Source organism: Lynx canadensis, chromosome D1 (genome assembly GCF_007474595.2).
Source record: "Lynx canadensis isolate LIC74 chromosome D1, mLynCan4.pri.v2, whole genome shotgun sequence".
Taxonomy (NCBI): domain Eukaryota; kingdom Metazoa; phylum Chordata; class Mammalia; order Carnivora; family Felidae; genus Lynx; species Lynx canadensis.
In genome coordinates this window covers 104,610,464-104,754,175 of record NC_044312.2, presented here as the reverse complement: position 1 = coordinate 104,754,175, position 143,712 = coordinate 104,610,464, and the positions used below count along the sequence as shown (strand labels likewise).

The window sequence follows — 143,712 nt, the reverse complement described above, 5'->3', positions numbered from 1 at the left end:
TCTGAAATAAATAAACATTAAAAAAAATTTTTTTAAACATCACAATTACCTATTACCACACATCTGCTAAAAGGGACTGACATCATTTATGAGAACCAGTACCAACTTGGCCTTGTAGACAATTTCAACCATCTTTCAGATGAATTACTATAAAAGAAACTTTAACCTCTAGGAGACTTCTGGTTTGGGTTAGGAGACCAGGTTCAGGAGGGGGATTGGATCCGTTTCTCCTTGAATCCCCAAATCCATTGAAAAGACTTGCTTCTATAGACACTGCATCTTTTCTGCTATTTGAGAATGAACAATATTATAATATTAACAACATAAAGTGATCACTGTGGAAAGGAAAGTAACCAAGACTATTTTTTTAATGCAGTCACTGTTGTGTTAAAATTCATAGGAACAGTGACTTTTTTTCTTCTGAAATCCAGTTTGTCAAAAGCACCACATATATTTTTTAATTCTGATGCAACGTGGTATCACCATTTTATATAATGCTAAGGTGCTCCCCACAATGGGCCTGAGGTGAAGCTCTGGGATATGGGTTTTCATAGGGCCATGGAAGGAAAATCCAATGCAACGGAATTTTATTCTCTTTAACAGGGTCTTGTGGTTATACTGATGATCCTGAACTGTCTGCAATTTTTAATTACACTTGCTCTGTCCATGCTCACCTACAACGTGGATGGCAAGAGAATTGACTGGGTAAGTAGCAATCCTTGAGAGAACGAGGGTGCAGCTGATTGTTTTATTTAGTGATGTGGGCTATGATTATTTGCATAATTTTTGAGAGAAACAAAGACAAAACGGGTGGTGTAGAATTTCTGAGAACACTTGTTTCTTTTTTTCATTTTTTTAATGTTTAATTATCTTTAGAAAGAGAGAGAGAAAGACAGATTGTGAGCGGTCGGGGGTGGGGGGGCAGAGAGAGGCAGAGGCTCAGAATCGGAAGTAGACCTCCAAGCTCTGAGCTGTCAGCACAGAGCCCGACACGGGGCTCAAACTCACCAGCCATGAGATCATGACCTGAGCCAAAGTCGGTCGCTTAACCAACTGAGCCACTGAGGTACCCCTTTTAATTTTTTAAAAGAGTTTACTTATTTATTTCGAGAGAAAGAGAGCGGGGTAGGGAGAGAGAGAATCCCAAGCAGGCTCCACACTGTCAGTGCAGAGCTCAACTTGGGGCTCGGAACCCATGAACCGTGAGAACCCATGAACCCATGAACCTAAGCCACGATCAAAAGCTGGACACTTAACCGACTGAGACACCCAGGAGCCCCATGAGAACCACTTTTTATATGCTAACTTTCCAGCACACTGATTAATGCCTAGGACAATCAGAAACTTTCAACCATGTTGACACTGGGTAATTCCATTTTTTTGTTAGCTTATTGGTTCATTGATTCATGTATGTATCATACACAGAACATCTACTGGTGGGCTGCACCATGTGGCATGGAAAAGATACAAAAATAAGTCCTCCGCTTGAATAATTCAAAGCATAATTAGGAACATCACCCCACGAAGGGGTAACTTATACTGTGGTGGTATTGTGCTGTAGAAACTCAGACTACCTCCAAAGTACCTGAAAGTTGTAATTTTATTCTCCTTTCCTGTAACAGCTCAGAAGTCAGCGGACCACATCTGGAGGTATAGCTTTAGCTTCTTCGTTGTGTGGCTTCTCTTTCCCTATAGAAGTTGCTGCTCTGATGCCTTCCTTCGTCAGCCGGATCTTTGCCATATGGCCACACCGAATTGCAAAAGCTGTTGCATAATTTAGCCACAGGCTGGGCAGTTGTTTGTGTAGTTTAAACCTCCGAGTTGTGCTATTTGAGGATGCAGATAATACTGAAAACTGGTAGACAAACAATTTCCTATCACGCTCTGTTCGCTGACCACCCGAACGCCCTGTTCAGCTTCCCTCCCCCAAAGTGAATGCACCACCCATTCACTTTGGAGAATCATCAAGGTGGAAAACCCAAAGTCTCATGCATTTGTTATAATTGGCTCAAAGTACAGGATTTCTGAGTGATTTGCCATTTTCCCCTATAATTCTGGAACTGCTTACTTGTTACTTAAGAAGCTACTGAATAGAAGTCTTGTTATCTGCCCTTGCTTCCACTCAGAGCCAAAAATAATAGCTGATTAGGAGGATTAAAAATCACACAAATCCCCACTTTGAAAAACAAGTCATTGATAACCTTAATGTTACCCATCTATAGGAATTATGATTTGCTTAGGCAGGAGTTGAGAAGCCCAAACAAGGATCTGGCTTTCTCCTCTTCTCATTTATTAAATAGCCCTTTATTATTATTAGTTTGCCCTCTTTGGGGGTTGCTTGATTTTTGCACCCCACGTTCTGATGGTGCAGGGGATCTGGGGATTGTTTCAGATGCCAAATAGTTCCAAGTTTTTGCAAGGTAGGCCTTTGAGCTTGTGAAAAGAAAATATCTTTAAACCATCAGGAATGGTAGAACAGCCTTGTTCTCTTTTTTTTTTTAATTTTTTTTTTTAATGTTTACTTATTTTTGAGAGAGAGAAAGACAGAGTGTGAGTGGGGAGGGGCAGAGAGAGAAGGAGACACAGAATCCGAAGCAGGCTCCAGGCTCTGAGCTGTCAGCACAGAGCCGGACGTGGGGCTGGAATGCTCGGACCGTGAGATCATGACCTGAGCTGAAGTCGGACGCCCAACCGACTGAGCCACCCAGGCGCCCCCAGCCTTGTTCTCTTTAGTGGTGAATTTCAGGTCTGTATCCATGAGCGCTCTCTCAGTTCCATCCCTTGTACGTGCATTCTAGCCAGCAGGAAAAGAAAAAAAGAAGCACACACACTGTATTTTAAGTGTGCCAGTCAAGAGTGGTTCACAATAATTTTTCTTACATCCACTTGGCCAGGTCTTAGAATCTGGCCATACTGAGATGAAAACAGCCTTAAAATTAAAGTCACAAATCAGTAGCCATTTGCTCAGATAAATGCAAATGATTTTTTTTTAAGGAAATAAGAGAAAATGTAGCTTTAACCTCATACAAGTGTCTTTAAAAAAAGTAGCAAATACATTTTTGGAAAACACAATGATCATCCCTCATACATATAGAAAATCTTATATATATTCTCTCATGAAATCTTTACACATGTATATATAGACAGACATAAAAATCATACACACACACACACACATATATACATATATATATGTATATATATATATATATATATATATATATATATAACAGGCGCAGATTAATTTTCTAGGCCTTCGTAAATATTTAGGGTTCCCAGAAATATCCAGGCTGCTTTTTCCACATTAAAGACAGAAAAGGAAGGCAACGATCTCCTATCTCTCCCTAATTTGTGTCATCCTGGATATCAGTCGATTTTCTTTTTCCGTTACCTCCTACAAACCTTACGGATGTAGGGAAATAAGCTGAAAAACGTTCACACACATCCTGACACTGGGTAACTTGGCAGTGTCGGTGGTGACTGACCTTGACCTCTACTGTGCCCTCCCTGGGGAATATGTATTAAACCACAGCAGCTCAGAGTAACATGGGGTAGCCTTTGGAGTCCAGGGTATACCTTAAGGAAGAGGACTGGAATAAAACTCGGAGGATTTAGGTGAAACTATTCTGAATGGTGTTTTGGCTTATTCACAGGTTTCTGCATTATCTTTCCTGAAATCGGCTTCCGAAAGTCCTTATCAAGGCTTGTTGCATCAGCCTTCCTTCTACCAAAATCTTGAGAGGAAGGACACATTGTTATACTATAACACCTGAGACGGAAGTACCGATGTGAGAATATGCTTCTGCTACCTGCAGTCATGGAGATGGAAACTGGAAGAATAAAACGAGATAAGGCCAAAACCTTCTTTGGATCCTCCTTTGTTGACTACTATTGTATCAGTCAGCATAGGCCGTGATGCTGTAATAAGATTTCACCCCTGAAACACCTGTGCTTATCATAACTTAACCATATTAGGTGCATGTTCCATGTGACCTATTAGGTCACAGCCACCCCTGCCAATTACAGTCATATTAAACCAACACAGACTGAAGGGTTTAGCTACAATTCAGTAGAGGCTTGAGTACAGGTGAGAGACAGGTTTACATCACGGGCCATCGTTGGTATCATCTCTAACCAATCGAGCTTCTAATCAATAAAGGATTTCTCATTCTCTTTTCATGGAGATAAGTCTGGCTAAACATTACAGCCATTACCCATATCATAGGCAGCTTCTCAAATGTAAAAGACTAGTAACGTATTGTTTTGATCAAACATTTATGGTGATTATTTTTCTTGGGATAAAGAGACCAGAGCACAAAAGCCTCCTCAATATGATTTTTAAAATTCCTTTTTCTCTTTTAAAATTTTTTTTAATGTTTATTTATTTTTGAAGGAGAGAGAGAGACAAAGCGTGAGTGGGGGAGAGGCAGAGAGAGAGGGAGACACAGAATTCGAAGCAGGATCCAGGCTCTGAGCTGTCAGCACAGAGCCTGAAGTGGGGCTCGAACTCATAAACCATGAGATCATGACCTGAGCTGAAGTTGGACACTTAACCCACTGAGCTACCCAGGCACCCCAAAGTTCCTTTTCTTCTAAGTCTTCCCCCTCAACCTGGCTTTGTTGAGGTATAATTGACAAAATTGTAGTATTTTTAAAGTGTACATATGATGATTTGATATACGTATATACGGTGAAATGATTTTCACAATCAAGTCAACTATACATCTATCACTCCACATAGTTGCTGTGTGTGTGTGTGTGTGTGTGTGTGTGTGTGAATGCTTAAGATCTACTCTGTTACCAAATGTCAAGTATATAATTCACTATTATTAATTATAGTCGCCATGGTTTATATCAGACCCTCAGAACCTTTTCATCTTTTCACTCTTTCTTTTTAAGATTTTATTTAAATTCCAGTTAGTTAACACACAGTGTAACGTTAGTTTCAGGTGTAGAATTTAGTGACTCAATGCTTCCATACGACACATCCTACAACTCTTTTTTGCAATAGTCTTCACTGAACTCTCAGCACTACAGTGAGGGTTCGATTCCCTATGGCACACTTCAAGGGAAGGACAATATATGTATCTGCCCAATTATATACCTAAATTGGAGGGAAAATCTAGCATTTTCCTTTTTGAAGTCATACACTTTTTACCTTTATAGAAATAAAAAACCAGAGCTCAGATGCTTACCACCACTCTACTAATGTGTAATTGACCTATAAAAAAACCTGTATGTTTAAACTACAGATCTGGGGCACCTGGGTGGCTCAGTCAGTTAGGAGTCCAACTTCAGCTCAGGTCATGATCTCACAGCTTGTGAGTTCGAGCCCCACGTCGGGCTCTGTGCTGACAGCTCAGGGCCTAGAGCCTGCTTCAGATTGTGTCTCCCTCTCTCTCTGCCCCTACCCTGCTCACATTCTGTCTCTGTCTCTCTCTCTCTCAAATAAACATTAAAAATTTAAAAATAAATACATAAATAAACTACAAATCAATCATGTGGAGTGCCTGGGTGGATCAGTCAGTTAAGTATCCAACTCTTGGTTTCGGCTCAGGTCGTGATCCCAGGGTTATGGGTTCAAGCCCCATGTCGAGCTCCATGCCTGCTTGGGAGTCTCTCTCCTTCTCTTTCTACCCCTCCCCCTTCAAAATAAATACACGTTAAAAAAAATAAAGTACCTGGGAGGGATCAGCTCATACATTCGCTTGCTGTGTTCAGGGAACCTCCTGGGAAAGGTTTAGAAATAGATTCTCATACAATGATGTTCCCTAGTCTTGCACTAACATCTAGTTAAGATTGAATGATGTTTGGGGACACAGGTATGTGTTTCTCCTATTTTCTTACATATGGTGGCTTTTCCCTTAGATTCTTAGATGGCTTGCTCAGGCTGTGCTGGTGCCTAAGGCTCATGTAAGTTTTCCTTGAGTTGTCCCATGCAAGGAAAATGCAGGCGAAATTAATCTTATAAAAGCTCTTTGTTAGGTAACGGCACTAATTATTGGAGAAGGTCATCATTGTCTAAGGGCATTTCTTTTTCCATAAAAAAAATTACCCAACTCTCTGGCTGCAAATTTAATGTTGCAATTTCATAAGCCCTTAGAGCACTTCCAAGCTGTGCTGTGAAATGATCTCAATAGTGGGGATCATTTGCGAAGGTCAGAAAATAATTCTCCTAAAACCCATATTCTGTCCAGAATGTGCAACACGGAGTATTTTGGTCCCCAAGACTGGCTAGCTAGTTTTCCTTGGTGCTGTTTTATCCAATTTTACATAACAAATAATAAGGATTTTTTTTTTTTTAATCAGGGTAAGTACTGTGATCCACGAAGAAGGTGTACTTGGTATGGAATTATATTCTCTAGGTGTTCATTATTCTTTTTTTTTTTTAATGTTTATTTATTTTTGAGAGAGAGAGAGAGACAGAGAGACAGAGAATGCATGGGGGAGGGGCAGAGAGAGGGAGACACAATCTGAAGCAGGCTCCAGACTCTGAGCTGTCAGCACAGAGCCCGAGGCAGGGCTTGAGCCCACGAGCAGTGAGATCATGACCTGAGCCAAAGTCAGATGCTCAACTGACTGAGCCATCCAGGTGCCCCATAAGTGTTCCTTATTCTTGTTGAGAAGTAGGATATTGCGCAAAAAGGCTCTCGCTTCCAAAGGGTGTGTTTTGTCAATCAGGAGTCAACAAAAGAAAAATGGGAAAATACCATTTTGTCATCGTGAAGAATGAGTCACAATGTGTCCAGAGAGACATGAGAGAGGAGTGACAAAACTTTTGAGCTAATTATAGTATTATGAAGATATAAGAAAAATACACTTTTTCCTAACAACACACAAGATAAACACAAATGCATTTTTTGTCTTTTTTTCAATTTTTAAAAAATTTTAGTGAGGGATGGTGGGAAAAGGGCAGAGAGAGAGAGAGAGAGAGAGAGAAAATCCCAAGCAGGCTCCACAGTCAATGCAGAGCCCCACGAGTGGCTCAGTCTCACGGATCATGACCTGAGCTGAAATCAAGAGTTGGACGCTCAACTGACACCCAGGTGCCCCACAAAATACATTTTGACTATGGGAAGACAGAGTGCAGGAACTGTCATTGCTAAGAATTGGAATAAAGCCAGAAAATCATGGGATAATTCTTACCAGATTATTATCCTGCATTAAACACAATGCCACCTGGGTCCTTTTACAAATTCAGTATCTAGGGACACCTGGGTGGCTCAGTTGGTTAAGCAGCTGACTTCAGCTCAGGTCATGGTCTCCCAGTCCGTGGGTTCAAGCCCTGCATCAGACTCTGTGCTGACAGCTCAGAGCCTGGAGCCTACTTCGAATTCTGTGTCTCCCTGTCTCTCAGCACCTCCTTTGCTCACTCTCTGTCTCTCCCTCTCAAAAATTAATAAACATAAAAAAAGTAAAAAAAAGAAAACAACAACAAATTCAGCATCTAAATACTAACTTCTATGTGTTTATGCCTTGTCTTTCCTACTTATTCTTCTCATTGAAAATAAAAACAGTGATTTTTTTTCCCCTTGGATATTCTCCTGGAAAAAAAAGGCATTAAATTTCTATAAAAGGATGAATAGGTTTTACAGGATGTAATTGAGTCAGAAAAAATATTTCTGTTTTCCTTTATTGTTTCTAGGTATTTTCTTCATATAGCATGCTTCACAAAATCTTTATAGTGCACTCTAGAACTGGAGTTGGAGCTCCAGTAAAAACATCTTTGTGGGGCAGGAACACCAAAACTAATGGTTAATGTTTCATTTCAGCCTCATTGATGGGGTTCAACATATTTTAAGACAAAGTATCCAAATGGAGCAAGCTTGCAGGCTAGGACCTTCTGTTTCCTCTCAGAGTGATTTGACGTTATGTATTACGTTACTTACTAGCCTTTCTAACTCTCCTTAATAAGACAGAGGTCACAACATTCTTCAGTAGCCAATACACAATGTTAAACGCTTACTAATATCATGTCTTTCCTGCTCAAGATTTAAAACGGTTCCATTGTCTAATGTCTTTCATTTGGCATAGCGCCCATGTTTTACTTTGAAGCTTTATGGGTGGGAATTGCGTATGGAATCATAAAGATTCGTCCTTCTAGCTGATCTTCCTGGCCAACACACCCTCTGTCAGCAAGGGAAGTGCCAGGTTGTAAAGAACAATAGTATCAAGGGACACAACTATGGATGTTCAAGGAGGAAATCCAGACACCTACCAGGGCCAGTCGGGGCCAATGCCTTTCCCTCAGGAGGCACAGACCAATCTGCAGAATTTCCTACGGGGGAGCCAGTCGTTCTGGGGTGGTTCATGTTCCCCTAAATTAGCTGTAGGTCAAAGTTACAGGAAGACCTAAGACAAGAGTGTGGAGTGATCACAATCATTCCCGTATCCAGAGGACAATGGGGGCGTCATCAATAAGAGGCTGCATCTACCATTTAGTCCAGTCTCCAAAATGTCCTGGATTTGAGAGCTCTGAATTTAAAATTTAGACGCTTACACAAAAATTTCTCCAAATTATAGGAGCTCCTTCAAACAGGAGGCAATTAATTTGCAAAGAGTAAAGTTTATTTCTCCTAACTCAGAGGAACTTTCTCATTTGCTGGTTGAGCCAAATCATGATTGGCTTGATGATCATTTGCATGTGGATTATGGCCAAAGCCCCCTTTTCTGTGTTCTGCCTCTATGCCTGCAATTGAAAATTCCTCCATTTTCCTTGGGGAACCAATCTTTGTAATCACTTCGATTTTTCTAGCAGTTAGACTATGTACATGTTCTTAATATCTGTTTCATGTGTTGTTTTTGAGCACAGAATTTGGGGAAACCTATTGAGAATTAAGAACCATTCAATGCTAGGAGAGAAGACTACAGATGATATGTTCATAGACTGACTCGCTTCACTCTATTCTTATATGAAGTTAATTATATCTAGAACTATGTCTATTATGTCAGGAAAGAAAATTACAAAAAAAAAAAAGAAAAAAAAGATGACTAGTTCCTCTATGGTTTTGGAAAATTAAGAGTCACAGAATAGGTCAATCTATGTTTCCAAAAAGACCAAGCTGTATCAACTTCTCAGGTGTCTCTTTGCACTGAGTTGAGGTTCCGGAATGATTCTTTCCCCCCAAACTCCCTAGAATTCTTTTCTGCCTTATACAGGAAAAATTCCATAGTGGAGGATAGCAAATTCTTCCAAAACTTTTCAGAATTTCAACTCACGGTGCTTAGTTCTATTTTAAATGTAGGGCACACATGTGTAATCATTTGTCAGTTCAAAGCATGTGAAATAAGAACGTGCTTTCGGAATCTCTTTCAGATATATGTCAGCCTAGGATGAACACTGTGAATGCCATATTAACAGGAGTATGGCTCATAGTCTTTGCTGCCAGTTTGGGCAGATTCATTTATGACATGCAAAACATATTAGATGATTTGCTCATTGTTATAAGGATTTCCTGGTCCAGTGAAATAATTTCCTGGTATTTTTCCACATACACAAAATGACTTCCAGAATGTATTCTCAATGCAGGTGGCAGAAATGCACAGATTATCACTGAAAGTCCACTGAAGTAAGAAAATCAGGGCCTTGACCCTGAATGAATAAATTTCTCTGTGCTCTAAGTTATTGGTCATGCGAAGGCATGCGTACCAGGTAAAGTTAACTAAAACCTTTTTTTAGGCGAGAGCAGAATGAATGTCAATGGATTCATTCAGTGAATTTGATGCCTGTCCCTGGAAGGTAAACAATGAAAAGTCTAGATGTTTTGTTCCTTTCAGAACGATGATGGACAAAGCCCACGATTCTCTCTACAGACATCACATGGAGCCTATGCTGCCCTGATACACTGAGGACATAATGAAGATTACTATGAAGTTCAAAAGGGTTGTTAAGATACTCCAAATTACATAAGCTTCAATAAAGCAATCTTTGTAAGTCAACAGGCTTTTTTTCATGTTAGTGATGTCAGGAAAAACACAGATAACAGGAGCTCGTGTCACTGTGTGAGTGTAACTACAAATTTGAGTGTCTGTATGATATAGTGGTTAATTATGCTGCATAGTCACTTATGTTTGCTCTGTAGAGGAAGTCAGCGTGGGACATTTTATCACTGATGAGAGTAGGTCAATCATTTATGAATGAGAGTGAGCACGGTCAATGGCAAAACTCATTTTGCTCAATCCTGTAAACTTTTTCTTCTTTTTAATTTTTTTTTTTAAATTTATTTATTTTGAAAGACAGAGCATGAGCAGGGGAGGGGTGGGGAGAGAGGGAGAGAGAGAGAATCCCAAGCAGGCTCCACGCCGTCAGCACAGAGCCCAATGCGGGGCTCACACTCGTGAACCGTGAGATCATGACCTGAGACAAAATCAAGAGTTGGACACTCAGCCAACTGAGCGACCCAGGTGCCCCCCGTAACCTTTTTCTATACAGGATTTTAACTGGCAGGGCATTATTATTCTAAGGCTCATCCCCTTTGTGCTTGAACTTACCATTTGGGGGCCTCTGCATCTAGTTACCAGGGCTGTCGCTATGATGTGGTCTCAGTGAAGGTCTGTGGTCCAGAGACTTGGAATGTTTTCTGGGACATTCTCTGCCATTTTTATATTTACCTCCTTATTGTTGTTAGCCATATAAAGCATATTAAAGTCCTGAGCCCCTGTGTCGTGTTACACATCTGTGTGAGAAGCCCCTCGTGTTCAGTTTTGCCCCTAGGATCCACGTGCATAAGATTAGACTGGGTACACATTGAGGAGGTGCCTAGGTAGGTGTAGGGGTTTGTATCAGAACAAGACAAAAGTAACCCGAAGAAGGATCCACAGGACATTGGGAGACTTAAGGCCACGGGCAAAAGACATACCATATGCTCCTCTGTTGTATGTCTTGATTTCTCCACAGATGGCAGTTGACTTGTCCTCCAGTGAGCATGGACCCTCTATAACATCTCCATATCATGATTATGATGATGTGGCTTCCCAACCCACTTAAGTTGTTTCATTTATCTCTTCAATGAGCAAGTCTTGGATTTGTTCTAGTTTGTGTTCTTGAAAATATATCCACGTCTCCACAGCAAAGAGGGCCTAAAGTGTCCTCAGAAATATGGGGGTCACAGGTTTGTTAAAGCTGACTTTGTTACAGTCTCCTACTCGTTCCATCAGTGGATGACCATTGAACATAAAAAATTAAGTATACAATGCTTATGCCATCAGGACTGTCATGTCAGAGCCTTCTTAACAAGAAGAAAGAGACTGTTGGAAGTCTGTTGGAGATTTAAGACACTGGTCTGCTCCTGCAGAGCATGTCTCAGGACCACTGATCCGTACAATTTCTGGAAAGTCATTCACTTCAGACCACACTGTGAATGCTATTTGGAATTATGCAATAGGCCATCTGTGCCAGAGTGTGATTTTGCTGATGCTTTCTCCACAGAATATAAATAGTAATGAACTATAAATAATTAAAAATAAACCCTGTCCTTAACATCTTACCTTGTAGCAGGCTCCCCAGTTTCCTGGGTCTTTGGACTTGGACCCAAATTATACATTGGCTCTCTGGGCTCCCATTGGCCGATTGTGGAACTTGGGACTTCTCAGCTTCCATAGTCACCCATGCCAAGTCTTTATAATAAATGTCATTGCCATATCAGTGCATCCTATTGGTTCTGCTTCTCTAGAGAACCCCGATTAATACAAATAGCTCTGTATCATGAAAAGAAACTGAATTCGTAATTGAAAGGCTTGTCACACAGAGAAGACTGGGGGGAGATGGCTTTGCTCCTGAATTCTATCAAACGTTCAATGAAGAAATAATACCAATATTACACAAATCCTTTCTGAAAATAGAGGAGGAAGAAAACCTATAGAGCTTTTTAAAAAATGTTTATTTTTCAGAGTGAGAGAGAGCACACAAGTGGGGGAGTAGCAGAGAGGGGTGGGGGGACAGAGTATCTGAAACAGATTCTGTGCTGACAGCCCAATGTAGGGCTTGAACCCACAGACCATGAGATCATGACCTTAGCCAAAGGCAGGCACTTCAGAGGTTATTTTTGAGGCAAGCACTAACCAGCTCTCCCACCCCCCCCCAAAAGGATTTAAAATATCATAGGAAAATAAAATATGGATATATTTACATGAGCTTAGACCCATATATCCTTACCAATATTAATAAATTAAACCCAGAAATATGTATAAAAAAGATACTTCATAACCAAACTGGTTTATGCCAGGTGCATAAGATCTTTTTACACCTTTGAATACAGCATAAAGGAGAGAAACCGTACGGTCATTACAACAGGTGGAAAAAAAGCTGTTGAAAGAGGTTGAACTCCTTTCATAATAGAGCTTTTCAGCAAATTAAGAATATATTGAAAAATCTTCAGCTTAAGAAAAGGCAGAGCAAGGCTCACTTCAGCAGCACAGGTACTAAAATTGAAACCATTTACAGAAGATTAGCATGACCACTGCACAAGAATGACATGCAAATTCACGAAGAAAAGGCAGAGCATTCCTTTTGATGGATTTAAAACAAAAGCTAACAAGAACAGTGACACTTAACACTTTTATACAGCTGTTGCCAGACCCAAGGATAGGAAAAGAGCATCTTTTCTTCCCCGTAGAAGCTTTACCTCAAATGCTTATGCCTTGCAGGAAGCGGGATGGTGGTGAGGAACAGTGAGATTCTCCATCATTCATGATGGGAAACCATGGGCAAGTCCCATGCAAGAACCCAGAGAAACCATAGAGTCGAAAGGATGCCATATTTCTTCTTTCTTTCTAAGTTAAAGGATAATTTAGCCAAGGCTATAGAATATGCAAAGTCTCCCTTATATTTTTGGATAATATAATTCCAGAGATACGGGCAAATAGCACATTACTCCCATCTTTGGGTTTCCTGGCTTAAGCACTATAAATATTGTGTGCTATTTTCCTATAATGATTTGTCAGGCAGTAGAAATGGGAGTAAGAAAGCTAAAGTCACTATAGAAGAACTATCATTGTTAACCAAACATACAAAGTATAATCTGGAAGCAAAGAGGGTAAAAATCCCATATTTATGGAAAAATCTCATATTTTTTATCCAAGGTGAGGACTTCTATGGACAAATTAAGATTTAATTGTAAATCAAAATATCGCCCCAAACAGAGAGCGCATGCTTCTTTCAAAAGGTCTTTGGGAGGGGGTGGGTAAATACGGATTGAGATTTGCCCTCACAATGAGAAAAGAGTGTGCAAAGCTTTGGCAGTCAAAACTGTGGCTATCTGAACAGCAGAGATAAAGGATTATCTCTGTCAACATGATGCAATTTACCCCATCAGAGAAACCCATCTGCAAGAAATACAGCACAGAAAGACGCCTTTTAGGGTGAGGCTTCATTATCTCTTCATACAACAGGGAGTTATGTCTTGTTGAGGAAAACCTACGTATACCAAATTCCCACAGCTTATAGTCCCTGATAGGCACACAGATCATAAACTGCTTGATGCTCTGGGGAACTTCCTTGGAAAGACTCTGAGACTGACTCTTTGGACTGATGTTTCCAGGTCCTGTATGGATATCTAGTTAAGACGCAATGCAGTTTGGGGACAGAGGTATGTATTTTTCTTTTATTCTTATTTTAGTGGCTATTCCATCGGCCTGTAAGGGGGCACTAGTTATCTGAGAAGGACATAAATGTCTAAGGGGATTCTTTTTCCCATAAAAAAAAAAAATGCTTGACTTTCTAGTAGCAAACTTAATGGTACAATTTTATTTTTAATTTTTTTAATGTTTATTTTTGAGAGAGAGAACACAAGGGCATGTGAGGGGGAGGGGCAGAGAGAGAGGGGACAGAGGATCCAAAGCAGGTTCTGTGCTGAGAGCACAGAGCCTGATGTGGGAATCGAACTCACAAACCATGAGATCGTGACCTTGAGCTGAAGTCAGACACTTAACCGACTGAGCCACCCGGGGGTTCCTTAATGTTATAATTTTAAAGACCCATAGAACCTTTTCAGATTGTGCTTTGAAATTATCTCAGCCATGTAATCATTTTCAAAAGAGAGAAAACAACTGGTCTAAAAATCATATTCTATCTAGAATTTGCAACACAGACTACTTTTCCAGTGTTCCCCAAGTCTAGCTAGCTAGTTCTTTTCATGCTGCGTTATCCAATTTTTTGTAACAAATGATTACTTTTGATATTTTTTGTGAATAAAAGAACTTTGATCCAAAAAGGAGCTATTCTTGATCTGGAATGATCTTATAATCTTTACTTTTGCTGAGAAGAAGTATATGGCATTGAGTGGGCAATCAGTTCTAAAGACTGCTTTGTAAATCAGGAATCATTGAAAAAATATTTTTAAAAATGTTGACTTTACCATCATGAACAGTGAGTCACAGTCTGTTCAGAGAAACATGATATTTTTGCTTCAGATATGATTAATAATAAGGAACAGGATTAAAGCTTTTGTAAAAAGCAAATTAGTGAAGACAGTATCATACTATTTATAATGTTACAAGATGTAAGAAAAAATACACATTTATTTCCATACCTAACATAGATACTCTGTTGGTAATAACAACAGAGATGTTCAGTGTGAGAAGACAGTGTTCAGTAACTATCATTGAAACAAGGGTAGGAATAAAGTCAGAATATCATGGAACAATTCTATATAAAAGATTATTGGTCTGCATTAAACACAAATACTTCTATTTCCACTTGGATCCTTAGGCAGATCTAATGTCTAAATACTAGTTTTCTTTGTGCGTGGCTTTTCCCCATCCATTTTCCATTTGAAAGTAATTATTCAGGATGCCCCCCCAATAGTAGAAAATCTCCCCAAACTCAACTGTTTAAAGCCTAGTGTTGAATGGAAGCCTTACCAATAACATAAACAGTCAATTAACAAATATATTTTATGTTACATGTACTACATACTACATTCTTACAGTAAAGTAAACTAAGGGAAATGTTACTAAGAAAATCATAAGGAATAGAAAATACACTTACAGTACTGTACTGTAAAAATCCACATTTAAGTGGATCTGTGTGGCTCAAAACTGTGCCATTCAAGAGCCAACTTTATAGTGTTTTTTTTTTTTCTTGGTCAATCTCCTAAGAATAAAAGGCATTAATTTCTGTAAAAGAACCATCAGATTTTATAGAACTTAATAAAGGTAGGTAGAAGAAATATCGGTTTTATCACTACTGTTTTAATATATTTTCCTGATAAGTTTGAACATACCTGTACACCATGCAGCTAAAACTTTTTATAGTGAATTCTAGAGGTGACGTGAAATTGTGGCTGCATGGACCATATACCAAGATTCCCATGATCTCATTTCAAAAAGATCTGTACACAAGACAGAGTATCCATTGCCATCATGATGAAGATAGCAAAGATGATACTATTTTTTGTTTATACTCAGGATGGTCCCTGTGTTCAAATAAAGAAAGATTTCTTGGTGTCAGAGAAGGAAAGCCTTCCGAACGTGAGCATTTTTGCTTAGCATTTCTGTAAGCAGATCACGAGTGGAAAAGCGAGGATTTGGGCTTAGGCAGACAACGGTTCCAAGCCACCTAGCTGGCTATGCCAGTGCGGAGCCATATGGTCCCTTCCAGACTTTCTGTGAGTTGTGCCTAGTTTGTATGGCGACTTAGAGGTAGGAAGAGGAAGCCAGCTCGGAGTCTAAGAACACGCATGCTGCATTGTGGCTTCTTGAGTCAAATGCCGTGTGTTCTCAGACTTCAGAAAGAACTTCCTGAACCCGAGACCAAGCAATAATAGCTCTGTCAGATACTACCTAGGAACAGAGGTGTAAATGAAAGAATTCTGCACAGCAAAATAAGGAATCAAAGTAACAAATATCGTCTCTCCATGGGGCCGGAATACCAGGACTAGTGGGCGATATGTATTTTCAGCTTCAGGGCTGAGATGGCCAACCTTGTTTCAAGACAGAGGACCCATAAGACACATGCACCCAAGCTAAGATTCTCAGCTTCCTATAATGTAAGCGTACGTTACTTACACAGCCTTCCTGAAACTCAATATAATAGAGAGTATGTCAATCTGAACTGCCTGAGGTACATCGTTAAATACTTAATAAGTGTCAGATTTCCCACCCTTGAGAACTGAAACAATTACAAGTGTCCTAATTTCTTACATTTAGCACCGTACCTGTCTTTTACTTTAAAATATTTATGTGCGTTAACTATCGAATGGAATCAAAGAGACTAATCCTTTTACCTGATCTTTCTGGCCAACACATGCTTCACTTGTGTTGTGACTCAACACCCCCAGCGGGGTGAGCAACAGGGTTGTGAAGAACAACGGTACCAAGGGACACAACTATGGATCTTCAACGAAGAGATCCAGCCATCTACCTGGGCCAGTCGGGGCCAATGCCTCTCCCTCAGGAGGCACAGAGCAACCTGCAGAATTTCCTAAAGGGGGAGCCAGTTATTCTTGGGGTAAGTACAATGAAGGTCATCTAAGGATTCTGAGGTGGCTCACATTCTCCTAAATTCGCTCTGGGCCAAAGCCACATGATTACCTAAAAGTGTGGAGTGGTCACAGTGATTCCTATATCGAGAGGACTATGGGACTTTTAAATAAGGGACCGCATATACCATTTAGCCAAATCACCAAAGTGTTTTATATTTGGGAACACTGAATGTAAATTTAGGTACTGATCATGGAATCCCCAAATGAAAGTAGTCCTGAGTCATTTACAACCTCCAAATGCGGGGCAAGTAATTCAAAGAGTAAAGCAAATTCCTCCTAACTCGAAGGTACTTTCTCACTTTCTAGGTGAGCCAGATCATGATTGGCCTAATGAATATTTGCCTGTGGATCATGGTAAAGGTCTTTCTTTCATTCCACAAACTACATCTATTCCTAGAGAACACGGTATATACCTTCATTTTCCTTTTGGGACCAATCTTTGTAAGTAAATTGGAATCACTCTGATTTCTGTATTACTTAGAACTTACGTAAAATCCTTAATAGTTATCTATCAGCACAAAATTTAGGGGAAAGTATTGAGAAATATTTGGTGTTAGGAAAAAATACTATAGAATGAGAATACATTCACAGACTAACTCATTGAACTTTATCTTTGTACAGTTAATTATATCTGGAACTATGTCTATTGCATCTGGAAAGAAAACAACAAAAAAAATGGTGCGTTTACCTACAATTTCAGAAAATTAAAAGAGGCATAGCATAAATCAGCCTTCATTTCCTGGGGTGCCTAGGTGGCTTAGTTGGTTAAGCATCCAACTTCAGCTCAGGTCATGATCTCAGGTTTGTGATTTTGAGCCTTGCATTGGGCTCTGTGCTGACAGCTCAGACAGAGCCTGGAGCCTGCTGCAGGGAGATTCTGTGCCTCCCTCTCTCTCAGCTCCTCCCACTCTCTCTGCCCCTCCCCTTCTCTGCTTATGCTCTCTTTCTCTCATTAATAAATAAACATTAAAAAAATGTTAAATCAACCTTTGTTTCCAGAATGATCAAGCTGTCTCAGATTCCCAGGTTTTTCTTTGCCTTGAGTTAAGATTCCAGAATGATTCCTTCCCTATTCCCCCATAGGTCATGCTGTCTCTGTCTGGCTCAGATGAGAAATTATCCAATAGTGGGTAACAACCCTGGGCATAATTTTGATGAATTCCAATTTTACTTACATTTTAAATATAATGCATACATATGTACAATCATTTGCCAGAGTCAAGAGGGTAAGAACAGGGACTCCGTTTCTGATTCTCTTTCAGATCTGTAGCAGCCTTGGGACGAACACGCTGGCTGCCATATTGGCTGGAGTGTCGCTAATAATCCTTGCAATCAGAACGGAAGTCTCCAGTCACTACTTATCAGAAACAGTTTTAGCTCGTTATTTCTTAATTGTAAGTATTGAAAGACCTAGTGGAAAAAATATCTCCTGATATCTATCCACATATATAAAATTCCTTGCAGATGTCATTTTCATCCCAAGGGAGCAAGGGGGGGAGGGGCGTGTGGCACCTGGGTGGCTCAGTCAGTGAAGTGTCTGACTTTAGCTCAGGTCATGATCCTATGGGTCGTGGGTTCCAGTCCCACGTTGGGCTCCTCACTGACAGTGTGTAGCCTGCTTGGAATTCTCTCTCTCTCTCTCTCTCTCTCTCTCCCTCTCTCTCTGGCCCTCCCCAACTCATGCTCTTTCTCTCAAAATAAATAATAAAATAAGCTTAACAAAAATTTGAAAACAAAAACAAAAAACACAAGTGGGTAATAGGGCATAGCTTAAAACTGACAAATCACCTGAAGAAAGATGGTCAGGGCCTTGACCCTGAGTGAATAAATATCTCTGTACTACACATTATTGGTGATGTTAGGATCTAAGTACATCAGGTGAAGCTAAGTAAAACCCTTACTTTAGATAAAACCAGAATGGGTGCCAATGAATTCAGTCAATGATTGTGATTGCTGTCTTCATCAAGGTAAAGAGGAGTCTAGCTGTTGAGTCCATTCAGCACAATGACAGACAAAGTCCAGGATCCTTTCAAGAAAGTACGTTCAACAAAACCGACACTGATCTGCTGATCATATGATCAAAATCACTATGAGCTACAAAGGGATCTTAAAACATTCCAATTTGTAGACACCTCAAGAAAGCATGGTTTGCAAATGAGCAGACTTTTTATCAGTGGGTTATGTCGAGGAAGAAAGTGGATAACAGGATCTCACTTCATCTGTGTGAAAATTATAAAGGAATGAAATTGCAAATTTGGGAGTCTGTAAATTAGAGTCATTACGGGTATCTCTGCCCAGATTTTATCTGAAGGTGGGGCCAGACTGGGATATTTTCCTACCCTGGGTTATGAAGGAGAGTGTGCAGGGTCCACGGCAGGCCCTCTCTTTCTCAGGCCTTTAATCTTTTCTCTCCACATGATTTTAATTTGCAGGGGATTATGATTATGAAACTGATCCTCATAATCCTGGGACTCATCGTCTCGGTGTTGCTGTCTGCATTTGGATGCAGTGCTGTCTGCTGTGATGTGACCTCAGTGAGTTTCTGTTATCCCGAGGACTCAGAATGTGTTTTAGGGTATTCTCCGCCATTTGTACATTTACCTCTTTAAGTTTTACTGAACCGTTCAAACCGTAAAAAACTCTTAAGCCCCTCTTTCATGTTCGGAGCCCCTCGCACTCTGTTTTGCCACTAAGAGCCACCAGCGTTAAGATTGACCCGACACCGATACTGACAGGGCGGAGCTTGCCTGGGATTTTCATTCTCTCTCTCTCTCTCAAGATAAATGAATAAACTTAAAAAAAAAAAAGAAGAAGAAGAAGATTGGACCGGGCATTAGTGGAAGGTTGCTTGGCTGGACGTAGACGTTCATGTCAGAAAGAGTGGCCCCAAAGAAGGTCTGCACGTTAGGAGAACTAGGACCAGGGGCAAGTGAAATGTCATATCATATCATGAAATGCCATCTACTGTGCTGTTGTTTTTTTTCCTCCACAGGTGGTTGTCGACTTATCCTCCAATGACTGTGGAGTTGCCGTAGCCTCTCTTTATCATTATTATGATGACGTGGCTTTCCAACATGCTTAGTTGTTGGAGATACCAACTTTTGAACCATTCCTGGACTTCCTCTAATTGTATCATTAAAAGTAAATCAGTAATCAGGTAGTAAATAGAGTCTTAAGTGTCTGGGGGGGGGGGATCCAAGGTCATCGATTTGCTGATGTTGACTCTGCTGGGGCCCCCTACTCTATCCTCAATTATGATTCCATTTGGACATGATCAATGAAGTATGTGATCCCTCCGCATCGGCACTGGCATCGTCTCATACCGTTGGCGGTAGGAAGAAAAGGAACACACCAGAAAGGTTGTAGGTATTTAGGGATTCTGGTCTGGCCTTGGGGGATGTGTGCCAGAACATCTGATCCCCACAATTTCTGAGAAGCCCTTCACTTTGGACTATAATGCTAATGCTATACTGGGAGCCGTGCACTAGGCCAGCTAGGTAGATCATGTGCTTCCTGACACTTTCCCTAAAATGCACAATTTTCTATGACATAAATGAATTAAAATAAACCCTGCTTTTATCCTTTAACCTTGAAGTAGCCATAATTTTCCTTTATTTTCCATTTTGGTGTTCTCTGTCCCATTCCGATTATACATCATGAAGTCAGTGATGGCCTTTTCAATTCAGGGTCCTGTAAAAGCAACCCAATGAGTAAAGTGTGACAGATGTTGGAAAATAGGGAAATACACACACTTTCTGCACACACGTTCTGCCTTTTCTGTGATTGAGCCCCTGCAGGTCCTTATTCTCCTTTGCGTCGTGGATCCTGACTCAGCCTGAAGTAACCCACACACTGTGTGGCAAGGGAATAGTGATCATCACATTTCGACTTTTTGGAAAGGCCTGGAACACTATCAGTTTGTAATCTATAGTCAAAAGACACATGTGACCTCTCTTAATATATGGCTAATCACAATTTAAGGAAGTGCTAGCAGATGGCTTAATGCAATTCTGCCTGTACCGCCTATAATAAGATCAGAAAGTGGCAACTCACTGTGTGATTCTGGCTTAGCTGTCGCCACAGTCTGATAGCATTTCGTCAACTACAATATATTACTGGCACTTAACACTGTCTTAAACACTAGACTAAGTCTATGGAAACAAACAAAAAAATGTAGAAAAAACATCCAAAGCAAACCTTATCTCTTCTTTTAATGCTTTTTCACAGAAAGGAAAGTCTGCTATACTCATTTACTAGTTCTAGATTTTTTAAAAGATTCTGTAGGATTTTCTACATAAACAACGATGTCTTCAATAGGGACATTTATATTTCTTACTTTCCGAACTTTAGGTCTTTCTTTTCTTGCCATATGACCCTGGCTATGACTTCCAGTAGATGTTGAACAGGAGTGGTGAGCACATATACGCTAGTATTGGGGAATAAGTAGTCAGTATCTCACTGCTGGGTATGTTGTAACTGTAGGTTTTTGTATATGACTTTTTCCGGATAATGGGAATCCACATCTTTTCCTAGTTTTTTGAGAGTTTTTTCTTTATCATGAATAAATAAATTTCGTCAGACACATTTCCTGTATATTGAGAAGATCATGTGGGTTTTTGTACGTATTCTGTCAACATGATGAATTGTACGCATTGGTTTTTTTGTTAAACCACTGTTGCCTTCCTGAAATAAACTCTGTTGGCTGTGGTGTGGTATCTTTTGATATACTTTTGGATTTGATGTGATAACATTTTGCTGTGGATTTCTGGACCTATGTTGAGAGTTATTGCCACATAGTTCTTATATCTTTGTCTTGTTATGGTATTGGAGCCATGTTGACCTCGTAACATAGAAGGGATTACGTCCAACTTTTTTTCCCTTAAATATTTGGTAGAATTAGTGATATATGATGGAGTTGGTTTTGTTGTTGTTGTTGCAATGGTTTTTGTCTATACACTCAATTGTTTAATAGATATTAAACTAAGGAGATCATCTATTCCTGAGTCAATGTTCATAATTTGTGTCTTTCAAGTAATTATTCCATTTCCTTCAAGATGTCAAATTTACTTCCTAAATTTATTCACAGTATTTCTTTATTATCCTTTGAATACCTCTGGATTCTGCAGTGATGTCCCTTCTTTTATTCCTTACATTGATAATTTTTGCCTTCTCTCTTTTTTCCTTGGTCAAGCTGAAGAAAGTTTAATAATTTTTATTGATTTTTACTGTAATGTTACTGTAATACAGTTATATATTAATACTTTGCTTGGTATACTTGAGCCTGGCCATTGAAATAGATGATAGATAGGTAGATAGCTAGCTAGATAGATATAGCTAGCTAGATATAAATTTAAGTGTCATTGGAAATATAATTATTTTTTGTTTTTGCTCATGTTTATGTTTATTTTATTTTAGTGAAGTTAGAGTTAATAAGGTGCTAACACAAAGACCAAGAAAAGTTTGTTGAAAATATGAATTTCCTAGAAATTGCTCCAAAGGAAAGAATTTTATTTAGTAAGTTAAAAGAACAAATATAGTCTTTGTCAGATTAATGGAAAGAAATGCGAAGAAAGTGAGCACACACACAAAAAAAAACAACTATAAATTGGTATTGAGGATTACGGTGCTAATGCTTGTAAAAAAATTTATTTATTTTTGAGGGAGAGACAGAACATGAGTAGGGGAGGGAAGGAGAGAGAGGGAGACACAGAATCTGAAGCAGGCTCCAGGCTCTGAGCTGTCAGCACAGAGCCCGACATGGGGCTCAAACCCATGAACTGTGAGATCATGACCAGAGCCAAAGTCAGACACTTAATTGACTGGGCCACCAGGCACCCCACGGTGATAATGCTTCTAATTTTGAGCAACAAAACATGATTTATATCGATTTTATTGATGTACATCAAAACTGCTTATCTAGAGTCCTAGGTGTGGAAATATAGCAAATGAGGAAACACAGAGATCTGAGCATAGATTTCTCTCCCCTACATGTTGGCACAGTCTTTGATAGACATACAAGACACATAAGCTTAAGAAGACGACAGGCTCCCACATTTGTGTGGTGGAACAACACTAGGTAGGTAGAACTTTTTTTTCCCCCATTATCCAGAGCACCAGAAAGTACTTTTGTCTATGTTCTGAGAGGGAAAGCCGTGGAACCTGACAGAGACTGAACAGAATGTGGGCTCAAGGCAGAGACAGTTTTTCCTTTCTTTCCACTGGTAGATATTCAACGTCATATATTTTAGGAAAGTTTTAAAGATAATGCAGAAAGTTTCAGTGACGTAGACACATCTGATCTTGTCTACATTCCTGCTTTCTGACTTTCTGATTATGCAAACAACTTTACCCATCAGCGGGTAGATAGTAAGGCTTAGCTTACCAAGGAAGTTTGTCTCCAGCCCTATTTTCTAGAAGACCCAGTGTAAGATACAGGGGAATAATTTGGTTAGAATTGTGATGCAGAAACTTTTCCGTCTACGATCTGCAAATGAAATTCAGAACATCAAGAATGGACATGGGTGAGTCAGCTAAGTTCATAATAATATTCTTAGAATCATGAGAGTTTTATAACTAATCTGGTAGAGACACGATGAGGAGGATTAGGTAGGTCTGAAGCTATATTAACTCATAAAGGGTCATTGGGCTTTGAAGTCAATTAAGGTGAGGACATTGTGGTAAACAAGGCTAATTTTTGTATTGTCGAGTAACCAAGAAATACTGCAACGTCATTCTCTAAGTAGGCAACAGAGGTGGAGAGCAGCATTCGTTAGAAAGAGGACGGCTGTAAATGTGAAAGTCCTACTCAAAATACCGACCATTTGGATGGTAGCTTCTAGGAGCACTAACAGGTTCAACTACAGGCTTACAATTTGATAGAATATTACAGATGATAATCACATAGCTGCAATAAAATATCATTAAAGGCATTAGTGAATAAAAATGTGCCCGGTATTATGGTCAGCATTTTTAATCTAAAAATACATACTTGTTGAGTGAATGGATGAATACATAGTGACATTTGCAGTGAGGAGTGATAGGGGATACGTTGGGGGGTCAATAGTGTGTTTCCCCCCCAAAAAAAGTTACATTGGGAGCAATGGCTCCCTCAAACACTCAAACCTGTTACGTGTGGGCTTCGGGAGGCTAAAAAAAGGATGTGTTAGTTTGAGGCAGGCTTCGCCTAAAGAGCAGATTTTTACTTATCAGACCCATAGCTCTTTGGTCCCACATCTATAAATATGTCTGTGAATTTGGGCAAGTTATTCACCATCTTTAGGTATAAGGGTCACATTTTAAAAACATAGAATAACTGATTGATGAGATCCTCTCTATTTATGAAATATTAATGAACGAGATTCATCCACCAAAGAAATAGAAAAAAAAAATCTCTCTTGTTTGCACTTCCAGTGTGATCATACAAAATAAATTCCCTGTTTCAACTCTTTAATGAAAACCAACTACTGGGAATAGAAACATCGAATACTTATGATTAATCTTAAGTGTCCCATAGGAGTTCCATGTCATGATATCTTAATCTTTTCATGGAGACTGCAAAGACATTTACACACTCAAAGAGTGTTGGAACTGATATACAATAACTCTTTTTTTTTTTTTTTAAAGACATTGAGCATGAATCTCAAGAGCCAGAAACTATGTTTCCACTTTGATTCAGGAAATCTAAACATAAATAGCTATATAAAGGGTCTAATTCCATATCATTAGCATAATAGGAGGAGAAAACATAAGAAGGAATTGTACAAATTGTAAGCAAAGCTAAACTGAAACCTAATAGGGAGAGTGATAGCATCACAAATACCAACGTAATAAGGAACAAAGTCTGCCCCTATTTCCCCAACTTAATTTAATGGTACAAAATAGTCCTAAAGTTGATAGAGTAAATGATGATATAGAAATAAAAAGCGAATATTTGGTAAAAAAAAAAAAAAAAAAAAAAGGTTCAAAATGAGTTAGTTTATGAAGGAAACCCCTCTTGGGTTTGTTCTACAATGGAAATCCATCATTGTTTTTGACGAGTACCAAAGCACACCCTAACTTCTTGAGAAGATAATACTAGAATTTATGCAACGTTACATCTCTGATGATACTAAAAAAATTGGATACATCATTTCCAGTGTCACACCTATGAAGCATAAGCATGATTATATTTTATGTTGACAAACCTAGGGTTTGAACTAAATACACCTACCTCTCATTGCCACACAGTGATCAAAGTTAAGGTGGCTTTTACATAGTGTATCCCCAGGTCTCTCCTATAATTATGGATACCACTCCTATTCTCTTTCATTCCTAAGATTATCTTGGATTGGATGATAAGTTACATGATATATTTAATTCAATTAAAGGGAAATGTCTTTCATTCAAAACTCTTTGCGTTTAAATCTCAGGTGATTTTTACTCCACCAGGGATAAGGCTAAATAGATATATCACCATTCCCATTGGGGGTTCTTTTATACAAGTCTGTGGCCACATGCAATGTTAAAAAGAAAAAAAAAATCTTGGAGGCTATCTTATAGTTACATAGGATTTGGTATTTCTCAACCTCTGTCATGTCTCTCCATGCTGACCACATCAGTGATATCAGAGTCAGCAGCATGGACACATAAGCATCACTTGGCCAATGCCTTCCCTTCATACGATAAAGACTTCAGATAAAAGAAGCCCAGTATCTACTTCCATTATAATAACATTAACAGAATGGGGCATATGACGGTGCATATCTGATACCATCTGTTACAGAATGAGCAAAACTCCGGATTCTGATGGCAAGACTGTGGACATTCCTCCAAACCCAAACCAAAGTACCCCATTAGGAAAGACTGAAAAGCCTGGTACCCTGAAACATTTACTCGACAAGCTGCAGAAATTCCTGAAGGGGAATCTAAAAGCTCTGGGGGTAAGTAAGTAAACACTATAAAGAATTTTGAACCAGAAGCTGGGGCATATCCTGAGGGTAGAGGGTTATTCTGGCTAATTATCCTGACATAGAGGCATCAGGTTATTATCTGTGCAACCATTCTGTGGTGTGGAAGAAAGACACTTCAATTAAAAGCAAAGGACCACATTTGTAGGAGGATGGGAGGGATGCATTAAGAGGAGACCGTACAAGTCCTAATCTCTTAGATGAGCCTAATAGTGACTATGTCTTATTGGAGCAAGGTTGACCCCCATGGGCAGACCTCTGGGAAAAAATAAAAAGCAGACTCTCCAGGAACTGACTCTTCTTAGTAGATCTTTTCATAATATTCAAGGGATTCAAACCTTGAAAATGATGTTTGGACCGAGTGCTTCTCTCTCTCCTGAGAAATGCTCACCATTGTCTTTAAGACATTGTTTTTGTTTTGTTAATTTGAATGGTTGGTAATTTGGTTTGTTTTGTCTCTTACCCAGGTGGCTCAGATTATGATTGGTGTGAAATGCATCTTTTATGGGATAATTGGATTTTTTGCTTTTGATTCTGAAATGTACCCAACTGTTTTCTTCTCAATTTACACAGGCTTCCCTTTATGGGGGGCATTGTCTGTGAGTATCTCACTTATATCTCAAATTATTATTATTTAATCCGTTATTCATTCATTCATCAACTCAACACACAATTTTTGTGACATCTTGCCAATTCTAGAGTACTTGCAATGACAGTTAAGATTTAACTTTCAACCTGAACTTTATTTTACATTTTTTTATTTTTGAGAGAGAGAGAGAGAGAGAGAAACAAAGTGTGTGAGCAGGGGAGGGGCAGAGAGAGAAGGAGACACAGAATCTGAAGCAGGCTCCAGGCTCTGAGCTGTCAGCACAGAGCCTGATGGGGGTGGGGGAGGGGGGGGGGCTCCAACTTGAAGACCTGACTGTGAGATCATGACCAGAGCTGAAGCCCGATGCTTAACTGACTGAGCCACCCAGGCGCCCCTCCCAACCTGAACTTTAATATATATTCTAATATAATAATACCCTTAAGTTCTATTCATTGCTGTATAGCCTGAAGCTATTCAGTAACGATCTTGCCATTTTGCTGAGAAGAAAATCCTGGGTTTGACACATGGGAGAAGTATCTCTGAAATGTAATAATATTTGGATTAGAGAATTTGCTGGGTGGGAAGGGTAAGGAGGTGTTACTCTTCTTAAGTCATCACCCTTCTTGGCCAAATACATTGAGAAAAGTGCCATGTAATTTGAGTTCACATGTTCCCTTTTCTGCACCCCAAAGTGTGTCTTTGAGTTATATTTATTTATTTTGTTCTCTCCACATTGAATAAGTCGTTTCGCCCTGTGGTTTTTATGTCCACTTCTCTGATTTAGCTAAGGGAATTTTACTGGTCAGAAGAATAAATTATAACTATGGTACTTTAATTGTGTGGTGCACACAGTTTAATCATCTGCTTTCCTCTGAGTTCTGAAGGGATGGCCCTGGCAGGTGGGAGGTGGGGGGGGGGGGTACTAGATATGAAGAAAGATATGCATCTGGAAACAGGGTGGAAAGGTGACTTGGAAGAAGCCACTGCCCTGTAGATACCTTTCTTATCTTCTAAACAGTTTATCATGTCTGGATCTCTGACTGTTGTGTCTGCCAAGAAGCAAACAAAATCACTGGTAAGCTAACAACCTTCCCCTTCGTCATTCAGGGAGAAAATGAGCACTTATAACACTCTGAGTTTCCCACGTGAAGCCCAGTCACCCCGGGGATTCATTATTTTGTAGTACGTTTCATCGTGTAACTGTCCCTTTGGCCCAATGAATCACGTGGCCATCCTATGTCTAGACACAGACAGGCTGGATCTCCCTGGATTTTAGAATTCTGATCCCCATATCTCGTCACCATAAGAAGAGTGAGTAAAGATTTATGTGGCTATTCAAGCCTCGTTATGGTAATGGGGTGGGGTGACGTTTAACAACGAGAAAAACATGGCTTAGGCTTGAGCAAGGCAGATTTTTATCTTTGGTGGAGGGAGGAGCTAATAGGAGGAGAAAACAAGAGACGCTGACAAAAATGTACATAATATTTTTATCCTATCCATGGTATGTGTTCACGAAAGATCAATCTTCTCTAACTCTTCTTCTCGCAATTGTGATTTATCATTGAACCAAATTGGCCCTATAAGGATGATGAATGCCTGTAGATCTCATGGATAAGTCAATGAAATCAGAATTCTCTCCCCAGCATGTAGGGTCTAGAAACCCCTGGTCCTTAACTTATAAGCTAGTTACGTCTTTTTTTTTTTTTTTTTCCAGCTGAGGAAGAATATAGGTGCTAACACTCTTAGCACATTGGTCTCGATTGTTGGGATATGTATTCTGTCATATAATTTAACAAAAAATTTCCGCTATGATTGCAAGAAGGAAACTCTCTGTTTGGGCATCAAATCAGTTGCAATTGTAAGTATTATCCCCCTGAATTCGGAGAAGACTGAATGCTTATCTGAGCATGATGAAGATGAGACCTGATCATTGGTATATTTCAAGAACATGACAAAAATTCTTGCTTCCAGAGTCCTTCCAAATGCCTCTCTACAGGTGCAACAATTAGAAAGAGAAAAGAACTATTTCTTTTCAATGGCAGAGAGCCCCAATTCTGTGGTCTAAATTTTATTTTTTTCTGGAAAAACTAGAAAAAATAGTTGGGGAAATTTTTACTTTATCCTTTATTTTTTAAAATTATTTCCTATTATAATATTCATCACTGCTAGGATGGTAAAAATAAGTTATTACCCAAAGCTACCTGGAGAATGAATGTTTATTCTGACTTGCCACTATTTGAGCGTAATCCTTTTTTTTTTTTTTTTTTTTTTTTGCAATAAAGCCATGTGAAAGAAATGCAGACAAATGGTCTGAAATAGAGGAGAGAAAGAAATCAGGAAGAAACCAGTAAAAGAAACCAGGAACATTGGAGTGTGGGAAGACACATTTTACTTATGAGGACAATGACAAAAATTTTCACAACTGTTATTTAATTTTTACCCTAAAGCGTGTTCCAAATTTAGGAGACATTCTGGGGTTTTTTTTTAATTTTTTTTAATGTTTATTTCTTATTGAGAGACAGAGAGACACAAAGCATGAGCAGGGGAGGGGTAGAGAGAGGGGGAGACACAGAATCCGAAGTAGGCTCCAGGCTCTGAGCTGTCAGCACGGAGCCCAACGCAGGGCTCGAACTCACAAACTGTGAGATCATGACCTGAGCCAAAGTCAGTCACCTAACCAACTGAACCACCCAGGCACCCTGGAGACATTTTGGTTTTAATTAGAATTGAGTCCAGTGGAAAACTGGGAAATTTTAGTATTTCACTGGGGAGATCTGAAGCCTTACCATTTCTGCCCTGTTTATTGAGAAAAGTCAGCTTTGCAAGCCTTGGCAACATTTCTGATCTCCATGACTGAGTAACAATAACTTCAATAGTAATATTACTAATAACCCACCCTACCACCAATAATAATAATAATAATAATAATTTTAATAAAAATCAAAAGTGGAGTAGTTATTGTGAATTCTGTAATGTCATCAAGTTTTACTTCCCATCTTGTATTAGTATGTTCAAGAATGTTTAATATCATCTCTAACTCTTGCTTTTCTGTAACAGCACATAGATTTCTGGGTTCAGACCCAACTTCATTGCTCCATTTTGTATAATGTGATGTGTCCCCTTTTGACGGCCTGATGTGGGGCTCTGACATAAAACTTTCTAAACTATCATCAAAGTGGAAGGTAATGCATGACATTTTATTTTCTTTTAACAGGGACTTGTGATTGTCCTGATGATCCTAACTTGTCTGCAAATTTTAATTTCACTCCCTCTCTCCATGCTCATCTATAACGTGGATGACAGGAATATTCACTGGGTATGTACAATTCTTAGAAGAAAGAGGATGATTTCAACTATTTCGTTAAACAATGTGGTCGATGACTCTTTTCACCATTGGTAAAATGAACAAAAGCATAAACTAGAAGTGATTCTGTGGACAACCTGGAAGCTACTAGCTGTGTGTTGAGCACACTTGGAATACACAGTGTGCAATTCTCTATTCCATATGGAAACTCTCACCCATGGGTATCTATCCATGACTTCAAACATCTGTCCATCCATCCATCCATCCATCTATTAATTTACTATATGAAGTACACTCTTTAGTGTGATGAATGTGCAACGTATATATCATCCAAAAATAATAAAATCAAGGTATAACTAATTTAAAAGCCTGAAAGAGATGAAATATATTATTGCAGGTATATAAAGTTGACAATACAGCTGACTGGAAACACAGATATAGTTAGAATTTTATGTTTTATTATTACAGGTAACAGACGTAGGTAACAGAGCTAGTAGCATACTTTTCTCAACCTCATTACCTGGTTCTTTTTTGTGTGTTGAAATTATTGCCACAACTGTGTGTCAATTAGGGTTAATTCAGACAGAAAATGGAAAGGTTTCTGGTATTGAAATCCCCCTCATTTCAAGCGTATAACATTATCACAAGCAATTGGATTACATGAGTCTAAGGGCTGGTAAGCAAGTCTGAATTCCTCAGGGCAGGCAGTCAGGAAAGGAAGGCCATGGATGGGATGGACCCATGGGCACGGCAAAGGTAGATCAGAAGTCCCAGTGGACCTGAGTGGATTCTTTACTCAGAAGCCAGTCATCTCATAAGGCTGAAGTCCATGTACTGGATGCCTGGACTCCTGGAAAGTCTGGGGATGGTCTGATAGTTCTCTGCTGTTGTTGGCAGAATCCAGTGGCCTGTGTTATGGAACTGGGATTGTTGGCCAGGAGTCATTCATGCTCAGCTCCTAGAAGCTGCTCTTGGATCTGTTCAAGAGGTTCCCTCCATTTCAGTAACAGAGAGCTTCCTCTTTGTCAAACAGTTCTCGTGCTTTGAATCACTGTGACTTCCTTTTCTACCATCCAGAGAACACTCTGCCTTGAAAGGACTCCTATACTTAGATTAGGCTCATCCGGATAACGTTTTGTTTTGTTTTGTTTTTCTGCCATATGATATAACACAATCACGGAAATGACACCATGATATTCTTCCCACCACAGAATACTTGTGCAGCACCCAATGAGAAAAGACACAGAGAAGGGGAAGACATATTTATTCTTGTAAGGCCATGGATCTGAAGGAAAATGCGGATCTTCTCTCACATTACACTGGACAACATGTGTTGCATGACCACACTGAGCTGTAATGGAGGACACAGAGTTCCATTAGGCTCAAATCTAGCTCAAATATACAGAATTTCTATTCTTACAGGAAGATGAGGAACATTCTCAATCACATTCTTCTCTATAGGCACCAGACACATCTACCTTCTTCCCCACACCTAAAATACAACTCACCAGCTCACGAAGGACAATAATCCAAACCATTTGTTGCTCTGGAGTTACTGTATCTTTGTAGTTCTCTACAACAAAAACAGAAGTAGTTCATTGCAGTGAGGGCTGAAAGACAAATTATTTGCCCTATTTCTACTTACATTATATAAATGTGGACTTGACCAAAGATTATGATAAAACTTCAACCTGGAGATAAAAAGAGAAATGTGAAATCACTGATCTATGGCAAGTACAATATGTTCTAAGGCAGGAATTATGGAGACACCCTGCCCCCCAAAAGCCATAAAATACTTATGTCATAGTTCCCTTCTCGGGGAGGTATTAACTTATCCATTTTCTTCTCTGGCTCTTTGTATGCTAATTTTCATGGCCCTCGCTAGAGTAGACATTGGAGAGTATGCTCTTTTTAGGTATTCTTAGATATTTCTCAGTATTTGCATCTACTCTCTACTAGTATACATGGCTTTTATATGTCAAATATTCTCTGGCTACTGTAAGTCAGGTTTTTGCCTTCTATGACAACATAGTTGCACCAAAAACAGGGATGGAAAGGTAGATTCTTTATTGTCAAAATGTGGCTTTCACCTCTGCATCCACGAAGGACCTCCTGCTATGACATCCACATCCCAATCAGCAGAAAGGAAAAGGGAAATGAGAATACATACCCTTCTTCTTAAGTGTGTAACTCCAAAGTGAGATTTATTACTTATTCTCACATTTTGTCGGCTAGTACTTAAATATTTTCCCATACTTAGCCGCAAGAGAGCCTAGGAAATATAGTCCCAATTTTATCTCCATTTCCCAGTTTAGAAACAGGTTATATTGTTAAGAGAAGAAGGGAAATGCCAGCAACAGCTCTATGGGTTAAGCATTATTTAAAAATTATGAAAACACAATAACCATCCTTTATTTATAAAACCTTATATTATTTTCTCTCATCAAATAATCATTCATTATAAGAGACAGACATCAAATCACAAATACAAAATACAAAAACACTTAAAATTTTCTATGCGTAATCACACAAAACATGTTCAGACACTCAAAAACTTATGTTCTATTAGCAACTCATTATTTTCCAGCCCATCAGCAATGCATCACATGTAATGTCCCAATATTAGCTGGGTTGGCATTCTTCATACCAAAATGATTAAAGAAGGCCCTACTATCTCTCCCTATTTCTGTTGTTCAAGAATGATTTTAATGGATATGTTTATAGTTTCCTTTATCTTCCTCAAAACTAAATACTAGTAACCCAAGTAGATTGATACTCACCTGGCTTAATATCTGGAAAAAATTAACCATTGGGTAGGTTTTTTTTCAAGTTGCATTTAAATTATAGTTCATTAACATACAGTGTAATATCAGCTTCAGGTTAAAATATACAGTGATTCATTGCTAACATACAACACTCAGTGATCATCATGACAAGTACATTCCTTAATCCCCATCAACTATTCCACCCATCCTCCTTCAACCTTCCCTCTAGTAACCCTCAGTTTGTTCTCTATAGTTAAGAGTCTGTTCCTTGGTTTGCCTCTCTCTCTTTTTCCCTTGATCATTTGTTTTGTTTCTTAAATTCCACATGTGAGTGAAATCATATGGTATTTGTCTTTCTCAGACTAACTTATTTCACTTAGCAAAATACTCTCCAGCTCCACCCACGTCTTTACAAATGGCAAGATTCCATTCTTTTTTATGGCTGAGTAAATTCCATTGTGTATATATACCATACCTCCTTTATCCATTCATCAGTGGGTGGACTCTTGAGCTGTTTCCACAATTTAGCTATTGCAGATAGTGCTGTTATAAACATTGGAATGCATGTGTCCCTTTGAATTCGTATTTTTATATCCTGTGAGTAAATACCTACTAGTGCAACTGCTGGATTGTAAGGTAGTTCTATTTTTAACTTTTTGAGGAAACTCCATACTGTTTTGCAGAGTTACTGCACCAGTTTGCATTTCCACCAACAGTGCAGGAGAGTTCCTCTTTCTCCCCATCCTCATCAACACCTCTTGTTTCTTGTGTTGTTGATTTTAGTCATTCTGACTGGGGTAAGGTGATATCTCATTGTAGTTTTGATTTGCATTTCCCTGATGATCAGTGATGTTGAGCATCTTTTCATGTGTCTGTTGGCCATCTGGATATCTTCTTTGGAAAAATGCCTATTCAAGACTCCTTCCCATTTTTTAATTGGATTATTTATTTTTCTAGTGTTGAGTTTGATAAATTCTTTATAGATTTTGGATACTAACCCTTTATCAGATATGTCGTTTGCAAATATCTTCTCCCATTCCATAGATTGCTTTTTAGTTTTGTTGATTGTTTCCTTCACTCAGAAGCTTTTTATTTTAGTAAAGTCCCAATAGTTTCTTTTTGCTTTTGTTTCTCTCACCTCAGGAGAAATATTTAGAAACAAATTGCTACAGACGATGTCAAAGAGGTTACTGCCTGTGTTCTCCTCCAAGATTTTTATGGTTTCATGCCTCATATTTAGGTCTTTTATCCATTTTGAATTTATTTTTGTGTGTGGTGTAAGAAAGTGGTCCAGGTTCATTCTTCTGCATGTTGATGTCCAGTTTTCCCAACACCATTTGTTGAATCATTGGGTAGTTTTAGTCATGATTGAAACTGAACTCACCCTCTACCTTTTTTGGAGAGCAGCCATTAAGTTCCTCTGGCCCCAAATCCACACAATTAATCTTTAGAGTAAGAGAGCATATATTTGGAGACAAGTCATTGAGGACTTAGATTATATTATTCTTTATGGCTTCTTTTACAGACTTCACAGATTATTTTACGGATTATTCTTTGACTTCTTTACAGATTTCTGAATTTTTTTGCTGGAAATCACCTTCTGAAAGTCCTTATCAAGACTTGTTGCCTCAAACTTCAATCTATCAAGAACTTGAATGTAAAGAAGAAACACCTTCATGTTATCCCACAGATACTAGTAAACAAATATGAAGCTATGCTTCTGTATTTTGGATCCACAGTGATAGCAAGAAGATCATACTGTGACCACTGAGGCATAAATACACACGTGTGAGAATACAACTGTGTGGTTCAAAGTCATAAAGACAGCAACTAGCATCTATAGCATCAAGAATTTGGTTGTCACTATTCTTTTGGTTGGATGTTATCACAGGCTAGGTGTATGCTCTGTAACAAAACTTAACTTTGAAATATTGGTGGCTTAACACATCAGAAGTTCATTTACTGCATACTTTACATGTTCATTGTTAGTTGGCTGTTTAGACCCACACTGATATGGGTTCTGCAAAATAGAATAATATCTCAAAAAGTTTTTTTTATTTTGCCGAGGTAGGGAAAAAAAAGTTAGAAGTTGGACCTCTGGCAATGAGATACTTTGGTCGAGAAGCATGTGTCATTCTGGCCACAGCTCATTAAATGGTGACCTTCCCAGTGCTGTGTGGGAGACAAGAAATGTAGAGGGACAGAAAATATCAGTGAATAATATTATCTCCACCCCAGTGTTCTTCATCAGCCAGGATCTATTTTCTGAGATCACAATTCATTTTCCTTATTCATTCATTACTACATGTTAGAAAAAAACTCAATTCCTCCAACTCTCAAATGTATGAACATAAAGCTCCATTCCTTTCTTAAAGCTCTGAAGTTTAACCTTTCTTTGATGAAGCACAGTGAAGTCAATGGAGACTTTTCTGGACCAGTCATGAACACTTTGCATGAAGTCTTTGGTCCGTCATTTTTACACTCTGTGACTTTGGATGTGTTTCTTTCCTGACTAAACATCAGTTTCCTTATCTTTCAAATGGCCTCACTTGTGCTTACTCAGTTCCGATTGGGATATACATCAAGGAAAAGAGTAAATATATGCAAAAAATACTTTTAATCATACAAAATACTGTAGATTATACTATTTAATTGGTCTAGTGTTAGGTTAATTATATTGCATCATTCAGAGTACATTAGGCTTTTGTGATGATATTTTACATATGTAAGCTTATATATAAAAGCTTGTGTTGCTTCGTTGGCTCACTGACAATCAAAGTGTTACCCATTCCCCTAGAATATACAACCAGAATGTTTCAAAGTCTAGTAAAATTAATAGTGCATCCATGAGATCCAACAATTCCATTCCTGTTCTATACAGTATCATAGCTACTACCCACGTATGGCAATTAAAATTTAAGTTCTTTAAAATGAAAAAAAGATTCAAAGCCCATTTTCTTAGTGTCACTATCCATGTTACAAGCGTTCAATGGCCACTTGTAGCTAGTCCAAAATATATGAGGGAGAGGGCTGATAAAACTAAAAGGAGAAATCGACAAATATCCTATTATATTTGGAGACCTCAACCCCTCTTTGACAGCTGATATATCACCCAGGTAGAGAAGCAGAAAGGATATAGATGACCTGAGCAGCAGTATCAATCAAGTTGACCTAATTGACACTTATAGACCTCTCCATCCAACAACAACAGAACATACATTTTTCTCCAATGTGCGTGGAATATTTGCCAATATTGGTCGCTTCACGTGTTAGGCAACACAGCTCAACAAATTTAAAATAATAGAAGTCATACAGTTGTCAGACAATAGCAGAATTGTGATAGGTGGAAAATTCACAATTTTTGGAAATCAAACAACATATTTCAAAACAGCCCGTGAGCCACAGGAAAGTTTTTAAAACGGGTAGAAATATGGGGTTTCTTTTGCTTTTGGGGGGCACTTCTTGTGATTTTTTTTTCAAAGCCAGATGTGATACATCATATAATAGATGGCTAAAGATAGAAATATTTACAGATACGTGTATAAACATGGTGCAGTGGACTGTCTGTGTCTCCCCTTCCTAAATTCATATGTTGAAACTCTAGCCCTCAATATGATGGTATTTGGAGATGGGGCCTTTGGGAGGGAATGAGGTAGCGAGGGTGGATCTGTCGTGATGGAATTAGTACCTTATAAGAAACGACATGAGGGAACTTACTTCCTCTCTTTGCTCTCTACTATGTGAGGATACAATGAGAAAATGGCTATCTGGAAGCTGGGGGGGAAAACCGAGCATGCTGGCATCTGGATCTCAGAGGTCCAGCCTCCAGAATTGGGAGAAATAAATATTTTCTGTTTAAGTTACCCACTATATAGTGTCTTGTTAGAATAGCTCAACTAAGACACATGAATTAGTAGACAGATGTATGTTTTCCTCTGTTAGCTAAGAGAACCTAAAAGAAATGACATCCCAATAGTAACAAGCACGCGTAGAGCCCAGATCTTTATTTCTAGTATGGTTCTCCAATAAGAAGAAATGGGCTGCATGATGAAATGGCTGATTCTAAGACGTGGGCAAGAAGTATGTAAGATGAGGGGCGCCTGGGTGGCTCAGTCGGTTGAGCATCTGACTTCGGCTCAGGTCATGGTCTCACAGTTCGTGAGTTCGAGCCCTGCGTTGGGCTCTGTGCTGACAGCTCAGAGTCTGGAGCCTGCTTCAGATTCTGTTTCTCCCTCTCTCTGCCCCTTTCCTGCTCATGCTCTGTCTCTCTCTCTGTCTCTCAAAAATGAATAAATGTTAAAAAAAATTTAAAACAAAAAGATGTAAGATGAACTTGAGAACATGAGTCATAAAAAGAAGCAAGTGCCCCAAATGAGACACAATGATAGGGTCCATCAAAGGGACACAGGAGCCACTGAACGATCTCCCAATGATCAAAACAGAAACAATTTGAGCAATAAGATAAATTGGTATTAGATTAAAACCCCAAGAATGTATAAATATTCATAAATTCATACAAATACTTGAATGCATAAATAAGCGAGAGAAAATTGACAAAACCCCAGGGCAGAATATCAGATAACTTATGAGGTTACTCTACCCTCAAAGCAGTAGATCTTAACTCCCTGACTCCTTGAGTCCAGGCTGCACACGGTGGCTGGATAGTGACATCCTTCCGAAGAGTACAGTATAAAAAGTCAGGGAAAAGCTAACTTTAGAGTGGAAAAAACTGAAAAACTGTACTCAGTGAGGTGATTAAAGCCAAAGTCAACAGTGTAAGTCATGTTGATAATACGTACCCTTGATTGGATGTGATAAGAATCATATTGTACTTCTGACGTCTTCCTCCCCAAACCTCAAAACACTAGTCTGATCATGAGAAAAATATCAGATAAGCTCCAGGTGAGGCACATTCTGCAAAATACTTGATCAGTATTCCACAAAACTGATGATCAAGTTTTGATGATCAAGGTCATCAAAAACAAAGGAAGTCTCAGAAATAGTCACAGCCAACAGGAGGCTAAGAAAACATGGAAGCTAAGTCTAATGTCGTGTCTTGGGTGGGGGTCTTGAAAGAGGAAAAGGGCACTAACTAAAAACTAAAGACATCTGAATAATAATAATGCTGTAATGATAATGTATCAGTATTGGTTCATTCTATACTAAGGTAAGATGCCAACTGATTTGGGGTATATGGGAACTCTTTTAATATTTTCTCAATTTTTTAAAATAAATCTAAAGCTGTCATAAAAAGAAATAGTATTCAAATTATTGCAATGTGATACAACGACATCAAAATGATTAAAATCAAAATCACACGATATCAGGGTACAGATGTACAATACCTGGAATTCAGGCATTGCTAGAAGGCAGGTGCATATGCCATATGCACTTTGGACATGGCCTAGCAGTTCCACTGCTATACGTAGACCCGATGGAATTTTACACACGCACGTACCAAAATATATGGATACATTTTGCACGCACGGCATGATTCGTCCCAAATCGAAGCATCCCAAATATTCATCAATATTTACATATATAATAGATTGTCCTGCAAGTCTTACAATAGAATATCTTGCAGCGGTATGAACAAAGTATTACCACTGGCAATGGCGGGAATGAAGAAAGGAGCCATAGCCAGTGCATATATTTCACAAGACTCCATTTTATGAAATTCAAAGGTGCAACTCATATTGGTGGTAAAAGTCAAGACAGCAGTTAAGCTGGGGATCTTAGTGAGTGAAAAGGGAATTCACCATTGTCTGAAACTGGTAGTGTTTACTCATGGATTTGGATGCTGCTTACACGAGGATATCCACCTTCTATATAACTAAAAATTGGGGACACCCGGCTGGCCCAGTCAGTAGAACATGTGACTCTTGATTCCTGGGTTGTAAATGTGAGCCCCATGTTGGGGGTAGAGATTACTCAAAAAATTAATATCTTAAAAAATATTAGGCAGCTGTTACAACCATGGTCTATTCAGTTTTCTGTATGTGTGGTATGGGGCCTTTACAAGTTATGAGAAATGACACTGTGCATCCTAGTCATTTGAGTGGCAATAGGATGAAGTGGGAGATTGGGACTCAAAACCACAATCAGCAGCAATAGAGGAGAAAATGCACTTTATTTGGTTGTGTAATAACTATGCTCCTGTGCACAGATGAGAACACTTCCTGGCAGGCAAAGAGATACACAATGAATAATATTTTCAAAAGCAGGAATTATTCTATTCAAACTCCAGCTCCTCATAAATATGTTCATGGGGGGCTATTGCTGAAGACACCTTGTCATTGGTTGACTGGATAATCACCACCTGTGGATATTGAGAACAATATATACCATTATTCACATCGTCTTTCAGCTAGAGGGATTCGCATTTATCCTGGTGATGCTTACGTTTTTGTGTATTCTAGGACCTGAAAATTAAATGTCCCTTCCTTCAGGGCCTTACATCCCTCACTTGATAAAAATTGATATCCCGCAAGACCTATGAGGTTCCTGGAAACATACACCATAGCTCTATCCGTGTATTCCTCTGTCTCCTTCAGTTTCAAGAATGACTCATGTACATAACTATCTTTCCATCACTCTGCTTCCTTATCCTTCTCATTGCTCCAGAGAGGAGGAGAGAGACAGTGAGAGAAACAAAAACGTGACAAATTTGAACCCTCCATCAGGTCCTCAACACTCACCTGAGTGACAAAGCAGGTCACCTTGCACCCAAATACAGAGAGAGAGATAGCGATGCTGACTTCCAGCAGGGAGAGGACTAATATCACAATCTCAAACGTCTTCTAGAAAGGAGGAGCAGATTCCATGGGGAGAGAGAAGAGGAAAAGGAAAGGAATATTAATAACAGATGAATACTTCCCCTGGCCCTGGATTCTCTGATTCCAATCTGACTCCTTCTCCCCTACGGAAACAGGTAAATTCCCTCTCATAACAAACCAAAAAAGAAAAATTGAAAAGCAAATCCTAAAATAGTGGAGGGGAGTTCTATTCTGGAACTTCATTAAGTGTAAGGAAATTCAGATGAAATCATATGTGTCTGCATAGTTTTCTGGGCTTAGAGATTCTCTGTGTTGTCCACTTCAGGTTATTTTCATCCCTGTATGAATTTATACCTTTTTCTCATCTAAAGAGCAAAGAACCTCTGGGTCTGTGAAAGCGATATCATTGCCCTTTCCTTGTACATACACACACCCCCAGAGGCTCTGAGCATCTTGGCCTGGTGTCCTGACTCTCCTCAACCCACCCACAAATGACACAAAGCCTGCTGAGCCAGCCCAGCGGTGCACCCCCATCGTAACTTGACCCTGGAGACTAAAGAAAGAGCCTAATGATCAATTCTCTAACATAACTGCATTCAGAGAAGAATGAGAGAAAAAAACGTAACTGTCCTGGTAGGTCCTAGCAGCAAGGGGCTGAAAATTCTCCCTGCGAGCTCAAAGTCCCAGATCTTACTTATGGTGATAAGCCAGGATTAACTGGGAGACAGTCATCTCACACTAGTATGCATTTAGATAATATAAATATAATTGCAGAAAATAAAAGCAGCTCAGAAACACTTACAAGAATAAGACACTTTTTCTCCGGTGCAAATAGAAACGTCAGTTCTATTATTAACACGATTATCCCTATCACTCCTGCAACAGCACTGAGCAAGTTCACTCCCAGGCTGCCTTTGATCTGGAAGAGAATGATCAATGTCCCCTACAACCCTCTGTTTCTTCTCCTTCCTCCCTTCGGAGAACACAAAAACATTCATTCATTTGGAAGGGGTTGAAGACACATTCTCAAATAATTTTCCTAAGTCTGAGAAAGAAAAGAGAATACTGCTGAAGCATTGGATTCTATATTCACAGATTAATCCCAAGGATGGAGTTTCAGACAATAGGGGCAAAAAACAAAAACAAAAACAAAAGGTAAGTCAAACCTCAGTTTCCTTATGGAAGAATTTGCCATGACCCCCATAGAGCCCAGATGATTCAGAGAATCAGAGATCATTTCTTTTGCCTTGAGATACAGCACTTCTGATTTTACTTCTTGCTTCTGGGCCCAGGGACATACTTACCAGGTTCAAAGTCATTTTTCTTCCAGCTGCAATAGACACAGCTCCAGATAAGAAGAACTGAAAATGGAAGAAACCACTCAGCCTGGTGAGCCTACACCTGTCCTTCCACCTACCCTAGAGGTCATCAGAACCCCAGGCTTTAGGCCACATACTTTGCTCTAAGAAGTAAAATCCCAGGTCACATCATTGGTTTGTAAGAGGGAAGGCTGGAAGGAATGTTTGTGAATTCTACCGCGGAGGAAGTTGAGATATTCCAACATACTCACAAATAAGGATCCCCATACAGGATATCCTGAGACCATGGTAAGAGGATAACACCAGTAGGGAAAGTCAGAAGAATAAAAACACAGACCTATAACAAACAGGCACACTTTCATCAGACCAATCAGGATCTGAGTCACCTGGGGAGTGAAAAAGAAGATACGCTCAGAGTATGAAGCATGCAGGCTTCTAGGAAGATGATTTTGTGGTCTCTACACAGAACTCCCATCCCCTGGTTTTGAAAGGGTTCCCAGAATGAAATCCTTAGGAATCCATGGCATTTTCTCAAGTTCAAGACTGTTTAGAAAGGTTTCATGGTGCGGTGCCTGGGTGGCTCAGTCAGTTAAGCATACAACTTCAGCTCAGGTCATGATCTCACTGTGAGTGAGTTCTGACAGCTCAGAGCCTGGAGCCTGCTTCGGGTTCTGTGTTTCCCTCTCTCTCTGCCACTCACAGTCTGTCTGTCTGTCTGTCTCTCTCTCAAAAATAAATAAACATAATAATAATTTTTAAAAAACTAAAGGTCTTATGGTAACCTTCTTCCCCACCCCCCTCACTAGGGAAACACATTTTCCTTTCAGATTCCGGATCTCTGGTTTTGAAAAAATCTATTTCCTGCCACTAGGAAGGTCAGTTTATGACACAGCTAATCACACCTCAGGAGCCACAAGGGACAACAGTTCTCCTCTCTGGAAATGGCTATTTCCCCAAATACTACGCTTGGAGGTCAAGCTCACTCACCCCCAGTATTTGGGGCTCCCCCTTCAAGAAGATCTTCAGGTTGTCTGTCTGGTCTACTTGGATGATGTCGTCTTTCTGGAGAGGATTTGGGCCAAACCATCCAGTTGTTCCTTTGGGTGTATCAACATAGTCTTTAGTGCTGTAAAATGTAAATATTTTACAGAGAACAGATCCACTCTCCAACCCCTTTATTCTAGATATGAAGAACAGCCTTTGGAAAAATGGTATCATAAGGCAAGTTTGGTGTGACGGTAAGTTAAATTAAGTTATAATTTCACTCACACACTGTGTAAACTTGGGCAAGTCTTTTTTTTACCATCTCCGTGCCCTAGGCTTTGAAACTATAAAAACGGTGTGCTTGGGATACCCACCTCCTGTTGTTTGCCATACATCCATATGATTTCAAAAGATTCGTACATATACAATTAGAATTGGTATATTCTAATATTTATTTATTTTTGAGAGACAGAGAGAGACAGAGTGCGAGCAGGGGAGGGGCACAGAGAGGAAGACACAGAATCCAAAGCAGGCTCCAGGCCCTGAGCTGTCAGCACAGAGCCCGTTGCAAGACTTGAACTCATGAACCTCGAGATCATGACATGAGCTGAAGTCGACGCTTAACCAGCTGAGCCACCCAGGTGCCCCAGAACTGGTATATTCTAAATAATTAGCAGCGTCATTATTTTTCATGTATTATTATTAAATTTTAATGTAAACATTGATGCAGGATGCTTAAATTTATATCTTCGAGAAAAAAAAATGACTGATGGAAAGTGAATCAATTGTTATAGAGAGTCCTGAAAGGGATATGTATTATGCTTTTCGTTCACAAGCATACTATCCATTCATTCAGTCAGCAAATTTTGACGAAATGTCTATCAATGAAATGTGCCAGACCCTGTTACAGGTTTTGTTGCTTAGGACTATAGTGACGAATAAAACACACACAATTCCTGTCCGTTGGAAGCCTACGATACAGTAAAAGAAAATAAGTGTTTAATTTATATCATGAATTTATAAGTGCGTGTGAATAGAAACTACGTAAAATGAGAACCTTCACTTTCCATGTAAGAAAACTTAGTTTTAAAGGGATTATATCACTTCTTCAATGTCAGTCAGCATTTCTGTGTTTGAAGCAAATGAGAATTACATTTCCCTAGCACACTGGCCTTTGCTAATGTTCCCCTATACCACAAGCATGGTGCTGATCAGCAAAAAGCTCTGATGAGCCACAGCTGAGTCAACATGGTTTTCGGAGGTCCTTTTTTTTTTTTTAATGTTTTTGTAATGTTTTTATTGATTTTTGAGACAGACAGAGACAGAACATGAGCAGGGGAGGGGCAGAGAGAGAGGGAGACACAGAATCCGAAGCAGGCTCCAGGCTCTGAGCTGTCAGCACAGAGCCCGACGCGGGGCTCAAACTCACAGACTGTGAGATCATGACCTGAGGAGAAGTCGGACGCCCAACCGACTGAGCCACCCAGGCGCCCCTCAGAGGTCCTTTTAATTGTCTTATACTCCCCTTGCAAATAGATTTGTTGCAGCGATAGCCCTTATTCTTTACCCTTCCCTGCATTCCTACAAGTGCCACATGACTTTACTGTCTTATAAATATAGCTACTATCAAATAAATGTATTTCCTTCTCCCCTTAATTCTGATTTCAGCCATGTGACTCACTTTGGCCAGTGAGATATCAGCAAATGTTTTAAAAACACAGGCTTTTGAGCTCATGCCATGGCTAAGAAAACAGCTGAGTCACCTTGCTTGAGGCTACAAGACACTGAAAACGCGAGATGTCATAACATTCATGTTGGCTGAAGTCATCCTCAATCAGATGGCAACTATTGATCTTCATTCTTATGAGTGATCCCAGGGGATTTCAGAAGAACCATGCACACCCATGTGCAGACTTCTCAGCAATATACATGTTTATTGCTTTAAGCCATTAAGTTTCGGGGGGGGGGTGTTTGTTATGCACCATTACCGTGGCAATAAATCACTGATGCACCCTTGTTTGTGCTGTCTGATATGCTCTGCCCTAGTTCTAATGTGACCTATAATTAGTGTGGTTTCTTTATATTTCCCAGTTTCTTTCTCATTCTTTAGCCTTAAAGAAAAAAAGATTGGTCATTCCTGAATAGTCTCCCACAGGAACAGAGATAATTATAAATAGACTTGAGCAGTAACTTCACTACCTCTGTTGAGAAAAAAGATCATTGACAGAGCTTTGACAGCTCTCTGTTCAGGGATCAGGATTCAGGTCTAAGCAAAACATCCTGAAGACAAAACTTAAACTTGTGACCTTAGATGACATCGGCTCCCAGATCGTTTTTGTGTGTGTTTAAGGCTCATAAATACGGGGCAATGTCACAACATGCTAGTATATGATCTTATGTGTCTCAAAAAAGAATAATAGCTTTTTAATTTTTTTAAGTTATTTATTTATTTTGAGAGAGAGGGAGAGCACAAGCGGAGGAGGGACAGAGAGAAAGAGAGACAGAATCCCAAGCAGGCTAAGCACCATCAATGCAGAGCCCAATGTGGGGCTTGAACTCACGAACTGTGAGATCATGACCTCAGAAAGAGTAATCTTTCTATCACGAGACAGAGAATAAAGAATGGGCCACAAAAGTTTCCTTAGATGATCAACTTTCATAGTTTCCCTCTCAAATCAGGTCGGGGAGAAGCCAGGGTGTGTTGAACTACCTTCTGCACATGAATATACACAACGGAGCCATTTACTAGGAAAGGAGGGCTCTGTCTGATACCTTCAGTCAGCCACTTCTTCCCTTTCCCTTCCTTCAATTTCTCTGGCTCAGATTCCGTTTATTCTGGAAGTTAGTTGATGTTTTCCCTTTGAAGAAGATGTTGAAGGGGGCAAAATTCTGCAGCCTGAACATTCACTCCCACATAGATGAGAGCCTAGCCTTCTAAAGCCAGGTCAAGAGCAGGCTAACTTGTCCCAAAGTTCATTCACACCTCAGCCTGTACTAGACACTTTTGACCCACATTCCTACATATCACCTGCCAACAGCTCAACACAGAACTCTTCCTAGAAGCTGAGAACAGAAGATGGGCTCTTCCTACCTTTGCATCCCTCTAGAACTGCACGAAGTGGGAGGCGCGAGCTCCTCCGGGCCATCGTTCCGTAACACCATTTCCACTGAGGAGTCTGATCTGATCTGAAGAGTAATTGGGCAATCATCTTCGACTCTGTGTAGTCACCATTATTTCCTGTGGGTCATCCTACCCAGCCCACCACAGTGAATAAACTGTGCTTGCATGAGATAGTGAAGCCACGGACAAACTAACAACAGAACTTGCTTTGAGATCTTAATGGCACTCCCAGGCTGTTTTCTTAAGTACAGTATTTTAGGCTTTTCATAGCAAAACCTCAGTCACAGGAGAACACATGATTCTTTTATCCAAGGGCCAAATAGCAGCTAAGAATAAACTTGAATTTGTGCAAATTAACATTTTGCTAACAAACATCAGGACAAAAATCACTAACCACTACAATTGAGTATACTAATCATAGGTACCAACCAACCCTTTTGATAGTCCTTTTCTCTTGGCGACACTGGAAAACTCTTCCCCCTCTACCTTTATTGATTATGATTATGATTATGATTATAATTATGATTTTGCTTGAGATATAACACATGATGTTCTACCCGGTCTTCCAAGATGGGTTTTCAAAAATTTACCCACAGCCCCTAGGTCCCATCAGTTGGTCTACAAAATCAGGAAAGATATTCCATTTATTTTATGGCTTGCTAATTACTTGATTTTTTTTTTAAATCAGAGAACCAATTGCTGCAGAAGATCAAGAGGTAGAAATCAGACCCCCAAAATTTGGTTTTTTACTGATACTATTTTTTTCTACAATATATAACATAAATAAAAGTTATATTCTTCCCACATTGATTTTCCATGCTCTGCTCTTTGCATGTTTCACTGGATCTGAAAGTCTGCAAAAGGGAGGGCATTCTGTTAGGATATGGGCAGACAAAAGTAGAGTTGTGTTGACAGTTCAGAACCTGGAGCTTGGTTCGAATTCTATATTGCCCTCTCTCTCTACCCCTCCTCTGCTTGTGCTCTGTCTCTCAAAAATAAAAGGGGGGGAAAAAAAAGAGGTTAGAGTGGAAGAGAGCCAAAGCATAAGAGATTCTTAAAAATTGAGAACAAACTGAGGGTTGATGAGGGGTGGGAGAGAGGGGAGGGTGGGTGATGGGTATTGAGGAGGGCACCTTTTGGGATGAGCACTGGGTGTTGTATGGAAACCAATTTGACAATGAACTTCATATATTGAAAAAAAATAAAAGAAATAATAATTTAAATAAATAAATAAATAAATACTGTAAAAAAATTAAAAAACAAACAAACAAGAAACATAGTGATAGATTCTCTCTCTGCCTCTCTCCCTCTGCATCTCCCCCATGCATGTGCACATGTTCTCTCTCTCTCTCTCTCAAAATAAATAAATAAAAATTAAAAAAAAATTTTAAACCAGTATTCAGTACCTAGAAAAGAATCATGCAGATGAAAAATAAAGGCCACCTACTTGGAGGTAATATTTGTAAGATATAAATTGCACAAGATTAACACACACTAAAGGATAAATGTTTGTGTACTCTCCCCAAAAAATGGCTAAACGTTTCAGCCTCCTGTGCTTTCAGCTGATGGTTCTGGGAGGTGTTTTACACACTTTTTCAAAGGTATTTGGGTAATCGAATCCCACTTGTGCAAAATGGTGGACCTAACCATCGTGTTTTGGCTTTCCTTCTCCCTTCCTGTCTACTCTCCCCACCCCTTCTCACAACTTTCTGAGCTGACCATCCAATAAACCCTCTGCACTCAAATCCTTGCTGCTTTTAGGGGAAGTGAGTAGAATAGAACCGGAAGTGGCTCTAGGAAGAAAATCTATTAGATTTTGGAAGTAAGTGTCTACACAATCAGATAATCATAAAGATTCCATATTAGGGGGAATTATAACGATGATCTCTAGCATGCTGTAACATCACTACTGAGACTCCAGACTGCAGTAGGTAGGAGTGAGGTCAGTGTAGAAGAGAAAGCTTTGAGTTAAGTAGTTTTAGTGCTTTGAACAATATGGGATAAGGATTGTGGCCGTGGCTGGTGATATTAACTGCATTAGAAATCTAGAGGAAAAGGAATAAAATTCTTAGGTCAGTTAAATATCAATGCAATACACACTATGGAAGTCATGAGGCTTCCCTTAAAACACTTATAAATATATATATTCTGCAGCCATAGAGCAGACTGTGTAAAAAACCAAACACAAATTTAAAATTTTAAAGATAATACAACTGCAAAGGGCACCAGACACCTGTCTTTAATAAGTCTTTTATTGTATTGTCAGGGACCTCAGTTTTAGGGGAGCCGTGTGGCCACTGGTGGGGTTTTCTGAGACTTCCTACCATGGACAGCAGCAACCACATCTTAGTTTACTGGAAACAGCTGTTATTTTCCAACTTTCGTGCCCTTTGATACTCTTATCTGTCTCTTTTCTGATCTCCTCCATACCCCCACTCATGAAGCCTCAAAATTCAGGGTGTTACAGGAGAGAGGCAGTATCTTCCAAAATGATTGAATCGTTTTATGTTCCAGTTTCCCCACAATGATGCCAGCACTTGGTATGGCCAGTCTTTTTCATTCTACCACGCTAATAGATGTGAAGTAATCTCATTGTGATTTTAACTTGTGTTTTGAGCTCTTTTTGTATCATCCTTTGTTTATTTGGTCAAGTGTCTATTCAAATCTTTTGCCTCCTTTTAAACTGAATTGCTTTTTTTCTGGTTATTGAGTGAAATCTTTGTATATTCTACATGCAAGACTTTTATCTGAAATATGATTTAAAACTCTTTACTCCCCACCTTTTCTCATCTTTTCATTCTACATCAACATCTTTCAAAGAACAGATGTTTTTAATTTGAATTCCAATTTGCATTTTTTAAAGCGGATCATGCTTGCACTTCTCCAAGTTTATCAGCAAGAGCAAGAGAGATTTTTCTCTCTAGCAAGATAGCCTCTGCCAGTTTACAGGGTAAAGGAAAACCTGGAAATTCAAGTTTTTGACTTTTCATGTCCGTATCCCCATTCCAAAATCTCATCACCCCATTGTTTTTCACTGGGGCCCCTGACAATACAACTTGGCAGTTTCTTAAATGTAAAACATCTTTCATAGGACTGAGCCTTTCCACTTCTAGGTGTTCACCTAAGGGAAACTAAAGTTTGCGTCCATATAAAGTCTTGAACATGAATGTTCACAGTAGCTTAATTTGTCATAGACCAACCTGGACACAGCCCAAATGCTCATCGATAGGCAAACTGATAAACTGTGGTAAATCCATACAATGGAATGCTACTGTGTACACACAAAAGCATGGATGACCACCAGTAGAAGGTTGCTGAGTAAAAGAAGCCCAACATAAAAGAGCACATGGTTGTCAAAAGAGATTACATATCTTATCACATTACGACTGGGAAAGGAAGAGAGGCAAGAAAGATAACGTTGTTTTTCAAAGAGGTTCCTCTTTCTGGAATAATCTACAACATCACCTTTTCCCACACAGGAAATGGAATTATCTTCAACACCATCACTGGGCACATTCATGTCACAATAACCACAAGGAAAGATTTTATATTTAGTGAGTGAATCTACCCTCCAAGATGCAAAGGTTGGGCCACACATTATGCACTGTAATACAGACCCATAACCATGGTTGAACATTTTCACAGAGACATGGGAGAAAGACTTTCTTGAACCTATAACTTACAGTCTTCCACACATACCAAAAACCCTCAGAGTTAGTGATGGCGAGTCATCTCTGGCAACAGACGCCTGTGTCCATCCTGCATCCCGTTCCATCCTAAATTTCTCTCTTCCTGGTAGAAAATATAAATTAACCCATACAGGAAAGGGAATATGCAAATAGGTCAACATCCAGCATTTGGTAAGATTATCTTGAATATGTATGTTGGATTTTTATAATGGAAACTGGTGGTGGCGGTGGGGGGTGCTTCTCATCCCATATCCTACTTTGTTGTAAAAGGGGCTGGAAGACTGGGGTCAATACTTCCCAGATACCTTAGCTAGTGTTCTAGAGGCAATTTATACTCTGCCCATGATACATGCTAGAAGAAGATCTGGTAGGAAAAAAAGAGAAGTTACGTACTTTTTTCTAAAATGGCAGGAAAAGGGGTGGATGCATGTTTCAGCAAGCACGAGGTTTACCAGCAACATTGGTTTTCCTATCGGTCACTTGCCTCAGTGTTTTAGGGTAGCTGTCTGGCCACTGGTGGGGCTTTCTGCAACTTCCTTCCTATCAGGAACTTCCTATCATCCTATCATCTTAATATACTGGAAACAGCTGTAATTTTTTAAAAGGATAGGCAATGGCAGTGTCTTCCTGAATCTGGCTCCCCAATAATTTCCAACGTTTTTAAAAATTTTTAATTACGGTAAAAAAAAAAAATACAACCAAAAATTTGCTATTTTAACCCTTTTTAAGTACAGTTTCAGCACTGTTAAATATATTCAGATACATGTGCAACAGCACTTAGAACTATCTCTTGTTGGGGCACCTGGGTGGCTCAGTCAGTTGAGCATCTGACTTCGGCTCAAGGCATGATCTCACAGTTCGTGGGTTCGAGCCCCGCATCGGGCTCTGTGCTGACAGCTCGGAGCCTGGAGTCTGCTTTGGATTCTGCATCTCCCTCTCCCTCTGTTCCTCCTCTGCTCTCACTCTGTCTCTCTCTCTCCAAAATAAATAAAGATTAAAAAAAAATTAAAGAACTATGTCTTGTTGCAAAACTGAAACTATACCCACTGAACAACTCATTTCCTACCCCAATCCTTGGCAGCCACAACTCTACTTTCTGTGTCTAAGAATCTGACTTCCTTAGATACTCATAATAGCGGAATCAGAATCATACACCATTTGTTTTTTGTGATTGGCTTACATTACTTAGCATAATGTCCTCAAGGCTCAGCCATGGTGTACATTTGACAGGATTTCCTTCTCTTTTGAGGCTTAAAAACATTCCATTGTGTGTATAGACCACGTTTTCTTTATTCATTGGTCTGTTGATGAACATGTGGGTTGTTTCCACCAGAACAGGAAACAGAAGAGTTCTTCTTCTACTCACAGAAGAGTTATTGTGAGTAAAGCTGCAGTGGGTGTGGGTGTGCAAATATTTCTTCCAGGTCCTGCTCTCCATGTATCCCCCGAAGTGGAATTCCCAGATCAAATGGTAGTTCTATTTTTTCACCTTTTGACGAACCCCGTACTGGTTTCCGTAATGGCCGTACCCATTTACATTCCCCCCAACAGAGTGAAGGGGGGCTCTTTTCCTCACATCGTTCCCAATCCTTATTATTTATTGTTTTTGTTTGTTTTGAAAATGGCCATCCTAATCTACTACAGGTTTTTTGCTCTTTGGTTACGATGAGGCTTAGATGAAACCTAGACAAAACAGGTCATTTTAAGCTGATGGCAACTTAACTTTAATGGCATATCAAAGCTCCCCCCATTAACTCCCCTTTACACGTTTGAGGTCACAATTTACCTTCTTGACATGCTGTATTCATTAATAAGTTATTGTGGCTATTGTGATTTTTAACACTATTTTTCTTAACATTTATACTATAGTTATTAGGTGGCTAACATGCCAACCCGTTACAGAATCGGTCTTCTAAACCCGAAGGCACATTGACCTTTACCAGTGTGTTGTGTACTTCCATATCCTTAACTAACATCTTTTTATTCCAGCCCGAAGGTCTGCTTTCAGAGATTCTTGCCGGGCAGGTCTAATGGTGATCAACTCCTTCAGCTTTTGTTTGTCTGGAAAGATCTGTATTTCAGCTTCATGTCTGAAATAACTTTGCTGTATACAGTGTTCTTGGTGGGCAATTTTTTTCTTCCAGCACTTTGAATATGTCATTCCACTATCTCTTGGACTGTAGGGTTTCTGCGGAGAAATCTATTAGCCTGATGGTTGTGTAGGGTTTCTTTGTAGGGTGGGCTTCCTGCTGGGGTCCTAAAAGCAGTCAGCAGGAACTACATCCCTTTCATGTTCTCTGGTACTCTTATCTGGCTCTTTCTTGATCTCCTCCATACTCCCAGTCATGGAGCCACAAAACTCAGGGGGCTACCAGAGAGAGACAGGTTTCTCCAGCAGTGAGCTGCACAGCTGTGGCAGCTGGGAATTCACGCGTTGCTCTCACTTTTCCTGAGAGCGGTCACCACCAACCACTTCAGCCCCCATGATGTGACTCCTCAAGGAAAGGGCACCACTGGAAGTTCCTCTAACACTCTCCAATGTGTCCAAACTTGGCATTTGTTTTGGTTTTGCTTTGTTCAGAGTGCTAGAGTCTTCCCTTGGCAAGATTGGACTTCTACAGTCTCTCTTGCCTATGAGTGTCTGCCCAGGTGAGCCCTCTCCTGGTTTTCCCCTACTGGAGGCCAAGGGGTCTGGGACCAGGTAGAAAGCTCCCACGGGTTCTGCAGCCACTCCTGACATCTGTCTGCCTGACTACAGATGCACAAGCCAGCAAAATTCTTCCTAGGTCCCTTGGTGTTTGGTGCTGAACCCCATAGCTCTTGTAGAGGTACTTTTGTTCACAGATGGAAGAGTCAATGTTTAGTAACATTGAAGAACAAAGAAGAGAGATATCTTATGTTTCGTGATGTTGATGTCATTTCAATGCTCCAAGTTTTCCACATCAGGAACAAATGAACAATCACTTAGAAGATGATAGAACTCATCTATTCTACACGTCTCATTACCAAGAGAGGTGGCAGAACCAAGTGGAAACAACATGGCTATTAAATCAAGCTGGCTTGGGTTTAAATCCCAACTCTGGAAATCTACTGGCTAAATGGCCTTCAGTGAATTATTTTTATACTTGTTGTGTAAAGAACCTTACAGATTTTAAAGAGAGATATTGTTTACCTCTCAGTGTGTTTTAGGGATTAAAGTGAACTAAAACAAGGCTTCCAGCAGAAAGCTAGAGACCTAGTGGAAATTCAATTAACTTTTGCTTTATTCTCGTGGGAGTTAGAATTCCAGTTCAGCTTTTTGAAATTTAGTTGATTTCCTATGGTAACTTCCCTGCTAAGGATATTGTTTCTCTTTGTTCTAATAGTGTCTCTATTCACCCAAATGAATCTTTCTTTTTCTCTCTCCCTATTTGAATATAAACTTCTGAAGGACAGGATTTGTAGCATATTTCTTACCTTCTGTGACAGAGTAAAGTATCTGGAATTCAACATGAGATCAGCCATCATTCTGTTCTATTGTCGTATCCATAGAATCCCATTAGATAAAATATCTATGTTATTTATGAGTGGCAAAAATGTGGCCAGAGGCTGGAAGTGATAGTTGTCTATCCTACGATACTTGTTTTTTGAAACAAAAAAATATTGAAAACTACTACACCATGTAAAAGATGTTCCTAACTTTCTTACATAGACTAATTGCCAACACTCCTTCTGACTGGCCTAAATCTATCCTTGTGACCAAGTCCTTACAGAAGCATGGGCCAGAATCCAACCCAAAATGTTATCTGAGGCCACCAAAGAACAAGAACAGGAAATGAGCTGTTCTATCCGGGCACCTTTTTGCCACAGCTGAATGTTAGAGCCTAGAATCTCCCTTGATTATCCATCCCTCTCTTCCCTGTGTTTGTTTCAGATTGAGGCTTTTGCACTGTTTTCCTAGGAGTTCGTTCCTAATAGGTTAATAGTATGTGTTAAGATATTTCTCATCACCCAAGAGAAATGTTTTTATAAGTTGCCCTCCCAAGGCTCATCTGAAAGCATTTTTTTCTCTATAGCGTCTCCCCACCTACTTCTCTGATGGTTTAGGGCTAAGACAATATCATCCTGTAATGTACATTTCATGCATTTCAATTTAGTTAGAAATATTCTATGTGAAGGCTGCTAATAATTACCTTCCCTGGTCCCTTCCAGGATCCCATACCCACTTTATCCCACTAGAAATGACAAGGTACAGGTGAATTTTGTGAAGGGCCTCTAAGAAGTTGGGATGGTGTGTCTCTTTTCGGGTTCAAGATTAGGCATCAATCTTTATGAATGCAGTATATCCTATTCACCATTCCAGGCACTTGGCTACATGATCTTTGGGCATGCATAATGAATTTGAAATAGTTATATTTCATATACCCATTTAAGAAATAAGAAAAATAAACTAAGATAAAATTGCCCAAGGTCAGAGAGTTGGTATCTAATGCAGCTACTGCAATTTGCTTCTGATTGTATTATATTCCCAAGTTCACATTCTAAACAATTCCTGTTCCTTGATATCATTCACCAAAACCCTAGGCAGGGCATCCCAGAGAGAAGCTGTTTGAGAGACATAAATTGAGCCCACTTGACCGTTTGTGGAGTGAGTAGAGGTCTTCTGGGGGGGGGGGGATACTCACGAAACATAGCAACTATCAATGGACTTTCACACTCTTGCATATATAAATTCACCTCAACACTCTACATAAATCTGAAATTATGGATACAGTAACTTATTTTATCAGTGTTTTTTGTAGGTAAACCCAACCCTCATAGAATTGAATAATTTGGGAAATTTTATTTCTAAGACAATTTTCAGAAAGAAACCTTAGGTGAGCTTTTTGTCAGAAGAGTTGAGAACAAATATTATTGTTGCAGACACGTTGCTAGGACACACGTTAAATAGCATCAGCTAGCACTGATTGCTTCTGCCATCCCAACTACAAACTTAATAATTGTGATTTACCAAAAGCACAGAAATATCAGTTAGAAATCTTTTGTCACCTTTTCAACAATTTTCTTTTCATTTTAGATGGAGAGCCCGAAGTCCACAAAGGGAAAAGACTGTTCCCAGTTCACATTGCATAGCAAATAAATAAGAGTCAGGACCAACTTGTAACATGAGATTCATTTTTTTTAATGCTTATCTTTCAGAGAGAGAGAGACAGAGTGTGAGCGGGGCAGGGGCAGAGAGAGAAGGAGACACAGAATTTGAAGCAGGCTCCAAGCTCTGAGCTGTCAGCACAGAGCCCGATGCGGGGATCGATCTCATGAACTACCAGATCATGACCTGAACCAAAGTTGGATGCCTAACCGACTGAGCCACCGAGGCGCCCCAAAATGAGGTTCATGATAACAATTTCTTTAACCCTTTATCCCACCATTTATCGACAAGACATGGCTGACAATTGTTCTTACAACTGTTTTCTGTCCATAGGGTTATTTATAGATTGTTCCATTTGATAAAACATTGATTAAAAAAAGAGGACTCCACATCCTGTTCTTGGTCCCAGGCAACTGAATTGGTGCTTTGATTCTCTGTCATCCTTGGTCAGACCCTCACCCTCAAACACAAACACAAACACACATAAGAAATCAACTGAAATTATTTCAATTTATTGCACAAATACTAGTAATTGAGGATACATCAGGAAGATCACAAGTACACTAACAATTATTGATCACATACCACATCACAGGGTGAAGTGGTTATGAAGCAAAAAATGAAGGCTGGATGAACAGGTGTGCATTAGGCAGTCTTCATGGAGTAGATGACCTTCAAGTTGAAATTCTTAGAAAGATAATTTGAAGCAATGAATGTGTGAAGAAGGCCAGTTGTGTGCTCAGGGTATGCCTGAAGTGGGCATATGATAAAAGGCAGGCAGGGGGCAGGACAACTATCAGAATGGTCTTGAGACAAAAATTGTGTCATATACACAGGAAAGATATAGTCAATAACATGGTTAAAATATGAATTGAGTTAGAGAAAGAATGATAATGTACAATTGTAAAGGATCCATTTCTCTTTTTTTGCATTTTTTTTTTTTTGCATTTTTTAAGTTTATTTTCATTTATTTTGAGAAGTAGAGAGCAAACAGGGGCAGGGCAGAGAGAGAGAGAGAGAGAGAGAGAGAATCACAAGCAGGCTACACACTGTCAGCACAAAGCCTGACACAGGGCTTGAACTCATGAACCATGAGATCATGACCTGAGTCAAAATCAAGAGTCAGATGCTTAACTGAGTGAGCCACTCAGGCGCCCCAGACTGAATCCATTTCTAGGGGTCCTGGTAGACCAGGCTTTGGAGTTTGGATGGGAATATATATGCCATGGAAGCGATGTGATCAAGAATGGTGATACAATGTAACAAGCAACACAGTGAAAGGGTATATTTTCATGTTGCTATCAAATTTTGAGGAACACAATTTTATTTCAGAAAAATGAAAGTAGAAAACCTGAGGTCCTAAGGCTAGATTAAGCATACCAAGTGTGTGGTTATGTGATCACTTTTATGGCCTGGGGAAATTAATCTCTCCCTGTGACTTTTTAATTTTGGCAAAGTATATAAAACATAATTATTTTATTAATGACTTGTGAATAATGCCCCAAGATGACTCTTCAGACCCTCCACAGGACTCGTCTGCTTAAGCTAAAGATGTGAATTATTTTTTCCTCCTCTTACTAACAAAAACCTCCACAGCAATGTAATCATTTTGCTTATTTTTCTTTGTGATTTTTGATTCGCAATCTATTCTCTTACTTCTCATATCACATATACTTGCATTGTCTCTTTCTAAATGCTTCTGCAGATGTTCTATTCACTTACCACCAGCCCCTGGTTCAAATTTCTCTGCACCTCTGGCATTCATTCACCATTGCTACTTGCTCTCCCCATCTCTGTGCCTCACCTGGAGGCAGACTTCTCTCTTGCCTACCACACCCAGGACAAGACATCTCTTGTAGACTTCTCTCTCACCCTGCCAGCAGATGCTGTCTGAGCTGGTGAGTTATTCTCTCTTTATCTGACCTCTCTCTACTTTGAACTATCTGCTGTCTACTGTTCCACAATGCACTTTTCTGACTAATTCTTGTATCTTCTACCCTAGAATTTTGTCCTTCCCATCACCCCTGTGATTATAGGCATGTGAAAGTTAACTTGGCTTCCCTTTATCTCAAAATAATTCCCCCAGAGTATTAATCTGCTTCATTAATGATCTCTCCAATAATGACACCAATTTTCATTTTGACCAAAACTCTGTATTAGATGCCATCAGGCTCTCTCTACTGCATTTCTTTTTTGTCTCCTAAAAATAAAATCTTAAGACTGAGCTTAATTTAGGTCTATAGGTGCTCCTCCCTCATCAATGCATACTTTTTTTTTTTGTGAGAGGGAGAGAGAGAGAGAAAGCATAAGTGGGGGAGGGGCAGAGGGCAAGGGAGAGAGAATTCTAAGCAGGCTCCACCAGTGAGGAGCCCAACTCGTGGCTCAATCTCACAACCATGAGATCATGACTTGAGCCAAAATCAAAAGTCAAACACTTAACTGACTAAGCCACCCAGGCACCCCTCATCAATTCATATTTCTGACTTCCTACATCAGATTCATCAATTCATATTTCTGACAATCCATGTTTCACACACACTTACCAGGTATTCTCCTTTGACCTTAGACCCAGTGACGGAATGTGTTTATCAACCAATCGCTTATCAAATCTTGTCTTTTAATTCAACTTGTTAACGTCTACCAATTTCTCTTTCACTCCATGTTTTAGGTATGACCATTTCTCTCCATCCCCACTGACTCCATTTAATCTCAAGTCCTCATTCATTTATTCTTCTTTCATTTCAAATTCCTCATTAAATGATCTTTCCATTTATGGTTTTCCTGTTTTTTTACCCATCCATATCACCAGATACTGAGTAACCTAGTAAAACTCCCCCTGCTCACTCATCATTCTGCAAACATTATTGAACAAAATTGTGTCAGTGAATGTGAAATATGAATGATTCAGAAAATATACAGATTTTTGTGAGACTTTGTGTCTTTGAAAAAAATGTATGATCATTAAGGGGATGTAAAGTATTTGCATATGGAGGGGCACCTGGGTGGTGGCTCAGTCGGTTAAGCATCTGACTCTTGATTTCTGCTCAGGTTCATGAGTTTGAGCCCCATGTTGGGCTCTGTGCTGACAATGCAGAGCCTGCCTGGGATTCTCTCTCTCCCTCTCTCTATACTCCTTCCACTCTCTCTCTCTCTCACTCCCTCTCTCCCCAAAATAAATAACCATTAAAAATATTTGCATGTGGAAGTTATATATAGTGTAAGGTGTGTGTGTGTGTGTGTGAGTATTTGGTTTGAAAAAAAATTATCATTTATAGAAAAGAACAATTTTGACTGGAAAACCTTAAAGAATGAGGAGGGACTTAAAGTAGGGATTGAAGAAAGAAGAAATTCAAGCAAGCACAGAAGAGATGACAGAACATTTCAAGTTGGGGTGCTGATGCGAGATGGTCAAACACAGTGTATTTAAGAGAGAAAATTGAAGTGGAATTAGAGAGTGGGGCCATTTGAGTTAGTTTTAAGTGTGTGTGTGTGTGTGTGTGTGTGTGTGTGTGTTCCCACAATAGACCTTTAATCCTGGCAGGTAAGTTATTCCTAATGTCTTAATTTTACATATGAGAAAAACCAGATTAAGTAAAAAAAAAATTTAAATAACTTCCCACAACCCACTCAACTAATAAGCAATAGGCCTGGGATTCCAATGCGTTTTCTAAGATCTGTGATCCTTCTAACATTCCATGTTGGACTCTCCACATAAGATCAAACATAAGCAGGAAGCATCCATTGCTAAGCTGATGTGATAAATATCCACCAAAATGATTAATAGAATAGAATTCTTTTCAAATTTCCATCTGACTATACTCCTATTGCTAATTATCTGCCAATTGGTCTCCTTCTCACCTCCAAATTCACCTTAAAGTAATTTCTTTCTTCTTCGCAACTCAACCTGGCACCTGACCCAGTGGTATATCTTCTCAGAATGTTCCCCCATCCACTCAATAAATACACTTTGAGCTCCCATGATATAGGAAACTGGGAAACATGAAGTGAAAGAGACAAGTGTGGAAAACTTAGAACACTTATTTGGTCCTCAGTATACATTTGCTGAATGGGCTTTGTCCTTTAGGTGCTTACAGTCCAATAGGGGGACATATATCACGCACATCTGTAGCCCTTACGAACTCTGAAAAGGGCTAAGAACCAAACATGACCGAACTGTCAAGGTTTAACTCATCTCTCAACCAGACTTCCTCTTGTTTCCTCTATTTGCACCATTATAGGCACAGAGTAAATGCTAACTGATTATTTGTTGACTTCCCACAAAAGTAGGTACGAGACAGCAATAGAAAACAAGAAAAATAGGAGTCAATCATATCTAAAAATGGGTGAGGCAGGGGGAGTCTAGGTGAGCAGAAACAACAGATAGAGTATTACCATCTGGAGAAGAAATCTTAATGTAAAACTGGCAGACCATAGAGAGAATTGAAATTTTGTCGGTAGCCCCTTAAACAAAGATCTTGGTTTTTTCTAGACTTTTTGCTGTGAGTCAGAATGTTCTGAACACATAATTCTTATGAATCAGCAGGAGAAGATGTCTCCCCTTTGTCTTCCAACTCACTGTAAATTGGCGAATATATGTTTAATTCTTCATAAAGACGATCTTCTGGAATCTGATGAGGGAAAAATGATTTAATATTAATCACCAGGAATTTTCCACCACTAGATGACTTGTTTGAGAGATCTATCTCATCTCTTTTGACTTTCTGAGTGTCACTCTCTTTCTCATTACACTGTAATTATTACTTCCATCTCCAATAAACCATGCCAGACTGGCTGGCCAAGTGGGCCCAGGGGAAATTACATCAGTCAATAACAAGCTGGTGAGACTACTGTGTCTGAACTTTGATATATCTGCTGTCTTATTTATCTTTGGAGGCAAGTGATCAAAACAAAAAAAGGCCACCAGACATGAATGCTTTGGCAAATGGACAGATGAAGGGAGTGTGTATCATCTGGAAGATTTGAGTCAATGCTTGTGCAAGTATTGGTGAGTCCTTTTCATACATCAAAGGTATAATGGATGGGTAAGGCAAGCAGAAATGTAGTTGGTAATCATGAATTAGGAAGGAAAGAAAATTGAGCCTTCAGAGCAAGTAAGAAGGTGAAAGCCAAGAAAAAAGAAAGAGTAGGAACACATATGAGGGACCTATTCTGGAAGAGAAAATAAGCCCAGATACCTGGGAGGTTCCATCACATGCTACTTTCACATTTGTCTCTCATGCTCAACCCACAGCCTTTTCTAAAATTATGAAAACTCTACTTTCCTCATGCTCAGTCATGAGGATATACCCGGAGATTGGGGCTTTTACAAGTGGAAAAATGTGATTTAAAATACGAGATTTGGGAACCAAAATACTGAAACATGAAGAAATAATTTTCTAGAAGAAATGTTCCCAGAGATCCAGGCCATACTTTTAAGATGAAGCTCAAATTCTTCAGTTTGTCATTCAGGATTATCAGGCCTCTACCTACCTTCTTTTCCTGGAATACTTCTCCAAGGCCATAGATCATGAGTGACACAGCACTACAAAACCCCAGGACGGTGAGAAACAGGATCATTGCCACGATCTCCTGTTGAACAATAACCAACAAGACAAGTGGAGTCACAAGGTAGGTGCCCTGAAAATGTGCTCCATTATAGCAGCCCCTGATTTCATCACCCCCTCAACGTGATCAGTCCCAATGAAGTGACATACGCATGGGGACACCACACGATGGTCGTCCAGGCAGGTGACTCCAACCTCACAGAATTCAGCTGGGAAGGGGTCGGCAGCCAGCATCTCCATACATGCACCCCCAGAACACTACGTTATGTGATAGAGGTTACAGCAGAGGATGGGGTTCACGGAAAAGGGAAAGAGAGCTCTTACTTGGATTGGGAGTCAGAATCTTAGCACTTCCACAAGAAATACATACGGTGGAAAACCAAGCCACAAAGCAGAAGTCATCTCCATGAGCTTCCGGGCAGTTGTAGATATGAGGCCAGCAACTCTTCAAGTTGATGGTCAGGATGAAGATTCCTATTCCTGCAACAATGCTGCTGACGGTGTTTGCTCCCAGGCTTCCCCACACCTGATGGTGAAGGACAACACTCAGACCTGGGCCTCCATCTGCCAGCGCATTCAGTAGACCTCCCTGCATTCTTACGGCTGGTTGCATCCAGTAAATTCTGCCTTGGTTCCAAATGTAAATTGAAAAAGGAAATCTTGGCAGTGTACTCATTGTTTACTAAGCATCTATAACCTTCTTGCTAGGACTGTAGTCAGGAAGGCCCTTGTGGACACACATCATCTCTCCTCAAGCAGTCTCCTTAATCAGAAACAAATCAGGGGCGCCTGGGCGGCGCAGTCGGTTAAGCGTCTGACTTCAGCCAGGTCACGATCTCGCGGTCCGTGAGTTCGAGCCCCGCGTCGGGCTCTGGGCTGATGGCTCAGAGCCTGGAGCCTGTTTCCGATTCTGTGTCTCCCTCTCTCTCTGCCCCTCCCCCGTTCATGCTCTGTCTCTCTCTGTCCCAAAAATAAATAAAAACGTGGAAAAAAAATTAAAAAATAAAAAAAGGAAATAAAAAAAAGAAACAAATCACCCATTTGATCATATGACTGTACTCACAAGGACAAGGCCCAGTGTGGGGATATTTCTTAAAACCAGTGTCAAGGTACTGATGCTTTACTGTCTTTTTAAGAAGACGATTGATATTGTAATGGTTATATTTTTAATGATTATATCCAACACAAAGTAGATTGGATAAAAAAAAACCCACATCCACATTCACTCATTATAGGGGAGATGATGGCACATCTCCCTCAAGACTCCTAAAATTCCATTTTTCTTATTTTCTCACAGATGGATAAAGACAGAATTGCAACTCACCAGATATATGGCATATTTCTTTTCAGACAGAATTGGAAAAAATCCGGAAATAGCAAACTGTTCAAAAGGAAGGAAGGGAGAAATAAAGTGAGTCTCTGTCTGTCTTTACTTCCCCTTTCTCCCCTATCCTCCAAATGTAAGGTTAAGTTGTGGGTACTCTATAAAGCTATGTATTAATATTTCCCATAAGCTCATCATTTTTGTCCTATAGGGTGCTTCTCAAAATTAAGTGTGCATATGAATCATATGACAGTCTTGTTAAAATACAGATTATTATTTTTTAATGTTTACTTATTTCTGAGAGAGAGAAAGAGCAGGGAAGGGGCAAAGAGAGGGGGACAGAGGATCTGAAGTGGGTTCTGGGCTAACAATGGGACTCTAACCCACGGACCACGAGATTATGACCTGAGGCGAAGTTGGACACTTAACTGACTGAGCCACCCAGGCATTCCCAGATTACTTTTTTTAATTGAAGTATATGTGACACACACACAATGATACATTAGTTTCAGGCATACAACATAGTGATTCGACAAGTCAATCCATTACGCTCTGGTCACCACAGGGATAGCTACCATCTGTCCCCGTACAACGCTATTACAATACCACTGACTATACTCCCTGTGCTGTGCCTTTTATTCCCACGACTGATTCCTTCCATAACTGGAAGTCTTTATTGCCCACTCCCTTCCACTCATTTTGACCATCCTCCAACACCCCTCGCCTCTGGCAACCTCCAGTTTGTTGTCCGTATTTATGGGTCTGTTGCAAAATGCAGACTTTTATCCAGTAGGTCCTGGAGGGGGCGTGAGATTCTTCATTTCTACCAGGCTCCCGAGCGATGCTGATCCTGACAATCCGTGAGTCACTGTTGGAGTAGCAAGGTCCAGCAGACCTGGTACATGACTGTTGTAAAATGGCTCTCATTTTGTTGTAATTATTTGTTTGTATGAGCATCTTGTGTGTTAGAGTGTCAGCCCCTTTGGGCAAGAAGCGTGTGTTTGTGGCATGCATATCTGGGGTCTCACATAGGTCATGTAGACATAAAGTAATTGTGAAGATGTACATGGGTAAAGATTTCTTGAAAATATAAGTCAATAGCACAAATTCAAAACAATTTCAAAGGTTCAGAGTGTATGATGGGTAGAGAGACACCTAATAAGCGAAGTGTATGGAATGAAGGACAGTAGGGAGACGTGTCAAATAAAATATGGCAAAGGTTCAAAAAGAGTCATGAACGGGTGCCTGGGTGGCTCAGTCAGTTGAGCTGACTCTTGATGTTGGCTCAGGTCATGCATGATCCCAGGGTCATGAGCATGGAGCCTGCTTCAGATTCTCTCTCTTACTCTCTCTGTCCCTCTCCCCCACTTGTGCTCTCTATCTCTAAATAAATAAATAAATAAATAAATATTTTTTTAAAAGGAGATACAATGAGAAAGCACCTAAAAGAGTTTCCAGGACATAGTATGAGTTTATCAGATGCCCTTGGCCTTGTTTGACCTTGCCCTCCTCACCTCCTCAGTCTCTTCCTCCTGCCGTCACGAAGATAACTTGACTGACAAATAGTGTGAGGGATATTTTTCTGGAATTGGATTCTGAACGTTTATTTATTTATTTATTTATTTATTTATTTTGATGTTGATCTCTATTTTTGAGAGAGAGAGGAGACAAGAGGGAAAGGTGCAGAGAGAGATTGGGAGACACAATCTGAATCAGGCTCCAGGCTCAGAGGTGTCTACGCAGAGCCCGATGCGGGGCTCAAACCCAGGAACCATGAGATCACAAGCTGAGCTGAAATCGTACGCTTAACCAACTGAGCCACCCAGGCGCCCCTGGATTCTGAAAGTTTCGATTCATTTTTTGTTAGCTAAATGTCCCTTGGGCAATTCATTTCACTTTTATTAATCTCAGGTTTCTCATCTGATAAAAGTATACTAATGTGCTTACCCCAAGTGCTTTGTAAACTGCAATACATATATATATATATACTCTAAATACTAGAATAGTTGGTTAGATCTGATGTGGGCAAGAGAAAAGCTACATGCAGTGTTATCTCAGAGGCAATTGTAGATGTTTACTCACAAACATTGCTCCCCAGAATGGGTAGCCTGCTTTAAATGATGAAAAAAAATCTTCCTTAAATTCGGAAACATTGATCGCAGAGCAGACGATTATTCCAAAACAAAGACATATCAAAGCAATCAGAATTTGTGTTACCTATAGAAAAAGATGCATATGTTTTGTAAAATAAGAAGGTATTTTTTCAAGACTGCATCAAAGTCCTTATGATGAAGGCCAAACATGAGAAATTGCTTGGGTGTCTTAAGCCGTCCTGAGACAGAATTCAAATGCAATATTTTCTAGAATCATCAGGCCCCTCTAAGAATGGATACAGGCATGACCTGATGCAGGGATGGGCAATGTATTTCTCATGTGCCTTTATTTACATAGTCATGGTAGACATCAATAATTGTTCTTTCCATCGAGGTGCAGACATCAATTATTAATTTGATATGCATGATATTAACCCACCAGCAACTGACCAGTGTTGGCAGATCCTCTTTGCCATTCTTCTCCTAGTCTTCATGAGGAAATGCTTCTCTCTGCTCAACCGGGCCCCATGTTGCCTCCTCATCTACTAGATTTTTCATGCCTCATGAATCCAAGTGGGGAAACTGTTCATACACCCAAATACTCTGGCTCAGAGTAGAGCCAGTTCTACTCTGGTTGATGTGGGAAGATGCTCACTCACCCCCAGGAATTCCAGCTCCCTCCTCAAAAACCTCAGCCAGGTACGGCTTGGTGGGGCTGAGGCAGCCTCCTCCCGTAAGGCGTTATCATGGAGAGATACTTCCGAAAGTTCGATCTGGGGCACGCTGTATAGTTTAAGCAGAAATTTAGCCGTGAGAAAATTCTCTCTCTGTGAAGTTCTCAACTGACAGGAATGGGGGGGGCGGGGATTGACTATTTTTTCAAAAACAATCTTTCAGTGAAAGTCTTCATTATAATGTATAAGAAACTGAGTCAAAGTTAGTGGCCAAGATCACTGTCTGGCTAGTGATTAGATGAACAAAATGGAACAAAAAATGAGCCAAGTCTTCTTATTCTTGATGTGGGGTCACTACCAAGTTCTTTCTCAGTGATCTACGCTGATAAATAAACATAAAAGCAAACAGACGCGTTTACCTATATGTCTCTCAGTCTTTTTAACCCAGAAATGGACCTGAATATATTTTGCCAACGACACACTCACCTTCATGTGCACAAAGGAATGGCTTTTAAGGGTTGGTTAAATCTCTATTCTTGTTTTCAGCCTCAGAGGAGGCTAACCAGAGCTACTGTCCTTTCTAAAACTTTGGAATATACTTAACATTTTGCAATAATATTCAGTCCAATATTGATTCCCAAAGCTCTGTCATCAGCCTCTCCTAAAATCTTTAAGAAGAAAGTCTTAATAACATGCCCATCTTCAGTATTCAAAGGAAAACTGAATTATGCACCTTCCCCGCCACCCCCTGTTTTCTCTCTAAACAGTGGGACAGGATTCCGTGGAAGGAGATTCACAAAGATTAAACCAGGGATGAGCCCAGGGTTGTTTTGAAAACTTTCTCTCCCTGAACACACCTCAGATGCAGAGGCAAGAAATCTCAATCTTCGTTAGTACGAAACTCCCCTACCTCAACCCCACAATATAAGGTCCTTCTGTGAGGAAGTTCACTTTATTCCCAGTTCCCAAGCTGAGCGAAAACCTTCCTCCCCATCACCCAGAGAGAACGAACTACTGGCAAAGTATAGCAGATAGCTTCTTTATACTCGATGTATTCATTAAACCAGATGGGTCTGTGCCTAAATCCATGAACTGGCATCTCCCTGGCACTGTCACTATCACTGGCCCACTGGGAACAGAAAGAAAACAGTAGCCTGTACCTACCTGGAGGGGCTTTGTGGCATTGGGAAAGCAAGACCTGCCCTGCTACTACTTTCTGTGTCCATTTTTTCACGAGCTGAGCGAGCGACCCGTGAAGAATGCTGTTACGATGAGCCTTGGTGGGCTTCCTCTCACCGTGTGCTCCAGATGGTCAGTGAGGATGGGTTGTCTCATGACCTTGATGACTATCTTCATACTCAAGGCATGTGTCCCACAGATAAGCTTCCCAGCTGATAAAGAGCAGTAGGTTTGTTTGTGGTTTTGTTATATCGAAGAACAAAACTGAGGGACTGAACAGGGACAAGTATGGAATGAGGAAATTTGAGACTCCTGGAGAATAGACCTGCCTGCGACCCGGACCATTTACAGAACCAGAAAGAACAAAAAACAAAAACAGTTGAGTGGAGACTGAGGAGGTGAGAGAGAACCACAGGACAGAAAGAGATGTTCTTCTCTTCTGGAGCTTTCTCTACTTGGCCATTTCTGTGCCAGAAGTTTTCCAAAGGTACCCTTGAGAAGCCTGTGTTCCCTGTTTATTTTTTTAATTTTTTAAATGTTTATTTTTGAGAGAGAGAGACAGAGAGACAGAGAGGGGAGGGGCAGAGAGAGGAGACATAGAATCCGAAGCAGGCCCCAGGCTCTGAGCTGTCAGCACAGAGCCCGACACGGGGCTTGAACCCACAAGCTGTGAGATCACGACCTGAGCCAAAGTCAGGCGCTTAACCCACTGAGCCACCCAGGCATCCCGTCTTCCCTGTTTAAAGTGTACTTGCCTTCACGCACAAAGGCTGAAACACTGTCTGCAAGTGTGTCTTAGCCTCTGGATCTCTGAATTGGTCTCTGACTTCAATATTTATTGTCTTTCTCTCTCTTCCTGACTTTTGGACACTATATGTATGAGTCTGCAGCAGACAGGCTCCAAGACTGGACAGGAAGAATGCCGTGGGCCTTTCCTGATAGAGTGTGGCAGCTAAGTGTTCACACGAAAGACTCCACGAGCTGCTAAATGTTACCCTGACTCTGCTGCTTTGATTTCTGTGATGGTGAGGATGCGGCCATGGAGAAATAAGGGGCGTGAACTTGGTAATAAATCTTATAGGCCGATCGAAGCAGCATCGGACCGAGCAAGGTATCTAAATTAGGGTCCCAGCTTAATGAAGGTGCTCATTTTAATAGCATAACTAGCTAGAAAAATGAATACACAGGTTAAGATTCACAGATCTGGGATTGTTTTATTTGAGTTTAACTACAGACATAACCCAGAGTGGCTCTTCCTTAAACTATGAGATACTACAAATTGCACCTCTAGTCAGTCACCTGCAATGTGTCTCTGAGATGTGATAAAATTCCCCCTCATTCTCCAGGAAACTGAGATATGTGTGTGAACAGAGGACATTACATGATATATAAGCATACCTTTCATGACAGAAATTTACTAACCCATGTGCCATCTTCCCACTGTGCCTCTGGGAACTTGTGGACCTAACCAATGTCTTATTGGAAGTAAGAAATAACACTCCTTACACGTACCCCAATGTTTATAGCAGCACTCTCAACAATAGCCAAATTATGGAAAGAGCCTAAATGTCCATCAACTGAAGAATGGATAAAGAAGATGTGGTTTATATATATAATGGAATGCTACTTGGCAATGAGAAAGAATGAAATCCTGCCATTTACAGCAACATGGATGGAACTGGAAGGTATTATGCTGAGTGAAATAAGTCAATCGGAGAAGGACAGATACCATGTTTTCACTCATATGTGGATCTTGAGAAACTCAACAGAAGACCATGGGGGAAGGGAAGGGGAAAAAAACAGTTACAAGCAGAGAGGGAGGGAGGCAAACCACAAGAGACTCTTAAATACAGAGAACAAACTGAGGGGGGATGGGGGAGGAGAAGGGAAAGTGAGTGATGGGCATTGAGGAGGGCACCTGTTGGGATGAGCACTGGGTGTTGTATGTAAGCCAATTTGACAATAAATTATATTCATAATAAAATAAAATAAAATTTAATTAATTAATTAAATTAAATTAAAATAATAAATGTTTTGCAAATGGAAAGAAAGAGAAAGAAAGAAAGAAAGAAAGAAAGAAAGAAAGAAAGAAAAGAAAGAACACTCGTTTACTTACATATTTATCCAAAAAGGACATCAGGCTCTGGGTCAGGCACTGCTCTGTCACTGAGCATGCAGGGGTGGATACCATGGTCCCAGCACTGGCTCCACTCACCCTCACAAGCTAGCAGAGTAGGACGTAGATAAATGAGATCAGGTCTCCAATATGTCAGATGCCGCTGGAAACACAGGAGATTGTAACAACTCTACCTGATAAGGGCTACGCAGCGTTCAAGGGAGAGATTCCCTGAGCCAAGTATCATTTGAGCCAGGATTTAAAATTGCTCGCCTCTCCCTCAGTGAAATGAGACCACATCTGCTGGCAAATTGCCTGAAGAAATGCCTGTTGATGGTGTTTCCCGGGAGCCCGGAATAGCGCATGATGCATGCAGCAAAAAATTAGAGACTAGGCTTGAGATTTAGACGGGAAATAAATGGAGGATGGTCTTTGGTGTTCGGACAGGATACTCGTTTGCAAGAATTGTCAATAGCAAAATGCAGATCAGAAACGGAAGACATATCTTCGGGCTTCCAGACTGTTTCATATGTGGGTTTCACCAGCCCTCTCTTCCCACCGCTCTTGAGAGGCCTACCCTCTCCTGGACCCACATGTGGGTCCTTTCAGCACGCACTGTTGTCTTTCACAATCGTGAACACTGAAACCTAGGCCAACATGACTTTCCTGTTTTGGTGGAGGCAAAATCGTCCAGATGAGTTTTAATCATGCCTCTGCCTGAAAGGAAGAGATAATAGTTAAAGGTTTCCCGAAGGCCGTGTATTTCCTCCTCCGGGCAGTGTATTTGCAGGCACTTTCCATCCATGCGACATCTTTTCCACGAGCGAAGCTTCTTCTCCAGGTACACACTACACACTGGATTTGTCTTTCCAAACTCAGAAGAAATTTGCTTTCAGATCCCATCTGAACAACTGTTTTCTCAAACTGAATGCTCAGTTTCCTTGAGATAAGTAGGCACCAGTTTGCATGTTACAAATGGAAAGTTGCTATCTCTTAGCGGGTATTTTCTGATACTCCCAAAGGAATTATTACAGCCTTATTCTCTCTGTCTCCCCCTACCCACCCTCTGGTTTCTACAACCCAGAGTATGGGTTCAATAAATACAACAGAGGGATGCCTGGGTGGTTCAGTCGGTTAAGCGTCCAGCTTTGGGTCAGGTCATGATCTCGTGGTTCGTGGGTTCGAGCCCTGCATCGGACTCTGTGCTGCTGGCTCAGAGCCTGGAGCCTGCTTCGGATTCTGTGTCTCCCTCTCTCTCTGCCCTTCCCCCACTCACGCTCTGTCTCTCTCTCTCTCTCAAAAATAAACATTAAAAAAATTTTTTTAAATAAATAAATAAGGGTGAGAGGCCCAGAGAGGCCCAAACTGACACCAAACTCCAGGAATCCCTGGGAAACTGGGAAGGAAAGGAAGGAAGGAAATAAGAAAATATTGTTCTTTTTAAATAAGAAAAACAGGCCAGGTGGCTCTAAAAAAAAAGAAAACCTTTGTCTCTTCATTTACATGACTCCAGAAATGGGAAGAGAAAGATTGACACAGACTGCCTCAGGTGCTTAAAATCTCCTTGAACCCTTCTTTGAAATTGGAGCTTATCTTCTGGGCCACTGAACTGCCAAGGTCCTGCACGTGTTCATTCTTTATCTGCTCACACTCCTTCCAGCTCCCCAAATGGCACTTTCACAGGGAAAATCATACGCATGTAATATATTTGTTCTCTTGTGACCAAAAACATCTGCTTAGTGGGGAGAATACAAGACACCTAGAATCATGGGCAAGGGGCAGACATCAACTCGTATTCCTCGTATGGATGATGAGCTTGTGAGATTTCCTGAATCCTCTGCCTTTCCCGCTGCCCTCCTAAAATAACTATATTGGGATATTTGCTCATATTCATTTTTTACTGTTTTCAGTATTATTCCAAACTTTTCACAATTTCCTATTCTTTATCGGCTTATTGGTGAAAATGTAATTTTTTTAATGTTTGTTTATTTTGAGGACAGGAGGGGCAGAGAGAGAGGGAGAGAGAGAGAGAATCCCAAAGCAGTTTCCGTGCTGTCAGTGCAGACCCCCACCTGGGGTTCAAGCTCATGAACCGGGAGATCATGACCTGAGCCAAAATCAAGAGTCGGATGCTTACCTGATGGAGCCACCCAGGTGCCCAGCAAACATAATTTTATCTCCCAGTACCTTCCAAGTGTGGTATAAATTGCCTGTCAATCCTCTTTTTCCCATTGCTAACCCTGGAGAATAAGGTAGCACAGATTATTTCCCGGATCACCTGTCTGCCCTTGTTCCAGTCTGGCCTCTAAGCATGTCACACTGCGGTCATCGTAGTACTTTCCATTGCCCTGTCTGACACTGGGTTCCCTATTTCCTTGATCCCGTGTGTTTCTCTTGCTTAGTGTACCATTGCAGGTCGGTAGTGTTAACCTTAAAGAACAAAAACACCGAAAACAAAGACAAAACAACAGCCAGTTGTTTTAACAGCAAAATGAGTTTGCTCAGGAATAGCAAAGGAATTTGCAATTTGAGACAAGCAAAGTATGGCAACCTGCAGGCGAGTCCAAAGAGACCAGGGAAGCTCAGCTTTTATTAGATTTCAGAAGGAAAATAAGGAGGATTATTCTGTACAAGAGTTCATTGGTGAAAAATAAGGATTTGAGGTTGTGGTGGCTTTTCACTGCCTGCAGGTGGAGGTGAGTGCGTCGTTGCATGGACAAGGAGAAATCTTTCTTCTTTTTCTTAAAAGCAGAAAATAATTTTTTTATGTTTATTTTTGAGAGAGAGAGAGAGAGAGAGAGCGAGTGGGGGAGGGGCAGAGAGAGAGGGACACACAGAATCCGAAGCAGGCTCCAGGCTCTGAGCTGTCAGCACAGAGCCCGACGCGGGGCTCAAACCCACGAACTGTGATGGGGCGCCTGGGTGGCTCAGTCGGTTAAGTGGCTGACTTCGGCCCAGGTCATGATCTCGCGGTCCGTGAGTTCGAGCCCCGCGTCGGGCTCTGTGCTGACAGCTCAGAGCCTGGAGCCTGTTTCAGATTCTGTGTCTCCCTCTCTCTGACCCTCCCCTGTTCATGCTTTGTCTCTCTCTGTCTCAAAAATAAATAAACGCTAAAAAGAAAAAAAAAAATTTTTTTTTAAAAATAAAAAAAAAACCCACGAACTGTGAGATCGTGACCTGAGCCGAAGTAGGATACTTGACCGACTGAGCCATCCAGGCGCCCCAGAAGATAAAATCCTATGTGAAAATATCCTCTCTTGCTAAAATAATTTTTATCTTCCTTCCTCCTGCTGGTCAGGCAGGCTGGGGTGGGGGTGGGGAGTGGGGGGGGGGGGTGAGTGGTATGTGTGCGAGAGGGCCCCCTGCAGGGCTCCCTAGCTCCGTTTTCAATTTACTCATGGTCAGGGTAGAACACACTCTCCAGTTACGAGCTGGGAAAGGGTACCTGGGAGATAGGGTTTTTGGGATTTTGCTAGCCTGAACATTTCCTGTTTTACATCCTTGTACTTGATTGAATTCTAAAGAGGCATAGAGTTTGAACGGGAAAATATTCTTTTGCTCAGAATCATTCACTCTATTTTCTTCATCTATAGTTCATTTTAGCAATTCCAATGTAACTTTTAATTACAAATATTTGTATGTGCCATGTATTTTCTTTCTAGAGATTTGTATAATATCTCTTCACCCATAGAGGTGAAAATACATAATGTTTGGATTTAATGTAAATCTTACACATTAATTTTACTGGATAGTCAGGAGCCATTTTTGAACTGGAGACCCACCCGTGTACTTTGTTATAAAAAAAAAATTATCCATGTATTCTTTTTTGATAACTTCCTCATTTAAAAAGTCTGTTTCTTTCATCTTTGTGGGCCACTTATTAGGGAGATGGCAGACATCCAGAATTTGTCTCTATTGTCATGTCCTTCTCACATGTAGAATACACTCATTCCAGCCCAATGGCTTAACTCATTCCAGCATCAACTCAAAAATCTTAATGATGTGGAAAACCAAGGCAGAAGGAAAAAATTAATTTTCCTCACAACTTACAGCCATTGACAAGTCCTTAAGAGAGGCAGAGTGACCTTTGGGAGCTCAGCTGTCTTAATGATGACACTTTGCTAAGGGCAAAAGGGAATCTCAGCTTAACATTATCCTGACCCCCCCAGGATCCCAAGTCTACTTTAACATATAAAAATGCCTTTGAAAACTTCTTTATCTCTACCCCCTCCCAAGACATATTTTGGCAATCATACTCCAAGCTTATGGTCCCCTGATAAACATCTGAAGTGTCTCATGACTGAGTTTTTACTAAACAGTAATAAATTATCTTTTCCTAACAATAACTAGCCCCCTCAAGGTCCTGGAAACCTTGTTTCCAAAATTCCTTAGAGACTTAGGCTGTCCCTAACCCCTTCCCAACCTGAATGTATATAATCAGTCACCCGTCACAAACCCAGTACAGCTCTTCCTGCCCAAGGTCTTGTCCCCATGCTTTAATACAAACACCTTTTTGCACCAAAGACGTCTCAAGAATTCTTTCTTGGCCATCGACGCCGAATCCCAACACTTCAAGCCACATCATTAAGTCCCGAGTCTCAGCTAAGCAACATCTACATCAGATATGGTGAGACAATTCATCTAGAGGCAAACACTTTTACGGACTACTCCGGTTCATTTTTAATCAGCATCAAATTGTGACAATTTATCTAACCCTTTCTTGGGTTGTGGCTTTATTTTAAATGTTTGACTTCATGAATTATTGTTCAATGGAAATAGGGACAAAATGACTCTACAACTTATAATTTTATCTCTTAAGGTTTTTAAAACTTTATTTATTTACTTTGAGAGTGAGCAAGTCAGGGAGGAGCAGAGAGAGAGGGAGAGAGAGAGAGACTAAGGATCTATACTGATCTTTAAAAAGGAAAGAAAATTTCCCCCACTTGTAGATGCACATATAGTGAAAAAATGAGCAAGATCTTGAAAGGAAAAATCATACAATTAAGGAGAATAACTGAAAACTATAAGACATTAATGAAAGAAATTGAAGAAGACAAAATTAATAGAAATATATTCCATGCTCATGGACTTAAAGAATTATACCGTCAAATGTCTGTACTACCCCAAAATAATTATACCATGCAACTAAAACAATGTGGTATTTTCACAACAACAACAAAGTTCCTCAAAGAGGAAGTTCTGGATAGATGCTTGAATGTTTGTGTGCTACAATATAGTACATAAATTTCTAGAATTATTAGCTTTCTAAAAAGATGATGATGATGATGATGATGTCATCCTCTATAAAAGTAAATTACAGATGTATTAAATAATCATGTCTCCATGGACTTGAGGTAAGGAAGGGTTTCTTGCACAAAACACGAAAGGCATAAATCATGATGAAACGTTGAGTAAATACAACTACAACAAAAACGTGGGGTGGAAACGTAACAAGAGCTAACAAAAACATCAAAATAAAACAAAACAAAATCAGAATGGGAGTAGATATTTGCAACAAATGCTGTTGAACAATACAAACAATGTATGTGTTCCCGAGACTTTCAGTTCCAGAAATAGGCTAAATTTCAGAGGTGGTTAGGTGAGAGTTCGATTTCTATTTTCTGAAATTCTCTTACATCGCCTTCAGTTTAATACTGAGGTTAGTTTTTGCCACGACCACTAGTAGCTACTAGTTCCAGCTGCATCTTAATTCACAAATACATTGCTCATATTTTACATTTGTCAACAAAGACTCCAACTTAATGATGATGGTTCCACAACTGAATCAAGCCTTGGTCCAGGAACATTTTATGGGCTGATAGAGTCACAAATGGAAGTGTTCTGATGGATCTGGATCTATCATGGTGGAGCCCAGGGTGAGGTTAACTCCCCCAAAATCTCAAGGTTGCCATCAATCTGGGGATAGCTAGAATGAATGCTGGCTAGTCAATCACAATATCCACTACAGGATGTCAAAATCCTGTAGCGATCCTGTTTTGATCAAAATTTGTTAGCCGTTATCTTTGGCAAAATGCAAAGAAATGATTGATTTATTTATAACATATTAGAGGAGAAAAATAGAATTAAATAATGAAAATGTTGATACAAATGTTACTACAAATACCTTTCCTTCAACTGAAGTTTTTTGCCTTGTATACTGTATCAGATTCCTAACCAACCTTTCCTCCACTAACTCCTTCCAAAGGAGATCTCTAAATTTCAAGTAAGTGCATGGCTTGTCCATATTTATCCAGTGGTGTGCTGGTGGATATTCAACAACTGGCTTTCCAAAGCTAGAGGGTGGGGTGGGAATGTGACTTGTGGCTTCTACCAATCTCTGAGGTGTAAATACTACCACCATAGCCAATTGTCAGCTACGAAAAATATGTTAACTTGCGGTCCCTGCAAATTTAAAATCAGCTCTCACAAGTCGATATAAGCCAGCTCAACACCACTGCAGAAATTTTCAACTGCTTCTGAAGACTCCTAGAGTTGCTCTGTCTTGTGGTCTCCTGTGAAGCGTGTGCTTTTTCTCTGTCCAAAGTTTTACCTTGCCATCTTTCCCACACACATCAAACTTAGATACACTAAACTCTCCTGTTAGTTCCCTGGATATCCCCAATTCTCTTCAGCTGAAAGACTTTTGCATGAATCCCCCTTCATCGTGCAAATTCTAGTAATCGTTAAGACCTCATTTTAGAAGAAAAGTCTTCTAAATTTATAATATAAAATATATTATATATACAATGAGTGTGTGTGTGTGTGTGTGTGTGTGTGTTCTGAAGAAGAGAGGCAACAATTAGTAGAGAAGAGTATGAAAGAATTTTTGCCCATGTGGTAAACATGATGCTAAGAATAGCCTATGGGTATGAACTTACGGACATTATGAATGACTCAGCTCAGTATCAAGAGAGGGGAATTAACTTCTAAATCTGAAACATAAGCACTTCAGCAGAAGATAAATCGGGAACCAGATATATCAGGAGGAGACTTAACATCAAACTGCCACCTTAAAAAGACAGCCATTGATGTCACCAGGGGGATGGGAGGAGCCACAATGGAAGTGAGGGTTTCTGCCATCCTCCCTGCACATCTGACCACCGTCCCACCCCAGCCTTAACAGCAGTGGCGGCACCAACAACGGCCACTTAGTACTTGCGGTTCTACGTACCACTTACAAGGGCTGAAGCCTTATAACAACCGATGAGGTAGTCCATTGATATTACACCTATTTTATGGATGAGGAAAAACAGGTCAGGGAGCTTAAGTAACTTGCTCAACTTCACACAGGTAACAAGTGACGGTATCACAATTTAAACCCAGATCTGCAAGGATCTAAAGCCCTTATTCCTTACTTCTCCGTTTTACAGTTTCTTGCCATCCTTTGAAGAACAAATGTTGATTGATATTGCTCTCAAAGTCCCCCATCGACACCATCGTTTACGGAGCAGGGCTTGTGGGAATCTCAGAAGCTGACCGAAATAAAACCTCTGAGACATGACCCTACCCCCCTCAAATGTGAGAAAAAATGATCTTAATGATGATAATGATTTTTTATTTGAGGTTTTACAATGCCGACGTCAGCTAAAGTCAAGAAGCATTTTTCTGCAATGCAAAAAACATCTGACTCATTTTCCTTCTCAATGGGTGGTTCGGAGTTGGATTTAGAGAGAATTCATAAAACGGGAATTATTCTGCCTGCTTCCTTTAAACCTTGTAAGGCAATGGAGTAGGTGGGTAAGAAGAAAGAGCACCGATTATGGGAACAACTTTGGAGTGGAGAGCACAGAATTTACAAAAACAAAAAAGTTGAGTCAGATATTCAAGTTTCTCATGCTTCGTGCTGTAAAGAGAGGAGGCTCCTGTCTTCCTGAGGTCTTTGATGAAGCTCTGACTCATTGGAGAGTTGAGGTTGAACTTCCTTGCTCTCAGATTTAGTTTCATCAGGAGGCATTTCTGCTTACACAGAATTACCAGGTGAGGAAATCGCCTGGAAAATAAAACATCAGTTTCCAAGAAAAGGATCATCATCTCCCTCTCCTTCCATCCCTTCCTTAATCATCATGATTATCGTCAATAATATGTGTTCACTGATTACTACTATGCTAAAGTTTTATATACATAGTCCTCCCAACCAATGTCAGAAGACAATGAAAATGTTTTCATCTTATAGGTGAGTTACCTAAAATCTAGAAAGAATTCATGGTTTTTCCTGGGTATACAGTTAGAAACTGACAGGTTACATGGAAATTATTGAACTTAATTATATCTGTATAAAAATATGTTAAATATTATTATATTTATTATATTGTAGTAACTGTATTATTATTGATATTGTCATTTATTATCACACTAATTATATTACTATAAGATCATACTGTGATGTTATAAATGTATTGAATATTATTTTAAATATATTGTTTCCGGTTAGATTTTCACATCAGAATCCTTTTCCAGCCTTCATTCCATCCCTCACTTTCATACAATCTCTAACTCCAGGGACCCCACAAATCCTTACTACATAAAAGTATATCTTTTCAACTTTGGAAGTTGGAGAGAACCTTAAACCTTAGTAGACCATGTGAATTATTAGTCATGGAAACAAACTCACCTCTCTGGAATTACATGCATTTTCTGCACACCACATGGCTGAAACAGAGATGCTGATGCATAATTCCAGCAAGGTAAGGATGAGCATTAGAGACATGATGCCCTAGGAGATATGATGCCTCATATGACACATAGTACAAACATTCAGAGGGAAAACATGTCATCAAGAAACCAAATATAACATCTCCCTCCCTTAAAACAGAACAAAGTGAACCATAGGTTAGGTTTAAGACACAGGCACACACCAACATTCTTTAAGAGACACCTCATCAACCTAAAAACATAGAAACTGGGGCCTGGGGGGCTCAGTTGGTTAAGCGTCTGACTCTTGATTTTGGCTCAGGTCATGATCTCACGGTTCGTGGGATCAAGCCCCATGTTGGGCTCCCTGCTGACAGCATTGCCCTGGTTGGGATTCTCTCTCCCCCTCTCTCTCTCTCTGCCTCTCCCCTGCGTACCCTCTCTCTCTCTCTCAAAATAAATAAATAAACTTTAAAAATAAGTAAATAATGGGGCGCCTGGGTGGCTCAGTCGGTTGAGCGTCTGACTTCGGCCCAGGTCATGATCTCGCGGTCCGTGAGTTCGAGCCCCGCATCAGGCCCCTGTGCTGACAGCTCGGAGCCCGGAGCCTGTTTCAGATTCTGTGTCTCCCTCTCTCTCTGACCCTCCCCTGTTCATGCTCTGTCTCTCTCTGTCTCAAAAATAAATAAACGTTAAAAAAAAATTTTAAAATAAGTAAATAATAAATAGATAAATGGAAAAAATTTACCTGGAGAGAGAGATACATTGCATTTCTTATCAACCACGTGAAGTGGTCACAGCTGAAGAGGCTGTAAAGGCAAAATTCTGATATTCTTGCTAACGTCTAGGAATCTGAGTCATAGCCAACTAAAGAAATGAGTAGGTAGTTCAGAACAATGGACAAAAATGACCCCCCACCATTTCATTAATGGGATTTTATTAGAAGGTTTATGTGTCTATGCCATCCCTAGAAACTAAACACTAAACTGAAATATTAAACACAAAATTACTAGACTAGCGATCCTGCTATTATCACTGAGGCACCTCGAAGGAGAAGCAAACACAAGATTGCTCCAGAAGGAAAATACTACAAAACCCACCTGAAAACAACAACAACAACAACAACAACAAAAAACCCAGACCCATAGAAATATAAACTTAGATAATTAACAATACATTTCAGAAAGAAAAAAAATGAGGCACAAACTTCTTTGCCAGCAAACAGGAGGACTGGGAGTCAGGCAGTAAAAATAGGTCATCAAATAGGTCATCACGGAGAAAAAAGGCAAATTTAAAGGAAAACCTTAATTCTAAATTGACCTCAGAAGAGGGAGAATATCTAACGCAAACAACAACATCATTTGAAAAGTTTCTTAGGGAGCTTCCCTTTAAAAATAATATACCCCCCAAATTCCAACGTGAAGTACCACATTCCAAACTTCGGTGACTCATGATTCAAAAATCCCAGGTCACAGAGAACACTGTAAATCTCCCAAGTCAGTTTTATTAAGTAAGATATGAAATTTTAAAAATTTCATTTAATCTCTCTGGGGAGTGTAATAGTAGCAGCAGCAGTAAATACTAATATTATAACACAATGTGCACTGGGTTTTTTTTTTATTTTTTTTAATGTTTACTTATTTTTGAGAGAGAGAGACAGAGTGTGAGCAGGGGAGGGGCAGAGAGAGAAGGAGACACAGAATCCGAAGCAGGCTCCAGGCTCCGAGCTGTCAGCACAGAGCCCGATGTGGGGCTCGAACTCATGGACCGCGAGATCATGACCTGAGCCGAAGTCGGACGCTTAACCGACTGAGCCACCCAGGCGCCCCAATGTGCACTGTTTTAATTGCTCATCAAATATGAACTTGTTTAACCCTCACATCAACCCTGTGAGATTGATGCTATTACCATCCTCATATCAAAGATGAGCAAATTGGGGTGCCTGGGTAGCTCGGTCTGTTAGGCATCGGACTTCAGCTCGGGTCACGATCTCACAGTTTGTGGGTTCAAGCTCCGCATCCGGCTCTGTGCTGACAGCTCAGAGCCTGGACCCTGCTTCAGATTCTGTGTCTCCCTCTCTCTCTGCTCCTCCCCTACTCATACTCTCTCTCTCTCTCTCTCTCTCTCTCTCAAAAACTAATAATAAAAAAAAAAAAAGATGAGCACATTGAAACACTATCTAATTTGCCCTTCATTGTAGAGCTAATAAGTGGCAAAGCCCAGATTCAAATCAAGGTAGCATGATACCCGATATGATATTCTTCTGTACATTTGAGATCATTTGGAATATTTTATAATTAAACATAATTTTTGAAAACATACGTTTGATAAGATGTCCATGCAAATGCATAAGTCCAGTGACTGTGAAGACGGACATTCCTTGAGAGAATACTTATTAACTGCTAAATTGATCGAGACCAAAACAAACCCAACTAGAGCAATGGTAGTGCTGGCAATATTCATTCCAAAATTGTGTTCCACCTAAAAAAAGAACAGGAATTTTCGATTAATATAGGAAGCACATGCTTCCTTCCTTTGGTAGCAATTCATTTAAACCCCCATCTAAGACCTGCGGGTCTTAAGAAGAACTTTGGTTCTTACTCTGAGGAAAATATAGAGTCCCTGGAGGATTTTGAGCAAAGGGGCAATGCAGTTAGATTAATGGGAGCACTGAGGTCTCAAGCAGGACTAGTGTAGACAAGGCCAGCAGTAGAAGCAAGGAACCCGGTTAAGAAAGATGGTGTCTGACTGGATGAGAAACAGTCAAAGTCAGATTTAGCTTGAACATAGGGCCAACAGGATGTGTGAATCAATTGGATTCAAGATTGTCAAAGAAAGAGAAGTCAGGGATAATCCTCAGGGTTTGGGCCTGGGAATCTGGAAGGAGGGAGTGCCCATCAGCTGATATGGGGAGGAAATGGAGGGAGAAGTTTGGAGGAGGAAGATTAGGATAGAGTTTGGGAGATTTTAGAACTCTTAAGTGGAAGCAATGAGATCCACCGGCCTGTTGCCCAGAGGGAGATCTAGGATGGAAGTGTTTATTTCAGGGTTGTGGGCATGCAATGCCACTTGAAGCCAGGAGCATGGATGAGGTCACCAAAGGAGTGAGTAGGGCAGGTAACAAGGAATTGAGTTCTGGGGCACCCCAACTTTTGAAGGTCAGAGAGAAGCAAAGGAAAGGAGATTGAGAAGGGGACACTGAAAAGACAAGAGGAAACCACCTAATGGAAGTGATCTAGAAGCTAAATGAAGAAATTATTGGAAGGAGGAATGAATGATCCACTGCGTACTAAATGCTGCCCACGAATCAAGTTAGATGAGGACCGGGAATTGATCTCTGCGTTGCCAACAGAGAAATCAGTAGTGATCTTAAGGAGAGTGTTTACAAAGATGTAACAGGGAAGAAAATAAAGCCTTATTTTAAAACAATGCCCTTCCTGGGTAGATTGGAAGTTCTTACTCGATAGGTAGGGAAGAAAATAAAGCCTTATTGGAAAATAAAGCCCTTACTGGGTAGATTGGAACTGGAGACAGAGTGTAGATAATTCCTTTGAGGAGTTTAACTACAGAAGGAAAAGGAAATTGTGTCCATAGCTATCAGGAGAAAATAAGGTCAAGGTATTTTTTTTCTGCTTAGATTAGTAACTGGATGCTGATAGGCTGATTGAAAAAATCTAGCAGAAAGACATTTGGAGTGATGCACTCAGGTGGGAAAAAAAGGAACAGAATCTAGTATTCAAATAGGGATGACAGCTTTGAAGAAAATCAGAGTCATCTACAGTAAGAAGTTAGACTAAAAAATGAATCGGTTCAGACCTGTTCTGTGAAGTGGATGTTAGAGAGGGCATCTGAATGTTCTTTTCTAAGGGCTTGGGTTTCTCAGAATAGGGAGCAAGGTCATCAACAGAGAATAAAGGTAAAAGAAAAGGGATTGGTGTTCAAGGTGGCCATCCATGGAGAAGGCAGAGTGAATGAGCTAGGAAAGGTGTGTAGCTGGCAGAGAGATGATTTAGTGAGAACACATAACAGGGACTTATGAAGTGTATAAGGAATCACTAAAGGAATAGAACTTTTGGCTTTTGGGTGTGGACTTAGTGGTGGGAAAGGGTACACTCAAAGTAGTTAGAATTAGTCAAGTTTCACAACACACAAAAATCAAGAAGCCTTTTTCTGAGCTTCAGATTCATCAAATATTCAAAGTAACCATCCCAGGAATCATTCACAATCTCCATGATTTTCTGATAATTTACCATCTGAATGCCTTAAGAGAATTTTCTTGTGCATTACACAAGACTCGGTGTCTCAGTTGAATTCACCAACCTCTACTCTCTTGTTATTAATGGGTAACTTATTTCTAGTTCCACAATCATAGGAATACAGGAAGAACTGCCACTTACCAACTTTTTTGTGGGCTTTCTCCCAGCTGCAACAGACAAGGATCCTGAAACAATAAACTGTTTAAACACAGGAAATGAAACAGATAAGAGAACATTAAGTCTCAACCATTTTCATTTTGTCCTCCGTCAATTAGCAGATATCTAGCAATGGTTGCATAAAATTTCTTTCTAAAATTCACACTCTATCACAGAGAATTATACTCGATGTTGCTCATCATTTCGTATGAATAAAATTTTAAATTAGTTAAAATTTTGAGCAAACTTGATATTTTATTACATCTGTTTTTATACATTATATGAGCGTGCATACTTTAAAAACATAAGATTAAGACATATATGTAATGTGATATAATTATCTTTATGCTTATACTTATATTAAATGTAAATAATATTGGGGCGCCTGGGTGGCTCAGTCGGTTAAGCGTCCGACTTCAGCTCAGGTCACGATCTCGCGGTCCGTGAGTTCGAGCCCCGCGTCGGGCTCTGGGCTGATGGCTCAGAGCCTGGAGCCTACTTGCGATTCTGTGTCTCCCTCTCTCTCTGCCCCTCCCCCGTTCATGCTCTGTCTCTCTCTGTCTCAAAAATAAATAAACGTTAAAAAAATTTTTTTTTAAATGTAAATAATATTTATTTACATACACATGCATATATAACGTCATTCTCATATTCTGACTCAAGCTTCAGATGAGGGTTTGATTTATTGGATTAGATGTTCTGAAAGAACTTCAGCAAGTCTGTCTACATTGCTATACCCACTCATTTTAAATGATTATTTTGATAAGCTATTATTTTCATGACTCTAATTTTATAAAGTGAATTCTCTACAAGTTGATGGCTTTCTCAAAATTTCATGCTGTTTTATACCCCACAAATTCTTACAACAATTTGCCGAGCCACGCCTATGGTTTGAGGGCAAAGTTGCCAAAATCATGGAGAGCAAGAGCTGGCTCCATAGATTCAATTCTTGAATATTCTGCCTGAACACAAAGGAACAGGCTTCAGATTCCACGTCAAATAACAAGATGGTTATCACGAGAAAGTTCAGGGTCACTAGAGCTTTATGGTCGAGAGCATATGCACCCTGACCCTATCTTCAGCTTGTATTCATTCAGTCACCTAGGCTCAGTTTTTGCCTACTTCTTTTTCTGTAAAATAGAGATGTGCATATCCCCATGTTAATATTACTGACCTTATAGCTATATGGGGATGGAATGAAATGATACATGATGAGGTCTTGGAAATTGGCCCGGCACACCTAAAGCACTTGTATTATTAACAATAGCTAAGGTTTTTATGTATTTTTTCCCCATTTAAAAATGGCCCAAAAAGAGGGTCCCCATGTTATTTCTACTATCTTACTGAAGAAACTAAAGGGTAAGAACTTAGATATTTTTCTCAAAGGTCAATAAGGATGGGTAAGAGGAAGATTGGTTCATAGAAGGAATCACACGGTCAATAAACAGCAGGGCCTGTATACAGAGGGAAGGGGAGGGAGACAGGGGTGTAGTTGCAGGTAAGGCCAGATAATGTCGTGGATCTTAGACTTTACTCCATCAGCGATAGACAGAGCCGGGGCAAAGCTTCCAGCGATGGGAATCCAATGGTCAGATTTGAACCTTCATGCTGAGGATGCTTTCAAAGAATGAGCTCTGGCTTCCTGACCACATTTTTCCAACATACTGACCCCAGCTTTCTGAGAAAAGAAAACTCTTTCCTGATGGAATAACTGAAACACTTCACCATCCTCTGTTCTACAATATGGAAGTTTTCCATTTAGATAGTCAGGATTCATTATGCAGAGAAAATGTGTACTTCAGGTTTTCTAGAAAAATTCAGACTCCAAGTATTTCATCACAATGATAGTAGGAACTACCTAAAAATTTCAGAAATGTTAAATCCAAATGACGTGTTTTATACTGCATCCAGAAACTGAATGTCATCTTTTGTCAGCATATGAGATTGTTGACAAATTATGAGCAATTTTGTTTTAAAGAAGATCTGAAGGTCAATGATTCTGAAAAACTAAACTCATGAATAAATTAGAGCCCCAGATTTGCTATAAATTTATATCTTCTTCATTTGCCAATTACATGTTCCATTTACTATTTTCAACTAAACTTGCCCATCTTGGATTTCATGGTAGTCTGAGACCAAACACTTATAAATTCTCAAAGGTCTAACACCAGAATAGACAAGAAAAAAAAAAAATTAGTGTCTGATTAGCAAATAGTTCCAACTAATTATCTTTTTAAAAAGAAAACATCAGGTAGTTGATAATCAAATAACAAATTTATTTATTCAAATAAATTTTAAAACCACCTAGAACCAAAGCCTATTTTATTGATTCCGTTTTGACTCAAATAGGGGAAATCAGTCTTCTGATTTCCAGACTGTAATCAGCAGGCAAATCTCTTATCTCCCAAACCAGGACTCTCTTGACTGCACAAGACAATTCACCAATACTCATTTTTCATTTGATTTTCTTAGCATCCATAAATGTAATAGCTGGATTTAATGCATGAATACATCAAGTTAATGTTTGAGACTTAATTTGTACTCAGCAAATGTGATTTCTCTTACTCAGGAAGGCACTTTGTTTTTAAAAGTTGTGTAAGGAATTACAAATCAAACCCACAGCATGCAATCTCCAAATAACCTAAAAACAACACTTTAATAATCTAACACATTTCTAGCAGTGGTATCTAAGAAATGATCTATGGTCAGGGGAACATGAATACGCACAAAAACAGCACCCCATAGTGGGTAGCCTGTGTAGAAGACCAAGAAAAATGGGCGGAAGAGACGAAATATGCTTTGTAAGGCACCTAGAAAAACACCCAGAGCCAGAATTGTTGCTCCATTCATGATCTGGACGGCCTATAAGAAGGAAAAAAGAAAAAAAAAAAGCATAATGGTCATGTACTAGTGTCCATGGAGAAGAGACCATTTGAATTTTCTTCAGAAAGGAGCTATCATTGCTGGAAATGATGATAATGTCAAGCTTAACTGGGCAAGGCCTTATTCTGGGAGGTTTTTGTTCTATGCCATTCCCACCGATCCCAATGGCAGCCCTTCATCACCACGTCTCTCCCTCCTCCTGTCCATTCTCACAAACTCCTTCCAGACAGTGGTAGAAAAGTAGAGGCAATATGGCTGGCAACACAGACGGGGTCAAATATCTTCCTAGCACACCTTGGGGCCATAGTATGATGAAGGCACTCAGACATTAAACAGCAGTTCATCCAAGCTTTCGTCAATCCAATTTTTAGATCTAAAATACGGAAGGCATTCATAAGAACTCAGCCTCCCGAGGTGGTGGTCAGACTGGAGTCCATTCTCCAATGCTGACAGGACAGTTCCTACTCCCCAGGTCTAAAATGGGTCCCAGTCTTTTCTTAAAGAAGCAACATTATTGACTTAGTGATGAATAATTCAGAAATCTCTCCTGATGAGGATAGACAAGGTTTTCCACATGCTATTTATTTTCTTCTGTCTTAAACCAATTTGTAAACTAAAGATGACCTACCCCAAGGGCCTGTAACTTCTCCTTCTGGTGATTTTGTGATCCATTAATGGGCTGGTAGACAGAGTTATTCACCACCTCTGGTTCCACCTGGCTCGCTGGGGTACCACCTGCTGAGGCTGCCTCCAGTTCTGCATTCTCATCTCCTTGGGAGGCCATCTGGGGTTATTGATGGCTATCACAGAAAAGAAATCCAAAGGTTTGATGTTTTCCCTTTCCCCACCAGCTACAATTTTTTGAGTGCAACAGAAGGGTTCATTTCCGTCCATACATCAAAATGACTCTCCACAAATGGAGCATCAATTTACATTGTTGAATTTCATTTTGTCTTGGAGTAGTAGACACCATCAAACTACTGTAGTAAGTCTAAGTGCCTCACATAACTTTGAAACAGTGAAGTGTGATTCCTTTCTCATTTTTATATGTATGTATACATTACATAGCCCCTCTTTCTTCAAATCAATCCTGGACAACCAGACAGATGGTTTCACTGAGAGTTGATCTCTTGGTTGAGGAAAATGACTTTGGTCACCTCCCTATAATAACAAGAAGTATAATTTATTGAGTTGCTACTACATGCCAGGTACTGTCTGGTTGCTGTGACCGTGTTAACATATTTAATCCTCCCAACAATCTATGTTGCGATATTATTATTCTGATTTTAAAGATGAAAAAATTGAGGCATAGAGAGGTCAGATAACTTACCCACACTTAACACAGCTCATAACTGAATTCAGCTCTATTAGGGACATTCTACTTTAAGGTCGAACATTTTTTAATCGTTATGCTATATAGTACTATATGGAAGATACCGTTCTGGGCCACCGTTCGGTACAGCGGAAAGAGTTTAAGCACCGTGGAAGAGACGAATCTAAATCCAAATTTGGCCACTTATTAGTTGTGTGATCTAGTAATGGGAGCCTCAGTGTTCACATATGTAAAATGAAAATAATTTTAATTTCATATTAACATGGCAAGAGGCAACTTTGATAAGGTCTGAAGTCCCTAACCTAATAGACAGTTGGTAAATGTTAACTTTAACTCATACTCTGCCTTGTGGCAAAAAAAAAAAAAAAAAAAAAAAGACTCAAAGTATTGTATATAAGGTTCACCAAACAACCACCTCAATCATTACACCTAAAAAAGATGTGTCGCTAAAATATACACTGGGGGTGCCTGAGTGGCTCAGTTGGTTAAATGTCTGACTCGGTTTCAGCTCAGATCACCATTTCATGGTTCATGAGTTCAAGCCCCACATCAAGCTCTGCACTTTCAGTGACTTGGGATTCTCTCTCTCTCTCTCTCTCTCTCTCAGAATAAATAAATAAACTAAACTAAATTAAAATATATATATATATATATATATACACACACACAGTATGTTCAATCTTGAGCAATATAACTTCCTAGTGGGAAAACTGATAAAGGGAAACTTGTTTCAGATGAAGCCACAACAGGGGCTTCTCGTGCCCTGTCCCTCCTCCTCAGTTGCAGACCCAACAGGAAGAGAAGCACTTGGCATCTTCCAAGTCAATACCACTTTACTATCCCAGGGAAGAGCAGCCCAGCCAACAAGAGGCTGTCACAACTAAAAGCTACTCTATTTCCAAGTCCCAGTCTGCTGCAAGGGACTTTTTGTGCATAACAGTAACTCCTAATTCCCCTCTTTCCCTCTATAAAAGAGCAGTTCCTTCTTTTTGTTGTCTGGACTCACATATGATTTTGTGTTAGCTTGCTTGTCCCAAATTGCAATTCTCTACTCTTCCTGAATAAACCCATTTTTGCTAGTAAAATAACTGATAACAGCCTTCTCCAACACAAAGTGATTGCAAAATGCTTCTCTGCTTTTACAACCGATGAGGTGGACAGTAGGAGATTAACCACAGGGGCACCTGGGTGGCTCAGCCGGTTAAGGGTCTGACTTCAGCTCAGGTCATGATCTCGAGATCCATGAGTTCGAGCCCCACATCAGGCTCTTGCTGACAACTCAGAGCCTGGAGCTTGCTTTGGATTCTGTGTCTTCCTCTCCCTCCACCCCTCCCCTGCTCGTGCTCTGTCTCTCTCACTCTCAAAAATAAACAAACGTAAAACAAAATTTTTTTAATTCCCTCAAATCCCTCTCTCATCTATGTTGAACATCACCTTGCGAAGCTCAGGCTTAACATTTATCCATTGGGAAATATGTATATATATACATTTTTTTAAAGATTTTATTCTTTTTTAAGTGATCTCCACACCCAACATGGGGCCCAGATTCACAACCTCAAGATCAAGAGTTGCATGCTTCACTGACAGCCAACCACATGCCCTGGGAAATACAACTATATTTTACATAAGATATCTACCTCGCTAAAATGTATTAACGTGGAGAGCGGTGCTCCTTCATGATCAGATACCTGCTTGCCTGTTAGTCTAGCTTCACGCCTCCCCCTCCCTATCTCACAGCTCTGTCCAGCCATGTTTTATTTCTTTTAATGCCCCCCAAGCATCAAGTTCTCAAAAGTCTTCAACTCTCCTTCTCAGTATTATTCCTCTCTTCCTGAAACACGTTTTCCCTCAAGCTCCACCTAGAAAATTTCTGCTCTTCTTCCAGACTGACTCTCAGTCCACATGCCACACTTTCCTGAGGGAAGCCATCTTGAGTCCTGGCCGGGTCTGGAGGAAGCCTCCCCTTTATTACCTCAGAACGCCCTGCCCTCTGCTTCCCTTTTCCTACTACTTACGTGTCTGAACCTCAACTGACTGGATGTTCACCTGTATCTGATGTCTTCCCATCCTGGTAACCCCAGGGCCTAGATCTGTGTCTGTCACATGCTGCGCGCTCAGCAAATACATGCTTAATAAATAAATGAACTTTTGGGGGCGCCTGGGTGGCACAGTCGGTTAAGCGTCCGACTTCAGCCAGGTCACGATCTCGCGGTCCGTGAGTTCGAGCCCCGCGTCAGGCTCTGGGCTGATGGCTCAGAGCCTGGAGCCTGTTTCTGATTCTGTGTCTCCCTCTCTCTCTGCCCCTCCCCCGTTCATGCTCTGTCTCTCTCTGTCCCCCCAAAAAAACAAAAAACAAAAAAAAAACGTTGAAAAAATAAATAAATAAATAAATAAATAAATAAATGAACTTTTGGTCCAGCTTGATGTAGCCATGCCTTATGAATGATAATGTGAAATATGTTTGTGAGGATTGGAGCCTCTCATACAGAGAAACTCCCGAGTAGTTCTGGAAGGAGGAAATCTATCATTTGTTTTTTAAGTTTATTTATTTATTTTTCTTGAGAGAGAGAGAAAGCTGGAGTGGGGGAGAATCAGAGAGAGAGAGGAGAGAGCAAGAATCCCACACAGGCTCCACACCAAGAACACAGAGCCCAATGCAGGGCTCAAACCCACAAACCACAGGGTCATGACCTGAGCCAAATTCAAGAGTCAGATGCTTAATTGACTGAGCCACCCAGGCACCCCTTTAGCCACATCATTTAATTTGACTTTTTTATTTTGTTATTTTGTTTATTTATTTATTTTGAGAGAGAGAGCACAAACAGAGGAGGGGCAGAGATGGGAGGGGTGGGGGGAGAGAATCCCAAGCAGGCTCGTGCTGTTTGCGCTAAGCCCAATGTGGGGCTTGAACTCATGAGCCATGAAATCATGACCTAGGCTGAAACCAAGAGTCAGATGCTTAACCAACTCAGCCACCTAGGTACCTCTTGATTTTTTAAAGTAACTATAAATGGGGCGCCTGTGTGGCTCAGTCGGTTAAGCCTCTGACTTCAGCTCAGGTCATGCTCTCATCGTTCATGGGTTCAAGCCCCATGTTGTGCTCTGGGCTGACGGCCCAGAGCCTGGAGCCTGCTTCAGATCCTGTGTCTCAGTCTCTCTCTGCCCCTCCCCTGCTCACACTCTGTCTCTCTCTCTCTCTCTGTCTCTCAAAGGTAAATAAACATTAAAGAATAAATAAATAAAAATAAAATAACTATACATATCAGGGAGAATTTTCAGACTTCAGGCAAAATAAACTATGTTCAATAATGTGGTCAATTGAGCTTGTTTTTTTTAATGGGAGAAGTGTAGATTTCCCAAGAACCCATTAAGTTCACCTATCTGGCTTTTTTAGTGTGTGTCAGGCATTGCACTAAATGCTTTACCCATTTAACCACCGTATGTCTCACACATCCATATAAATAGGTACTGCTGCTATGATCCTTTCCATTTTGCAGGAGAAAGTGGAACACCAGAAGACTTAAGTAATTTGCCAAAACCCACAAGGCCAGCAATTTCAGGAGCTGGAGACCCGAACCTGGCAATCTGGCTTTCAGAGTATTGTTACCGTCCCTCTGAGCTCATGCAGAAACTCATTTACTAAATCCTTACTTCAGATGTGTCCAGACCATCCCTCATTCCCACAGCCGGCAGCCGAATTTGGAGGCAGCCACTTGGATTGTATATACCTAAGAGGTGTGTGTGTGTGTGTGTGTGTAGGTGGTGTCCGCGCCCGTGTCTTTCCAAAGAAATAACTAGACAATTATGTCTAACATTTTGAACACCAGAGGAACAATCAGACTCTAAGGGGAAGCCATGCTCGCAGCTGAAAGTTCCAAATCTCTACGTGACAACCAACCAGAACACTCTGCAGACATCCTCACGGCCCACTGACTCTCCTGGGTGGCACCCAGGAGACAAGAAAAAAGGGGGCTTTCTCTGAAGAGCGAATCTGTAGGGTTTACCTTGGAGGCTTCAAGCGTTGGAAGACGTCTTGCCTCTGAAGCCGAGTAGGAGACTCTCAGTAATGACAGCGACGGTGTCCTTTCTGGAAAACTGCAGCCTCTTCGGACTCAGGCTTAACGTACCTTTGCCTGAGGCAACACTCTAGAGGAGTCGGTGAAAATGTGGTGCTGGCTGACTGAAGAGTGTGCCAACCACACGGGCACCTGGGACGACTCTGCTTTCACTGCGCGTCCCCAAGGTTTGCCATTGATTAAGAAACTGGCAGCAGGAGTAACTGTCTGTTGGCCCTGTGACATTGCTTAACATATGGTTGGACCAAGAAATGCAAGCAGGAAGTACAGGGAGATGGGTGGGAAAGCGTTGTGGGATGGGGGTTGTCGAACAGTCACTTGCCCAGTAAGAAAAGAACGAAGTCAGATAGTAAGAGCAGCGTCTGGAGGAGGGAGGGTGGTCACACGCATCCTTACGTTCAATTCTCACAGGCTTAGACAGGCTGGTTCGTCTGCCAACGTCAAAGATACAAAAATTAGGCAAATTGTACTTTAATGGCATCGAATGATTGCTGCGTACCAGTCATCACTCTAAATGCCCTGCGTGCATTAACTCACTTCAGCCTCACGATGACTCCAGGCCGAGGTACAACGGGTAACCCAATCTCACAGAAGAGAAAACTATGGCATAGAAATGTTAACCAGCTTTCCTAACCGGAGCCAGTGCTCGGCCAAGCTGTGTGCAAACCTCAAGCTCTGGGTAGGGTGAGGTCAGGGTCATGCCTGCTACTCCCAGTATGATTTGTAAATAATGATGCCTCCTGGGGTGCCTGGGTGGCTCAGTCGGATAAGCATCTGAGGTCAGCTCAGGTCATGATCTCATGGTTTGTGCATTTGAGCCTCACGTCGGGCTCTGTGCTGACAATGCGGAGCCTGCTTGGGATTCTTTCTCTCTCTCTCTCTCTCTCTCTCTCCCTTTCTCTCTCTGCCCCTCCCTCACTTGCTCTCTCTCTCTCTCAAAATAAATAAAGTTGAAAATAAATAAAGAGGGGCACCTGGGTGGCTCTGTCAGTTAAGTGTCCGACTTCAGCTCGGGTCATGATCTTGAGGTTTGTGAGTTCGAGCCCCGTGTCGGGCTCCATGCTGACAGCTCGGGACCTGGAGCCAGCTTCAGATTGTGTCTCCCTCTCCCTCTCCCCCTCCCCCGCTCATTCTCTGTCTCTGTGTCTCAAAAATAAATATACATTTCCTTAAATTTAATAAACAAATTAATTAATTAATAAAGCCTCTCCTCACTTTCAAAAGTACCCCAGCTCAGAAGATACATTATTGGGAAAATGAATAAAAAGAAACCTCGTTTGTGAAAATGGTGTTGGGAAGCCAAAAGCAGGCAGCTCTCATGCCCTACTGCTTCCCCGGAATGGCAGAGCCCACAGGAAGAGACCTCCCTTCTCAAGCCATACTATTTTGCCTTCTTTAATACCCAGCAGAAGGAAGAAAGGTGTTTCTCACCTCACCACCTTCTCCTGGCAACAGCCCAGCCAATGAGAGACAGTCACACTCAGCCAACAAGGAGCCCCTACACTTAGAATTCCCTTTTTCCCCCAATGGACTTTTTGTTTCTAACAGCCCTCCCCAGCTCCACCCGTTTCTCGATAAAAGAGTGGTCCTCCCCTTCCTTTTGAGGATTTTCCTATGGTTTGCTGTAGCTTGCTTTTGTCACGTTGCAATTCCCTACTATTCCTGCACCAACCCATTTTTGCTGGTGAAATGACTGGCAGTTTTATTTTTAGGCTTAACATTCCACAATCATCCTAAATAAATAAAGTGCCCTTAAATAGATGATGGGAAGATCAGAGCCAAGAGGCAGTAGGGCAATAAATCACATGTGGAGATTCAAAATGCAATCTTTAGGAAGGTCACAGGACAGAGCCTGGAGGGGGGCAGCCCATGACTGGGTGAGGTCCTCATTCTAGAAACTGGAGCAGAAGGGGAAACTTGGTCACAAAAAGAGAAAAAGAAGCCGGGTACCATGACCGAAGGAGCGCTCTGGGAGGGGACATGGTGAACTTGGACTCTGAATATGAAGTGAGTGGAGGCCTGGCAGCCAGAGAAATGTAATTGTGTGCAGGAGCTCTGCAACCAGGGCTGGTACCCAAGCCTGGAGTAGAGACTCTGGAGCTTTGGATGACAGAGAAACTCTAAACATAAGGAAATAGCTAACAGGATGGCAGCAAAAGTTATGTTCCTCATGTTTCACTTTAGCCAGAGCCATTGCAAATGGAATACTGATGAAACAGCAGGAGGAGAAGGTGGGGGGGGGGGGGGGGGGGAAGGGACAGGGGATGTAGGGAGGGGGAGGAAGTGAAGGAGGCAGAAAAGGAGAAGGAGGAGGGAGAGGAGGAGGAGAAGGAAGAGGAAGAATAAGAAGGGAAAAGACAAGAAAGTGCTCTCAGGGAAGGAGAGGAAGAAATATGAGTAAGTGAGGAAAGGAGTAGTTCCTTTTAACATACTCGTTTTAAATTAAGAACTGTAGAAAAAAAAAAAAGAGCTCTGAAAGGAAGTTAATTAAACTCTAAGACTTCAGTTGTCTCGTTTGTAAATATAAGACCATAGTACCCACCTTAGAGAACAGCACGTATAAAGATTAAATGACAGAATGCATGCAGAGGTCTTAGCAACCAAGATCTTTACATGCATTGGAAATAAATGAATAAAAATGGGAAGGCTCTTCAGTTCCTTAGAGAGAGAGAGAGAGAGAGAGATTATGAGAAACTGCTTTCACAATTTGCACAGATGACTTCTGCTGGTGTGCAATAGTCCCTAATTTCAAGAGAAAATGTTTTCAAGGATGCTGACTAGCTTTTGGTGCTGCAATAACATAATGAATAATCAAGCTCAAAATTCAAGTTGTTAATTTCCAAAAGGAAAAAAAAATGAATCTTGATTTGAATGAAGTCAATATTCCAGCTGTTCATCCACATGGGACCCATTAAGACCTTGAAAAGTGATACATTTCTCAAGCCTTGTTTGTCTTAATCCAGTTACTAAGTACTGTTTGCATCCTTGCTTTTATCCCTACACCCAAGTGCACGCTAATGTGTGCACATACCTACTAAAATCATACGCTTCTTGGGGCAGTACCTTTATATATCTTAGTAAGCATATGTATTCTTGTTAAGAAAAAAAAATTAGTTAACCATCTAAAATCTCTGACTTTGAAATATGTTCAATGTGTCTGGCTCATTGCTTACTACTTTATAGCTTTGCAAGTTTCTAAGTCCCTGCTTGGAAACCATGCCCTGCCAGGTGTGACGTTACTTAGTATAATCATAAGACAATAAAAGGTTGTGGTAGACAAAGATTGCTGTTACTAGGGTCTGGAAATAGTGAGCCATCAAATAAAATGAAACCAATGATCAGAAACAAGCCTTATTCTTTCCTGTTTTAGCCTCATGCTATTTTTTTAGACAAGGCGGGGAAATACACTTGTACAGATCTAGTCTTAGACTTTGGAGGAAGGCATTGCATTTTTAGAGTTGCTCAGGAAACCAGGAAGAGTTATCATGATATTTGTTGGCAAAAAGAGAAATAGCCTACATAGAAAACATTAGTAAAGTGTTCCTCCTCAACTTACAACTACCTCGTGGGATCATTTGGGTGAGCCTCGCTCACCAAAGAAGGACTGTCTCTATTCTCAGTTGTTCTCACTGTAGTAAAAGAGCACTGGAGATGGGTTTAAGAACTTGTTCAAGGGCCAAAGGGTTTAGGAGATACTCAAAGCTGAGCAATCCTCAGATCCTAAGCCACAACTGGGGAATATCCTCAGAGCCAATGAGTGGGGTCGTTCCCAAAAGGTAGCTAGGGGTCTGACTTGTCTAGGGGCTCTGGTGACTGAGGAATGGCCCCCTCACCACCAAGAATGATGTTTGATCAACTCAACACCCCTAAAACAAATAATACAGTGAAGAAATGGGCAGAAGAGACAAATAGACACCTTTCTAAAGAAGACATCCAGATGGCTAACAGACACATGAAAAGATGCTCATCTTCAGGGAAATACAACTCAAAACCACAATGAAATACCACCTCACACCTGTCAGAATGGCTAAAATGAACATATCAGGAAACAACAGATGTTGGTGAGGAAGTGGAGAAAGGGGAACCCTTTTGCACTGTTGGTGGGAATGCAAACCGGTGCAGCCACTCTGGAAAACAGTATGGAGGTTCCTCAAAAAAATTAAAAATAGAACTACCCTATGACCCAGCAATTACATTACTAGGTATTTGTCCAAAGGATACAAAAATGCTGATTTGAAGGGGCACACGCTCCCCAATGTTTATAGCAGCACTATCAACAATAGCCAAATTATGGGAAGAGCCCAGATGTCCATCAACTAATGAATGGATAAAGAAAATGTGATATATATATATCATATATATGTATACATATATATACACATATTCAAATACTAAGCAATCAAAGAGAATGAAATCTTGCCATTTGCAACAACGTGGATGGAACTAGAGTGTATTATGCTAAACAAAATAAGTCAGGCAGAGAAAGATAAATATCATATGATTTCACTCATGTGGAATTTAAGAAACAACGGATGAACATAGGGGAAGGGAAGGAAAAATAAGATAAAAACAGAGAGGGAGGCAAACCATAAGAAAATCTTAAATACAGAGAACAAACTGAGGGTTGCTGAAAGTTAGGTGGGTAGAGGGATGGGCTAGATGGGTGATGAACATTAAGGAGGGCACCTGTGATGAGCACTGGGTGTTATGTGTAAGTGACAAATCACCAGGTTCTACTCCTGAAACTAACACTACACTGTATATTAAATAACTTGTGTTTAAATAAATACATTTTTTAAAAAGTTTCCAAATTAAGAAAAAAAAAAAAAAAGAATGTTGTGTAATCAATGTCCAGGACAGTCTTAAAGATCCGCATGCTGCTGACTGAAGGATCAAAGTGGTCTCACTGAATTAGCACTGGCAGGTGCCTGGTGGGAGCATAGCTGCTTCTCAAGTGTCAGATGCCCATGTGGAAGCTGGAGGGAGCAGCCTAGTCAGAAGGAGCCCAGATCTCTATCTTTCAGGCCCCAAGGAAGAGTAAAGGTCTAATTTCCATGCCAGTTGATGAGAGAGGGGACCCTAGGAGACACCAGTGAGGGGGGCATTGAGGAGAAGATCCAGGTTTAGGAGGCTCATATAAGCCACAGTGAATCCCTGCCCAGACCAGGGGCTTTGCATAAAACCTTGTGAGCAAGAACCCTTAGTCCTGCAACAGAAGGGATAGTCTTGTCTGAAGAATGCTATGGGTGGAAGATGAAGCACTTTATGTGGGGACTTTATCCCAGGAACAAGAGAAAGGCCAGGAAGGTCTACTGCACAAAGCCAAGTCCATAGTAGTCTCTGCATAGAAACCACGCCCATTGGAAACCAGCCCTGTCTTCATGGGCAGTGGGGACACTGAGATGCAGGAAGGCATACCAGCTGCTGGCCTTGTCTGGAACAAGATCCTGGGTCTTAGACATGAACCTCTAATGTGGGAAAAAAGTAGCAGAAGAAGGAGCTTCTGGCCTGGGTAGGGCCCATAAGTGAGTGACTACAGGCCTTTGGTCCAGCCTATTACATCAGCAGACACATGTTCAATCAATATTCAGGACTAATTGGAAGATGCATAGGCACCCACTTCTATTTCTAATCAGGATATGAATTTGGCAAGATGTAGTGCTAGCAAAGGGGTCACATGAAAACACAATCATTTTGATTATAGAGCCTGTATTTCTTCTACTCTTCCAACGTAGTAGCCCCAAATCAAAAGATCACATTGAATGAAATAGAATGAAAAATAGTGATATTTTAAAAGGTCTCCCCATAAATAAAGAGTGATCCTGAACTATGAAAAGTATTGATAGTTAAAAGTCCTCCCCATAAATAAAGAGTGATCCTGCACTCTCTACAAATCGGAGGGTTCTGTATTGTGTATAAACATTAGAATTCCTTAGTGTCTACTGCTTTTATTCTTTGGAGAAGACTGAAAAGGTATTTTAGGGTCAAAAGCTGTTTCTGAAGGAAATAGACCCTATGCTGTTCTAGTCAGATTATTCTGTTGACAACTCATAGGAAATAAAGTCCAAAGCTAATAGAAAAATAAGAACCAACAGAGAAGTGATCACTCACTCACACTGCTAGAACACTGCTTTGCTCTGGCTGGATTCCTTGGGACCAGAGTTTCCAGATAAAATTCAAAAGTCCCAGTTAATTTTTAATTTCAGGAAAACAACAATTTAAATATATATATAACTATGTTCCATATGATATTTGATTATTTAAATAAAGTCTCAAGTATTGCATGGAATATAATTATAACAATAATAATGTTACCAGAAATCCAAGTTTAACGGGGCATCCTGTATTCTGATCTGCTAAATATCCTACACCTTACTTAGGGGACAGATTCCACTCGATTCTCTTGGATTATTCCTATTGCCAGACATGTTGTAGGCTCTATGCTACCACTCTGCCTCTCAGCCCACCATGGTATTAGACTTCTGGTTTGTAAGTGGCTATGGGGCTCCTCAGGAAAGAGCAAAAGAGTTGGCAGCAAGCCCCAAGTGAAGCATATCTACAGGGATCCCACCCTGATGGATCTGCCCCAACTTATTGGCCAAGTAGACCTTCTGAGCATCTTCCAGTGGCTTCTTGGTAAGTCATTCTCTGAGTAAGCCATCAAGTTACTCTTGCCTCCTCAGAATCAGCCTGCAGATTTTTACTGGGTAGTTTGGGGGCCTTTTAATGGACTATTTGGGGAACTCCCTGCAAGCTGTGATCAAGAGCTTACCTGGGTCCATCCCTAGATGGGCTGTGATTGAACTACTCAAGTGTAAGATGTTGGGTGCCTCAGTCCAAATGTCTTTAGATCTGTATTGCTCTCCCCCCACTTCGTGTTTCCATCTCCTTTCCATCTTTCCACTAAAATCCCTATTGGCCTTCTCAATGCTTTTTCTTTTAAGAGTGTGTATTTCATAGAACAATTTTAATTCTTTTTTTTTAGTTTATTTGTTTATTTTGAGAGAGAGAGAGAGAGAGAGAGAGAGAAGGGGAGGGTCAGAGAGAGAGAAAGAGAGAGAGAGAGAGAGAGAGAGAGAGAGAGAGAGAGAGAATCCCAAGCAGGCTCCACAGTGTCAGCACAGAGTCCGAGGTGGGGCTCGAACTCACTAGCTGTGAGATCATGACCAGAGCCAAAACCAAGAATCAGACACTTAACCGACTCAGCCACCCAGGCACCCTGAACAATTTTCATTTTCTAATAAAACAATAAATTCCAGTCAAAAAGTCTAACTGATATACATTAAAAGTATCTCCATGCAGTTGGGTTCATATGGGATGGAGGTATTGTGCCTTGTAGTCAGGCTAGCATATTTTCTATGTCAGGTTCATTGAGCTGTAATTTATATACAGTAAATTTCCTCCTTTTTCAGGTGTATAGTCTTCTACATTTAGCTAACGTCATAGAAGCGTAAACACTACTGTAATCAAGCTAAAACAGCTACACATCTACTAATTCTTGGCATGTTGAACTTTTTTCTTTTTATCTACAATTGATCTGGAACTCAATCATGTCACTAAAACCTACTTCTTAAGAAAAAGAAGCCTTACTCTCACCTGTCCCTTGGCACTTCCCAAAGAAAGCAGGAATACATTTGCAAAAGGGAAATCGGCAGTTTTTAAGCATATGAGCTAATCAATACTAACTCTTTGATAAGTTGTAATTATGCTAAGTCCAGCTTTGCCTGGGGCCGAACTGAAAAACAAAGTACCTATTATTATATTGGCTTTGTAAATGTTCTGAAGCAGAGAATGAACATATACACAAAACCTTACATTGCTATGGAGACTCAGGGCAGGCTACCTGCTACAAATTTACAAGAGGAACATTTAACAACAGAGACATTCTTGTGATTTTATTTCCATTTTTTGATTTCCAAAAAGGACTGGCAATTATTTAAGGGACACCTTAACCAAAAGAATTATTTTGAGACTGTGCAATCTTTGCATGTTCGACTTTTCAACCCACCAGCTCTTGTGATATATTGCCCAACTTGAGAAACCCACAGTAGATTTTATACACATTTGCCTGCCTGAATGATGGTGAAAGCATCGGTACATAGGGTGAGGTCATAAAATAGATACAGACTGAAATGTTGGGCTCCTGATGCCTGGGTGGGGGAGGGTCTTAAGACTCACAGTGGAGTTCACCTGAGTGAGAAATAAACTTTTGCTCATTTCAGCCACTGACATTGAAGGTCAGATTCTTGTAACAGAACCTAATCAATACTATCTGGTGCGGCGGAGAAACAAGCTTATACTGTTTTGTACAACCGGCAGTGTAAGACCTTAAATCTGAATTCATTGACTCCTAGATTCGAACTGTTCAACAACAGTCAAGTTACTCTCAACTATTATTCAAGAATAGTCTGGGGTTGATGATTTTCCTTAAATAACTTAAAAAAAAAGAAGCACACAAGATTACATAAGCAAACAACAACAACAAAAATCCATAAAGCAGTGGCGGGGGCAGGGTGGAACAAAGGACTTGTTCATATATTTTTAAATTAATTCTAGAAATACAGACTTGATTTAATAAGCTCTTATATATTTTGCGCACAATGAAAGAAGAAAATTAAATGGCATTTGATGGAATTCGGTTAAGAAAAGAGATCCCACAATCATATTCTACCCGTTGCTTTATTTTCTCAAATGGCATTCAAGGTGGTCTTCAACTAATCCAGTTAATGGTTACATTGACATCTCAGCAAATGGGAAAAATGTCCTTCCGATCTTCAGTCTCCCCACTATTAGTATATATTATTACTATCTGTACAATTGCCTGAGCAAGACATCTAGTTGTCATGCTTCATTATGATTTATTTCCAAACCTACTTTAAATCCATTTGGAAATTCTTTTTTCTATTTCCAAAACACATAGAAAATTAGTCCATATATTTTCCATTTCTACTGCCACAAAGGCATAACATCATCACTTGCCTTAATTATTTATAAAATTCTTACAATGCCTCTAAGCTACTGCTCTTATCCATTGTTCATAGGGTAATAAGATTGATTTTTAATAATTTGTTTTGAGAGAGGGCAAGTGGGGGAGGGGCAGAAAGAGAGGGACCGAGGATTTGAAGCGAGTTTTGTACTGACGGCAGAGAGCCCAATGTGGGGCTCGAGCTCATGAACCATGAAATCATGACCCGAAACAAGTCAGTTGCTCAACCAACTCAGCCACTGAGGTACCGCTGATTTTCAAATATAAATCAGATTACATCACTTCCCTGCTTACAATGCCTGCAGTGACTTATCACTTTACTAAGATAAAAACAAAACAAAACAAACAACAACAACAACAACAACAAATAGTACATGTTCCTGCCGGTAGCCCAGACAGATTCCCCATGATAATATATTTCTGTGGACATGGGTATCTGTTTCTTATTTTGGTAAATGACTGAATAATAAAATCATTAAAGACAATGCACAAAGCACAGTATAATTCTCACAATTAATGGATATTTTATTTACTTTTTGTAGAAGTGAAACTAGGATGTATATAATTAAATGTTAACAAAGCCTTAAGGGTAGTGGATTTATATATGATTTGATTTATATATGATTTGATTTACATCTGATTTGTTTTACTCTTAAATATCTAATGTTCCCTATTTTATTTGGAAGGAAGAGAGAGAATCTGAAATGAGTTCTAATAGAACCACATGAAATGGATGGTTTTATATGTCAAAATTACTTTCAAAAGTCTTTAAATAATACAGATACTGCATATAAAATAGAAACAACCAGAGGTACCTGGGTGGCTCAGTAGGTTAAGCATCTGACTTTTGATTTCGGCTTAGGTCATGATCTCATAGTTCGTGAGTTTGAGCCCCACATTGGGCTTTGTACTGACAGCACAGAGCCTGCTTGGGATTCTCTCTCCTCTGTCCTGACCCCACTTGCTCGCTCTCTCTCTCTCAAAATAAATAAACTTAAAAATACAATACAATACAATACAAGCCATTAAATTCATGATCATTAAAGATGATGGGAGAGTTTGTGAAGGGAAGATTGGAACTGAATTTGTTCTGGCCTCATCGTTAAATGTTTGTGTGAATTGAAGAAAGATGCCTTCCCCTTTCTGACACTGCCTGGGGAATCAAGTGGCAGGACTGGAGGCCCTTCTAAAATCCAGCCACATCATCACCTTCATCTTGTAGCACAAAAATACTTTAAAAACTTGTTGCCTCACACCCAATAATTTCTTTTACCCCAAGCAATTATTCATCCTCTATATCCTCCCAAATCTGTTAGTATAAAATATTCTTATTTCCAGATGAGGAAAGGGCCCTCTCTGTTCATAGGTATGAACTTTTAGTTTTACTGAGGGCTGTGTAACCACTTTAGTAGTTTTCTAGAGAACTAAAGGTCAGCAATTTAAAATGATTTGAGTGGGCATTGAGGCGGGCACTTGTTGGTATGAGCATTGGGTGTTGTATGTAAGCTAACGTGACAATAAATTATATTAAATAAATAATAAAATAAAATAAAACTATTTGAGGCAGCACAGGGTAGTGGCTAATGGCAGAAAGACCGAGATCCAGATCACCTACTTTTTTTGTTTTTTTTTCATTTTTCTAATTTTATATTTTATTTTCCAACCTTTTTGAGGTATAATAGCCAATAAAAAGATGTGTATATTTAAAGTATCCAATGTGATGTTTTGAAATACATATATATTATGAAATAGCTTGACAATCAGGCTAATTTTTATATTAAATCCATCAACACACATAGTTACCTTTTTTTGTGAGGAGAATACTTTTTTTAATTTATTTATTTTGAGAGAGAGAGTAAGCAGGGGGGGTGGGCAGAGAGAGAAAGAGAGGGAGAGAGAGAATCCCAAGCAGGCCCCCCACTGTCAGCACAGAGCCCAACGTGGGGCTCAAACGCACGAACCGTGAGATCATGACCTGGGCCAAAAGCAAGAGTTGGACGCTTAACTGACTAACTCATTCAGGCACCCCTGCGATGAGAATTCTTAATATCTACTCTCTTAGATGATTTCAAGTACACCATACATATTTACTACGGTCACCATGCTGTATATTGTTTCCAGAACTTATTCATCTTACAACTGAAAATTCATATCCTTTGACCAACATCTTCCCACTTCTTCCCCACTGTTTCTCTGTTTCTATGAGTTACATTATTTTAGATTTCACATGTGAGTGAAATCATGCAATACTTGTCTTTCTTTGTCTGATATTCTCACCATAATGCCCTTCAGGTTCATCCATGTTGTCACAAATGGCAAGATTTCCTTCTTCTCATGGCTAATATCTATATTCATAATATATGCATAATATGTCATGTATAACACACACATTTTTATCCAGTTATCCCTCAATGGATGTTTAGCTTGTTTACATATCTTGGCTGTTGTGAATAGTGCTGCAGTGGACATGGGGGTGCAGATATGTCTTTGAGATGCTGATTTCACTTCCTTTGGATATATGCCCAGACATGGGAGTGCAGCATCACGTGGGAGACCCATTTCTAATTTTTTTGAGGAAGCTCCATATTGTTTTCCATAGCAGCTGTACCAATGTAACACTTCCAGCAGCAGTGCATAAGGGTTTCTTTTTCTCCACACTCTAGCTAACACTTGTTATTTTTTGATTTTTTGATAATAGCCTAACAGATGTGAGGTGATATCTCAGGGTCTGGAGTTGCATTTCCCTTATGATCAGTGATGTTGAGCACCTTCCCACATACCTGTTAGCCCTTTGTACGTCTTATTTTGAGAAATGTCTGTTCAGGTCCTTTGCCCAATTTTTAATCTAGTTGTTTTCTTGCTATTGAGTTGTAGGAGTTCCTTATATATTTTGGTTAGTAATCCCTTGTTAGATGTATGCTTTGCAAATATTTTCTCCCATTCCATAGGTTGCCTTTTATTTTGTTTCTTTTGCTGTGCAGAAACTTTTTAGTTTGAGGTAATCTACTTGTTCTTGCTTTTGTTGCCTGTGCATTTGGTGTTGTATCCAATTCATTGCCAAGACCAATGTCATGAAGCTTTCCTCCTATGTTTTCTTCTAGGAGTTTTACAGCCTCAAGTTTTTAATGTCTTTAATCCATTTTGTGTTAGTTTTTTGCTGTAAGATAAGAATCCAATTTCATTGTGTGTGTGTGTGTGTGTGTGTGTGTGTGCAAATCTAGTTTTCCCAAAGCCATTTATTGAAGGGACTATACTCTCCCCATTGTGTATTTTTGGCAATGTAGGAGTGCCGCCATCACTGACTCCATCTTTGTTCTTCCATCTTGTTCATGCCTGAGCAATGACCTCCACTGGGGCTATGTGTTCCACATGGAGAGAAGGTTAATGTGTGCCCAGACTGGAATGCAAGAAGGCTTGTTTTGATGGTCCCTAAAGTGACATCCAGAAGGCTCCACTTTAGGTAACTAGTAGAGAGGACTCGTATACAGAAAGTCTCACTTTAGGTAACTATCCTGTCACCTCACCACTTTGTCCCTCTTTCCATAAAAGCTGGGTCTGGCCTGGGCAGAGAATAGCAGCAGAGAACGGGGGTGGAGAATAGCTGTGTACTATCTGGATAACCACCTGCCTGCCCCCATCCTCCCTGTCGGTAAGTAACCCTGACTAAAACTCTATGTAAATAGCATAGACTGGCTTCCTTCATTTTTTGGTCTTGAAGTGCTCTCACAGGCTGGAGGATACTTTACTGACCCTCCTCCACCTTCTAATAAGCATCTTCATTGAAGATTAGTTGATTATATAGGTGAGGGTTTATATCTGGTCTCTCTATACCATTCCATTGTTCTATATATCTGTTTTTATGCCAGTACCATACTGTTTTGATTATTATAGCTTTGTAATGTAATTCAAAATCAGGAAGTGTGATGCCTCCAGCTTTGCTCTTAAGATTTCTTAAACTATTCAGTCTTTTTAGTTCCATATGAATTTTAGGATTTTTTTTAACTTCTGTGAAAAATGTCATTGGAATTTTGATAGGGATTACGTTGAATCTGTAGATCATTTTTGGGAGTTCGGGTATCTTGACAGAATTCTTCTAGCTCATTGACTCAGGATATTATTTTGTGTTTTCTCCAATTCTTTTCATCAAGGTTTTATACTTTTCAGTGTGCAGATCTTTTATCTCCTTGGTTAAATGTATTCATACGTGTTTTGTTAATTTTGATATTATAAATGGGATTTTTTAGATTTTTTTTTCATACAGTTCCTTGTTTGTGTGTAGAAATGCAACTCGTTTCTGCATGTTGATTTTTTTTTATCCTGCAATTCTACTGAATTTGCTTATTACTCTAGCAGTTTTCTGGTGGAGTCTTTTTTGGTTTTATATATATATGAGATTAGGTCATCTGCAAACAAATAATTTGACTTCTTCCTTTCCAATTTGGATGCCTTTTTTTTTTTTCTTGCCTAACTTTTCTGGCTAGGATTTCCAATATTATGAATAGAAGTGGTGATGTTTGACAAAATTTAACATCTTTTCATGATTAAAACTGTCAACTGATTAGGTACAGAAGGATTTCCCCTTCACATAGTAAAGCCTGTATCAGACAAGCCCATAATGAACACAATACCCAATTGTGAGAAGCTGAAAGCTTTGCCTCTAAGACTAGGAAAAGATCACCAATTTTAAGAGAAGCTGGCAAATGATTTAACCTATGTTTCTTTTCTCATCTGTAACATTGGTACAATCGTCATACATAACTTTGGGGTTATCAGGATTAAGTGTGCTGTTAGTATGTGCTAGTAACATTGTCTGACACGTGTTAAGCCTCACCAAAGTGTTACCTTTAAGCTTCATATGAACTGTCAAAGGTAGATGCCCACTGTGACAATCTTTAAATTCTTGGACAAGTAACCATAAGCAGCATTTTATTGTAAATGATATAATAGCAGCACTTCAATTTTTTTTTAATTGAAATATCTCAATGAAAATACCTTGGCAAAATCAGATTCCAGACTCACATAACATTCAAATACACATCTAATAAGCAATTGAATGGCACAGCTCCATCCTCATAAATGATATAAGAAATATCCCAAAAGTCAGAAGAGACTTTTTTTGTGCATTGCATGGTAAAATTGCCTCCTTCGGGGAAAGAAGGGGTCACAGGTAGCTGCTGACAAATGGTTATAAGAGGATGATACTGTGATAGGATGATCCAACCTTTCACCACCTCAATCAGTCGATTATTTCAAGTGTGGAAAAGTCACATCAGGGAGAGAACAGAAAATGTGACATCAAATTTCAGTTAAGAAAGTGGTTGTTGAAATCCTAGAATATGAATCTAATTTCCTTCTGCAATAATTACTCAAATATGATATACATAGAATACTTTTAGGAATTGACTTTACTAATTAGGAATTATTTTTAGGAACTGATTTTACTAATCAGGAAAGCCCACACAAGTTAAAGTATCTTCACACAAAAGGACTTTGTCTTTCCTGAGAATATGTTAAATTTTAGACTCTGCACAAATTTAATCTCTGGCACATTTAGATACCTATCTCTATTCTTTACTTTTACTAAAAGAAAATATTAAAAAATTTTGAGAGAGCATGCACACGCCAGTGGGGGAAGGTCAGAGAGAGGGGGACAGAGGATCCGAAGCAGGCTCCACTCCATCAATAGCAGAGAGCATCTTGTAGGACTGGAACTCACAGACTAGGAGATCATGACCTGAGCTGAAGTCAGATTCTTAACCAATGGAGCCGCCCAGGTGCCCCTACTAAAAAAAAAATATTTAGAACATATTTCTCGAAGGTTCATATCAATTGGATCAAATTATTGTCATTGAAGACATATTGTTCTACCATATAGAATAGAAAATAAAATTTTTGTGAGACAGAGACACAGAGAGAGAGCAAGCAAGGGAGCATGCATGGGGTGGGACAGAGGGAGGGGCAGAGAGAATCTTAAGCAGGCTACACACCCAATGAGGAGCCCAATACAGGGCTCAGCCTCATGACTGTGAGATAATGACCTGAGCCGAAAACAAGAGTCATATGCTTAGACGATTGAGCCACCCAGGTGGCCCTAAAAAATAAAATTCAAAAGGCTAGTATAAATTACCTATTAACATTAAATTAATCAGCTATACCCCTAATGAATAAAAAAATGAAAAATATACTTTCACTGAATCAGGACCTTTACTGAATTAGGGATGTTTAGGGGTAATATCTAAGAAAAGATCTATACTAACTTTTTTTTAATACAAAAAAACAGTTTTTCGAACAAAATTCATGATGCCAACTCCAAGTCTCCATTTCTCCTTAAGGAGGGAACCCGTCTGACTTGAACTTAGTAATCCTAGCTCTTCAGGTGTTGTCTCAAAGTCAGCAATAAAGGGACTGGGGTCCAATTTTATTTCATTATCTGCAGAAACTGGTGTGAGCCATACTGATTTCCTAAAAAACAAAACAAAACAAAAAAACAGAAGCAGATATTATTGGCATACTTGGTACCAGGTCATTCTGAGTCTACAGGTGGGGACAAAGTTATTTTTTTACCACTGTTGAACACAGTGGCCATTTTCAGTATAATGATTTAGGGGTGTGGCACAGGCCTAGACCTTCTGCATAACTGATGATTTGTAATGCTTGCTTCAGTAAAGTACCAAAGTGCCCAGTGGAATGGATTTAGACAAGTGGATTCCTAAGAACAGTAAGTAAAAGCTGTCAAAAGCTTAATCTGACCCCATGCAGTGGTAGTAAAGGATGTGTATGTGTGTGTGTGTGTGTGTGTATGTGTGTGTGTGCGTGCGCGTGTGTGTGCAGCAGTAACATTTATGCACCAGTAACCTAATCATATATCTGTTGGCCTTGTTTTCATTTTTTTTCTAAGGAAGATAAGCTGCAAACAACATCAAAATTACTATCGAAGTAGAAATGCTGTAGTCATCATAATTAATCTGGTGGCCTACGGAGAGGCAATAGCTCCAGGGCATTATTTCAGAGTGTTTTATATTACTGGAAGCACCGACTAATATATAGGAATGAAAATGTGTGTGTGTGTGTGTGTGTGTGTGTGTGCGTGTGTGTGTGTGTCTACAGAATCCAGTGTTAGTGTCAGCTACTCCCCAGAGTATTGCTAAATTCCTCAGCCTTCGATTTGCCTTATGAAAATAAGTTAAAAGAAGATCAAAGTATTTAACAATAAGAATGTATGTAATGTACACTTAAAAATGGTTATAAATTTTCTATGCTAATTTGGATGTAAATTTTAAAAAATAAAATTAAAAAAAATGGTTACAAATTTTATCTTATGTGTATTTTACCACAATAAAAAATACCAATTCTCGGGCACCTGGGTGGCAGTCGGTTAAGCACCAGACTTCAGCTCAGGTCATGATCTCATTGTTCGTGGGTTTGAGCCCTGCATCGGACTCTGTGCCGACAACTCAGAGCCTGGATCTTGCTTCGGATTCTGTGTCTCCCTCTATCTCTGCCCCTCCCCGACTTGCACTCTGTCTGTCTCTCAAAAACAAACAAAAAATGAAACATTAAAAAATTAAAAAAAAAAATTCCCCCCCCACAAAAAGGATTCTGATAATGTTATAAGATACTATACACGTGCTCTGAGCTCTACCTTCTTTTTTTATGTCAACTATTTCCATATATCAAACAAGGATGAAATCTTTTCCAAGATTTGTAACTCGTAAAACTCAACGTGAATATTACAATGACATGGTAAAGTGTTTCAGTATTCACCATTCCACTTGGTCTCGAAGTTTATGTGGGGTCCCTTTGGGATTCAGCATCTCAGTTCCACAAAACTGCAAGCAAAGTGCATCTAATGATTAGGCTGATAAACCTTTCCTTTCATGCATTTCCATGAGTTAGTATTAAAATGAAGGACTAGTTTTCTCTTTTTAGTCATTCACTGTATTCACATGGAATTAAGCCATGAGATGTATTAGGGTATTATAAAGGAGAAGACATTAAAAAACAGCATCAGGTTTGACTCTTCCACTTATTAAGGCGACTGGGTATCTAATGATTCTGCTTTGCAGTTCAGTTACCGTAAAATAACCTAGTTACACTAGATTGCATATGTTTTGATTCTAAAATAAATATTACGTTAAAAAATAAAAATACTCCATATTATGATAAATGTCAATTTCATGCTTGTTTGGAAATACGCTTACGGGTGAGTCAAATCTAAAGTCTATGCTTTGCAGAAGCATCTGATTTGGTAAAGGTAAGATGGATGCTTTCCAAAGGAGTCTGGTCTATTGGACTGACCTAGAGGCAGAACATTCCAAAGGGATTTTCTGGCTCTCACAATGCACAATCCTAGGGTTAAAGAACATCTCTGTTTGAAAAAGGAGGGTATCCTCCGAAACAACCTAGAGGAGCACAATATTTAAGCAGAAGGTACTTCTCGTAACAGGGGAGGCATACATACATTTGTATTCTAGTTTAAGATTTATGCCTGGGGTGCCTGGGTGGCTCAGTCGGTTGAGCGTCCGACTTCAGCTCAGGTCAAGATCTCACAGCTCGTGGGTTCGAGCCCTGCGTCGGGCTCTGTGCTGATGGCTCAGAGCCTGGAGCCTGCTTCGGATTCTGTCTCTCCTTCTCTCTCTGCCCCTCCCCCAACATGTGCTCTGTCTCTCTCTGTAGTGAAAATACTTCTTCAGTGAAAATACTGCCTCAGGGCAGTTCAAATGATCCAATGAATAGGATAAACCTTCCCAGGATTTGTGACTTTTCCCCTTCGGAGCATCGAATGAAACTTAAAACTGTCTGCTAAGCTTTGGTGAAATACAAGAGGAGCTGAAGGACAATTTAAAATCAGTTTCCTAACCAGTCAGGAAACCTGTGCTCTTGGGTCCCGTGCACATGGATGGCCCAATGTTCAGTGAATGATAAGGAAGGGACCATGTTGTCATCTGCCCATAAATAACGATAACTAGAAGCAAAATGTAATCCTTAAAACAAACAAAAAAAGACAATAATTTTAGAGCCAGGTATAAAGATCTAAAAAACTACTTCAAAGGTATTTTTAGGGGCATCTGGGTAGTTCGGTTGGTTAAGCATCCCACTTCGGCTTAGGTCATGACCTCACGGTTCATAGGTTCGAGCTCCACATTGGGCTCTGTGATGACAGCTCAGAGCCTGGAGCCTGCTACAGATTCTGTGTCTCCCTCTCTCATCGCCCCTCCCCTGCCTGCACTTTATCTCTCAAAAATAAATAAATGTTAAAAAAAATTTTTTTAAGAAGTTATTTTTATAAATAGTACCGTACTCACCTTTGTTCTGATCCCACGGTCATGTACAGGGTATATAAAATCATATGCAGAGGGCTGAATCTGAGTCACAGGGTAACCTGATCCCAGGTGCAATTCATCAGCAAATATATACAGATCGCTGTTGTGCCCACATGGGCTAACCAAGATCATCACCCAGTCCATTGAACAACCTACTGTCACTACAGAAAGAATCATATAAGAAAGTGTCAGATGTATATTTACATCCAGGAAGAGACCAAAGAATATTCAGCTCTGCCCTTCGTGGTAAATAAAAGGTATTTCTTTCTCTGGCAAAGGTAATCAAGGCTTACAGAATAACATATAAAGGGTTTTCACATTACTGGTTTTTCCAAAATATCTGCATATTATCCTCAAATAACTAGGCTTCATTTATCTCACAGGGAAGAAGATCAACACATAAGAAAATCATAATCTTCTAGTCCCCTGCCTCCTCTAAAAGAGAATATATTCTAAAGAGGGTGATGTATCTGGGACCACACAGAAGGCACAGAAGTAAATTGCAATGCATTCGAATAGGAGAGATGTATTCCCAGGAATGCTCTTTGGAGAGGGAGAAGGGGAAAGGGTGGGAGAGTAGAATCCTGATCTGGAACAGTCCCTACCAAAGACAGTCAGAGCCACAGAGGAAAGACTCTGAAGAGAGAAAATCCGCTGCCTGGGATGGCAGTTCTGTGAAGGTTTCCATGTAAAACCTATTCTTATCCTTTACATTGAAGTCTTCAGTCAGTCAGGAATAATCACTACTTCTAATGGACTCATTTATCCCGTGGAAGAAGTAAAGACGGACAGTAACCAGAGCTTCTCAGAGCGGTGATCAGAGTTGAACTGCATGGATCCTACTAGTGTTCAGAAAGAAAACACAGATTTATTGGCTTTAAAGAGTCATGATTAGTAGTAGGGGGGAAAAGCTAATGAAACAGGTTACAAAACTTCCAAAGTGGAGAACAAAAGAGAATGGAGAAAAACAAATTGAAACAATTTAGAAGAAGGCAAAAAAGCCTTAGGGGAAGAGACAAAACATCAAAGCAAACAAACAAACAAAAAGGACAAAAATTAAGCCATAGGGGGATCCTGGGTGGCTCAGTCGGTTAAGTGTCTAACTCTTGCTTTTGACTCAGGTCATGATCTCACAGTTGTGAGTTCGAGCCCTACATTGGGCTCTGCACTGACAGTGCGCAGCCTGCTTGGGATTCTCTGTCTCCCTTTCTCTCTGCCCCTCCCATGTGCTCTCTCACTCACTCTCTCTAAATAAATAAAATAAACTAAAAAAAAAAAAAGTAAGCAATAAGATGATTGCAATAAATGAACTGCAAGTATATGTCAACAATAATAAATGTAAATGAACAAAATACTTCAGGCCAAATGACCAACGGCCAAATGAAGAAATTATAATGTATTTATATAATCAACTTCTAGGTAACATGGCAAATATAATTATAAAGTATCAATCTGAAAAAAGTTATGAGAAAGAAGCAAGTCACAACACAAACCTTATATATCTAACGATACAAAGTTGAAATGACAGATAACCATTTTTTATAAAAGATTTTTTTCCAAACAGAGACTATTCTTCGGTAGCCAGTACCTGCCCCACACTTAAGGCATGAGACTCATAACCCAGAACATGACCCCACATCTCATCTGATACAGCCTCCTCATGTTTTGCAAAAGTGGAAGTAACCGGGTTTAAATTTTATCTTCCTATTTCGACGCTAATATAAATTGCTCTAACACAACCTGTCATCCAAGCTAGGATAAGTACTTTGAACTTGGATTTCATTTCGTAATTATCTTTATGTTCACAGCTGCACAGAACCCAGGGAATGTTGAATATACATAGTTTGAATTGTAGCCCTTGTTGATAGTACCACCTGCATGCAGAACTTCCGGATGAGCAGAAATTACAGAACCTCCCCCTTACTGTTTAACAAAGGGAAGGGGCGGGAGAGAGTGAAAGTCTGACTGGCTATCCAACCTATAGGAAGGTAACCTTCTTACAGCTGGCTGGATAGGGCTTGAATTCTATAGCTACCCAATTATTAGATTTTGAAAAAACTGGTTAACACTGCAATGCAATTTATTCACGAGTCAGTGAAGGCCATCGAATGGGAAGATTCACAGTCAGGACGAACAGAAGTTCTGGCAGTTTGACGGAGTGTACTCAGAGCCTCAGTCCAGTTAGAGGACTGGGCTGGACTGGTTCAAGTGAATGTGCCCACAAGGTGGCAATTCTAGCCAGTAACTGGAAAGTTAAGCTACAGTGGTTTGGGATGACATTTAAGACAAATTTCCCATACTCCCGAGGTCTCCTGGGAGCTGTAGGTGTTCTAAACAGAGCCACAACCAAAGCACTTACATGCTTTGGAGCCTAACAGAACCTGGAAGTAAATAAAGTAGTGACCTCTTATTCCAGAAATAAGTAGTTCAGTCACTGCTGAAGTCCGATCAATGCCTCCTGTCCCCCACTAGCATCTCTCTAAAGGCAGAAGAAAAATAAAAAAAATTGGGGCACCTGGGTGGCTCAGTCGGTTAAGTGTCCAACTTCAGCTCAGGTCTGATCTCACAGATCATGGGGTTCAAGCCCTGCATCGGGCTCTGTGCTGACAGCTCAGAGCCTCAGAGCCTGGAGCTTCGGATTCTGTGACTCCCTCTCTCTCTCTCTGTCCCTCCCCTGTTCATGCTCTGTCTCTCTCTCTCAAAAAATAAACATTAAAGAAAAAAATTTTTAAATAAAGTAAAGCAACAATAGGAGTATGCTCACTAATACTCAGGTGTGATAAGTGGCTATTGTCTCCTGCAGAAAGGACATAAAGTGATGAGTAAATTGATAAGGGCCTTATGGAAAGCCTTGCTCAAAGGCTGCCTTTGGAAGGTATATGTGAGCAGATCTGTGGTCAGAAAAATTGTTAGGAAGATTTTCCTTCCTAAAGCAATTAGGATCACCTGTCATGGGTGTTTTCCATTATTTATGCCGATCTCAATAATATACCACACGCCACATATGATAATGGCAGTCTGCACATCATCTAAAAATTAAATTACCTGTGCCGTGAAGCACAAAGCATATACCGGATTGACTTTGACCCTGTACTCTTCAAGGATGTGCTGAGTAAACTGCCCCTCTATGGTAGCTGTAGAAATATTAAGAGCTGGAGGATGATCTTCCCACAGCAAAAACTCATTAAATTACCTCCCAGTAGATGACTCTTGCATCAATTTAGGAATTGACAACAGGTAGTCGTTGGAAGAAATAGTCAAACAAACGACTTTAAAAATGACCATCTGCCATCAATATTTATTACTTCTCACTTCATACTTCTGACAAATAAGTCTACCATGACTCTGAGCAAGCCAGTCCTGTGTCAAGAGGCTAACTGTCTATTTATTATCTTCTTTCCTAAAGCACTGGTGCTTTCCCATTCCCCTTCCCATTACATTCCCATTACAAAGTAATAATAGAAAGTCGGATCACACAATGAAGAGAATGGCTAGAGGTTCAAACCTTGACGAGGAAAGCTCCCCCAAACAGTAATAGGGAGCAGTAGACCTTGGAATACATTCAGGATATTCTTAAACACTTTGGAGGACCTAAGTCTTCCCAGGGTGAAAAAATATTCATATGTAATGAGCAAGAGATTCTAACACTTCGTAAGCTAGTAAGTTCTGGCTCTTTACAGATAAACCATCAAGAAAGTAAGAAAATTCAGGGAGATGGTTTGCGGGGAAAGTGGCATTGGAGAAAGCAGGTGTTCTATATTAGTGACTTTCACCTCCAAATCGCTCCATGGGTTGGAAATATTATCCTACTGTCACCTAGATAAGAGTATCAGAAGGATCCTTCATAAAGGAAAAAAGATTGCAACAGTTTAAAGTTGGATTCAACAGGATAAGTGGATATGGACATACAGGGAGTCCAGGCTTCTGTTGTCACTTATTTTTCTCATACTAATCTTAGTCAGTCTGACATTATGAGGTCATGCCTCTAGTATCTGAGAAATCTGAGGGAAAACCCGAGGAACACATGTAGCTGCTACACAAATTGGCTGAAGTAACTAGAATCTTCCTTGTACCTGAGCATCATAGAGCCCAGCCAGGCCTCAATGCCCTGCTTCCTCACCCCAGATGACCCCAACGCCCTGTGCTCCCCACCCCAGGTGCCCCCAATGCCATGTGCCCCTCTATCCTAGATGGCCCCAATGCCCTGTATCCCCTTACCCCAGAGGGCCCTTACTCCCTGAATCCCCCACTCCAGATGGCCTCAGTATATTGACTCAAGTCTCCTCGGCCCGAAAGCACTTCCCTTCCAGCTGCTTGTTAAGATCTGAACTCTTCGAGAGGAGAGTTCCTGCATGGAAAGCGACCATAACTCCTCCAAGAAAGTGTTCTTTAGAACTGGCCTCTACCATAGATGCTCTCAGTGCAAGGCCAAATCAAGGCAGCAAGGAGCGACCAGACTCCTAAAGCCATAGAGATCTTCATCTGAACAGACCCCCAGCCAGGACTTCTCAGGAAACAGGAAGTCGTGCGGCCTTACGTGATTTTATACGGCATCCCACACTCAGCTGTCTTCATTTTCCTACTGATTTAGATAGGGCATGCGGCACCCTCTCAATGTCAACCACCTAAAAGCTGCAACTCTCCAGATTTCCCAAACACTGACTCTCCGAAAGGCATATCACACAAAAAGTGCTATTTGATAACAGATGGTGTCTGCATGAGGCCTGTTGAGACCATCTGGGAGGCTAGCATGGCACATGACATTTCCAGTACATGCTAAATTGTAGGAAATTACTGGCACCAGCTGATTTTTGGGTGTCCAGCTAATATGTGGAACAGCCTAAGTCATATACGTTTGAAATCAAAAGATGATTATTTCTTCTTTTCTCTGACTTTGGCTGGAAGAATCAGCATCAGAGATAATAAAGTGACTTGCCCAGAAACAAACATCCCCAGGAGGAGACAGAAACCTATAGAAAGCCATCTTTCTTGGCATCAAGGAAATCTAAAAATCTGTCTTTATTGATTTGTCCATAAATTAATGTTTTAGTTAGTTTAGCCAGGTTAAGCCTTAAAAGTATTTACTCATAACACGGGAGAATAATGTTTTTTTCATGCTGAGATTTCTTAGAAAAGAAACATTTATATTCATGTATTTTGTCCCCTTGTGCCATATATATAATTTTATGTATAATAAGTATATATATTCATTCCAGTACTCAGAAGTTCCAGCTAAGCATTTTTAAAATAATTTTTTCCATCCCGTTTTTGTTTTGTTTTTTTAGAGTTTATTTATTTTGAGAGAGAGAGAGAGAGAGAGAGAGAGAACGAACAAGGGAGGGGCAGAGAGAGAGGGAGAGAGAGAATCCCAAGCAGGCTCCACACAGCACAAGCCTGATGTGGGGCTTGAACTCCCAAACGATGAGATCACGACCTGAGCTGAAGTCAGATGTTTAACCGACTGAGCCACCCATGCACCCCAAAGTTCCAGCTAAGCATTTTTTTTAATGTTTATCTATTTTTGAGACAGAGAGAGACAGAGCATGAACGGGGGAGGGTCAGAGAGAGAGGGAGACAGAATCGGAAGCAGGCTCCAGGCTCTGAGCCATCAGCACAGAGCCCGACGCGGGGTTTGAACCCATGAGCTGTGAGATCATGACCTGAGCTGAAGTCAGATGCTTAACCGACTAATCCACCCAGGCACCCCATATGTTTATCTTTTAAATCATTCCAGTAGAAGCATCTAGTATTGTTCTAGAAGGCATCAGAGTCTACTGCTTAAGAGCTTCTACTGCTTAAGAGAGTTTCTCTGCTTTCAATTTACACAAGTTTGGGAAAATTAGTTAAACAAGCTAAGGCTCATATTCATACTCTGTAAAAAGGAGGTAATAATACTATTTCCCTTGTAAGTTTATTGTGACTATTAAAAGGGATAACAAATGTAAGCAGTCTAGCCAAAGCTAATAGCATACAAAAAAAAAAAATATATATATATATATATATACATAAACAAGGTACATAGTGTACAAAAGTACATATATTTTCCTCAAACCTGAGTGCAGTGAATTCAGGTTTTATATACTTTTCCAAGGAAGCCTTCCAGGCCAGGAAAGAGGCAGATAATATATTCAAAGTACTAAGTGAAGAAAACTGTAGGTGTTCAGCATTTGTGACTCTCAAAGGACTTCTTAAATTCTTATCCTCAATTATTATTTTTAAAGATGCTGGATTCAATACCACAGTGTTTCAATACTATATATTTCTGAATCTGTTTCATAAACGATATTTTTCTAAGCATATGTATTCATACATGGGGCAACAGTTTGGGAATCTCTTTTTTTTTAAGACTTTAGGATTGCTTATGAAATGTGAGAATTTTCACCTGTGTACACTTAGAAAAACTTGCTTGTCATATATGCTACCCCAATAGCTTTTTACTTGTAAACGTGAGATGACTTCTAAGTCCTCTAATTGTCTCTTTAGACTTTCTGTCTCTTGAAAGCATCTGCTAACATTTTACTAAAGAAGTATTCATTGAAACCTCAAAAAAAAAGAATTATTTATTTAATCTTCACTTTCAAATATACTGGCCTAAAATGGAAGTTTTCCATTTAGATAGTCAGGATTCATTATGCAGAGAAAATGTGTACTTCAGGTTTTCTAGAAAAATTCAGACTCCAAGTATTTCATCACAATGATAGTAGGAACTATCTAAAAATTTCAGAAATGTTAAATCCAAATGACGTGTTTTATACTGCATCCAGAAACTGAATGTCATCTTTTGTCAGCATATGAGATTGTTGACAAATTATGAGCAATTTTGTTTTAAAGAAGATCTGAAGGTCGATGATTCTGAAAAACTAAACTCATGAATAAATTAGAGCCCCAGATTTGCTATAAATTTATATCTTCTTCATTTGCCAATTACATGTTCCATTTACTATTTTCAACTAAACTTTCCCATCTTGGATTTCATGGTAGTCTGAGACCAAACACTTATAAATTCTCAAAGGTCTAACACCAAAATAGACAAGCAAAAAAAAACAAAAAAAATAGTGTCTGATTAGCAAATAGTTCCAACTAATTATCTTTTTAAAAAGAAAACATCAGGTAGTTGATAATCAAATAACAGACTTATTTATTCAAATAAATTTTAAAACCACCTAGAACCAAAGCCTATTTTATTGATTCCGTTTTGACTCAAATAGGGGAAATCAGTCTTCTGATTTCCAGACTGTAATCAGCAGGCAAATCTCTTATCTCCCAAACCAGGACTCTCTTGACTGCACAAGACAATTCACCAATACTCACTTTTCATTTGATTTTCTTAGCATCCATAAATGTAATAGCTGGATTTAATGCATGAATACATCAAGTTAATGTTTGAGACTTAATTTGTACTCAGCAAATGTGATTTCTCTTAGGAAGGCACTTTGTTTTTAAAAGTTGTGTAAGGAATTACAAATCAAACCCACAGCATGCAATCTCCAAATAACCTAAAAACAACACTTTAATAATCTAACACATTTCTAACAGTGGTATCTAAGAAATGATCTATGGTCAGGGGAACATGAATACGCACAAAAACAGCACCCCATAGTGGGTAGCCTGTGCAGAAGACCAAGAAAAACGGGCGGAAGGGACGAAATATGCTTTGTAAGGCACCTAGAAAAACACCCAGAGCCAGAATTGTTGCTCCATTCAGGATCTGGACGGCCTATAAGAAGGAAAAAAGAAAAAAAAAAAAAGCATAATGGTCATGTACTAGTGTCCATGGAGAAGAGACCATTTGAATTTTCTTCAGAAAGGAGATATCAGTGCTGGAAATGATGACAATGTCAAGCTTAACTGAGACACTGCATGTGTGCGGGGGAAGGTGGCGGGGGGGGGGGGCGGGTAGACAGAGAGAGAGAGAGGAAATGAGAGAATCCCAAGCAGGCTCCACACTCAACGCAGAGAGCCCCACGAGCGGCTAAATCTCATGGATCATGATCTGAGTCGAAATCAAGAGTCAGATGCTTAACCAACTGAGCCACCCAGGCGTCCCAATAATGTGTGTCTTAATGAAAATACATTTCAATTTTTGTCAGTATGGGCAGTAGGAATGCAAGATAGGATTTTTCCCTCTTTACTTACTGTATTTGAGGTTCTAGAAACCTCCAGACTTATTGAGGGTGATCATCTATTGTACAGGCCAATTTGAGGTTTCCCAGTTGTCCTCTGTATTGTCTTCTTATGGCTATATATTGCTATTTGCTTTATTCTGAGTACAATAAAGACTGATGCATTGGTTTTATTATCTCTCTTTAATCTTCTATCATACACTAAAATCTTACCCTCAACTTTCTTTTTCAGTTTAAATTCTTTTATTTTTTCCTTTTTAAAAATTAAGGCAAACTTGGAGTGCCTGGTGGCTCAGTCGGTTGAGCGTCCAACTTCGGCTCAGGTCACGGTTTCACGGTTCGTGGGTTCGAGCCCTGCTGAGAGCAGAGTCCCCACTTCAGTTCCTCTGCCCCCCTCTCTCTGTCCCTCCCCTGCTCTTGCACTCTCACTCTCAAAAATAGATAAACATTAAAAAAAATAAGGCAAACTTTACAGACAATAAAATCCACTCTTTTTATATTACAGTTCCATAAGTCTTGATAAATGTATACAGTCAGGTCACCACCACAACAATCAAGACATTGAACATTTCCATTACCCCAAAATGTTCTCATATACCTCTATGCAGTCAGCTGATCTCTGAGACCCAGCCTCAGGCGACCACATATCTGTTTTCAGTCCCTATAATATTGTCCTCTCCAAAATGTCATTTAGGGGCACTTGGGTGGCTCAGTCGGTTGAGCGTCCAATTTCAGCTCAGGTCATGATCTTGTGGGTTCGTGAGTTCAAGCCCCGTGTCGGGCTCTGTGCTGACAGCTCAGAGTCTGGACCCTGCTCCAGATTCTGTGTCTCCCTCTCTCTCTGCCCCTCCTCCGCTCATGCTCTGTCCCTCTCTCAAATAAATAAACATTAAAAAAATTTTTTTAATGACTTAAATGGACTCATACAGTACACAGCCTTTGTGCCTGCTATATTTCTTTTAGCCTAACGCTTTTGAGATTCACTCAAGTTGTTAGCGGTAAGGGTACTTTGTTCCTCATTACAGCTGAGTAGTATTTCATTGTGTGGCTGTCCCACTAGTTGTTTAATTATTTATGAATTGATAGAGATTGAGGCTGTTTCCAGTTTGGGGCTATTGTGAACAAAGCTACTATAAATATTTGTGTATATGTCTTTGTATAGACATATATAATAATTTTTCTTGGATAAATACTCAGAATTGGAATTTCTGGGTTGTATGGAAAGTCTATGTTTCATTTTTTAAGAGGTTGCAAATCTCTTTTCCAAAACGATTGTGTCATTTTGAAATCTCACCAGAAATTTAGATTTTTAATTGCTCACCCATACTTGGTGTTATGGGCCATTTTAATTTTTGCCCTCCTAGTAGGTGTGGCTCTCATTGTCCTTTAAATGCGCACTTTGCTAGTAATTAGTGACATTGCACAACTTTTTGTGTGCTTCCTTGCCATCTCTCTGTCCAAACATTTTGCTCATTCTTACTGAGTTTTCTTTTTATTGAGTTACCCCTCCTGAATCTTCTTTTTTATGAAGATTTCTTTTTAGAAGAGTCACAGCTAGCTGTCTTAATATGTTTCACAATATTCATTCAGAATATGTCTGATTATTTCCTCATAATTAGACTCAAGTGAAACCTTTTTGCAAGAGTGAATCATAGGTGATGCTGTCTCCTTGTAGTGAAGATCTCATAAAGTTAGGAATATTTACAGATCTTTCTCATTGCTCATTTTTCTAATTTCTTTTTCTGCATTATGTTGTAGATTTCTTTATGTATCAGGGAGATTATGCTTTTATCTGTGATGTAAGACGACAATATTTGCCTCCCAGGCAGTCATTTGTCTTTTGACTTCATTTGTGGTATTGTTGCCATTGAAATTTGTTTAATTTTTTTTTTTCAAATTGTATTTGGCTGCATTTTACTTACTGCTTCTGGAACAGGAGTCGTAATTAGAACAGATTCCCTCTACACTGTTCACAAAATAATTAACACAGCCGGCTAAGTCCACAGTGGGCTTTTTACAAGGACCAGGGGAAAGTCAGTCCAGGGCCAATGAATCATTTGCCTTTGTCATTTGTAGTTCACTGCCATTTGTGTTTTTGTATCCAGTGCGATCCCCAAGACACCTAACTGACTCACATGAACTCTCAGATAAGTAGCTAGTAACACTAAAACATTTCAGGTTTGTCCCATTAACACATGTGTGCAGATGGGGGGGGGGGGGGGAGGAGAGGAAGGAAGGGGAGTGGAGGGTAGGGAAGAAAGAAAGAAAAGGAAAGGAGAGAAAGAAGAGGAAGGAAGGGAGGAAGGAAAAAGAAAGAAAAGAAAAAAGAAGAAATCTCTCTAGCTATGGTGTCCACTGGTCCCACATACAGACCTGGCTTCTGTCTAAGGGAAACAAGACAGCTCGGTCTTACCCTCAGTCAGCCCTGGACCAGCTCAGCCAACCTCGTCTTTCAGAGCCTCTGAAAGGAACACTTCTATTCATGTCAAGAAACCCCTGTACATGTCTACAGCTTTTCCTTCTTGCTGCTTTGGGCTTAGAGTTCCATTTCTATTTGCCAGGCTTTTTCTTTCACATGAAGAATTGTTTCTCTTGTAAAATTTACAGGATAAGGGATGACTCACAGCAGAGGGTCCCCAATATTCACACAGCTCTCTTAATTGCTCAGTAATTTTTTTTTACAGTATCTGTAGGTCAAAAGAAATACTAATGGCTTCATGTATGAAGTGGTTACATCAAAAATAATTTAGTATATATTTATGCCCTAACAACTTCATAGCCATTTGAAAACATTAGAACACATGCATTGAAAGAAAAATTAATGTGCTTACTTTATTGATTAAGTAACCACAATTACTTACTAACAGAATGTGTATGCCTGTTTGACAATACATAGCTTCTCAAATTTTGGAATCAGGTTGGACATCAACATTCTATTTTTTGTTCCACATTTCTTTTCCCACAGTGACTGCTTCTGCTTTTTACAGCAACCACAACACCACCAGCCCCACAAGGATACGGCCTCACTGAAAGGAACATAGTGCCATCAGATGTCAGAACTATGGGTTACCTTGAACAAGCTATTTGTACAGCACCTGCCAGCTTTCAAGCATCATTGTGTCCCTGGAAATTTTAAAGTATTCTCTGGTAGCCCTGGAACTTCTCTGCAGTGCCTCTGGGCTCCCAGGACACTGTATAAGAACCATGGAGTTAAGGACAAGTTTTGCACATCTGTAGAAAAGTCTGACATGTTAATGGCCCTTTTAATGGCACAGTAAATTCTCACAAATAGGCTTCTTGTTAAATTACAGAAGAGGGACGCCTGGGTGGCTCAGTCAGTTAAGCGTCCAACACTTGATTTTGGCTCAGGTCACGATTTCACAGTTTGGGAGATTGAGCCCCACATCGGGTTCCGTGCTGACAAGTCTGCTTAGGATTTTCTCTCTGCCTCTCCCCTGCTCTCTCTCTCAAAATAGATAAATAAACTCAAAAAAATGAATGAAGATAACCACATGTGGTATACTTTGTTTTATGTTTTTTCTCATTGATCTATTCATTCAATTCTTTAGTAGATATCTATTGAGCACCTAATAGGACAGGTGCATGTCTCAGAGAAATGAAAGCTGATTTTCACACAAAAACCTAGGTAGAATTGTTCCTAGCAGCTTTATTCACAATGACAACATACAGAAAAATACACAGATGGCAGAATGTTACAACAGCTCATATGTCGTTCATTGAGTGAGCAGTCAAACAAACAGTGGTAACCTAGACCAGGGAATATCATTGGGCAATAGAAAGAAACATTATTGGGGTGCCTGGGTGGCTCAGTCAGTTAAGCATCCAACTCTTGATTTTGGCTCAGGTCATGATCTCGTGGTTCGTGAGCTCGAGCCCACATCAGGCTCTCTGCCGTCGGCACAGAGCCTGCTTGAAATTCTCTCTCCCTCTCTTTCTGTCAGTCCCCTTCTCTCTGTCTCTCTCAAAAATAAATAAATTTTTTAAAAAATTTAAGAGATCTATTCACCTTCAGTGGTGATGGATCCTTAGAAAACAGACAATATCATTACTCCCTTCATGAAGATAAATGGACACATCTTTCAGGGAAAATTTAGCAGTAAATATTAATTACCTTTAAAGTATTTGTACTTTATCACAGGGGCACCTGGGTGACACAGTTGGTTAAGCATCTGACTCTCGATCTCGGCTCAGGTCAGGGTCTCACGATTTGTGAGTTCCAGCCCCACATCAGGCTCTGCACTGATGGTGCAGAGCCTGCTTGGGATTCTGACTCTCCTTCTCTCTGCCCCTCCCCCTGCTTGTGCTCGCTCTCTCTCTCTCTCTCTCTCTCTCAAAAAAAAAAATAATAAAGTTTTACACATACAGCATATATATATTCACTATACTTATATATTATATCTGTACATGGTGCATATATATATATATATATATATATAGTAGGTATATATTTACCTACAGTACACACACACACACACATAGCTTTTCACAGGCCATAGGAATTTTGAAAATCTTCTGATTAAACAGACTCTGCAGGAGATACATATGGCTCACCCATGAGCGTCCATCAGTGCTAGTCTACCGCTGTGTCTCTCTGGAAATATGTCAAACCTGGTTTTACCAAAGGTTAGACTGTCTGGCCTCTAAGGAGAACAGTAAATCAAGATACTGGGACTCTGTCAAGGTTGATTTCTTACAGAAAAGTAGTCAAGGTTAGACCTCCTGGCCTTGTTGACTTCTCTTTCCCATGTTGATAAAATCCAGCCCAGTCCCGCAGCTATTGGGGCAGCCCCTATTAGCACACAGAAAGAAAGAACGAACGAAAAGAAAGAAAGAAAGAAAGAAAGAAAGAAAGAAAGAAAGAAAGAAAGAAAGAAAGAAAGAAAGAAAGAAAGAAAGAGTGAAAGAAACAGAGAGAAAGAGAAAAGAAAAAAGAAAGCACACCATAAACTGTGGGGGTGGGGAAATGCTCCAGTGGTGGGGGATGAAATGCATCCTGGGATCAGAGCTTTGTGGCATCCCTAACTCATCCCACAAAGTACCAAAAATTGGCCTACAAAGGTCCTAGCAAAGACAGTCCTCCGGACACTGTGTAATGCTTGGTTGGGCTCACTCTGTATATCACTGTGGATTTCCATACCCAAGTGATCGAGAGAGAGTGGGACGTCAGGATCTGGAGCTGACAACAGGTTACCGGCCTTCTCCCTCTTCTCTGAAGTGGCTTAATTGAACACATCTGAGTGTGGCCTCAGGTATAAAAACACTGCAGGCTCCCCCAGCCCCTCCCAGCTTCCTGTTGCCCCAGGAGCTCTCGACCCGGCATCCAGCATCATGAAGGCCTGTGTGGGTTTGGGAGGATGGCTGCTCCTACTCGCTTCTTTGATTTGGACGTGTTCTGGGCAAGAGCCAGGTATCAAAGGTGACCCCGAATGCTGGTGCCTTGAAGGGGGAGTTTCTCAACCACCACGAGCCGTGGGGCTTCTGGTGGCTTAGACTCGATTGCCCTTCCCCCCTCCAAAATTTAAAAACTCTGACTCTCCTGGCTCCACACTTTATTTTCCCCTTGTGTCCAGCCGGATACTGTTGAATGAGTGAAGGAATACTGAGCTCAAGGAGTTGTGTTTTCTGCAGGTTCTAGGAATTAGTCTCTCTTCTCCCACTTCTTCCACACGTCAGCTGCTGGAAATTCCCACCAAACCGTCCTTGGACCTTCTGCTCTGTCATGTGGCTTTCTCTCCCCTTTCCCAGCACCTCCTCTGTTCTTTCACTTTAAACCTTAGCCCCTTGATCACACGTTAACTGGCCTGCCTCGTCGAACTGCCTCTCTTCCCATCCAGAGCATCACTGCACAAGATGCAATGCAAGTGCCTGTTTCTTAAGATGCGACTCTGACCAAACCCCTCCTTAAAAATTCTGGTGCTTCAGGGCGCCTGGGTGGCTCAGTCGGTTGAGTGTCCAGCTTCAGTTCAGGTCATGATCTCACGATTCATGAGTTTGAGCCCCTCGTCAGGCTCTGTGCTGACAGCTCAGAGCCTGGAGCCTGCTTTGGATTCTGTGTCTCAGTCTCTCTCTGCCCCTCCCCCGCTCGTGCTCTGTCTCTCTCTCTCTCAAAAGTAAATATACATTAAAAAAAAATTTTTTTTAATTCCGATGCTTCCCAGCAGCCAGCTGGATGAAGCGTAAACTGGCCTTCAGCATGCCATAAAGCCTGACCTCAAGCCACCTTCTGATTCCGTGTGTCTGGTTCGTCCCCAAACAGGGGCTGTCAGACTGCTGGTTTCCCCCACAGGCACTGCAAGGTCCCACTCTGGTACCTGGAGAAAATCTGGTGCAGAACACCTCATAACATATTCAAGCCATGTAGATCACAGACATTGGGTCACATCAAAAGAAGCTGATGTTAATTTAAAAACTAAGAGATTTATAAACTGTTCTAAATGCTCAGAAGGGAAAGTAAGTCGGATTACAAGTGCATGTAACAAGCAGAATTGATGTGGTTCCCAGGGAACAGGAGAGCCTTTCTGAAGAAGTCCTATGTAAGGTAGGACCTTGGGGATGTCCTATCTTTACTTGGGGTAGGACTGAGAACAGGGAATGACTCTCTGCTTTTCTGGCTTAAGTTAAAAAAGAGTTGGGCAAAATGTCTCTGTTTCTGAAGTGGTGATCTGTGTGTAGGCTGTTGGTCTGTGACCAATGTGAACGGAACACAGGGAAGTGGAAAACGGTGACTTGAGTAGACAAGGGAGGGTAGAAAGGGCAGTGGGGGGTCTAAGATGAGGGGGTGTGGATCGTAAGCAAGAAGGCCATCCTCTCTGCACAGGGCATGCTCTAAGAACAAGCCTTCCCCAGGCCTGGGGTGATGTGCTGGCCCAGCCGTTCATAGAGAGCTGAAGGACAATGTCCCAGTTGTAGGGAAGCTAGGGATAGAAGATTCTGTGATGGAAACATCAGGACTCAGGAGTGAGGCAGGGAGGAAAAAAAATCAAACATGACCGCCTCCCTTTGTGCAGGTTCCCCACGAAGAGAGCACAGGATCTGTCCCCACCCCATCTGGCCCTAGAACCTGAAAAACAGGGCCTGGCTTACTTCTGGGGCAGATGCCAGGTTAGAGCAGCTCATGTTAAGGACTTTGGTCTTTTTCCTACTCACTGTAGGAACCCCAACCAGGAGACCAGGGTCGGGTAATAAAGATGAGAATAGTGTGCTGAGAACCATTGCATTCGTTTGACTTAGGGTCTCAGCCACCCCACAAATGCTCTCAGCAGTCACAAAACCAAGTCAGGTGGATGAAGGATTGTGGCAGGCAGAATGACTTCTCAACAAGTAATCCCTTGTAAACCAGTTGTGTGACGTGGTGGAGCCCTGGCCTGACTGGGCTTGCCTGTCAAGATGACCCCTGACCAGCTCGTACACTTGGCCAGTCAGGCCCTTGAGTCCCTATTTCCAAGTCTGCCAAACACAGAGACGCTCATTCAATTCCTCAAGGATATTAAGAAGTTCAAACTTAAAATAATATTAGAAATGTGATGGTCCAAGGAAAGAATGAATACGCAGGTGCTTTGTAAAGATAAATCACTCTCAAAGTTTTGGACCATGAAATTGAAACTGTGTGTGTGTCTGTCTGTGTCCCAGTGGTTGGAAATGCCTGGTAGCAAAGAGGCATATGAGGCTATTAGGACTTATTGTCATGGTCAAGTGTCTCTTGTACTTCAGAGCCGACAATGAGTAACTGTGCAATTTCTTTTTTTTTTTTTTTTGGGGGGGGGGGGTTTATATTTATTTATTTATTTTTTTTATATATGAAATTTATTGACAAATTGGTTTCCATACAACACCCAGTGCTCATCCCAAAAGGTGCCCTCCTCAATACCCATCACCCACCCTCCCCTCCCTCCCACCCCCCATCAACCCTCAGTTTGTTCTCAGTTTTTAACAGTCTCTTATGCTTTGGCTCTCTCCCACTCTAACGTCTTTTTTTTTTTTTTTTTCCCTTCCCCTCCCCCATGGGTTCCTGTTAAGTTTCTCAGGATCCACATAAGAGTGAAACCATATGGTATCTGTCTTTCTCTGTATGGCTTATTTCACTTAGCATTACACTCTCCAGTTCCATCCACGTTGCTACAAAAGGCCATATTTCATTTTTTCTCATTGCCACATAGTATTCCATTGTGTATATATACCACAATTTCTTTATCCATTCATCAGTTGATGGACATTTAGGCTCTTTCCATAATTTGGCTATTGTTGAGAGTGCTGCTATGAACATTGGGGTACAAGTGCCCCTATGCATCAGTACTCCTGTATCCCTTGGGTAAATTCCTAGCAGTGCTATTGCTGGGTCATAGGGTAGGTCTATTTTTAATTTTCTGAGGAACCTCCACACTGCTTTCCAGAGCGGCTAACTGTGCAATTTCTAGAGTGGTCCCCTCTTCTCTGTGGGGGATACATTCCAAGACCCCTAGTGGCTGATGGAAACCGTGGGTACTACTGAACCTTATGTATGCCATATTTCTTCCCATACGCACATACCCACGATGAAGGTTAATTTATAAATTAGGCACAGTAAGCAATTAACAACAATGGCCGATAATAAAATAGAACAATTATAATAATATAGTGTGATAAAAGTTATCACTCTCTTTCAAAATACCTTATTATACCATAACCACCCTTCTTCTTGTGATGATGTGAGATGATACAATGCCCACGTGTTGAGATGAAGGGAGGTGAATGACGCAGGTGTTGTGCTGTTCCACACCACCCCATTCGCTGCTACTGACCTTCTGAAGTCAGAAGGAGGATCATCTGGGCGCCTGGGTGGCTCAGTCAGTTAGGTGTCCGACTCATGATTTCAGCTCAGGTCATGATCTCATGGTTTGTGGGTTTGAGCCCCATGTTGGGCTCGGTGCTGTCAGTGCAGAGCCTGCTTGGGATTCTCTCTCTCTCTCTCTCTCTCTCTGCCCCTCCCATGCTCGCTCGCGCATGCATGCTCTCTCTCTCTCAAAATAAACTTTAAAAAAAACAAAGAGGAGGATCATCTGCTTCCTGACCACAGTTGACTGCAGGAAACTGAAATTGCAGAAAGGGAAACCACGGATAAGCAAGGACTCCTGTGCCCTAACTAAGTTCACCTTTGATACTAAATCTTGCCCTCGTGCACTCAGGCTCCAGCAGCTTTATTTGGGCTACTTCTGTTACTATAGTAACATCACAATACTTCAGGTCCCCCACAAAGGCTAGAATCCGATCAAGCCCTTGCCTCCTTTCCTGAAAGTAAGGTCCATGTTATCCTTCTGTTTCTCCCCTCCTGGTATTTAGGACAGGCGGCACCAGAATGCTCAATTTCCGTCTAACATTTTCCTTCCTTGCCTATTTACCTGCTGTGGGCCTGACTATTTCCAGCAGCAAAGGCATAGCAGTAAAGAGCTTCTATCTTTCTGGATAATGACAGTGGTAGTTTGGGCCAGGGTCTTGGCCAATCCCAAAACCCAGTCCAATACCAATTGGCCAATCTAATACCCAATCCAGGGTATTGGATTCACATGAATCCAAATTTTTTAAATGTTTATTTATCTTTGAGAGAGTGAGAGAACTAGAAAGGGAGGGGCAGAGAGAGAGGGAGACACAGAATCTGAAGCAGGCTCTAGGCTCTGAGTGGTCAGCACAGAGCGTCGTCGGCTCAAACTCATGAACCATGAGATCATGACCTGAGCCGAAGTCAGACATTTAACTGACTGAGCCACGAGGCACCCCAAGTGAGATAAATTTTGAAGGTAAAAGTGAGAAGACTCAGGAATAGACGAGATGCAGGTATGAAGGACAAGGAGTTTGAAGAAATCCTAGCATTTCACGGCTTAGAAGTTGGATGGATTGTGGTGCTGTTGACCGAGGTGGAGAGCAAACCAGGAGTAGGGTCAATCAGAGCTTCTGGATTGTACACGTACCTTTGAGAGAACTACTTCAAATATCCACTCAGATGTCTAGCAGCTAATTATAGAGGTAACTCTCAAACTTGGGAGAGAGGTCTAGGTCAGGCATGACAATGGGATCCCCCAAGGTAATGTGATGTAGTCCAAAGAGCAATGACCCAGTGTGATTTTTCAGTCCCAGCTCTGTATTCTGTGACCCTGAAAAAGTCCCTTAATTCTCACCATATTTACTGCACACCTGCTACTGTGTGGCACACAGCCATGGGCAAAAGTTAAAACATGGGATCTATTTTCACCAAGTCCAAGTTTTCTAATACTAGGTGCTGGGGAACTCAGTTCCTAGCACGAATGCCCTAATAAACATGCAGTCCTCTGCTCCTCCACCCAAGATGGAGGCTTGAAGACACATCACCATGCTTCTTTCTCAGGTAAAAATTCTGAGTGCTGTGTGAATTCACACACTGCCACTGGGAGTGGCAGTCTGAGAGAGGTAGAGAGCCCCATGTAATGTCGTGAAGGGAATCGTGTTTTCCACAGATCTCGAAGTTCCATTTCTTGTAGTTGAAGATGGCCTTCCTTCCTGGTACCTAATAGTCCTGCTCAAACATCTTGGAGCTGTTCACTGACACAGATTTGCTAACTGTCTTCTTTTTTCTTTGCCTCCTTTAACAGTGTTGGTGGAATGCAGCCGTTTGAATTTTCTCGTTGTAGTTAAAAGAGCACTGTTTTACAAAGATGAATTGGTAGGCCCTGATGAGTTATTTCTGGGGACTGGCTGTCAGGCAATTAGAGTGTGGCCGGACAAACTTGAATTTGACTATCCTGTTAGTCTGTGCGGAATTACGATGCAGGTAAGAGAAGGAATCGTTTTCCCGGGTACCGTCTGTACAGTCTTTGGAAGCACGGCTTTATGTTTGTTCTTATTATATATTATTATTATAACAGGCTACTGGTCTTGATCATTGGTACCACAGACTGAGCAGATGCATAGAAAGAACCTGAAGAACATTTTGTTTTCATTCATTCACCAGAGACCTACCGTGTGTAGGACATGGACAGTGAATAAGAAACTCAAAGAGCTTTCTCTTAGGAAGTGTAGCATACCCATTATTACATGGATAGCATGATAGATTAGCCAGCATTTTCACACAGTTTCTAATCCTCAGAATTTCACGAGGTTGATGTCATCTATGCTTACGTAGATTAAGGAATTGAGGCACAGGGGCCAGTGATGTAACCAAACTCGGGAAGTCAGGGCCAGAAACCAGGTCTGCTGACACCTATGCTAATAAGCTCTTAGTTTTATTTTGTTTTCAGTTATGACTCTGGGATAAGCAACTCTAATTATAGAATGTAAGACAATGACTTTTTTTTTTAAGACCATGGGGATTTGGAGGAAAGGGAGATCTGGGAGGGTCTTGAACTAGCAATCTGCTTTACTTGTTCTTTTCCTCACAAGAGAGTACGAAAAATCTGAGTACCAACATCCTAATAAGGAAAGCTCTGGGAGGGTTTCGATGTAGGAGGTTTCTACCACACCAAAGGTAAGTATAATACATCCAATTTATCTCATCTTCATGGGCGTTGCTTTAAACATGGGGCTAAATATTTTCTGCCAGGAACTTGGCCTTCAAGTCACAGGTAAAGAAAAACTTGGACATGGGAGCATGAAGTTCCTTCACTGGACCCCCTTCCCAGACCCATAAAGATCGTGGTCTGAAAGCACAGTTCATGCTGGTCCAGCACCTTGCACCAGCCCTTATTCCCCCCACAATGCCATGCTAGTCACTTAGCTCTACTCCACTACACCTGCCTTGGAGAGATCCAAAGGCATTTGAGATGCTTCTAGAGGTTCAAGGCACCTGCCACTCCTAGAGTCCTTGGCAACAGCCTAACTCAGTATTGATCAGGGATCAGGTATCAGTAAGCAGGGATGATTTTTTGCCTCCCCCCCCCACCCCATGGTCATTTGGAAATGTCTAGCACCAATTTTAGTTGTCAAAACTGGACAGGTGGTAGGGTGCTACTGGCATTGAGTAGGGGCCACACACGATGTTAGCACCCTACAGGACAGTCCCCACAACAAAGGATTATGTGGCCTGAAATGCCAACAGCATCGTAGTTGAACAACCTGGCCTAACCCGTCACACTTGCCCTCTCCCCCACCTTTGTGCTCTGAGCAGCCTTTCGCTAAAGGAGCTTAGAACCGTGAGAGCAAACACAGCCTCAACTCTTAGCCTCATTGCTACATAAACCAGATGACAACACTTCACATTTCTAAAACTGCTTTTTTTCCTGTTTCACCCCTTCACTGGAATCACTGAACCAGACAAATCAAGAGACCCCAGGAAATATATGCTTCACCCATCTAATAGGATACTATGCAACTAATAAATGTATACAATAATCCAACAGCTTGAGAACCTCTATTGAAGTAGGGAAACAAGAGATCTGTAGATCTTTTTTTTTTTTTTTAACTATGTATATAGTATATGTTGACTATAAAAAAAAAGGGGAAAAAAAAGTTAGGTGGAAATACATGCAAATTGTTACAGAATGAAAACAGGCTGATCTGCTTATAGGAATTAAATCTCATTTGTTGAACACCAAATACACTTCAAAATTCCCTAAGAGGAGTACATGTTTTCCATTCAGAAAACTCAGTTGTTTAGCACAAATACATAATTTTCAGTTAGCTGTCTTCCTTTTGGTCTAAGTGTTTTTCAAGGATCTGGAGACCAGAAGTAAAGAAAAAATACCACGTTTTAATACGGAGATCAGAGAAAGCATTTCAGATCCCCCTCGATAAGGGTCATCTTAAAAGTCCTCTTCTCGTGGAACAACTTTTCTCCCCAGCAGCTGTGGAAAATTTTTCCTCCCTAGAGTCTTGATTTGAAGAGTCTAACGCAAAACTTTCAGGGTCAAATGACCTTCAACCTCCAGTTCTATTCAAAAGCCTCTGCCACCCCTTCTCGTTCTGTTGTGTGATGCAGCTAAATGCCTCTGCTTTGCCAAAGAGAATTTAACTACCCTAACTGGGGTAAATATCATGATCTCTGGAGACACTGTGTGGCCAATTTTTATTCGAATATATTAAAATATGTTGAGACAACTGAACACCTGTTTCAAGGGCCTCTTTTCCCACCAGGTCTTCTGTGATGGAGCCGTCTTCCATTCCTGGCTCACCTATGTACCAAAGAATCAATCCATTTCTGCTAAACTTCACCTGGAGTGTACAGTTCCCAGGTCAGTCCAAAAACTCCATTGGCTCCTTCCTTCAATACTGATAGCTCTTTGCTGAAATGCACTGCTATCTACTTGGAAACCTTGAAAATCGTGACTGTTTTTATATAGCTTCTCAGGGTGTCTGTCAATGCTATTGAACCTCTACAGAAGCCCACTACTCAGAGGTCAAAGCTTGGGACCAGTGAGTTACACAGAATTACAAAACCGGGAGTGGACTTCGCTTCTTAGTTTTAGACCCTTGGGTTCCTTCTATCCCTTCTCCAACAGATCATGAAACTTGCTGCCAAACATAACTCACGGCACCAACACTTGACGCACAGCATCTATGGAGATTTCTAAGGCAGGAAGTTGAGGTTTGGGAAGGCAGAGACATAATAATCCATTTCCCCTCCTGCATTCGAAATCCATTAATAGATCATAGGCTATGAAAGATGTCAATCAGAATGTAGTTTTATTTATAGTAAAGCCACAGGCAAATGAAGCTTTAGCCCTACAACTGGAAAGCCTCATGCAAGTCCCCCTGAAATGAGCTTGCAGACCCAGGGGAAGGAAGAGCTGGAAAAATACAGGTGTCCCCCTTGCCTATAAAGCTCCGGAAGTGCTTTTGGCAGAGGTTGGCCTCCTGGTTGTGGAGCAGACCAGAACACGGCCCTCTGAAGTCAGACTCCACAAAGAGAACGGTGTTCTGCCTAAACTAAGCATGGCCAGTTCCTTCTCCCAAATTTGCCATCAGATAATACTTTCCTGCTTCCTTAGAAAATTAAGGGACAGGACCTAGAGAAGTTAAGTTGTTTTTCCCATAGATTCCTGTCCTGGAAAGTAGTATAATATATACCTGTCTTCTCTGGAAATTTCAGAAAATTAGAAGAAAAATAGTACCAAACAGCTTATTAAAAAAAGAAAAAGAGGGGCCCCTGGGTGGCTCAGTCAGTTAAGCATCCGACTTCAGCTCAGGTCACGATCTCACAGTTTGTGGGTCCAAGCCCAACATCAGGCTCTGTGCTGACAGCTCAGAGCCTGAAGCCTGCTTTGGATTCTGTTTCTCTCTCTCTCTCTCTCTCTCTCTCTCTCTCATAAATAAATAAACATTAAAAAAAATTTAAAGGAAACTCTATGGTTTAAGCCATAAGTATACAATTTCTTCTAAGCCAGTTGGAACTGAATTGTGGGGACAGGATCAGAAAGTTTGTTAAGCATTGAGTCTATCAGGTCACAGCTTTTGAGTGAACATGCTATTGGATTTTCAAAGTCTTCTGCCATATGTTTTTGTTCTGTTTTCTGATAAGATTAAGTAACTCTGCTTTGCCAGAGAGAACTTCCATTACCTGAATTGCTAATGAATTTGTTTATTGAACACTTACTATGTGCCAGCCACAAGTTTAGAAGAACTTCAGGCATTTTAATCATCATTATCAACCCCATGGGTAAGGCACTCATCCCTATTTAATGTTTGAGAAACTTGAGCACAGACACATTAAAGATTTGCAGCGTCACACAGCTAGAGACTCCTAAATTTAACTCTAGGTAGAATGGCTGGAAAACCACTGCCTTGTATCCCTAGGCTCTGCAAGTCTGTATTGGTTAGCAAGCTTTTGTGTCAGCTTCCAACCTGACCAATGTTGTCTTTCAAACAAAAAGAAGAGACCTTTATTCCATCTTGATTAACATATTAATAAACTTCAAGACATTCTAGGAACATTTGGCCTTAAACCCAGTACTGTCTTCCAGCAAAAATTACAGTGAATATATTCTTGAAATAGTTTTTCTTAATTTAACAGAGGATAGTTTCTGTGTCCTTAAGTTATTATCTAACAAGGAGGGATTTGGTGAGGGTCTAGGGAGTTGAACAAGGACATGATCATGCATTGAGCTTAAGACAAAATAAAAAGTTATAGCTGTTACAGCAAGGCCAGGCAAAAGCTGGGTCCAAAGTTCAATCCCAAAGTTCAGAATGATATCTTAAGTCTTTGTATTCCTTTTTAATTCCCTTTCCCCAACCTTTTGAAAGCTCCTGTGTCTCACCTGATGAGTCCTATAACAACACTGAAGTGAGCAATGGCTTCCTCCTATCCTCACCTGTTCAACACTGGTTCTTGATACAGTACAGATACTGCATGAGATGTGGCTATACCCACTGGAGAGAACACTGGGTAAGGATACTTGCAAAAGCCAATATTTAATGTGCCCAATCAGGTACTCTGTGACGAAAAGAAAACCGCATTTGGGGCAAGTAACAACAGGTAAAGTCTAAATCCCCACTGAAGTATAAGTGGCATACAATTCCGTAGTAGAGACATAGAGGTAGAGTCCCGTTGGGTTCTTTCTCTTGTGCTTGGAGCACACCATACTTGGTATTCATATGAGGAAGACCCTCTACCTTCTGGTCTTATAATTCTCTCCTCACCCTAGGATTTTTTTTTTTCTTGAACTGGAAGGGTTTCACTCTACAAATTTCATGCCTAAATATCTGAGTCCAAAACCAATGACTGTAAGAGAAGGAGTTGATAAGTTTAGAGGTTACCAGATCAGAGCATCTTTCTTATCTTTTATGGGGCAATTAAATATCTTAAGGTGGGAGAGGGCCCTTTAAAAGAACCAAATGAGCTAAGTCATTTGGGTTTTCCCACTGGGTCCAGTTCAAACAAAATTGTAAACATGTAGAAGACTCCCTAGAATTTTGTCTTCCTTTTTGCCTATAATCTCTAAGAATTAGGCTCTACATTGCTCCCAGTCTTAAAATCTATTCTATCTCAAGACCATCTGGGATATAACTCCTATCTGAGAGTTAGAGGAAAATCATATCCTAAAGCTAATCTTATGTATTTTAGCTGTTTCCATGCCCATTTTAGCCCATGGATTTGAGCTCAGAGAGAATCTTCCCCCTCCTTTGAACAATATCCCAGCTCATAAACACCAAATATCAGCTAATTATGGACCTTGTTTTTCCACAGTCCACACCTTTTTATGGACCACACAATTATTCACTTCAAGAGCATTTCTTCCATCCTTTCACCGATGACTTTTAGAAGCTTTTGCCCTTGGACATTCAGCAGCAACACAGAAGTAACCCAGCCCAGTCATGTGGCATTTTGTTTTTATATATTTACATGTTTTTAATTCATTTTGTAATCCCTTTCACGATGCCTTTGAGAGAGGCCATTTGTATTTTTAACTTTCAATGTGGCCACAAACCCATGAATAAAAACTGACACATTTTATGGTATATCTGTGTTTACTGCATTTCTAATTTAGCACTCCATGCTATGGGGCTGAGTTACCAAGAAGGTGGGAGCCTGGGGGAAGGTTATGACCAGTATTGTTCTCAGTAGCTATTTAACACCCAGCTGTTGAACATGCGTGCTGGTTGTGTGCAGTAACATGGCTAGTAAGATCACATGGAAGAGAATGAATAGAAAGTGAGACCCTGGGTGGCTCGGTTGGTTGAGCCTCTGACGTTGACTCAGGTCATGATCTCACGGTTTGTGGGTTCGAGCCCCATGTCAGGCTCTGTGCCGACAGCTCAGAACCTGGATCCTGCTTTGGATTCTGTGTCTCCCCCTTTCTCTGCTATTCCCCCGTTAGTGCTCTGAATCTCTCTGTCTCTCAAAAATGAATAAAAACACTAAAAAGAAAAGTGATATTATATTTTCAATTTGCACGTCCATTTAGTCTGAATTCATGCAAGAGAAAGCTCCTCTCTGAAGCTATCATGGTCCAGGCTCTTTCCACTGTCGTTTTCACAAGGAACAGCTGCATTTTTCAGCGAAGGTACAGGACATCTTGATCTCAGTCCACCAGGGCAAGATCTAGATCCCAAACCTCCCTAGGTAGAGCTGAGGCATTAAGAAATTGGGTGTGGGAGCCTGCTTCCTTGCATTATTTCTTGTGACCACCTTTTTGCCTTGCAGGTAGAGCCGTTTCCATTTCAAAAGTCTTCTTTTCCTTTGCTTTCTTCTCACTACCTCTGACTCCTCCCTCTGATTGTCTCTCCTGGGCTATGCGTGTATAGAATTGCAGGTTACAATGTCAGGGTTAAGTGCTTTCTTGGGCTCTGCAACATCGGCAACCCCTATAAAGAGATGCCCCTGCATAGCCCTCCCTATGTTCCCAGGGCTAAAGTTCCTGATACTTTACCAGCTAACTGTGAAACTCCACTTCCTAATATTACTCCCCACCATCTCCCCACCCTTACCAACTTCTCCTGCAACAATCCTTTATTTTTACAGCTCTTCCCAATGTAAACAAGAGCCATTCAAGGAGCAGTCCAAACCTCTGTATCTCCGCCCCCCAAATCTGCTGGAAATCATGCACAGAAGCCAAGATTCTAAAATAAACCTCCACCCACCAAAAACATGTGTGTGGATGAATAGGTAGACAGACAAATACAAAAATGCATAATTTCTAGAACCTGTACATTTGAAGAGGCCCAGGCCAGGTATACTCCAAGAGTATTCTGTACTAACAATTGACTTCAGCCCCCAAAATGGGTATTTTTCTATACACAATTGTATTTGAAATAGAAACAGCAGTGATTTGGCACTTGAGTTACAGTGCCACAATACCATTCATTCAGTTAACAAGTATATATTAAGAGATTACTATGAGCAAAGTATTGTTTTATGCCTTAAGAACACATTAACTTTTTTAAAAAAGACAAATTTCTTCCATTCTTGACCTGACATCCTAATATATAAGAAAAACAAAATAAGTAAAATATATAGTATGTGTTTAGTGCTAAGAAGGAAAAAAAATAAAGAAGGGGGATATAAATGTTAATGTGTGTGAAATTTTAGGTAGGGTGGAGAGAAAAGGACTCACAGAAAGATAGTTGTGAATAAAGAGACAAGAAGGGGTACCTGGGTGACTCAGTCAGTTGAGCATTCGACTTTGGCTCAGGTCATGATCTCATGGTTTGTGGGTTTAAGCCATGCATTGGGCTCTGTACTGACAGCCTGGAGCCTTCTTCAGATTCTGTGTGTCCCTCTATCTCGACCCCTCCCCTGCTCGCTCTCTCTCTCTCTCTCTCTCTCTCTCTCTCTCTCTCAAAAAGTAAACATTAAAAAAGAGAGACAAAGTAAGCAAGTAGCCAGCCATATGGATATCTAGACATAACAGGAAGGGTAAAGCTCTGAGACAGAATGAGGTATCTACAATAATGCCATTTAAAGTAATTAGGGATTTATGCAAACAAAACAGCCCACATTTCACATTGGACTCAAAAGCTATTCATCCAATACATTAGAACAGTTAGCTTTGATGGAGGATTGATTGATTACATCGGTTAAATCAAGAGGGGGGGGGTCTTGCATCAGCCAATGATCACAATGTGTGATTAACTTGACCCTTGAAATCTCTTTAAAAAGTATAATCACCAAGTTAGATTTTGTCAAAAATTGGAAACAGAGGAAACTAGGCCTCTCAGCTTTCCCAGGTGGATAGATATAACAGTGAATAATTAGTCCCTCAGCAGCTCAATCAGAGTGTTTAGTATTCCTAAAAATCATCGCACAGGGTAGCCCTCCACAAAGTAAAGAGGCTCTTGAACTTTATCATGAATCACAATCACCCGGGGAGCCTGTTAAAACACAGCAAGAATTTGCATTTGTAACAAGTTCCCAGGTGATGCTGATTCTGCCACTCCAGGGCCCACATTTTGGGAACCACTACATAAGGATGAAGGCTACCCTATGGACAACATCTTCAAAAGTCCTAATGATGGTCTAAAGATGACTCAAAATGCATCCACTTCCTTGGTCTATACTCCAGGTCTCAGGAATATGGAGTTTCAAGTGTGTGGAGAGCTTTCTCTTTGTTCTCCAGGTTAATGAAGTGATCATATACATGTCAGTGTAGCATTATGCATGAACTGACTTTAGGCTTCTCAGCTCTATCAAATTCCAGTTGCTTAAGAGGTTCTTAACCTGTGATCTAGCATAAGGAAGGCCTTTGTGGAGTTACCTTCTACATGTTTCCTTGATTTGGACATGTTCTGGGCAAGATTCAGGTGTAGGAGTACAGTTTAGCTGATAGTTTGAAAGGGTGGTTTCTCGATGACCATGAGTCATGGTAAAAGATGGCTTCACCTGCCTCCATTTTGACCTGAGCCTTTCTAGTTGGGTTCTTCATTCCAGCTTGTCTCTTGGCTCAGGCAGAAGACCCTAAGGGCAAAGCATCCCCTGATGGGAACCGAAACAACCCCCTCAAGCAATAAGGACTGAGCTGAGCCAGGGAGACAACACCTGTGATTGACTCCAAGACAGTGACCTATTTGACCTTCACTGCCCACCTGCACGTACCCACTGACCTTTGCCCCACATTTTCCTTATATAAACCTGGAAATATTTTTAGCACTTTGGAGATAGTCTTTGAGACCTTAGTCCGCTGTCTTCGCGGTGTTGGCCTCACTGAAATAAATTCCTTTCTTGCTTCACGGCCACTCATTACTCTGCCTTTGGATTTTGTCAGCAGTGGGTGGCAAACCCAGCCTGTTTAGGACCCCTGGAGCCACACACTCTTGTACCCCTACACCCCAGCCACAACGGAATTCCTAGGCTAGTTGCTAAAAGCTGAGAATGAATGGTTCCAATTGGCCCTAGATATTATCTTTTCCTTGGGTCTGATTAATACTGTTGAACAATCAATGAACTCACATCATTATCTTCTCTCTCGAAAATATAGTCTGAGGGTTCTCAGAATTAACTGGTTTTGCCTCTTATCCCTCATTTCCTCCCATTTAGTCATCCATGGCCCATCTGCTCTCCCTTCCTGCAGATGGTACCTCCGTTGTTCTTTTACCTCTTCACGCTAAATCACATTGCAACATATCGTCAACTACTGTCCCTTATCTGATTGTATCTCCTCCCCTCTACCCCCAGAACACTGTCATGTAACCTTAACTACTCCTTAGTTCAATTCTTTAAAATTCCAGAGCTTGCCTACAACCACCCTGGTGAAACAGACTCAAATTGTATTTCACCTTGCACATAAACTTCACTCAGAGCCCCCTGTCTGATGCCTGCTGGTCTAAGGACTTCAGGGAAAAACATTCATGACCTTTTTATTCTGCTGTTTAAATAACCTGTCTCCAATACCATATGCAGACCATACAGATTCTACAGAAAAGGCACCTGATCTTTAGAGAAGAGACCAATGTTATGATGTGACCATGCAGCTCGTGGTGGTGAATTCTATCTTGACTGGGCCACAGGGTGTAAAGACATTTGGCTTATCGTTCTTCTGGGTGTCTGTGAGGGTGTTTCTGGATGAGATTAACACTTGACTCTGTAGACTGAGCAAAGCACAACGCCCTGCCTAGTGTGGGTAAGCCTCAATAGAACAAAGAGTCTGAGTAAGAGGAAACTCCTCCTGCCTCATTGCCTTCAGGTTGGGATACTGGTTTTTCCTGCCTTCAGACTCAAGCCAAAACTGGCTCTCTGGGTCTCAAGCTTTTGGACTAGAACCACACTGTTAGGTCTCCTGAGTCTCCAGCTTGCCAACTACAGATCTTGGGACTTATTAGCCTCCATAATCACATGAGACAATTCCTTATCATACATACAAACATACGTACCATTTGGTTCTACCTCACTGGAGAACCCTAATACACAGCTACATAAATTTTCCTCAGTGCTAACAAACAATACATTTTACTCTAATCGCCTTATGAATCTTTAGTACCTGCAATAATAAAATGCTACATTTTAGGAGGTTTTATTTATAATAATGAGTAAAGTCTCTCTTCAAGCTGCCCCAAATGATGGATTATTGTGGACACCTGACAGGCTTCAGTTATAATAACACAAAGCAGCTGGTCCTCTCACAACTTCCTGTTCCCCAAACCGATGTTGCCTTGGGTGCTGGCCAGATGAAGGTTTTCCTGGCATTAGGAGGGCTGCACCTCCTTTATGCTGTGTTTTGGACTTGCTCTGGAGAACAGCCAGGTATTTATAGGGTAATAGAAAACATAGTGGGTAACTGATGATCAACGAGGAGGCTAATTCTTGGACTTTCCAAATCTGAATGTTTCAATCTGCTGTTACGTTGCTAATAACTAAGGGTCTATGCTAAGTGATCTGCTTTAGATGACTGAGCTTGGGATGCCTTGTCTCCCAGCTGGCTTTACCACAGGTAGCGTCCTTTGCCCTGCAACACCCTTTCCCCCTTTAAGGATCCTTATCATACTATAAGGGAAATGGGGTTGGTTGATTAGATAGAAGAGGTTTCCAATGTATCTGAGATGGAAAGGTTATCTTGGCTTTAGCCATGGAGAAAGATGCCTGGACAGAACCCTGGAAAAGAGAAACACATTCACAGTATATGTATATGTATCAAATGCTTATCTCTGGATTCATTAGCTATTTCAGAGGGACCTTTACTTTTTCAGCTTGGTGAACCAAGATGCCAGTAATTGGAATTATTTGTAGCAGAAATTTTGACAATGAGGCCAAGAGAGTTATATCCCAATACATTTTCAAGATACAGAGTCTAGTCTACCCCTAGAATCCAATTATTTGAAATACACATAAGGACTTTGGGATGGAGATTCTTAGTGCTATTTCTAGAGAAAAAATAAATGATCTCTCACAGCTGCAGAGACTAATTCAAAATTCTGATAGACACAGATCCTGTATCCCACAGTAGTTTTTTTTTAAGTTTTTTTTTTTTTTTTTTTGAGACGGGAGGGGAGGGGCAGAGAGAGTGAGGGAGAGCGAGAATCCCAAGCAGGCTCCATGCTGTCAGTGCAAAGCCTGACACAGGACTTGATCTTACAAATCATGAGATCGTGACCTCAACCAATGTCAAGAGTTGGATGCTTAACCAACTGAGCCACCCAGGTACCCCTCCCACGGTTGTTTTTTAAGAGTTTTTATACAGGGAGAATCAGGGGGACATAAGAATGTAGACATCTGAGGCCCATTCCACATTTAAAGAATTGACATTCTGAGAATTTGGCCAAGGAACTTGTTTTTTTAACAATCGCTGTAGTTGACCCCACAATAACATTTTAGTAAAGAGCCAGTGACTTTATAACTACCTGATTCTAACCACAATTGGGACTCAATGTGAAGTCACTTTATGTACATGTTCATAGTGGACAAAATTAACTCTCATAAAATTTGGCAAGATCCTTCAGTTCTTTCCTACCACATGAGTTCATTTTAATATCGTCCATATGCTAAGCTCTCTGAGATCTTCCCACTATTACTATTATCTCCCTTGAACTCTTCCAACTATCTATACAACATATTAACTTGGATATACAATATTTATCTTTAAATTTTTACATCTAAAATGAAATGCACACATTTTTTTAAAATCTCAAACTTGCCTCTCTCCAGTTTTCCGCATCTTAGTTAATAGTAGTACCATCTATCCAGATTCCCTTAGAACTCTCACTTTTCCTTCCCTAGCCCCACATGCACATGTATCCAAAATGTTTCTAGAATCCCACTGGTTCTGTCCATCTCTTCTACAAAAACTCAAGTCCAAGGGGCGCCTGGGTGGCGCAGTCGGTTAAGCGTCCGACTTCAGCCAGGTCACGATCTCGCGGTCCGTGAGTTCGAGCCCCGCGTCGGGCTCTGGGCTGATGGCTCAGAGCCTGGAGCCTGTTTCCGATTCTGTGTCTCCCTCTTTCTCTGCCCCTCCCCTGTTCATGCTCTGTCTCTCTCTGTCCCAAAAATAAATAAACGTTGAAAAAAAAAATTAAAAAAAAAAACAAAAAACTCAAGTCCAAGCTGCCAGCAGCTAGTCCTGGTCTATTTGAATATCCTTGTAACTGTTCTCCCTGATGACACTCCATTCCAACAACCTCCTCTCCTTCTACCCACTAGAATGAACTTTTAAAATCATAAATCAGATCCTGCTTACCCCACAGTGTGCTCACCATGGTTCATTATGTTCTAACCACACTGATCTTTCTGTTCTTGGAAGTCACCAACCAGTGTCTTTACATTTCTTTGTTTTTTTTTATTGACATATCATTAACATACAATGTTACATTAGTTTCAGGTGTACAACATTGTGATTCAACTTCTCTATATGTTATGCCATGCTCACCACAAGTGTAGATACCACCTGTCACCATACAACACTATTACAATATCACTGACCATATTCCCTAGGAAATCATCAACGAAACAAAAAGGCAACCAACCGAATGGGAGATGATATTTGCAAATGACTTATCCAATAAGGGGTTGATATCCAAAATATATAAAGAACATAGACAACTTAAAACCAAAAAATTGAAATAATCTCACTGGCCAGAATGACAAATGACTTAATGCCTGAGTCACCCTCTGTTAAAAAGAGAATATCTAGTCTACCCACCATATATGAACCAAAAAGGGAGAATGGACAGGCCAATGGTTTTGTGTGAACTCATGTTTATGATTTTAGTACTGAGATTCTCCAGTGGTTGGAAATGGCCAGCAGCTAAAGATGGCTTTAAGACGATGAACAATTTACTCCACTATACTATAACTATAACCTAACTATAGGTTAACTTTCCAGTGGTTCTATGCTTGCCTCCTGAAGAAAGCACATAATTCCTTTCTCAGATTTTCCAATTAATCCTCTAAATTATCAGCAGTCTCAAATTACTCTGGGATTTAACTACCAGATCTTATATTTCACCACCCAACTTCTTGACTGCTAGCGACCTTTAATGCTTCAACTAATAATATTATAGCATCAATTGTCTTTGGCTGATTGGGCATAATACCTCTTGAAGTCACCAGCTCTTTCCAATCCTTTATCAGCAACATCCAGGCAACTTCATCTTTGGGGACCTCTCTTCACCACACGTCCTAAGTTCTACTTCCGTTTCAGTTCTCCCCAAACACAGCCCGTTGTGATCAGGGAGGGTGTGCACAATCCTCCCTCTTTCTCAGTAACAGGTAGTATTGTTCATGTATTCATTCAACAAATACATATTGAGAATTGATTGTGGGCTTGTTCTTGGATCTAAGTAATACAACAGTAAACATAACAGACCAAAGCTTCATTCTTATGGAGCTTATATTCTTATGCAAAGAGGACAATATTTGAAACAATTATAATTACTAGATCCAATTAGTAGTAAGAGAAAAGTAGTATCAAAAAGTTACACCTGGTTAAGCTACAATCACTATGTTTCTATACCAATTTTCTTAGTTTTAGTTTGATCAAATAACTGTATTTGGTTCAGAAAATACCAAGATTAAATGTAGATATTAAGATTTAGAACATAGGCTTTGCTTTCTTGAACTTTAAATTGGAAATTAGGGTAGGCAGACCATTGCCCGTAATTACTAATATAAATGCCACAGTGGAAATGGTCTTTCATTTAGAACTGCACAAGGGGGCATCTACAATCTTGTTTGGGTCAATTCTCATCCATGGATAGGATCACCTGGACTCTTCTTGGTGGTAGTTGTTTCAAGGGAGAAGGTAAGACTATGATCATCCCCTCTAAAATATATTCTCCCCGACCAACAGGGATGCCTGTATACTGTTAACTGACTCTGAGCTTCCCTGACCTTCCATGGTACCACTATATCATCTGACACTTTTTCTTTTCTACCTCTCAACAGTGTATGTACGATGCAGCCCCTCTTTGTTCTTGGCCAGGGTTAAGTCAACTGCATTTCACAACGATCTACCTGTGGCCCCTGATGAAGTGTTTCTGGGAGATCGATGTCCTGTCACCTCAGTTCATCCAGGATTTTATGAGTTTCGATACCATCCCAAGGACTGCAACATAAGGATTGAGGTAATTAGGTATCTGGTTACTTAACTAAATCTCTTAAAGACTTTCAGCCTCACAAACTGCATGTTGTGGATTTTTCTTAGTTTTTCCCTACTAATAAGCTGAGCTGATTTTGCCAAATGTCACCTAGGCCCTGGGAAGTAAAAGAAGGGAAGAAGGAACGGTTTCTACTTGTCAGTCAGCAGTGACTAAACAAGACATAGAATTTGTCCTAAGCTTAGAGACAGGCTTTTCTTCTCCCCCGTCTGTCTCCCTCCCCCATCTGTCTCCCTCCCCCATCTGTCTCCCTCCCCCATCTGTCTCCCTCCCCCATCTGTCTCCCTCCCCCATCTGTCTCCCTCCCCCATCTGTCTCCCTCCTCTCCCTCCCTCCCTCCCTCCCTCCCTCCCTCCCTCCCTCCCTCCTCTCTCTCCCTCCCTCCCTCCTCTCTCTCCCTGCCTCCCTCTCTCTCTCCCTCCTCTCCCTCCTTCCTTATATCAGGGGTTAGCAAATTATAGCCTAAAGGCCTGATCTGGCCCACTATCTACTTTTATGTGGTCTGTGAGCTAAGAATAGATTTAAATTTAAATGATTAAAAAATAACAAAAGAAGCATAACACTTTGTGATAGGCAACAAGTATATGAAATTCACATTTCAGCATCCATACATTCAGTTGGAACATTCAGATGGAACATCACCAGCTCAACCTCTTTTCATTTGCTTACTATCTCTGGCTACTCTCGCACTATATCACTGGGACAGAGGTCACAGAGCCCACAAAGCCAAAATGATTTACTATCTGGTCCTTTAGAGAAGTTTGTCCATCCCTGCTCTGTAGTATAAAAGCTAACCAAGAGGCCTCAGATGCCTCTACATTTTTATAGCCTTAAGACACAGCCAGTCTAGGGGCGCCTGGGTGGCTCAGTCGGTTGAGCATCCGACTTCAGCTCAGGTCATGATCTCACAGTCTGTGAGTTCGAGCCCCGCATCGGGCTCTGTGCTGACAGCTCAGAGCCTGGAGCCTGCTTCAGATTCTGTGTCTCCCTCTCACTCTGCCCCTCCCCTGCTCATGCTCTGTCTCTCTCTTTCTCAAAAATAAATAAAAACATTAAAATTTTTTTTTAATTAATTAATTAATTAATTTAAAAAAAAAAGACACAGCCAGTCTTTCCTGGCTGCAGGCAAATCGAGGAAAGGTGTGAGTGGTTGACACATTTGGTATCTACAAATGACTGCCCAAGCCATCTCCTGATGTCTCAGCTCCCCCAAGAGAATCTGGCCCCCCACCTGGGGGAGGGGGCGGTCAGGATGGGCAGAACAAGAGCATCAGTCTAAGGACAAGTGTGGAGAGTTGGAAAGCCTCATAGAAAACTTTGATGCCTTGCCACCACACATAACTCCCTTCATTCCACCCAACCCCTGTGAGAAACCCTGAGGGAAGGTCCTCTCCTCCATTCAAAAACCAAGAAACTAAGACTTAGTGTCTTTTTTTTTTTTAAATTTTGATATTATGTTCATGTTCTGACAAAAATCTGAGGATGTTGATGACACTTAGTGGTGGGTCCAGGTAAGCTAATGGGAGAGTTTCAATTACATTAAATGAATATTGAGAATCCATTTTTTTTTAATGCACAAATACTCATGGTAGCAATCTCTAGATGATGAGATTAAATCTTTATATTGTCCATACTACATTTTTCATATTTTCTTGAAAAAAGTTATTTGTTAAGAACCTATAAACCTACTTAAAGTACTCTTTAGGGGTACTTGGGTGGCTCAGTTGGTTAAGCATCCAACTTCGGCTCAGGTCATGATCTCACAGTTCATGAGTTGCAGCCCCACATTGGGCTCTGAGCCTGGAGGCTGCTTCGGATTCTGTGTCTCCCTTTCTTTCTGCTGCTCCCCTGCTCACGCACATGCACTCTCTCTCAAAAAAAAATAAATAAATAAACATGTAAAAAAACTTTTAAATACATAAAATACTCTATAATTAGATGTATCTCTTCCTCATCTATTCACAACTCATGCTCAGCAACTCAAAGCTTCTTAGAATCTAGAGAAAAGTTTCTCAAGAAAAGAGGTTATAAACCCTTTTTTTAATGTTTATTTATTTATTTTGAGAGAGAGAAAGCATGCGAGAAGGGGAGAGGCAAAGAGAGAGAGGGAGAGAGAGAATCCCAAGCAGGTTGTGCCCTGCCAGCACAGAGCCTGACATGGCTTGATCCCACCAACCGCAAGACCATGACCTGAGCCAAAATCAAGAGTTGGTTGCTCAACTGACTGAGCCACCCAGGCGCCTCTATAAACCATTCCTTGATAATTATAGATAATAACTTTGAAGCAATATGGTTCAAATTCAAGTAGCAGGTGCTCCCGCCTCCTATGAGCCAAACCCTATACCAGGTGTTAACTCTTCTGGCCACTTAGGAAAAAGCCCTCTTCCCCATTGGGAAGATGACTTTCTGCGTGCATGTGTCTGCTTTTTAGAGCTGTTGACTGAGCCATGAATTCCTAACAAGATCTTTAAGCTGACTTACACTCTCTCTTTGTCTCTTCAGGTCCTCCCAGAAAAGCATACCCTTTTTGTATCTGAAATCATCTTTAGGTCAAAGTTCTCAGATCTTGAAGCTTCCATACCTGTGGCCTGCATTGTCTTCCAGTAAGTCTAGAATGCCCAAGTGGTTTCAGGCTCTCTCAACTGCCTTTATCTGCTTAGGGGAGGCAGGGTGGGAGCACTGAAGCTGAGAGACCAAGTTACTATGACATGGTGGACCAGACCCTCGTGAGACTCTTACCCCCTTGATGCCCTCTTATTCTGTGCTCTTGACCTCCCAGCTGTGCTACTTGTTACCAGTGTGACTTTGGGGAAGTTACTTTATAACTCGGTGCCTCAGCCTCCTCGTCTTATAGGGAAGATTAAATGAGACGACGCACATAAATCTCTTGCTCATAAGACGAACGCAGGACACAGTGGCTGGTGCCATCACTGTATCTGTTCATTCTCTACAGTGTGTGTAGAGCTGCGTGTAGGACTAGGTCTGACTTCACCATCTACCCAGAAGCTCTTAGACTGAGAAATCAATTTGTTCTCATTATATTTACAGTCCGAATTACAAACTATGTTATCTCTTAGCCAAGACCAACGGGGAATATCAGAGGTCCTGATTCACCCACAGGGGATGGGAGTACTGAACACTGATGGGCTGGGGAGAGAAGGGAAGCTTACTAGAATACTCATTTTGACTTTAAATGTTAAATATTTCAAATGTCTCTGTGACCTGTGGGATAGGACTCCTATTGGCTCATTGAGACTCTACTATTTACAATCATCTAAGATTGTTAAGTTTTGAATTAGTGATTATTCATCAGGTAATAGCAAATGTGGTGGCATATTTGGGAGGGCCCTCTTTTATATAAAGCTTACTAGGTCCAGTCCTTAAACTAATAATTTATTTTCTTTAAAAAAAAAATGTTTAGGGGCGCCTGGGTGGCGCAGTCGGTTAAGCGTCCGACTTCAGCCAGGTCACGATCTCGCGGTCCGTGAGTTCGAGCCCCGCGTCGGGCTCTGGGCTGATGGCTCAGAGCCTGGAGCCTGTTTCCGATTCTGTGTCTCCCTCTCTCTCTGCCCCTCCCCCGTTCATGCTCTGTCTCTCTCTGTCCCAAAAATAAATAAACGTTGAAAAAAAAAATTAAAAAAAAAAAAATGTTTACTTACTTTTGAGAGAGAATGTGAGCAGGGGAGAGGCAGAGAGAGAGGGAGACGGAAAAATCCCAAGCAGACTCCACACTGCCAGTGCAGAACTGATGAGGGGCTCAAACTCACAAACCATGAGATGACCTGAGCCAAAATCAAGAGTTGGACATTTAACCAACTGAGCCACCCAGTCGCCCCAATAATTCACTTTCTAAAATGGAACAGGATGAAAACATTTCATACTGTTTCGCCCATCAGGGGATAAGGATACTGATGCCAAAGCAGGAAAAGTAAGGGTCAAGGGCCTGGCTTCAGGTTCTCAACCTCAGTCACCAGGACTTGCAAGGACCCTAATTCCATCCCTCTCTCTTTATCTGCTTTTCCCTTCTATAGCCGCCCAGCTCCTAGAGGAATAACCACAGGAAACGATGCAAATAAACAAGGTGGCCTCAAGAAAAGATCAGGAATAGCAAATTTATACATTGGAGAGACAGTCAACAGGAAAGGGAAGGTGAGCTTACTTAAAGCACATAGATTAATGCTGTCCACGGATATTCTGTAACCACAAACAATAAGATTTTTACAGGGAAATTGTGTAAATGCCTGTGCTTCCAGTTCAGGAAAGGCTGGTTCATGCTTCCTTGCTTACTAGAGGTGTTGATCTTTCTGGCAGCCGCTGTCTGTCTGGCATTAACTGGCATATTAACTGGCATTAGCCATGTGACTCATCCATGCAGGATGAGGCAATGGAGGAAACATCCTTACCAAAATCAGTATTAATAGAATTTTAAATATACATGTTTTAAAATTAATACGAAAATCATAGAATGTGGAATTTAATGAGGTAATAATCCATGAGAATGTGCACTCAGAAATATCTTAAGCTCGGACTCTGTCCTGAAAGGATTAAATGGCTGTCAGGGAGGACATTTCCTAAATTATACGGATTTTCCTTCCCAGACAGCAGAGGACGAAAATCCTGAATATATACATTAGTATGTGTTACTAACCTGGGATGTAGCTCTCCATGAAGAGAAAAAGCTATAAGCTAGAGGTGGTGAGCACTTTTTAAAATTTGGGATAGGCACCTGGGTGGCTCAGTCAGTTAAGTGTCACACTTCGGCTCAGGTCATGATCTCACGGTTCATGAGCTCAAGCCCCGCGTTGCACTCTCTGTTGTCAGCACTGAGCTGAGCCCATCGTGGATCCTCTGTCCCCCTCTCTCTCTGCCCTTCCCCCACACTCTCACGTGTGTGCTCTCTCCCTCACAAATAAACA

The 143,712-nt window shown here is 40.5% G+C and overlaps 6 protein-coding genes and 1 non-coding gene across 15 annotated transcripts; 3 read left to right on the top strand and 4 right to left on the bottom strand.

Annotated features, from left to right (window-relative positions):
- The first annotated feature begins 12,398 nt into the window (after nucleotides 1–12,398).
- Nucleotides 12,399–12,509, top strand: LOC115526599. The gene has a single exon (XR_003972656.1). It is a non-coding gene; the product is annotated as a U6 spliceosomal RNA (small nuclear RNA).
- A 2,421-nt stretch (nucleotides 12,510–14,930) lies between these two features.
- LOC115524660 (membrane-spanning 4-domains subfamily A member 4D-like) lies at nucleotides 14,931–21,477 on the top strand. Its single transcript, XM_030331136.1, has 6 exons — nucleotides 14,931–16,447; nucleotides 16,788–16,922; nucleotides 17,103–17,159; nucleotides 17,744–17,875; nucleotides 18,914–19,015; nucleotides 19,474–21,477. Exons 1-6 carry the CDS (start codon nucleotides 16,328–16,330, stop codon nucleotides 19,561–19,563), a joined length of 636 nt encoding a protein of 211 aa, XP_030186996.1. The 5' UTR covers nucleotides 14,931–16,327; the 3' UTR covers nucleotides 19,564–21,477.
- An 832-nt stretch (nucleotides 21,478–22,309) lies between these two features.
- LOC115524657 (membrane-spanning 4-domains subfamily A member 3-like) lies at nucleotides 22,310–34,458 on the top strand. Of its 6 annotated transcripts, none has more exons than XR_003972161.1 (7): nucleotides 22,310–22,557; nucleotides 25,243–25,399; nucleotides 25,894–26,025; nucleotides 27,034–27,326; nucleotides 27,730–27,873; nucleotides 29,230–29,331; nucleotides 33,654–34,458. XR_003972161.1 is itself a non-coding variant. In XM_030331125.1 (7 exons), the coding sequence occupies exons 1-7, from the start codon at nucleotides 22,427–22,429 to the stop codon at nucleotides 33,792–33,794; spliced, it is 864 nt and encodes a 287-aa protein (XP_030186985.1). In that variant the 5' UTR covers nucleotides 22,316–22,426; the 3' UTR covers nucleotides 33,795–34,458. The 6 variants fall into 6 exon arrangements, 5 of the variants coding, with proteins under 5 accessions (XP_030186989.1, XP_030186990.1, XP_030186986.1 ...); XM_030331125.1 differs by having other exon boundaries at nucleotides 22,316–22,557; nucleotides 27,034–27,090; XM_030331127.1 differs by lacking the exon at nucleotides 22,310–22,557 and adding an exon at nucleotides 22,599–23,002 and having other exon boundaries at nucleotides 27,034–27,090.
- A 3,737-nt stretch (nucleotides 34,459–38,195) lies between these two features.
- Nucleotides 38,196–44,373, bottom strand: LOC115524659 (membrane-spanning 4-domains subfamily A member 4A-like). 4 transcript variants are annotated; one of them, XM_030331133.1, is made up of 7 exons: nucleotides 44,255–44,373; nucleotides 41,167–41,305; nucleotides 40,431–40,565; nucleotides 40,165–40,221; nucleotides 39,663–39,779; nucleotides 38,783–38,881; nucleotides 38,196–38,403 (listed from the first exon to the last, which is right to left on the bottom strand). In XM_030331133.1, exons 1-7 carry the CDS (start codon nucleotides 44,323–44,325, stop codon nucleotides 38,317–38,319), a joined length of 705 nt encoding a protein of 234 aa, XP_030186993.1. In that variant the 5' UTR covers nucleotides 44,326–44,373; the 3' UTR covers nucleotides 38,196–38,316. The 4 variants fall into 4 exon arrangements, with proteins under 4 accessions (XP_030186993.1, XP_030186992.1, XP_030186994.1 ...); XM_030331132.1 differs by having other exon boundaries at nucleotides 38,783–38,884; nucleotides 44,255–44,371; XM_030331134.1 differs by having other exon boundaries at nucleotides 38,783–38,884; nucleotides 41,167–41,276; nucleotides 44,255–44,337.
- A 12,662-nt stretch (nucleotides 44,374–57,035) lies between these two features.
- On the bottom strand, nucleotides 57,036–64,085 carry LOC115524658 (high affinity immunoglobulin epsilon receptor subunit beta-like). The gene is made up of 7 exons (XM_030331131.1): nucleotides 63,921–64,085; nucleotides 62,742–62,865; nucleotides 62,072–62,206; nucleotides 59,990–60,046; nucleotides 59,036–59,191; nucleotides 58,592–58,690; nucleotides 57,036–57,729 (listed from the first exon to the last, which is right to left on the bottom strand). The coding sequence occupies exons 1-7, from the start codon at nucleotides 63,980–63,982 to the stop codon at nucleotides 57,631–57,633; spliced, it is 732 nt and encodes a 243-aa protein (XP_030186991.1). The 5' UTR covers nucleotides 63,983–64,085; the 3' UTR covers nucleotides 57,036–57,630.
- A 9,521-nt stretch (nucleotides 64,086–73,606) lies between these two features.
- On the bottom strand, nucleotides 73,607–87,519 carry MS4A3 (membrane spanning 4-domains A3). Its single transcript, XM_030332379.1, has 7 exons — nucleotides 87,315–87,519; nucleotides 82,606–82,777; nucleotides 81,822–81,956; nucleotides 79,080–79,136; nucleotides 77,005–77,163; nucleotides 74,663–74,764; nucleotides 73,607–74,041 (listed from the first exon to the last, which is right to left on the bottom strand). Exons 2-7 carry the CDS (start codon nucleotides 82,759–82,761, stop codon nucleotides 74,012–74,014), a joined length of 639 nt encoding a protein of 212 aa, XP_030188239.1. The 5' UTR covers nucleotides 82,762–82,777; nucleotides 87,315–87,519; the 3' UTR covers nucleotides 73,607–74,011.
- Nucleotides 87,520–102,635: 15,116 nt separating this feature from the next.
- On the bottom strand, nucleotides 102,636–110,165 carry OOSP2 (oocyte secreted protein 2). The gene is made up of 4 exons (XM_030333828.1): nucleotides 110,102–110,165; nucleotides 105,678–105,856; nucleotides 104,671–104,774; nucleotides 102,636–102,834 (listed from the first exon to the last, which is right to left on the bottom strand). The coding sequence occupies exons 1-4, from the start codon at nucleotides 110,163–110,165 to the stop codon at nucleotides 102,636–102,638; spliced, it is 546 nt and encodes a 181-aa protein (XP_030189688.1).
- Nucleotides 110,166–143,712: the final 33,547 nt, after the last annotated feature.

Excerpts from the sequence above, each read along its gene's own strand:
- LOC115524660 (XM_030331136.1), top strand. The coding sequence starts at position 16,328 with ATGGATCTTCAACGAAGAGATCCAGCCATCTACCTGGGCCAGTCGGGG. Across the intron at positions 16,448-16,787 it reads GGGAGCCAGTTATTCTTGGG|GTGAGCCAGATCATGATTGG; the intron begins GTAAGTACAATG and ends CTCACTTTCTAG. Across the intron at positions 19,016-19,473 it reads TCTGCTGTGATGTGACCTCA|GTGGTTGTCGACTTATCCTC; the intron begins GTGAGTTTCTGT and ends TTTCCTCCACAG.
- LOC115524657 (XM_030331125.1), top strand. The coding sequence starts at position 22,427 with ATGAGGAAACACAGAGATCTGAGCATAGATTTCTCTCCCCTACATGTT. Across the intron at positions 27,874-29,229 it reads GCATCAAATCAGTTGCAATT|GGACTTGTGATTGTCCTGAT; the intron begins GTAAGTATTATC and ends TTCTTTTAACAG. Across the intron at positions 29,332-33,653 it reads ATGACAGGAATATTCACTGG|ATTTCTGAATTTTTTTGCTG; the intron begins GTATGTACAATT and ends ACTTCTTTACAG.
- LOC115524659 (XM_030331132.1), bottom strand. The coding sequence starts at position 44,325 with ATGGTGTTACGGAACGATGGCCCGGAGGAGCTCGCGCCTCCCACTTCG. Across the intron at positions 40,566-41,166 it reads GGGAGCCCCAAATACTGGGG|GTGACTCAGATCCTGATTGG; the intron begins GTGAGTGAGCTT and ends TTCACTCCCCAG. Across the intron at positions 39,780-40,164 it reads GAAAAATGACTTTGAACCTG|ATCAAAGGCAGCCTGGGAGT; the intron begins GTAAGTATGTCC and ends ATTCTCTTCCAG.
- LOC115524658 (XM_030331131.1), bottom strand. The coding sequence starts at position 63,982 with ATGGACACAGAAAGTAGTAGCAGGGCAGGTCTTGCTTTCCCAATGCCA. Across the intron at positions 62,866-63,920 it reads ATGCCACAAAGCCCCTCCAG|CGTGCCCCAGATCGAACTTT; the intron begins GTAGGTACAGGC and ends TAAACTATACAG. Across the intron at positions 58,691-59,035 it reads TTGTGGCTTGGTTTTCCACC|GAGATCGTGGCAATGATCCT; the intron begins GTATGTATTTCT and ends ATTGTTCAACAG.
- MS4A3 (XM_030332379.1), bottom strand. The coding sequence starts at position 82,761 with ATGGCCTCCCAAGGAGATGAGAATGCAGAACTGGAGGCAGCCTCAGCA. Across the intron at positions 81,957-82,605 it reads AGAAGTTACAGGCCCTTGGG|GCCGTCCAGATCATGAATGG; the intron begins GTAGGTCATCTT and ends TCCTTCTTATAG. Across the intron at positions 79,137-81,821 it reads CACTATGGGGTGCTGTTTTT|TTTATTGTTTCAGGATCCTT; the intron begins GTGCGTATTCAT and ends GTGTTTAAACAG.
- OOSP2 (XM_030333828.1), bottom strand. The coding sequence starts at position 110,165 with ATGGCTTTAGGAGTCTGGTCGCTCCTTGCTGCCTTGATTTGGCCTTGC. Across the intron at positions 105,857-110,101 it reads TTGCACTGAGAGCATCTATG|TGACAGTAGGTTGTTCAATG; the intron begins GTAGAGGCCAGT and ends TTCTTTCTGTAG. Across the intron at positions 102,835-104,670 it reads TTGGAATGTTCTGCCTCTAG|GAAATCAGTATGGCTCACAC; the intron begins GTCAGTCCAATA and ends TTTGTTTTTTAG.